The sequence below is a fragment of the Pyrus communis genome, chromosome 12 (assembly GCF_041283825.1).
Source record: "Pyrus communis isolate YQ-2024b chromosome 12, ASM4128382v1, whole genome shotgun sequence".
In the NCBI taxonomy this organism is placed as follows: domain Eukaryota; kingdom Viridiplantae; phylum Streptophyta; class Magnoliopsida; order Rosales; family Rosaceae; genus Pyrus; species Pyrus communis.
Genome location: NC_142576.1, coordinates 3,857,501 through 3,967,172, shown reverse-complemented (window position 1 = coordinate 3,967,172; position 109,672 = coordinate 3,857,501). Strand labels below are relative to the sequence as shown.

General features: G+C 37.2%; 18 protein-coding genes, 1 long non-coding RNA gene and 1 pseudogene across 30 annotated transcripts in view; 11 read left to right on the top strand and 9 right to left on the bottom strand.

Moving 5' to 3' along the window:
* Positions 1 to 878: 878 nt before the first annotated feature.
* LOC137745517 (FBD-associated F-box protein At5g22730-like) lies at positions 879 to 1,848 on the top strand (annotated as a pseudogene).
* Positions 1,849 to 5,789: 3,941 nt separating this feature from the next.
* On the top strand, positions 5,790 to 8,336 carry LOC137745538 (F-box/LRR-repeat protein At3g26922-like). Of its 3 annotated transcripts, none has more exons than XM_088681224.1 (4): positions 5,833 to 6,103; positions 6,411 to 7,423; positions 7,559 to 7,744; positions 7,841 to 8,336. In XM_088681224.1, exons 2-4 carry the CDS (start codon positions 6,419 to 6,421, stop codon positions 8,102 to 8,104), a joined length of 1,455 nt encoding a protein of 484 aa, XP_088537350.1. In that variant the 5' UTR covers positions 5,833 to 6,103; positions 6,411 to 6,418; the 3' UTR covers positions 8,105 to 8,336. The 3 variants fall into 3 exon arrangements, with proteins under 3 accessions (XP_088537349.1, XP_088537350.1, XP_088537351.1); XM_088681225.1 differs by having other exon boundaries at positions 5,883 to 6,103; positions 6,418 to 7,423; XM_088681223.1 differs by having other exon boundaries at positions 5,790 to 7,423.
* A 1,004-nt stretch (positions 8,337 to 9,340) lies between these two features.
* Positions 9,341 to 13,328, top strand: LOC137745068 (RNA polymerase II subunit B1 CTD phosphatase RPAP2-like protein). The gene is made up of 6 exons (XM_068484941.2): positions 9,341 to 10,186; positions 10,362 to 11,096; positions 11,211 to 11,401; positions 11,482 to 11,745; positions 12,541 to 12,699; positions 12,950 to 13,328. The coding sequence occupies exons 1-6, from the start codon at positions 9,523 to 9,525 to the stop codon at positions 13,052 to 13,054; spliced, it is 2,118 nt and encodes a 705-aa protein (XP_068341042.2). The 5' UTR covers positions 9,341 to 9,522; the 3' UTR covers positions 13,055 to 13,328.
* Positions 13,329 to 18,038: 4,710 nt separating this feature from the next.
* LOC137746157 (shaggy-related kinase 11) lies at positions 18,039 to 22,215 on the top strand. Of its 4 annotated transcripts, XM_088681357.1 has the most exons (14): positions 18,039 to 18,243; positions 18,905 to 19,066; positions 19,191 to 19,289; positions 19,410 to 19,469; positions 19,573 to 19,845; positions 20,149 to 20,223; positions 20,350 to 20,406; positions 20,512 to 20,652; positions 20,732 to 20,782; positions 20,986 to 21,081; positions 21,160 to 21,243; positions 21,438 to 21,540; positions 21,649 to 21,744; positions 21,863 to 22,215. In XM_088681357.1, the coding sequence occupies exons 2-13, from the start codon at positions 18,953 to 18,955 to the stop codon at positions 21,732 to 21,734; spliced, it is 1,239 nt and encodes a 412-aa protein (XP_088537483.1). In that variant the 5' UTR covers positions 18,039 to 18,243; positions 18,905 to 18,952; the 3' UTR covers positions 21,735 to 21,744; positions 21,863 to 22,215. The 4 variants fall into 4 exon arrangements, with proteins under 4 accessions (XP_088537483.1, XP_068342340.1, XP_068342341.1 ...); XM_068486239.2 differs by having other exon boundaries at positions 18,908 to 19,066; positions 21,649 to 22,215; XM_068486240.2 differs by having other exon boundaries at positions 18,234 to 18,470; positions 21,649 to 22,215.
* Positions 22,216 to 23,129: 914 nt separating this feature from the next.
* On the top strand, positions 23,130 to 24,546 carry LOC137746089 (C2H2 and C2HC zinc fingers superfamily protein). Its single transcript, XM_068486152.2, has 4 exons — positions 23,130 to 23,394; positions 23,527 to 23,579; positions 23,919 to 24,051; positions 24,197 to 24,546. Exons 1-4 carry the CDS (start codon positions 23,265 to 23,267, stop codon positions 24,304 to 24,306), a joined length of 426 nt encoding a protein of 141 aa, XP_068342253.2. The 5' UTR covers positions 23,130 to 23,264; the 3' UTR covers positions 24,307 to 24,546.
* A 1,371-nt stretch (positions 24,547 to 25,917) lies between these two features.
* On the bottom strand, positions 25,918 to 28,668 carry LOC137746159 (uncharacterized). Of its 2 annotated transcripts, none has more exons than XM_068486242.2 (5): positions 28,515 to 28,668; positions 27,432 to 27,758; positions 27,108 to 27,212; positions 26,958 to 27,005; positions 25,918 to 26,397 (listed from the first exon to the last, which is right to left on the bottom strand). In XM_068486242.2, exons 2-5 carry the CDS (start codon positions 27,690 to 27,692, stop codon positions 26,158 to 26,160), a joined length of 654 nt encoding a protein of 217 aa, XP_068342343.2. In that variant the 5' UTR covers positions 27,693 to 27,758; positions 28,515 to 28,668; the 3' UTR covers positions 25,918 to 26,157. The 2 variants fall into 2 exon arrangements, with proteins under 2 accessions (XP_068342343.2, XP_068342342.2); XM_068486241.2 differs by having other exon boundaries at positions 28,544 to 28,668.
* Positions 28,669 to 32,741: 4,073 nt separating this feature from the next.
* Positions 32,742 to 37,170, bottom strand: LOC137745795 (GDSL esterase/lipase At1g09390). The gene is made up of 5 exons (XM_068485807.2): positions 36,801 to 37,170; positions 34,000 to 34,170; positions 33,677 to 33,837; positions 33,267 to 33,531; positions 32,742 to 33,167 (listed from the first exon to the last, which is right to left on the bottom strand). The coding sequence occupies exons 1-5, from the start codon at positions 37,048 to 37,050 to the stop codon at positions 32,935 to 32,937; spliced, it is 1,080 nt and encodes a 359-aa protein (XP_068341908.2). The 5' UTR covers positions 37,051 to 37,170; the 3' UTR covers positions 32,742 to 32,934.
* Positions 37,171 to 40,727: 3,557 nt separating this feature from the next.
* Positions 40,728 to 44,853, top strand: LOC137744680 (WAT1-related protein At1g09380-like). Its single transcript, XM_068484450.2, has 7 exons — positions 40,728 to 41,097; positions 42,976 to 43,038; positions 43,146 to 43,262; positions 43,366 to 43,615; positions 43,890 to 44,048; positions 44,149 to 44,300; positions 44,435 to 44,853. The coding sequence occupies exons 1-7, from the start codon at positions 40,916 to 40,918 to the stop codon at positions 44,625 to 44,627; spliced, it is 1,116 nt and encodes a 371-aa protein (XP_068340551.1). The 5' UTR covers positions 40,728 to 40,915; the 3' UTR covers positions 44,628 to 44,853.
* Positions 44,854 to 46,008: 1,155 nt separating this feature from the next.
* Positions 46,009 to 47,720, top strand: LOC137744732 (uncharacterized). The gene is made up of 2 exons (XR_015953895.1): positions 46,009 to 46,101; positions 47,385 to 47,720. It is a non-coding gene; the product is annotated as an uncharacterized LOC137744732 (long non-coding RNA).
* A 7,746-nt stretch (positions 47,721 to 55,466) lies between these two features.
* LOC137745515 (senescence-specific cysteine protease SAG39-like) lies at positions 55,467 to 57,004 on the top strand. Its single transcript, XM_068485478.2, has 2 exons — positions 55,467 to 56,020; positions 56,274 to 57,004. Exons 1-2 carry the CDS (start codon positions 55,546 to 55,548, stop codon positions 56,876 to 56,878), a joined length of 1,080 nt encoding a protein of 359 aa, XP_068341579.2. The 5' UTR covers positions 55,467 to 55,545; the 3' UTR covers positions 56,879 to 57,004.
* A 188-nt stretch (positions 57,005 to 57,192) lies between these two features.
* On the bottom strand, positions 57,193 to 58,778 carry ABCI20 (non-intrinsic ABC protein 9). Its single transcript, XM_068485022.2, has 3 exons — positions 58,132 to 58,778; positions 57,812 to 58,042; positions 57,193 to 57,736 (listed from the first exon to the last, which is right to left on the bottom strand). Exons 1-3 carry the CDS (start codon positions 58,648 to 58,650, stop codon positions 57,521 to 57,523), a joined length of 966 nt encoding a protein of 321 aa, XP_068341123.2. The 5' UTR covers positions 58,651 to 58,778; the 3' UTR covers positions 57,193 to 57,520.
* A 3,339-nt stretch (positions 58,779 to 62,117) lies between these two features.
* Positions 62,118 to 65,450, top strand: LOC137745282 (uncharacterized). 2 transcript variants are annotated; one of them, XM_088681963.1, is made up of 3 exons: positions 62,118 to 62,290; positions 62,399 to 62,567; positions 64,884 to 65,450. In XM_088681963.1, the coding sequence occupies exons 1-3, from the start codon at positions 62,231 to 62,233 to the stop codon at positions 65,078 to 65,080; spliced, it is 426 nt and encodes a 141-aa protein (XP_088538089.1). In that variant the 5' UTR covers positions 62,118 to 62,230; the 3' UTR covers positions 65,081 to 65,450. The 2 variants fall into 2 exon arrangements, with proteins under 2 accessions (XP_088538089.1, XP_068341313.2); XM_068485212.2 differs by lacking the exon at positions 64,884 to 65,450 and adding an exon at positions 63,868 to 64,229 and having other exon boundaries at positions 62,131 to 62,290.
* An 836-nt stretch (positions 65,451 to 66,286) lies between these two features.
* LOC137745511 (uncharacterized) lies at positions 66,287 to 69,704 on the bottom strand. The gene is made up of 3 exons (XM_068485475.2): positions 69,177 to 69,704; positions 67,470 to 67,684; positions 66,287 to 66,716 (listed from the first exon to the last, which is right to left on the bottom strand). The coding sequence occupies exons 1-3, from the start codon at positions 69,702 to 69,704 to the stop codon at positions 66,287 to 66,289; spliced, it is 1,173 nt and encodes a 390-aa protein (XP_068341576.2).
* A 3,643-nt stretch (positions 69,705 to 73,347) lies between these two features.
* LOC148692197 (uncharacterized) lies at positions 73,348 to 74,400 on the bottom strand. Its single transcript, XM_088681640.1, has 2 exons — positions 73,992 to 74,400; positions 73,348 to 73,706 (listed from the first exon to the last, which is right to left on the bottom strand). The coding sequence occupies exons 1-2, from the start codon at positions 74,398 to 74,400 to the stop codon at positions 73,348 to 73,350; spliced, it is 768 nt and encodes a 255-aa protein (XP_088537766.1).
* A 10,902-nt stretch (positions 74,401 to 85,302) lies between these two features.
* LOC137745507 (cell wall / vacuolar inhibitor of fructosidase 2-like) lies at positions 85,303 to 85,863 on the bottom strand. Its single transcript, XM_068485470.2, has one exon. It carries the CDS (start codon positions 85,861 to 85,863, stop codon positions 85,303 to 85,305), a length of 561 nt encoding a protein of 186 aa, XP_068341571.2.
* A 9,135-nt stretch (positions 85,864 to 94,998) lies between these two features.
* Positions 94,999 to 98,275, bottom strand: LOC137745190 (chloroplast stem-loop binding protein of 41 kDa b, chloroplastic). The gene is made up of 10 exons (XM_068485097.2): positions 97,883 to 98,275; positions 97,575 to 97,712; positions 97,252 to 97,338; positions 97,069 to 97,159; positions 96,911 to 96,965; positions 96,259 to 96,319; positions 95,842 to 96,063; positions 95,637 to 95,753; positions 95,460 to 95,549; positions 94,999 to 95,336 (listed from the first exon to the last, which is right to left on the bottom strand). Exons 1-10 carry the CDS (start codon positions 97,994 to 97,996, stop codon positions 95,160 to 95,162), a joined length of 1,152 nt encoding a protein of 383 aa, XP_068341198.2. The 5' UTR covers positions 97,997 to 98,275; the 3' UTR covers positions 94,999 to 95,159.
* A 121-nt stretch (positions 98,276 to 98,396) lies between these two features.
* On the top strand, positions 98,397 to 101,445 carry LOC137745189 (AP-3 complex subunit mu-like). Of its 2 annotated transcripts, none has more exons than XM_068485096.2 (8): positions 98,397 to 98,545; positions 98,662 to 98,761; positions 99,145 to 99,255; positions 99,344 to 99,433; positions 99,750 to 99,997; positions 100,235 to 100,444; positions 100,571 to 100,778; positions 101,010 to 101,445. In XM_068485096.2, the coding sequence occupies exons 1-8, from the start codon at positions 98,406 to 98,408 to the stop codon at positions 101,253 to 101,255; spliced, it is 1,353 nt and encodes a 450-aa protein (XP_068341197.2). In that variant the 5' UTR covers positions 98,397 to 98,405; the 3' UTR covers positions 101,256 to 101,445. The 2 variants fall into 2 exon arrangements, with proteins under 2 accessions (XP_068341197.2, XP_088537369.1); XM_088681243.1 differs by having other exon boundaries at positions 98,413 to 98,545; positions 98,662 to 98,747.
* LOC137745191 (psbP domain-containing protein 1, chloroplastic) lies at positions 101,388 to 103,322 on the bottom strand. Of its 2 annotated transcripts, none has more exons than XM_068485098.2 (4): positions 103,128 to 103,322; positions 102,344 to 102,496; positions 101,810 to 102,247; positions 101,388 to 101,741 (listed from the first exon to the last, which is right to left on the bottom strand). In XM_068485098.2, the coding sequence occupies exons 1-4, from the start codon at positions 103,233 to 103,235 to the stop codon at positions 101,520 to 101,522; spliced, it is 921 nt and encodes a 306-aa protein (XP_068341199.2). In that variant the 5' UTR covers positions 103,236 to 103,322; the 3' UTR covers positions 101,388 to 101,519. The 2 variants fall into 2 exon arrangements, with proteins under 2 accessions (XP_068341199.2, XP_088537370.1); XM_088681244.1 differs by having other exon boundaries at positions 102,344 to 102,517; positions 103,128 to 103,307.
* A 1,151-nt stretch (positions 103,323 to 104,473) lies between these two features.
* Positions 104,474 to 108,308, top strand: LOC137745443 (alkaline/neutral invertase A, mitochondrial-like). Of its 3 annotated transcripts, none has more exons than XM_088681242.1 (7): positions 104,474 to 104,656; positions 104,852 to 105,618; positions 105,969 to 106,128; positions 106,301 to 106,512; positions 106,843 to 107,336; positions 107,439 to 107,487; positions 107,595 to 107,734. In XM_088681242.1, exons 1-7 carry the CDS (start codon positions 104,536 to 104,538, stop codon positions 107,619 to 107,621), a joined length of 1,830 nt encoding a protein of 609 aa, XP_088537368.1. In that variant the 5' UTR covers positions 104,474 to 104,535; the 3' UTR covers positions 107,622 to 107,734. The 3 variants fall into 3 exon arrangements, with proteins under 3 accessions (XP_088537368.1, XP_088537366.1, XP_068341508.2); XM_088681240.1 differs by having other exon boundaries at positions 104,476 to 104,656; positions 107,673 to 108,308; XM_068485407.2 differs by lacking the exon at positions 104,474 to 104,656 and having other exon boundaries at positions 104,682 to 105,618; positions 107,673 to 108,308.
* A 361-nt stretch (positions 108,309 to 108,669) lies between these two features.
* The window catches only part of LOC137744129 (protein RTF1 homolog), a 7,563-nt gene continuing 6,560 nt past the window's right edge, over positions 108,670 to 109,672 (bottom strand). Inside the window, exon 3 of the mRNA XM_088680872.1 lies at positions 108,670 to 109,672. This exon is cut by the window's right edge and continues 425 nt beyond it. Within this exon, the coding sequence (XP_088536998.1) occupies positions 108,791 to 109,672 (882 nt within the window). The 3' untranslated portion in view covers positions 108,670 to 108,790.

Sequence of the window (109,672 nt, the reverse complement as noted above, 5' to 3'; positions counted from 1 at the left end):
AGGTCTGGTCCAGGTGAGATACTGTAAGCCACCCACGATAGACCTATATGCTGTGGGATTAGAGAGTAAAGGACCACTGTGATCAAGCTTTGAAGTACCAAGAGGGGTAACACAAGGTTTGGCACCTGCTATATTAGTCTTGTGAAGAAGATCAAGGAGATATTTACCCTGATGCATGAAAAGACCTTCAGAGGTGCGATGAACCTCTAAACCCAAGAAATAATGAAGGGGGCCAAGATCTTTAACAGGATATACTTGACTGAGCTTGTGAATAAATTGCTGACAAAGATTGGTATTGGGACCAGTCACAAGAATGTCATCTACATAGACCAACACAAAAACTGGAACTGATGATTGCAGAACAAACAGAGAAGCATCAGAAGAGGATTGTGTAAAACCAAATGTGTGCAGGGCTTGGAACAGTTTCTCAAACCAAGCTCGAGGAGCTTGTTTTAATCCGTACAGAGATTTGTGTAGTTGACACACATGATTAGGAAGATGAGAATCAATAAAACCAGGTGGTTGACTCATAAAGACATCTTCCTTGAGTTCCCCATGTAAAAATGCATTGCTAATGTCCAATTGATTTAAAAACCAGTCAAATTGAACAACCACAGTTAATAAAATCCGAATGGTAACCGGCTTGGCCACTGGATACCATGTAGAAGCTTAGCTTGTAAGGAACTCAGAGAAGTAGAAAAATATCTTCTTATTTCATTGTGTACTAATAATACATTTACAACAATATATATATAGACACCAATACAAGAGTAAAAATAACCCTAACATTTACAACTAATTACACACTGCCCTTGTCTAACTAACTCCAGCTATACAGCTACTACTATTAGACTCTTTAAGGAAGTGGGATAGCTTAATGGCCACTGCAAGTCGTGAAGAAGTTCAAGGAGTTAGTCCAGAGTGTAGGGTTTCCAGAAGGAATTGCTCATAACATCCTTTCGTTGCTCACATTTAGAGACCTCGCTCGCTTTGGGAGCTTATCCAAACACTGCACGGAACTCTATTTGTCAACTCCGAAATTGAAGTTAGAAAGGATTAAAGTTGATGTATCTACGTGCGATAAGTGGTCAAGTTTTTCAGATTCTGTGGATAGATTCATGAACCTTCGTGGGGATAAAAACATGCATCAATTACGTATTAGATCGCAGGTTCCTGATCACCGTTCTGAACCCCTACGCATTTGTGATGGCAAGGAATTTCGATTCATCCCGTGGATTGAAAATGCTGTAAGGTGCAATGTTGAACTACTTGATCTTAATATCACTCGAGCTAATCGGAACACTCCATTGGAATGTCCATCTTGCATCCTTTCTTGTGATTCTTTGAGGACTTTGTCGGTGCGCATGATTAATGCAACTATCAAAACACCCTCCTTAGCTTGTTTGTCTAATCTAGAATTCGTGAAACCGGAACATGTAGCCATAGACGATGGGTTCTTAAAGTGGATCTCATCGTCCTGCAAGTGCATCAAAGAATTGAAACTTTATCATGTTTGTGGGGTAGGCGATATCACCATTGAAAGCACATCTTTGAGATCTTTTAGTTTTTTTACTTCTGGTAATAGACTTCGTCAACTCAAAATCTGTGGTAGGAAACTTGAAGATATCTTCATAGGCTGGGCTGTTAGTTCAAAGTTCAAACTATTGCAGGTCATTAAATATATTTGCTCCAAATCTTAAACAGTTTTCCTGGAGTGGGGAAACAATCAACAACCAGCTGGGGAGTTTATCGCATTTAGAAATGGCTGAGATTATTCTGAGACCTGCAACATATGGATTTGCTTATTCTGGCAAGATATCGCGCATACTTCACAGTATACAGTGTTAAGGCTCTTACTCTTGCCGAGCATACAATAATGGTAAAGTGACTACTCATCTTGTAATTGTTCTTATCTTTCCATTTTTTTGCATAGAAACAAAACCTAGATAGTTTGCAGTTTTATATATATTCATATGATCGTTCCTGGCATTTTATGTATGTTTTCCTTGTAAACCGCAGGCTTTGTCGAGGAACTTCCACGTCAATACCAACGTTAGATGGTGTTTTCTATTTGGTTATCAAAATTGGAAGCCTTTCTGATAAATTAGTGTTGGCTTTGGTCTCTCTTCTTAGGGGAATGCCTAATTTGAGTACTTTGCACATGAGTTATGTGATTGGTACATGGAGCCTTCTGAAGCAGACTGAGTGATCCACAATCAAGATCTTTGCGGCATATAAACGTAAAACATGTATTCAAAAGTTCGGGACACTCCAAAAAGCTATTGTTTCTTTGTTTCTTCTAGACCATCCAATAGTATGAATATATTTCCAAACTTTATGATGAACAAACCGAACTAAAATATAGCAATAAATTGACTAATCCAAATGAAAGAAAAACTCGATAAATCAAAGTATAACAACCCAAAATAATTAAGAGTCATACCTGATTAGTTGCATTGCACCAACAACAGCAAAGGTCGATATTTCTCTTAAATTGAAAACTCAAATCTGCTTAAAATAAAACAAAATGACATCACAGGCCATAAGAAGATTGAAGCCAATTCAGGGCTTGTTGATAATTCTCTTATAAGTGTGTGCTTGAACTTTGCTGTTGATAATTCTCTTAGGTGGAGTGGTATAACTTGTCAGGATGACTGTTTCGACAAAGCTCCACGGAGTGGAAGACAGAGCAAACCTACATCTGACACGCCCCGATCTCGATGTCCGAAGGACAATGGGATGGCCACATGCTGACTAACACCCGAGGGTGACGCAAACCATTTAATGAATGCATATGCCGAGAACATGAGAAAACATGCATATAAATTTCGCTCGAACTACATAATATAATAGTATTCAGCCGTCAATAAAATGATAGTGATAATGCATGACATGTTCAGAGCATATATCTAATTCAGAATACAAGCGGAAGGTGCTATTACAAGTTGAGTCAAAGTAGAGAGGATGACGCGGTATCATTGGTAAGGGAATGCCTCGGAGCTCGGATCGTATGCCTCGTTCCTATGTCTTGAGGGGGCGCAAAACAAACATGAGTGGACCAAGTTGATATATATAATACTAAAACAGTTGTTCATCAACATACTAACCCCCAAAGTTTTATGAAAACTCAATAATATAATATGTAATAGGCTTTCCGAAAACCCTAGCATGCCATCAAACCTTTCATAAAACATATATCATATAGTGTGCTAAATAGTGGTGTCATATGTAAATATCTTCCAGCAGAACCCATCTACCAATGCCTAGCCGAAGCCAATATAAATATCTTCCGGTTGTAGCCATCTACCAACGCCCCTTCGTAACTATATATAAGTATCTCCCAGCCGAAGCCATCTACCAACACCCAGCCGAAGCCAATATAAGTATCATCACCTGTAGGCAGAACAGTAACCAATAGATAAGCACAAAAATCATTGAACATAATATTTCCAACATAATATATATATATATATATATATCTCATCGAAGTTCAGTAGCTTAAACATCATATGTCAAAACATCTTCATAGTATATAGTCATCCATCATATATACTACAAAGAACATGAAAATCGATAAAGTATGGTATTCCAAAATATTCTCAGTAAAGCATGATAATCATAAAGCGTAAATCCAATTTACTCATAAACGTTTCATAAAACGTAACCATTAAATCATGTTTTTCATGTATGCATTTCTAATAATAAAATATGCATTTTAGAAGGTGTCCACTCATAGATACTCCGTTGTTGTAGAGCTGTGCGAAATAGGAATGACGAAATCGCCACTAATAATCGCACATAAGCACATAAAGAGTCCAATTAATAAAACTCTACTAATATGATTGAATTTACGAAAACGGACATCAAAAACGGATTCAGGCTGTCGAATTACGCTAATTCAGAGAATATTCAGGCCGTAGAATATTTCAGAGAATATTACGCTAATTCAGGCCGTAGAATATTTCAGAGAATATTCCAACCTGGTCGGGTCAAACGAATCTCAGTTGGGCACCTGGTTAACAAGCTTGGGGTTTGGGTCAGACTGGTTCAATAGGTTGGGCCAGGGCTTAAAGAGTTTTGGGCTTAAGGCTACTAGGCAGGAGGCCTAAGTTTGTACGGCCCAAGGGCCTGGGTCCAAAAGGTTTATTGGGTGGATGGGTTTGAAAACTGGTCTGGGCCTAAGGCCTGGGTTCGGGCCTAAAAGCTTGGCCTAAAGATTTGGGTTGGGCTACAAGGTTTTGGGTTGGGTTCAAAGGATCTGGGTTAGGTTGACTCGTTTTCAGGCCAATGAATTGGCCAGTTTCTGGGCACCACTTCAAACACCCATTACTTCTCCATGACTCCGAGCTATTTTCTGCGATTCACACATAAACACAACTTAAAACAAGCTTTGATCTAACCCTAAAACATATCCCAAGAGTTTCTATAAGCTTACCAATGTCAGAAATTACAAAAAACGTCAAGGATGAACAGTGACACCATCACTATGGGGTTCCACGGCATGGGGTGTGGTGTTCTTGAGACCTCTACGTCCAGTGATGAGGTGTGGGGTTGTTGTTGTTGCTTGTGTGAGTAAAACTCAGACGATAAAGGGAGGGTTGACAGAAAGAGTGCACGGGGAGGGTGGAGGAAAAGAGAGGAAGTGAGAAGTGACGGAGAGAAATAAGGTTACAAAATAATAAAGAGGGATAAGAAAATCCCAAGAAGGGAAAGGGGGATCTGAGTAAGGTGGGGGATAAAGGGACAAAAATCCCATGTGGGTCCCACGGTTCGTAAATTAATAATGTAAAGGACGAAACACAAAAATATCTGACAAAAAGTACAGTAATTTGGGACGGGATTTCACAACATCTAATTAGACAAATAATACAATAAAAAATTAGTTCAAGCACACACTCTTATAAATAAAGTAGCAAAAGCAATAGTGAAAAGAAGGCAAGGATAGGGAAAAGGAGACCTAGAGACTACCGTAGTATTAAATTGGCCACGCTACCCTTCGCAAAGGATTAGGATTCTTTCTCTTCCTTTTTTCATCCCCTTCCATCCCCTTCTTTCTCACATTCTCATTTTTGTTTTTCCTCTTTCTATAAAAAATTAATATAAGATGTTAACGTAATTTAATCGTGACCGTTCAAATATGAGGGGAGGGAAGGGGAGGGAAAAAAAGAGGGGAGATAATCCAATTCCCTTTGCAGAGGTCTCCTCAGAATCCATTAAGCTTGGTATATAGCATAAATTAAAGAGAATTCATGGGTTTTTTCTGCAAAAGGTCCGGCCACCGGAACCATTTATTTGGTGATCGGAATACCCCAATCCCCAAGAGCACTGAATAGAAGGAAGAAGAGGAAAAGGAAAAAGAAACTGAAGTAAGTGGAGCGGTTGTATTAAGGAAAACGTGAGAGCGGTTATGTGTGTAAACTGTAGAGAGACAAAGAGGGAGAAGAAGGGGTCCTGGGTTTTTATCTTAAGAAAAGTATCCCTGCTATTTTGTTTCCATTATTTTCTTTTTAATTCTCTTTTTGTTTAACATATTTTTCTTTTTTATTTTTGACAAAAGTATCCCTGCTATTTTGTTTCCATTATTTTCAGCTAGTTGTGGATTTTTTTGTTTAAGGGGCCTTATAGTCCAATTATTTTTGGTGAAGTTTTGAGACATCAAACTCTCATTCTGGCTTTCTAATATTAAATATTAAAGATTAATTTGTTTATATACGGCTGTTTTAATGAAATTGTCCTTGATTAAAAAAACTTTTTTTTGAAGTAAGTGGAGCGATTGTGTTAAGGAAAACGTGGGAGTGGTTATGTGTGTGTAGAAAGATAGAGGGAGAAGAAAGGTAACATGGGTTTTTATCTTCTCTTTCATTTTTCTTTTGTGAAGTTTTGAGATACCAAACACTCCTTCTAGTTTCTAATATCAAAAGATTAAAGATTAGTATTCATTTCGTAAATTAAAGATTCTAATTTAATTATAAAATTAGGAGCCCCAAAAGATAGAAGAGGAAAAGGGCGCGAGGGAGTCTAGGGATTTGACAATTTCCATTGGAGATGCTCTGAAGTAAGCTTTGCATTCGCCCGATTCTACCAGTTTTTCCAGCTTCCAGAGGTAAGTAAATCTCTCTCAAGAGTTTATTCACAGACCTTGAAATCTGACACGACATTCCCAAACTTGCAAAATTAGGGTTCCTCCCTTCTCTCGTTTCTGTATATATATGTGTATAGATATATGTGAAAACATATGATTCTCCGAGTAAGACTCGTGGTTATTATAGCTAATGAAAACATATGATGATTGGTTATGACTTGAGCGATTTCCGATTGGAGCTGAGCTTGCCGTGACAGGTTTTGAGTTGCAGTTTCAATTCTGTCTCGTAACTCTTCAATTATGTTTTGATGGCTTATCTTGCAACTAGGGCGCAGAATGAGTAAGCGGGTGGCTGCTGCAGGTTGTGAGGGTCTCGGAGTTTATACGGAGTGTACGGCTGACAGGCTTAGTAATCTTCCAGAAGGAGTTGCTCACAACATCCTTTCCTTAGTCACATTTAGAGACCTCACTCGCTTTGGCAGTTTATCGAAACGCTGCAGGGAGCTCTATCTGTCAACCCCGGGATTGAATTTTAGCTTGTGGCAATTTGATGTATCCACGTGTGATGAGTGGTCAAGGTTTTCAGATTCTGTTGATAGGTTTTTCGCCCTACGTGGGAATAGCAACATACATCACTTACGTATTGGTATGCGGGTTCGTGATCACCGTTGTGAAACCCCTTGCGTTTGTGCTGCCAAGGAATGTCGAATCATCCCATGGATCAAGACTGTTGTAAGGTGCAAGGTGGAACTGCTTGATCTTCATATGATTCTCCCTGACGTGAAGACGCCATTTGAATTTCCATCTTGCATCTTTCTTTGTGGATCTTTGAGGACTTTGTTGGTGCGCATACTTCATGGAACTATCAAGGCACCCTCCTTAGCTTGTTTGTCTAATCTCAAATGCTTGAATTTGAAATATGTAACTTTAGGTCAGGATTTCTTCAATTGGATCTCATCATCCTGCAAGTGCATTAAAGAATTAAATCTCGATCATGTTTGTGGGGAAAGAGATATCACCATTGAAAGCACATCCTTGAAATCTTTTAGTATTGTGACTAGTGAGGATAGACTTCATCAACTCAAAATCAGTGGTGAGAAACTTGAAGATATACACATAGAGTGGAGTTCAAAGTGGTGCTGGTCATTAAGTATCTTTGCTTCAAATCTTAAGTATTTGGAATGGCCTGGGAACATGGTCGTCAACGACCAGCTGGGGATATTAGAAAAGGCTGAGGTTTCTTTTGCCCCTCAAGCATATGAAGCGGAGGGGAAGGCATTTGACTTACTTTGCAGCATACAACGGGTTAAAGCTCTAACGCTAGATCAAAATACCATCATGGTAAAATAATTACGCTTCAGGCTAATTGTTATCTGAAACAGAATTGAGAGTGATGGTTTTTTACTTGATTTTGGTAATAATACAACATTTTATTTCTTTTTGTTGTTTAATTTTTATTTTTGCAATTAACCGCAGGCTTTGTTCAAGGAAGGTCATGTGTCAGTACCACCATTAGATGATGTTTCTGATTTCCGTATCAACATTGGGAGCTTTAGTGATAAACTAGTGTTGCCATTGGTTTCTCTTCTTAGGGTAATGCCTAATTTGAGTATTTTGTACCTGGCGTCTTCTCCGTCATGCTTTTCATACCGTAAAAATGATGTAAGTAATAGATTCTGTTTGACAATTATTATGAATTTCTTGGTATGTTTTAGGAACCTTGCAATTGATCTACTTGCTGCCTTGTCTCCTTTTCAGTGTTCAGGTTTTAATACGAAGTACTGGAAGTCACAAAACCTTCCTTTTGTTTCTCAGCTTAAAGAGGTAACTGTAGAGCTTTCCCAATTTTCCTATGGTTCTAACCCAGTTGAGTTTACAAGGTTTATCCTTGAGCATGCTCGCAACTTGAAGAAAATGGTCATAGTTCATCCACCCCGCTTTGCGAAGGCGTCTCTCAACAAGTTGAGAAAAAGCGAGAAGACTTCCAATGCTCACGTTGTCTTCTGCAGAAACAAGTACTAAGAAGAAAGTAGACGGGAAAAAGAAGGGAAATTGTTATGTTTTGCATAAGAATCTGTTTATATCAAACACTTTAAATCCAAGCGTGCGTTATGTCACATTTCGGGTATTAGTATATTTTCATTCTTCAATTGAGAGCCAAATAAATGTTTTCCATTGAATTTACTGTATAAGAAAATTGAAGGACGAAGGAAATAAAACCAGCCCAGATTGTATCTGGATTCTCTGTTTCCTATTTCCTACGCTAGCTAGAAGATTAGGGTTTCATTACTTGCCTTTTTGGGCTTTGCATCCTTGTGCGTCAAGGAATCCTAAACTTCAACTTATACTCAAATTCACTCTCTAAATATGTGTATGAGATCAATCGATCTTCTTGGCCTTATTGTGCTACTTTTGGTGTTTTGGTCGTCCTCCGAATCATCTCTCGGTGAGCGGAGAAGCACGTCGGAGATCTTCGAGGAGTGGACGACAAACCAGGGACGAGTTTACAAGGATGCACAAGAGAAGGAGATGCACTTCAAGATTTTCAAGGCTAAAGGGAGAAGAATTTATACTACCTAGGCCTCAATGGCCTTTTGGATTTAACTGATGGAGAATTTAATCCCCAACCCGTGGTTGTTTTCGGAAGCCATGGACCAATGGAACCGTGTATAATTATTCTATTAGGATGTGATTACCTCCTTGATTGCTTGTAACTAGGCTATATTTGATTAGTGTCACATGAAATCCCCTTGATTAGTGTCACTATATTTGATTAGTGTCACATAATATAGTACTCATATCTCTTTGCTTTTTTTTTTTTTTGTTAATTTTTACTCCATCTTAAAAATTATGTATTGGCATTATGGTCTAGTTGTTATAGCGAAGAAATCCATATCAGATTTCTTTGCTTATGGAGAGCCCGTTCAAATGCGTACATACAAGGGTAATTATGTGTGTGCGGCTTAGCCAAACAATCAATTTTAAAAAATACGCGTCAAGTTGGAGAATAACTTGTATAATAAGTTACACCAAGTTGGAAAATGACTTGTATAACACAATTACACGAACTAGACTTGACTGCTGATTCTTTCAACAGTCAAGTTATATTCCAATTACACTGTCATATTGACATTATATACCAATAATACAAAAACATGTATTAGTTCCTCTTTGTATATTTTTGAATTATTGATCCGAGATGTCAATGTGACCTTATATCCACGTCGTACAAATTGCTCTGGTCAAATGAACTGGACCATATTTGTCTCTGGATTTGACCCACAATAAGTGCTCGGGTTGCCTCTTTGGATTTGACCCACAATATACTCGCGGACTTAACAGAACCAACCGATCAACCGAACAAGACAGAGTCGGTGTTAGAGAGCTTCAAATTCCAAATTCCTAATTGCGATCGGAAAACCCCTTTTCTCAGCAAAAAGATGGAGAAGAGCCAACCGCCGCCGCAGCAGCAGCAGCCCATGTCAGTGAAAGAAACAGTGTACAAGCTCCAACTCGCTCTCCTCGACGGCGTCAAAACCCTTGACCAACTCTACTTGGCCGGCTCAATAATCTCCCGCTCCGATTACAGCGACGTCGTCACGGAGCGCACCATAGCCGACCACTGCGGCTACCCTCTATGCCCCCATGCCTTGCCTCCGGAATCCTCCCGCCCCCGCAAGGGCCACTATCGCATTTCACTCAAGGAGCACAAGGTCTACGACCTTCATGAGACCTACATGTACTGCTCCTCGAGCTGTCTTATCGAAAGCAAGGCTTTTGCTCAGAGTTTGAGCGAGGAGAGGTGCGATGTCTTGGATTATGGCAAGGTTGAGAAGGTCTTGAGGGCTTTTGGGGATGTGGGTTTGGACAAAGGGGAAGTGGGATTGGGGGAGACTGGGGATTTGGGAATTTCGAAGTTGAAGATCGAAGAAAAGAGTGAAGCGGAGATTGTGGATTTGGGGATTTCTAAGTTGAAGATTGAAGAAAAGATTGAAGTGCAGTTAGGGGATGTGGGCGTGGTTGGTCCCTCTAATGCTATTGAGGGCTATGTTCCACACAATCAGCGGATATCCAAGCCATTGGGTTCGAAAAAGAACAAAAAAGGTATCTGCTTTTTTGTTTTTTGTTTATGAATCTGTTATTGCTGCAACTGTATTATATTTAAGTCGAGGAGTCTATCTGATGCCTGCTCAGGTTTCTAGGATTGTTTTGTTTTGTTTTTTGTTGGTTGTTACTGTGTTGTGTTAGTGTTCTCTTAAGTGAGGATTGTATATTGTAGGGTCCAAGGGTAAAGAAGCGAAAACGAGTGGCGGGAAGGATATGATCTTTAATGAGATGGATTTCATGAGTTGTATAATCGCTAGTGATGAATACAGTGTGTCCAAAATTCCACCAAGTTCTGGGGAGAATGGTTGTGAAACTAAGTTTAAGGAATCAGAAGAAAAATTTGCTCATATTAAGAATGATTCTGAAAAGAAATCCAAACAATCAAGAGGGGGAAAAAGTAAGATTTCCAAGGAAGATGATGTTGGCATTCAAGAGGCGCCTTCAACTTCAGAGACTTCTCAAACTATTTTGATTAGAAGTACTAAAGAAGCAAGAGAGGAATTCCCTGGTGATAAGGAGAAATCAAATGTGCCAAAGCTAAGATCCTCTCTTAAACCTTCAGGGGCAAAAAAACTTAATCGCTCTGTTACTTGGGCTGACGAGAAGGTGGAACATAGAATGAATGGTTATGATACATTGGGTAGTATCCACAAACCTTTGCTTAAACCTTCAGCGGAAAATGAAGTCGGTTGCTCTGTTACCTGGTCTGATGAGAAGATTGATAGCACTAAGAGTAAAAATGTTTGCGAGGTTAGAGAAGTGCAAGGTGCAAAAGAGGGTTCTGGTGTATTAGGGAATTTGGAATTGCTAGATAATGAACGTTTGGAATCCGCAGAATTTTGTGCCATGGCATTGAGGCAGGTAGCAGAAGCTGTTGCATCTGGAGAATCTGATGTCAATGATGCTGGTATGTCATTGTTTGGTTTAAATGTATATAGTAGGTAGCATATTACATGTTGGTGGAACTTGGTTGTTTGATATTTGATGGCGTTTCTTTCCATGTGTCCTTTTCAAATATCAGTTTCGAGTGCTGGAATTATTTTATTGCCACGTCCAGATGGTGCGGATGAAGAAGAGCCTACTGAGGATGTTGACATGCTTGAACCAGAACAAGCTCCTCTGCAGCAAAGAAATCCTGGAATTCCAAATTTTGATTTGTTTGACTCTGAGGATACTTGGTTTGATGATCCACCGGAGGGTTTCAACTTAACTGTAAGATTGTAAATTTAAGGTCATTGCATATTATTTCTCTTTGGAAGTTTTGTGCTAATGATACCTTTCATGTGTTTCAGTTATCACCTTTTTTAACAATGTGGAATTCACTCTTTACATGGATAACATCATCTACACTAGCATATATATATGGGAGGGATGAAAGCTTTCATGAAGAATTTCTCTCTATTAATGGGAAAGAGTATTCCCGTAAGATTGTCTTGGCTGGTGGCCACTCTTCTGAAATCAAGAAAACTCTGGCTGAATCTCTTGCTCGGACTCTACCAGGAGTTGTTTCCCAACTTAGGCTTGCAACACCAATATCTAGTTTGGAGCAAGAAATGGTATTGATTTTGAATCTTTTGTGTGTTTTGTTTGAATTCTGATGAAAATCTGTTGAATGAACCTGCATTAGTGTACCCTATAGTCAAATAATTTGTCATGCTTAAATGTTTGTTTATAATTCTAGTTACATCCTCATAACCAGATTTGAAAACTTTGTATGTGATGGTTAAGTATATGTTAAAGCCTATAACAAAAACAAGACTTCAAGCCTTTTGGCTGCTTAGGACTTTGCAGTTTCCGTATGGTGCCATTGTCAGACATTTAAACTTAAGTTTACTGCTTTATAGACATTTCACATTGAACACAAGTTTTTTGGGAATACATGCAACTCTGCTCGCTGTTCTACTTTTAGTTGAAGCACTTGCTTTTGTGTTTATGTATCATTAACCACGTAAAGGATTCATTTTTTGAGGATACGTAACTCCATTACATCCATGGGTTTTGGTCTTCCAGCAGGCATTTCCATTATCCAAGTGATTTCAGTGGAGTTTACAACTCAACCATGATATGTGATAAACCAGGACTAGGAAAAGATATCTTCACCTTTGTAGTTCATAGAAGCTACTTTCCATGTGTCGATTTTACATTTATCTTTATTTACTTGTAGTAGGTTTCGAATTCCTATGCTACTTGAGTACTGTGAGCCGTGACTCTTTGTATGTGTTTTGTTATGTTTGGCATGATCTTTATCTGCGCGCTTTAATCAGTATAAGAAACCCTGCAGTGCAGCTAAATATTACTTTAACATTGTTAAGTTTGTGAATGTGACATGTCACTGAGGTGTTTCTGTACAGAGCTGCATGTTGGAGACGATGACTTTTGTTGACGCGCTACCAGCTTTCAGAATGAAACAATGGAAAGTGGTTGTTCTTCTTCTCCTTGAAGGTCTCTCTGTTTGCAGGATTCCTGCACTCGGTCCTCACATGCGAGATAGAAGAACACTGTTTGACAAGGCAAGGCCCAATATGTGTATCTTTATAGCTTATTAACTTATTTATTTTACATACATGAGAACAAAAATGGAAGTAAAGAAAAAGATTTAGACAGAGATGTGTTTCACTTTTCTTATCAACTAAATCTAGGTATGCTTAGACTGTGTAGTAATTAACATATTAATATTGGTTCTCGAGCTGTATATACTGTATGAGCTTTTTAAAACGAAAACGTTAATCTGTACATGTGGTTTTGGTTTTGGCCAAATAGGTGCTGGATGGTTCTCAGATAACTGCAGAACACTACGAGCTTATGAAGGATCATATGTTACCCCTAGGCCGAGCACCCGAATTCTCAGCTCAGAGTGGTGCTTAATGGAAATGAAGGTTTGACTTCAAATTCTCCACTCGTAGTTGTATTGATTGTAGACTTGAAAGCTGTTGCCTGCAAAAGTAGCAGTTGGGAGAACCCTGTTTTCGAAACTGATTGGAGAAAAACCATCCACCGCCGACTCTTTCAGCGCTGGAAGAACGATGTTGAAAGTCCGAAGCTTCATTGTACATGTTTTCGGAACATTTATCGGACTGAAAATGTTAAGACTTGCTATTTTTCACTCCCTTTGGTAATCTATACAAATGCTTCCTGCAAAGCTACGTACCAGGATAGGATGGAGAGATGGTCTCCAGAGTGTTCGGTTTTCCTTGGTTTCGAGTCGTATTCTAATCTTATCAAAATTACGTAGATGGAGATTTGAACTCGATGGGACGAGCACATTGTTCTAGTCAAGTATTCAAATCTTATGCACTTATTTTGTGTGTGGTCTCTATCATTGGTAGACACGTGTTAATTTTGTGTTTTTTTTCGTAAATTTAACTTATATCAATCAATGATAGATGTTAGGCTACATACAAAATGGGTGCAGAAGATTTGAAATCGGAAATTTGAATATTGATTTAGTTAACTTGACTTTGTCCACGTCAGCTCTCTAGAAAGTCTTGTTGAAGTGTACTATTGAAGGGGTTAGGAAAAGGAGTTGATATTATCGTAATTAAATTTGACTAAGAGGCATCAAAGTGTGTTTTTGTTTTGGACACGTGGCTGGTCTGAAGGTGGTAAAGTAAGAAGTTGTTAAGAGTCAATTCACAGGAGGTTGATGGGCTTTGATCGGCCTTCTCTTTTACCGGCAAAGTATATTCGCATGTTGGACTATTAGTCTGGGCGCCCACCTCAAAAAGACAGAAATACCCTCCTAAACATTTATTTTATCAAACGTTTTAATCTAATCATCTGATTAAGCAATTGGAATATTATATGGGGAAAGGGATCCTCTACAGATCCCTTCTTCCTAATCCTAAAAATTTATCAATCCGGATCATTAAAATTTGATCCAACGATTAAAATTATTATAACTTTTATAGTAAGCTTCTGTTTGTAGAGATCAAAATTTAAGGGTCTAGATTGGTGGATCCTTATGATCAAAAGGAAGGAATCCGGAGATGATCATTTTCCATTATCCGGGACTTGGACCTATTATGTTGTACTTCAGCCAAGGTCCACAATAAAGATACAAAGGGCTAAATTCCAATTAACCCTTGACATTTTTTTTTGGAATTGTTATTAGCACTGCAAAATGATTTTGCACTCTAAACTTTCGATATTTAAAAAGAAAAATATACATGTGAGAAGTGCAAAATGAGATTTTTAGAGTGTCACTAACAGTTTTTTTTTTTTTTTTTTTTTTTTAACAAAAGAAAGTTTACATATAACAACATAGGCGGATCTTTAGACAATTCATATCACACTTTAACTTAGGTTGTATTGTGGAGCATTATTAAACCAAATGATTATAACGTTGTTCTAAAATAGCAAACCCATATATTGTCGTGTTTGTTTCTCTATAAGTAATTTAGAAAATGAGAGTATGAGTGACTGTCAAAAAAGTTCAAATTGCACGTTTGAGACCAATGTGAGCATCACTTAAGGGTAAAATGTTCGAGCGTAATTTTATGACTCAACATGCTTCAATGTGAGATATCATATTCAACTTACTTACATGACTATTATGATAATTATTATAGCAAACTATGGTGTGATCAGGACCAAATTTTCCATTGTCAATGTAGATAAAAAGAGGCGGTGCTACTTACATAAGGTTGGGCAAAATACTCATGGGTTTGGATAACCGCGGTTACTCGCCTATTTAAAGTTCACGGTTACGGTTATGGGTAACCATTTAGACGAACAAACGGTTATGGGTATAACCGTTTATCCGTGAAATTTAAATGGGCGTTTATGGGTATTACCCACAGTTATAATGTGTCACATCCCGGCCCGGGGCGAACCACTTTCCGGGCCCTCTCCACCACCGTAGCACGATATTGTCCGCTTTGGGCTTACCATTCCCTCACGGTTTTGCTTTTTGGGAACTCACGAGCAAATTCACAATGGGTCACCCATCATGGGATTGCTCTAACCCCCTTCTCGCTTAACTTTGGAGTTCCCATGGAACTCGAAGCCAGTGAGCTTCCAAAAGGCCTCGTGCGGCCCGGGGAGAACTACTTCCCGGGCCCGCTCCACCACCGTAGCACGATATTGTCCGCTTTGGGCTTACCATTCCCTCACGGTTTTGCTTTTTGGGAACTCACGAGCAACTTCTCAATGGGTCACCCATCATGGTATTGCTCTAGCCCCCTTCTCGCTTAACTTCAGAGTTCCCATGGAACTCGAAGCCAGTGAACTCCCAAAATGCCTCGTGCTAGGTAGGGATGAGAATATACATTTAAGGATCACTCCTCTGAGCGATGTGGGATGTTACAATCCACCCCCCTTAGGGGCCCAACGTCCTTGTCGGCACACACCCGCCCAGAGTTAGGCTCTGATACCAATTGTCACATCCCAGCCCGGGACGGATCACTTCCCGGGCCCGACTCCACCATAGCACAATATTGTCCGCTTTGGGCTTACCATTCCCTCACGATTTTGTCTTTGGGAACTCACGAGCAACTTCCTGGTGGGTCACCCATCATGGAATTGCTCTAGCCTCATTTTCGCTTAACTTCAGAGTTCCAACAAAACCCGAAGCCAGTGAGCTCCCAAAAGGCTTCATGCTAGGTAGGGATGAGAATATACATTTAAGGATCACTCCCCTGGGCGATGTGAGATGTTACATAATGGGTATCCATTGATTATGGGTATTATCCGCGATTATAACGAATATCCATTTACCCATTTAATATAATATACGTAAAACTTAAAAAAAAAAATTAAAAACCTTAAATTTTCAATCTCTCCGCCAGAGACTGAAATGCCCTGTCCTGCTCATCTCTCCCTCCTCGCTGCCCTTTCTCTCATATACCCCGCTCATCTCTCTCTCTCTCTCTCTCTCTCTCTCAAGATTCTTACCACGAAAAGTGTCTCTGTATGTCACCCTTCTCTATCTCTCTCTCGATTTCTCTTTGGTTTCAGTTTCCATATTTTCTTGCATTTTCTCATAAACCAAACAGGGCATCAAATTTAATTTTTCTTTTTAACTCTTATTTGGTGCTGGGTTTTAATTGCTCATTATTTCAAGTTTCATGAATTGGGTTTCTCCAAGAATTGCGATATTTTTATGAATTTTTGTGCTTTAGCAATTGATGAAGCTTGAATTTCTATATAATTGATTACGTGTCAAAGAACAATCATACTCTTTTTTTTTTTTTTTGTCAATGGAGAAAAAAGGGTACGATTTGTAGATGTTTAATTTATGCTGGGCAGCCTTCTAACTTTGTATTTTATAGGATTTAGTATTATGTTTTCTATGGTTGATAAGCTATATTGTCGAAAAAATGGGTCTTTGTTAATGTTGTATATGTTGTGAAACAAAATGCAGTGTGACTGTGATGTTTAGTCGTTTATTGAGCCTTCGAAATCTCCGAATTTTATAATTTTCAAGTTGTTAAAAAAAAACATGTAGATGGATGAAAAAAGGGTAAATGAGTAAAAAAATGATAAACGGGTTCAAAAACGGATAAACGGGTAAATGGTTATGGTTAAATGGGTAAACAGTTATGGTTAAATGGGTACACGGTTATGGATATGGTTAACCATTTATAAACGGTTATGGGTATGTGTATAACTGTTTATGCAATTACCTAATGGTTATACAAGTATGAACATAAACGGTTATGGGTAAATAACTGCAGTTACCCGACCGTCATAACCATTGTCCATCTCTATACTTATACATTACTTTTTATTATTCACACATTCTCTCAATTTTTAACGATCATATCGAATGAATTGACGTATGTTAAATCACAAAAATTAACAAAAAAATATGTGAGAATAAAAATAACGAGTGGAAATCACTATTCTAACATTATTTTTGGGGAAAGTAACATGTGAAAGTGTGGGTGTACTTATGGAAAAAGTTGCCAAATATCAATATCTTTCACAATTTGGTGGTTCCCTTCCCTTCCTTTCTGAAACTCCACATATAGAGGTTAAATAAGAAAAAAAAAAAAAAAACACAATTTAAAAGCAAGTTTGAATGGTCAAAAGAAAAGGCCACCGGCTTCTCATTTGTCATGAGAGTTTTCCTTAGGGGTGTGCTATCCATACACTTTATTTTACTTCTCACACATCTCTTGATAATTTATGTCTATTGATCTTCTTCAATTCATTCGATCTGACTGTCGAAAATTCAAAAAATATGTGGGAAGTAAAATGGGATGTGTGAATATCACATCCCTTTTCATTATTTATTTATTTTTTTAAAATAAACTTGTTTTTCGTTTGGAATTTTAGATTATCCACAAAAGATATGTCAAATTTTAAATATAAAATTTAAATTTTGACAGTTTATGTGGTATTTTGATATATTTTAAAATTTTGTTCTTCAATCAATATGTTAAATTAAATTATTATTTTATAAGATAAATTATTAAACTAATTAAAATTTAATAAAAGACATTTAAAGTTTAATCAGTAATCCGTTCACCTTTCTTAATTGAAAAGAAGAAAAGAGTAGAATAGTTGTATCAACTCAACATTAATTATAATAAAAGATTAAACTAATTAAAAATTAATAAAATACATTTAATAATTAATTAAAAAAAACATTTGAAGCTGCTGTCAAATTTGACCGTAACGTCTTTTGCTGTCAATTCATATCATAGGCACATAGGATTTGGCATTTCGGTTGGAAAATATTAATGTAATTTTTTTTTATTGTTATAACTGATGTGTACATTTTAGCATCTCTTTTAGAAATGTTCTTAAAATAAACTTTTTATAAATTTAAAGAATTATTAAAAAATAAAAAGAAGAAGAAGTAGGAGCCAATAATATAAAAGGGTTCTACTACTTTGACTGTCCTGTGTTCCCAGCGCATCACAGCCACCACCACCACCACACAAAAAAAGAGCAAAAATAAACAAAACAAACAAGCACTCAAATCCAAAAGAAGAAACAAACCTAGATCCTCTCTCTCTCTCATCATGGATCTACGCCTCTGATTCAACCTCACGCCCTCCGTTTTCCAGATGATCCTCCCTTGATCTTCGCCAATTTCTGCTTCGTCGGTACAATTTTCTTCCTCTGACTCTTCTCATTTTTTTTTTCTGAATTTTTTTTTCTTTTCTGTGATATATTTGGTGGGTTTTGTTTTTGTCGTTTTGGATGTTTAGATCGGCTAGTTTTGGCATCTGGGATTGGCCCATTTTAACAAAAAAAATTCAAATTTTTTGGTGTTTTCGGTGATGATGGAGGGTTGGTCGGTGAGGAATAATTGTTATGATTGAATATTCAGGTAGTTGTTTGATTTTTCTTGTGTGAATTTTGGGTTTTAATTGTTGGATCTCTGTGTAAATGTTGATTTGGTTGTGGGTATATATAGAAGGTCAAATAGGTGCCTTTACTTGCTTCATCTAATTTGTGGGGTTCATTTATTGTTCTTTATTGTTGTGTAATTCATAAAATTTCTGGGCTTTGGTTTACAAGTTGTTAATTTTTTTCTCATATGTATGTATGTATGTATGTATATGCTGGTAAGTATTGAGTTTGATTGTCAGTTTAAGCTCGGTTGATTGGCTACAAATTCCCTGTGCTTTATGAATCATAAAACTTTAAATAGATCTTAGCGTGGATTGTGGATGATGGGTGAAGAAAATGCTATTCAGATTGTCCATGTTGCATTTTCGTAGTCGAAAGTTTAATTATCGTTGCTTGATTGATTGATTGCAGTAGGTTGATGGTTGGTTTTATCAAGGCCAAACAATAAGAGAATAGGGAATGGCTTCAGTAGGTGTGGCGCCTACGTCAAGTGTGAGAGAACCCAGTGGTCATGCGGTTAGTGTGGATAAGTTACCGGAGGAGATGAATGACATGAAAATTCGGGATGACAAAGTACGTAAGCCTTTGGTTTAAGTGTTTTCTTATAGAGTATTTTCTCCTCGCACTTTTTTGTTTTTATTTTTAGGATTATTGTACGGTTGCTATTGAATACTCATGGTCTGCTTCACTGGTGTAGGAAATGGAATCCACAGTCACAGTCGTTGATGGTAACGGAACAGAGACAGGTCATATAATTGTGACAACTATTGGTGGTAGAAATGGCCAGCCAAAGCAGGTATAATATTCCTCATTTGCACATTAGTCTCCAGTTGATGTGGATGACTGATATTTTGTTTCGTTTATTATTTCAGTGCAAATTTCCTCTAACTGAGTGTTGTATATTTTGTCATAATAGACAATTAGTTACATGGCTGAGCGTGTTGTTGGGCATGGATCATTTGGAGTGGTGTTCCAAGTAAGACTTGTCTTTTGCTTTACAATTCACTATTGAAAATTTATGGCCTTTCAAATCGGTAGCAAGTTTCAAGTTCTTGAATTCTGAGTTCTTATTTGTGCAGGCAAAGTGCTTAGAGACTGGTGAAACTGTGGCTATAAAGAAGGTTCTGCAAGACAAGAGGTACAAGAATCGTGAGCTACAGACCATGCGTCTTCTTGACCACCCAAATGTTGTTTCTTTGAAGCATTGCTTCTTTTCAACGACTGAAAAGGATGAACTTTATCTTAACTTGGTGCTTGAGTATGTCCCTGAAACGGTTCATCGTGTGATTAAACACTACAACAAGTTGAACCAACGGATGCCTCTGATATATGTTAAACTCTACACATACCAGGTATGATGTCAATGAATCTGTGCCTGTTATACTTTTCTGTAAGTTGCATTTGCACAGGTTTAATATTGGAAAGGGAACATTTTTTCTTTCTTTCTTAGAAAGTAGATTATTTTACGTAAATTGAGTAGTATGTTATGCCATATTAAAGAATTGAGCTGTTAGACTAAGATCTTACTCCATGAGCCCAAGGCTTAGGCTAATTGAATCTCAGAGTTGCACATTAAGGTATTTTGTTTGTTCCCTACCCTGGAGGGTTTATTTGTATTTTGCTGAGATTTGCCTCATTTCATCCATATTTGGCAGATCTTTAGGGCGCTATCCTACATTCACCGCTGCATTGGAGTGTGTCATCGGGACATCAAGCCTCAAAATCTTCTGGTATGTACTTTGATTCTCGTATACCTATATGCCTATTAATATCTGGTTAACCCTATTGTTATGGGTGGCGGTGTTTATGGAGTAAATAAACAGAAAGGGTTTAAACTTTGGTTCTTATTTGTGCAGGTGAACCCACATACCCACCAAGTAAAGTTGTGCGACTTTGGAAGTGCTAAAGTATTGGTATGTTTTTTAGTTTTGCCGTCCTTTCTCTTCCATTTATACTCATCGTAGCATTTGCTTCTGTTGGATTGAAATATATCCTTATGCTGTGTTATCGTCGAGCAGGTAAAAGGAGAGCCAAATATATCTTATATCTGCTCTAGATATTATAGAGCACCGGAACTCATATTTGGAGCAACTGAGTATACTTCGGCCATTGATGTTTGGTCTGTTGGGTGTGTTCTTGCTGAGCTATTGCTCGGACAGGTACATACTTTTACTATTGTATTTTATGAAATATATGTTTAGTGCAATTCTAATGCAACGGAGTTTTCTATTGCATCAGCCTCTCTTTCCTGGTGAAAGTGGAGTTGACCAGCTTGTGGAGATTATCAAGGTAATTCATCCTTATTATCGCTTCGGCAGTAGTTAAATCTTATTTAATCTAATAATCATAGATTTCAATGAATGGGTATAAAATGATTGCTTATATTAGAGCATTGGACATGCATTACTGTTTTTACTTGGTGCTTGCATAGAATCTTGAACTTAACTCTTTTATTGTGGTAGTGATTTATTTCTTGCTTTTTCTTTTGTTAGGTTTTGGGCACTCCAACAAGGGAGGAAATCAAATGCATGAATCCTAACTATACAGAGTTCAAATTCCCGCAAATTAAAGCTCACCCGTGGCACAAGGTATTATGATGGAAGATATTATGTATGTTTCTGTATTTCATTCACCAGATAGCATATTTATATCTGTTATTTCCTTAGATATTCCACAAGCGTATGCCTCCAGAAGCTGTTGATCTGGTTTCAAGACTGCTGCAATACTCTCCTAACTTGCGGTGCACAGCTGTGAGTACCAAGTATTTAATTTTATTTTCATGTCCAAATAGTTAAACTTTTTCCAAAATAACTCGATAAATATACGTGCTACTAAAGAAAATTCGGTCAAATTCCCTTTTAAAATCCCATCAATCTTTATTCTTGTTAATTTTTCAATCGTGGTTTTGGCATAAAAAAAATTTCAATCGTGTTTCCATATACAGCTGGATGCCTTGGTCCACTCCTTCTTTGATGATCTTCGTGACCCGAACACCCGCCTGCCGAATGGACGTTTCCTTCCGCCTTTATTCAACTTTAAATCACATGGTATGATATTGTTCTCAGACAATTTGTTTTCTTCTTCCAAATTTTTTTCGTTCTCCAAGCCTTTTATCAAACTTCTTACTCTTTGATGTTGCTTGTATCATCAATTAGAATTAAAGGGGGTGCCTGCGGAAACTTTGATGAAATTGGTTCCAGAGCACGCGAGAAAGCAAGTCCCGTTCTTGGCATCCGATTAGTTTGTGAAATGTGAGTAACCGCAAGCGCGGTCCCATATTAAGCTATGTCTTCTCTTCTACCTGGGCTGCTATTGGTGTCCCTTTTGATTTAATGTACCTCATTGTATGACCATATTTTGTAAAATTAGATGTGTTCTATCGAATCTTGACGTGTCCGAACCTCAAAGGGTATTTACGAGTACCACTTCCCTGTAACCCCCGAAGATTGTAGCATCGCATAGAAGACGAGCGCCAGCTTTTATCTAAATGTTTATCTGTATCTGTATTTGTAGTAGACAGACCAATGTCCCGATGTTCTGTGAGTTCGTATTTCCGATGTAATGGAGGGCTGTTTGTGAGATGAGTTGATTGAAGGGCGAAGTTCCCTGTCAATGGAGTAGGAAGTAGCAAATTTGCCGTAGATTAGAAGCGGAAATGTTTGATTTCGAATTGTCTTGTATTTTCATGTGTGATGAATCTGTCTTGTTCTAAAGTTGCATCAGATCGGATTCCGAAAGCATTTTCCATTCGCATGTCTCGAAACTAAACCTTCCCAGTTGTACTGGTGAGTGGTGATCCTGATTTCATCAAACTGATGGATGTGTTGGCAAGTGAATTTTGCAAACACTTTCTATGTCCGGCCGCTGGTGATTGTTTTGGGTTTTTGCGGACTGAATAAATCAAATGAGAATCAAAGAATATGAATGAGAGGTTATGCTTAAACAAGACAAGGTTATGTGGAAATCATTTTTCATAGGTGGTACGTTAAGATGGCGTACTTGAACTGCCAATATTACCTTTGAAATAAAAGACAAAATTATCTCATTTACAACACGGTGCGTGCAATTCACTACAGAGTTTTCTTTTTGACAATTCGATAATTTAGTTTAAACCAAATATAATAAACTTTGGCGCAAGAGGGTGGGTACAACGAACGTCGGCATAAGAGGACAAACAAATTGCTCTGAATCTCTGATCTATTGACCTAAATCACAACCGCGTACAATCACAAAGTTCACTGAATTCTTCCTTTTTTTTTACCCTTTTTTTTTTTTTTTTTTTTTGGGTCCCAGCTTTTCTGTCATTCCAGTTTCCATATACTCTCATCTTCTTCTATTTTGTGTGGTCACGGTTAAGCCACGTTAACATTTTATATTGATTTTTTTATAGAAATAATAAGAGAAAAAACAATAATTGCTTAATTGTGACCATACAAATAGAAGGGGCGGTCACGGTTAAACTACGTTAATATTTTATATTGATTTTTTTATAGAAATAATAAAAGAAAAAGTAATAATTGCTTAACTGTAACCATACAAATAGAAGGGGATGAAAATGTATGGAATCTGGGAGGGTAGAGAAGTCAGGTCCTTAATTTTGCATATTGTTTCAGTGTCTTATTTTCTATTTGTGGGGTAAAACAAGCCGGAGGAACTTCAACTTTTATTTATCTGCCACCAAAAGTCCCACAAACCTATAAATACTTGGAATTTGGAAACCTCGAATTGGATAGGAAAAAATACAGGGAGAGTTAGAAACTTCAAGCTTGGAATGCCGATGGGGAAGTATTTTTGCGATTACTGCGAGAAGGAATTCCAGGACACCCCACCTTCGAGAAGACGCCATCTTCAAAGCGGCCAACACCTTCGAGCCAGAGCTCAATGGTACGCCTCCTTCAAAGGTACATAAAAATTCAACCATTCTCTTTTGATTTTTCAGATTTTCTTTCATTTTCCCTTGTTTTCTCAGCTACCAAACGCCCCCACTATCCATTACTGTGTGTAATCACGACTCTGGTTTCCATTGGTTGCAGATCCCAACCATGCTTACCCGACAAAAGGGGTCTGCAACCGCTTTGTCAATACGGTAGTTGATTTCTCCTTGTCAATTTAATCGCGTTTTCATTGATTACCCAATTGATTTCATTGCTTATTGAATAATGGGTCGGAGGCAAATTTTTACTTTTCCTTGATTAGCTCAAGTAATTTTGCTTGGTATGGAGTTATGGATTGGAGGCGGAGTTTGTGTTTTTATTTGTTTAGAACAACATGTGTTGGTTAGGCCAGTTGACAAGGACAGTGTGCTCGCCCCGTTGAACTTAAGTTCAAATCACTCTCCCGCAGATTAGACTAGTTTAGAATATCGCGTTGTCAGAAAAATTATTCGGTTCGTGGATTTATATGTTTTCCTTGGTATGGATTTTAGGGATCTTGCCCATATGGTGATTCTTGTAAATACCTTCATCCCAAGAACAATCAGCAGGATACAGTTTTGATTGATAATAATCAGTCTTCGAGTTTTCAAGAGAATCAGTCAGTTGGAGGCAGCTCTTTGCCAGGTAACTTCAAATTGTATGTTGCTAGTTGACCGTTGGCGTCTTCGTTTTTGTTTTTCATAAACTCGATTTCAGATGCGATTTAGTTCCTGCTCCCAAAGTTAATGCTTTAGTCCTAGTGCTTACTTTTCCTCATTCTGCTTCACAGATGTGGTTGTCAGAGATCATACGGGAACGTCATGGAGCAATCTACCTCCATCCCTAATGCCTCCTCCAGAGGGTGGACATCCGCGGCTTCCTTTCGTAGACTGGGGATAAGTTTATCTTTTTAGGTAGGGATAACTTCCTAGTTCCTAATAAACTTCGTTTGAACCATTTAACATACTAGTAGTTAAGTTTCATGATGAGATATCGATTGTCATCAAGGCTTGTAGGCTTGTACCTTGTGTTTTATAGTACTGACTGAAAAATGTTGCTCATATCATTACTAAAGCGAATGTGTTCCATCCTCTACTGTACTATAAAGTTCATTTTTCAAGAAATGCTTGTTTCGTTTGATTCGGGTCTGTTTATGCTAGGACGGACATGCACTTTTCCTCAACTTCTGTATCGTGTCTGACCTGTTAAAATGCATGATTGTTTAATAAGATTATAGCGTAGAGAAGTCGGGATGGTGGTTATTCATATTACAGTAATCGTGCATCCCAAAATAACGAAATTTAGACGGGGTCAATCATTTGAGACTTTGAGTTCGTGTGTACTTTCTGCTCCTTTGCCTGTTTTGCTTCTCCATTTTACACTCCATCAATATCTTCTCTCTGATGCTGCTTGCGAGAACCATCAGTGCGTATTGTAAGAGCATTCACATGGACACCGTTCGAAACCGGGTTTTGTTAGATGAGTACTATTGTCTCACCAAGAACTGCCCTAACCAAACCTCCGCAGTTCAGATATAAGATATCCTGCCCAAGGAGTATTCGTGTCGAACCTGATTTGCTGGAGTGCTTATCGAACAGTGCAGAACCTTATAGTTCCACCAGTCTTCTGCTTTGGTTTAAATTAAAAGAAAACTAACAAAAAGTCCATTGTTTAGCCCAATTCCAAGAGCATCTCCAAGATGTTGCCTACAAATTTCCTTTTGAAGCAGTAAGTCACGATAAAACATCATTGAACATAAGACCTCGAACACAAGGGTAATGTTTTTGACTAGCTGAGCTCCAAACTTCTTTGGGAGGGATGCTGAAATTTTTGTATCCTAAATGCATAAAGTAATTAGAAATGACTAAAAGAAAGTGATTTGCACACACCACTTTTTTCCATCTGCACACCGCTTTTCTCCCATTTGCTAAAATCATTTCCCACCTTTATATTGAGAGGTAGATTGGGATGATGCGATAAACCCAGTATAAAATAAGTGACAGCTACATCTGTTTGACTAGTTGTATTTGGCACATGACCATCATACGATCTTTGGCCTGAAGACACTCAGTCTCTACTTTCTATATAAGATCCTGATTCAAATCTCATAAATGATGATTGTCCTAGGGGTGTGCTGACATTTTTTACTTCTCACACACCCCTTATTAATTTCTGTCATTTGATCTTCTTTAATTCAGTCGATCCAACGATCCCAAATTAAGAGGGTGTGTATGAAGTAAAAAAATGTGTGTGGATAGCACGCCCCTTGTTCTAAAAAATTAGCTTCCAATGAGGGTGTTAAATTATTGCTACATGGAAAAGTCTTTGCCTTGGTGCTTCAATTTGTTTCCATTCCCGTCAATAATTTAGAGCCGTGTGATAACCATTACGTTTCAGTAAAAAGAAAACTGGAAACTGAAATGATTATTAAACCGGCCCTTCATCATTTGATTTCGGTTCCTTCACTTATTTTAACTTTCATCAATTATATCACGCTGTAAGAGATGGGAGTTCATAAAAGTAGTAGTAAGCTCTATGAGCAGACTGGGATGTCATTCACAAACTGGATTCGAAAATTTCCGGCAAGTTACCGGAAACTTTCTGGAAAAGACTTATGAAAATACATCATAATTAAGAGTGTTCTTTCAATACAGTTTCCCTCTGATTACACTTTCTGATTATTCGATCATTCCATTTAGCTCGCTTACAGCTCTTCGGCATTCAGGTGTGGTTGGAGGATTATAGAGTGTACTAGTATGATGAAGCAAGTACCTCTAGCAAGGAAGCAGCAAACTTCATTTGGGTCTCCTCGTCTATGGTCGAGAAGCGAGGCACATGAACAAAAAGTGATTTGGTCCCGTTTTGCTCTGCAAACCGAAGGGAATGGTAGTAGACGTAATTGCACACAAACCGGCCTGCATCATCTGAGATCACCACCTCATAACCCTTCTTTGCCAAGGCCTTTGTTACGTCCTCGAGGGGAAGAGAAGTCTGCACAGAATAAGAACAGAAATACCTTCAGGACTGATGAAAATAATGAGTCATTCAAGTCATGCGTTTATCAGCCATACACGAATACCAAATAAGACCTGCAAATTAACCATTGCATCAACCGATCATTATACTATAACACTATTGAAGTTGTACTACCATTCAGGTAGTCATCACTTCGCGGTTTCCTTTATTCACCATGCACAGGAATCCATCTATTCCGAAAGGGTGGCTCCATGCTTTCACACTAATCCGGAAAAAGAAAAGAGACAAACATACATTCTATGATTTCCTTTGCATAAAACAAGTTTTATATGGAACAAGAATCCCGGCACGAAAAGATTGCTCATGATTGTATATACTGCAATCTATGGGCTTCCAACGAGGAAGAAAATGCTTTAAGGTATAAATTCGACCTATTTTTAAAGACAACTTCAGTTCTCCAAGCAGGTATTCTTGAAGTAATCATCGTAAACTAAAATGATATATGAAAGTCCAGGAGAAATTACTAGAAATTTTAAAGAAACATCTAATCAAAGAGTCATGGCCACTCATTCTACCTCTCGCACATGTTCAACTCCACCATCTGAAGGAATAATCGGAACTTTCTGCAAAACAGATGATTAAAGTTTAAAAATCTGAACAATGTAGAAGACCTCTAAAATAAAATCCCAATTAACTAGAGAACAAACATTTGAAGTCTATCTAACCTGAGGCTTCCATCCCATTTCATCAGGGTAACGGAAAGTAGCTTCATTGAAGGCTTGTCGCTCGAGAACAAACTTTGTTGCACCACTATTAACACCAAAGTGTATCTACACCAAAATAGTTCAAGTTAAGAAAGGGTATAGGGCCAGATGAATGCATATATGCAAGTACTAAAATCAAACCGATGAAATTCTTTCGGACTGATGTTATGGGAAACTTTGTTAATTATATGTTATAGTTCTAGAAAAATCATTAATATATTGCACACATGCATTTTCTCTTGAACACAAAATTAAGAAACGATGGACCAGATGAGAGTAACTGACCCAAATAGTTCTGCTGGAATTTGAAGTATCCTGCTCACCAGTAGCAGATCGCAACGTCTGGCACAGGTCAGCAAGTGCTCCTTGTCCTGCAGTCTCAAGAATGCTGCAACTTCCAAGAACCAGACCTTTTGGTGAACCCTTCTTCTTCACATACTCTGTGAGATTACTGACAATTGTCTCAGTCGGATTCTCCGAAACTCCGTGGAATTTCTTAAAACCGGTCACATGAATAGTTACTGGCGAAGGCCCTTCAGACCCCATTTTGTCAGTTTTAATATGCAATCGTTGTATGTGTTATAGCATCAAATCAGAAGCATATCTAAGTATCTGCATCGAAAAACCGAAAATGAGCAAACAAAGTGCAGGGGTGTAAACACAAGCACATTTAAAAAGTATAGGTCTGCAATCAACATGCTTTCCTAAACAAACACATGGATTTCATGTTGCATCATTGAAACAATTCACACCCCGTAACGGTTTTATCTATAAAACGCATTGGTCACTCTAAAATCTGAAAGCTGATTGTTAACAGATGCATTATATCAACCCTCTTCCTCGAAATTTTGCTTCGTATCATACTATTTAACAACATCATGTAATAATTAAACAATTATACGGCTGGATACTGCAAAAGCAGTTAAATTTCAATCAATGATCAATAGTCTATCAGTTACAGCAGCAATAGTTGATGAGATTGCATCCAAAATTTTAAAAACAAAACAAGTTTCGATTCGAAAAAGTGCAGGAAATGCAAAATTGGGAAATCAACATGGCCAGAAACTAAACCAGCTGACAAGCAATAAAATTTTTGAATCCAAGAAAAACAAGAGAACCCGGTATCTAAACAGCAGATGAAGATCAAATACCAAGGGCAATCAACAAACTTAAAAAACAAGATAATGTGAAATTATGAAAGCAATCAGAACCCAAAACTGTACACGGAAAACCCAATTGGAATCAAACGGATGATGATGTGTATCGAAGAACCCATAAATCTACCTTGAAATAAAAAGCATGCAGGATTATATATTCTGAAAATTATACAACATAAATAAATAAAACTTGAGATCTTTTTTTTCTTGCCTTGTAATCTTCACAAGCCTCTCACCCACCTGTCTTATCTCCTCACAGATGATTTATTTCCAACCCCTCTAAGATTCAAAATAGATTGATTAAAGGAGAGAGGGGGGAGGAGAGACAGAGACAGAGAGGGTGGAGAGATTATGTGAGGAGGATCATTTATATAAAAACAAGAAACAGGGTTTAAATATGTGAACGGTGATGCTATCTAGACACTCATTTTTAATGCTACGTAAATTTTTGTTAATTTTTATTCTTTAATTTTCTTCATTTTATTAGATTCAACAGTTAAAAATTAAAAAAAATGTGTGAGAAATAAAAAATAAAAAAATGTGTGAATAACATCACTCTACATGAACTATAGATAAATTAATATGGTTAACCGAGATTAAAATATTTGGTAGTGAAGGACATTGGGGTTATGATTATTTGCATAAATTCTTGATTGGTTTTGGCAACTGTTACATTTAGGTAAGACACTTTCTTTTTCTTTTCATTTTTTTTTTGTTCTACTTCTCTTTCTTTGTCCAAAGATTTGTCGTTTATTGTTGCGATGGTGATGATTTTCATAGAAAAATTAGTTGCTAAACTCAAAGATTTCTTCTTTCCTAACACCAATTAGTATCACAATTATTGCATTATGAACTTTTGTTTTGGGGAAAATGCATCTCATGATTCTCATCCATTATGTACTATATTTCTTTGTAGCTCATGAAAATAATTGAAACTCATTATGCATCTAATTGATAATAACGGATCACATCAATTTTAGGTACAAAAATATTAACTTGTCATGTCATCAATACATAAAAATATGGTTGTAAGAGTGCATTCTATGAGCTTGTTTCATGCGATAATTTGTATACTAAAATAAATGTATGACGTGTTTGTCCAATGTTTTACTATTGAGCAATCAAGATGAATAATTAGTGGTAATTTGATTATCAATTTCTTACTTATATTTTACTTCATGCGAGATTATAGAATATTTGGTGGTAAAGGCCATTGGGGTTATGATTATTTGGATAAATTCTAGATTGGTTTTGGCAACTGTTACATTTAGGTAAGAAACTTTCTTTTTCTTTTCTTTTTTTGTTCTACTTCTCTTTCTTTATCCAAAGATTTATCGTTTATTGTTGCAATGGTGATCATTTTCATAGAAAAATTAATTGCTAAACTCAAAGATGTCTTCTTTCCTAACACCAATTAGTATCACAATTATTGCATTATGAACTTTTGTTTTGGGGAAAATGTATCTCATGATTCTCAACCATTATGTATTATGTTTCTTTGTAGCTCATGAAAATAATTGAAACTCATTATGCATCTAATTCACAATAAAGGATCACACCAGTTTCAGGTAAAAAAAATACTAACTCGTCATGTCATCAATATATGAAAATATGGTTGTGAGAGTGCATTCTATGAGCTTGTTTCATGTGATAATTTGTATACTAAAATAAATGTATGACGTATTTGTCCAATGTTTTACTATTGAGCAATCAAGATGAATAATTGGTGGTAATTCGATTTTCAATTTCTTACTTATCTCTTGTTTCATGCGAGAATCACCTATTTTGGAAATTTTTTTGATATCGGTATTTCAAGTTAATTATGCACTATCATACATTTACCATTTTCACATGAAAATGCATAATTAACTTAAAATACCACCAAATAAGTTATCCTCCTTAGCCAGCAACAATTTAGAAAGTAAAAGAAATGTTTTCCACAAATTTTTTTCTATCTTTCTACACATTTTTATTTACTTTTATTCATAATTCTTTTTTTTAGTCTTCCTTTTAATTTCAATCCTAAATAAAGTAAATAGATAAAAAAAATACACGAAGAAGAGAAGAGTGCGAAAATTATTTTTGAAAATAAGAAGTATCCAAGAGAAAATTGGGTGCTAATGGGCCATGGGAATTATTGAAGGGACCTACAAACAACAGGACAGAATTTCATACCCCATTTTCCTTCCATTTTTTTGGATAAGGACAAACCGACAAAGCCCCTGGTTTTAACTAGACGACAAATCAGAAGTACGCGAACATGACGTACCGGAGACAAGTAGACAACAATGTAGTACAGACCAAATCTAACAGTCTCCCTCCCATCACACTCCTCCATTTTCTCACCCGGGCCAATCATTTCCGGGTTCAGCCCGTCAAAAAATATCAAACGTTCGACAGAGTCAGTGAGGCTCTAGGCTCTACTGATTATTTCAGTCGAATAATATAAATAATTATCATATGATATTGACTAAATTAGTTAGATGTTTGGTGTAATATTGGATTCTGGATCCAAAAAATAATATTATGAAGGTTAGTAAGAATAACGCGCGCAGAGCACAAAATTTTTTTTACCATATTGTCATTTCATCGAGTCTTGGTAGACCTAAAGTCATTTGGAAAGGCATACTGCATACCTCTTAATGCCTCATTTGCGAAGGTAACTAACATGTTTCAAAACTGCTCCCATAGGAATGCTTAACAAATAAACACATTTATCTTGAACACACTAACAATGTTTGATATCATTACATCTCATTAATATGATGTTTTGTTATTGACTGAGATCACCATTTCATTTACTCTTCTTTCAGACATTTTATCAAACAGTTGGAAGACATGTATGAAGTCAACTCTAATCTTCAAAAGTGCAACACCCAAAGTATCCATGAATATTCACCAAACTTCAGAAGGTCAGCACCCAAGGTATTCATGGACGTTCATCGATGTTCGAAGGGTCAGCTGACTCCCCCTGCCCCTCAATGCATTCGCCACTGATTAGACTAATGACCATATAATTTATACTGTGTTTGGTTTAACAATGATCTATCAGGTAAAACAATTGATGATTAAAGAAAAAAAGAAAAAAATACAAATTTTTTACGAGTACTTGTTTGTCTGTTGACTGTTTCCCATATTTATACCAAACAAATGTCTAATAATAGAAAAAATTAGTAAACATCATACAACAAATTATATGTGCCTATAGTGAATTTCTACATACATTCATATTTGTGAATTTTGAGGAAGATAGAGTGAAGTCAAGATGGTTTGAACCTTGGTTTGACAAGGCGATATTGTAAACTACTCCATTCTACTCTAATCATGCTTTACTACAATTATAGTTGGTAACTTGGTATCATTTAAATTCATGTGCTTATTGTTGGTCATGGCAGGTATAATGTCGAAGTGCCTGATTCATATGAGCATCTCCTTCTTGATGTCATTGATGGAGAGAACCACCTCTTTCTGAGAAGCAACGAGCTTGCCGCTGCGTGGAACGTTCTAACTCCAGTTTTGAATGAGATAGACAAGAAAAATATAGCACCGGAGCTGTACGAGTTGGGGGGTCGAGGTCCGGTTGGAGCTTACTATCTCCGGGCAAAACATGGGATTCCCTGGGCAGAGGACTATAGCAACTTAGAACTTCTGTTAATCTTTTTCTCTTGAACAAAAGCAACATTGGAATTTTTTTCGGATTTTTTCTTCACCTTGCGTTACTTGCCTTCATATGTGATTCTTGTCTACGCCAAGAAAATTAAGAATTGTTAGTATTTTTACCAGGGGTGGGATGGTCAGATTAGACTTCAACCCATTGGCCAACCGATCACAAGTTCTAGTTGACATTGTTTAAGCCCATTGTCGCTCAAGGAAATGGGCAGATCGACCAACTCAAATCATTCTTAGGCGGATTGGGTTGGGTGAATTCAACATGTTGGGATTAATTGCTTTCCTTCTTATTCCTAACGTGTAGGAGTGAAAAATAATTCAAAATCCATGTCATATTATATTTAAATCATGTGAACGAAGTAAACTCCCTTGAATATCTTGAAGCGCGTCTCGTTCTCTTGTGCATGTTTTGCCATCCACTCCTCAAACCTCTCCAACATGCTTTTGCTCTTCTCACCACCGTCACTTGAGAGTGGGCGACTGTATGATGCTAGGGAGACGAGTGGAAAAGGCAGAATTTTAAGAGAATGACGTGTATATGCTGTTGATATACTCGAAGCATAGATGAAGGCAAGCTTTGAAATTCACATGGGAAGTTTCAGTCTTATTCATCAAATTTTGATGGAGAATACTTGGTACCAAGCATATGATTGAGGGGGAGCATTAAGTGACGAGTCACTTATGTGATGTGTTTGATTCAGTGACCTGTGGCATCATCTGGTCTATTTGTTTGTTAGTATAGCTAGAAATCATTAAGTAGTCTGTAATCTTGGGTCAATTTGGCAACTTCGTATTGGTCATCTTTGAAGCCGTTGTAGCTTCAGCCCGGCACGCTTGCATCAACACTCTTTTCACTCCTTTGAGTCTTGGAAAATAAAGTACAAAGAGAAGTGGAAACAAACCCACTAATAAGATCAAGACTTGCGCAGGCAATTACACTACTACTAGTTTTCTACACCTGACTAACCGCGACAAAAGAAATCAAATGGAATGCTTGGCGTGGAATATTTTGTGGAAAGGATTTTCGAAGCTACTATTGTGTTTGCAGCTTCGGTGAAATGAATCCCATCCCAGCTCACATATCGGGATCCTTCATCGCAGACATTAGAACCAGGATGACCACATGTCAAACCGATGTTGTAATTGTACGGAGGGCCTCCATTGCCGCAGCATGCCATTAGCGGGCTAGAGAAACCTACATGGTAAAATATGTCTCAAGCTAAATTGTACTGTACTTAAACTAGATTAAACAAACTCGCTATCTACTTGCATTAGCATATATAAGTAGGCTCACCGTATTTCGCGGAGTTGGCAATGAGATCATACTTGATGGCGTATACATCTACATAAACTATAGTAGCATCCTTTAATTGAGGTCTCATCGCATTGCATAGATGGCGCAATCCTTCGTTGAACAACCTCGCAGCCGCGTTGTAACTTGAAAGACATCCATATAGATCCAAATCCTTCTTCTGGACTAGCGAAAGCTTTTGAGGGAGACAACCCAATGGCCCGGTATTGTGTATCCAAAAGTTCCTCCCACCGTGATCATATAAAGCCTACAATTCATGTGATAAATATTTCAGTCTCCATATGATCCCTGAAATGACACAAACTGCTAACAAAGTATTTTGATGACGATTTCTGTAATTCTCTTAACAGCCTGCCTTTGTATGATCGTTGTATATACGGCACCAGACTCACCTGAACGGCGCTCTTGATTGCTGCAATAACTGATGGGATTCTCTTCGTCACTTCAGCGTACGAAAGGTTTTTACCAAACGAATCAGCAAGATCATTTTGTCCAATATCGATCATGTAAAGTGCTTTCCGGAAACCTTCATCGCTTATCAAATGTTTTGAACCTAAAAACAAATTAAGCAGCACAATCAGCTAACTGGTTTATACATTTAGTGCTTGGAAGAAAAACAACGTAGACTTGTACACTTCCGCAAGCTCAATATCCAATCAAGGCATCAACGGAAATTGAAATTCCAAATACTGATGGTTACATTATACATGCATACCTGCAGTAGCCTTGAAATGGATGAACTGCATGACCTGAATATTCAACGAAAACGGGACACGTTTCGGAAGGGTAGAGGACCCGACAACTGCAAAGTTGGCTCCATTTGTGAACCTTGACCCTGCAAGAGAGTCTAGGTATGGACTCAACAGACTTCCATTCAAACTTTGGCCTGCACAAGAACATCATCTTAATATCCATAGCAATTTTATAATTCAAGTCACTGACACTTTGTCATAACCACAAGCAAGACGATCGATAAATATAGAGTTGTGTTATTCACACACCTATTTTTATTTCTCACACAACTCTTTCAAATTTTGACCGTTGTATCGAATGAATTGAAGAATATCAATGGTCGAAAATTAACAAAGATGTGTGAAAAAAAGATGTGTGAACAGTACTATCCTAAATATATAAACTCCATAGGACTTGGTTAATTAAACTGCATATCAACATGTCACATATTTGTGATAAAAATTAAAGATAAAAGAATATATGAACCCATACCCTAGGATATGGGAGATCACATTGACCATGTTAGGTTAATAAAAAGTTAAAAACTATAAAACAAACTCACAACCACAATCTAACTTTAGCCTGTCAAAGCTAAAAGCCGCGGGGCCGCGGCAACGACCACAGGGATGAAAAGCAACAAAGTTTGTCACATATAGTATTGATCCGAATGTTGGATTCATTTCGGTTTAGTATTTACTAATCTAAATTACATATTACTGAAACTCTTTCTATCAACCAAAATTACTGAAATTATAAGTATAATCTTTAATACATAACTGTAAAAAAATATTAGAAAAAAATATGGGCATTAAAGTAATTTTACACAAACAAGCTTTTGCCTTTTTTTTTTTTTTTTTTTTTTTTGATTGAATCTCACAACTATGTCATCTTATCACTACTCTATACACTCATTCTCTCTCCCTCTTTCTTTCTCCTTAACTGCCAAATCCCTTTTATTTTTTTTGGAATTTTAACAAAATACTTCCGGTACTGTTCATTTTTAACGAAAATGATATTTTTACTCTAATAAATCGCTCTTGGTACTATTCACTTACAACACATTTTTCTTATTTTGATTAAAACTCAAAAATTTCAAGTTATTTTCATTAATTTTTTTTTTCATATGCTTGACAATCCCGTTAAAAACAAATAACTCCTCCCATCAAAAAATTAGAAAACAATATTTGAAAAAAATAAAAATTAAATTTCTCACTTATAAGTGTGGGCCTTTGCTAGTACTAATTAATAGCTCAAACAGCTAAAATCATAATGTTTGTGCGTGATTTGCTAAGCCTAATTGACGACATACATTATGAATTATTGTATTAATAATTTGCACGTGCATGTGCAGAAGGGACTTGGATTGTTTGCCCTCCTTATCCCATACCCTTCCCATCTCCTTCTATTTTCTGTGGTCATGGTTAAGCCACGTCAACATTTTATATTGATTATTTTTTTTTATAGAAATAATAAGACAAAAAGCAATAAAAATATAGAATATTAACATGGTTTAACCGTGATCACATAAATAAAAAGGGATGAGAAAGGTATGGGATGGGGAGGGCAGACAATCCAGATCCATGCAGAAGAACCAACACTAGTCTAGAAGTAAAGGGCAAGTCTCAAGTTCAACGCACGTGAACAAATAAGGTGATCCCACCTCATCATTTTGTTTAGGGACTTGAAATTACAATCAAGTCCCTGTTCGGAAATTGAGGGATGGAGCCCCACCAGCTAACGTTGTTTACCTTGGGAGTGAAACTTGGGTGGGTTGGATGGATTAGAATATCAACCCAATCCTAATTCAATTTTTACAATTCGAGCTTGGATTTTGGTTGGATTGCATTCAAGTTCATTTGGGATCGGGTTTAATTGGGTTGTGTTCGGATTCCCTAACTTTTTCAAGTTTAATCTTGTAACAACTTAGTTTCTAAGAATTCTTAAAAAAATTAAGCCAAATAGCATTAAAGCTAGCTAACTTTAATTTCATATATCAATCTACTATAAAGTTTTAGAATTTAGAGATTAGGAATATAGGATGATTAATCAAATCCTCTTATTTCCTAAAAGCTTAAGTAATTATAAAGGGTAATTTATTAATTTTTTTTAAAAGGGGCGTTGGTTTTTTGGACTTGGCTCACTTGGGTGTAATATGAGTATTAATTGATATGGGCTACAATTTGGTTAGATTAGGTTTGGTTAGTCGGGTTGGGTTGGGTTGGGTTGAAGATGGACGGACAAATGATCAACCTAACTAAATCCAATCAATGAACGAGTTAAAATTGGGTTGAGTTCGGACGGATTATAACTATAAACAAACTCACATGTTCAGGTTTAAAATCGAGTTGGATATAGACGGGTTCAAATTGGTTGAACCCAAATTCCACCCTAGTTTACCTTACGTAACTCACGACGTGGTTTAGTCGCTTAACGGTAACATCGAAAATATACCCTCGAAACCGCCGACACAGATTTGACAGCATACACAAAACGGTCCATTGTCACAGTGGCGCACAGCGCACCACGTCACTCTTTTACACATGACCGTGTATTAATAGCATGATGTCTCAGTCGATTACTAGATCGAGACGTCACAACCACAATGGATCCGAAGTGAAATTCGGATCAATCAAATCCGGTGATTGGGACGGAGACTCACAACAGGATCAGATGAAGTTATCGAGACTCATTCCTACTCTTATCATCCTAATGAACTATGTTTATGTCGCTAAAACGCTACTTAAAATGTATGAATTTGGAAGTTGGGGGTGGGGGTATACTTACAGAGGAGGTCGAGGACGAGGCGGCCGTCGGTGAGGCGGCCGGTTGATCTGCGGAAGAAAGTACGGCCGTAGGGGGGGTTGATGGAGAAGCCAAGTCCAGCGACAAGTCCACCGGTGTCCGAGTTGGAGTCCCCAAAGTTGAAGATGATGGGCCTCGGATTGCGCTGGCCATCGACGGAGGCTGAGAGAATAATCAGAAGGACGGTGCCGAAGAACGTGAGAGTGAGACCCAGTGACTGAGTGCAAGACATACCTTCCTCCTGTACAAAATGCACAAATCTAAATTTTTTAATCACTTCACACTTCACACTTCACACTTCACTACTGAAGAGTCTGCGTCTTTCTCTCTCTATGTATCTCACTCAATCTGTGTTTCGGTGTGTTTGTCTGTGTGAGTACTTATATAATTACCGAAGCTAGCTACTTTTTCTTTGCTTTTAAATGCTTACTTTACTTTATTTTTTAAATATGAAAGATTGTCACGAAATTTGTAACTCTGTTGATTAAGATATTATCGTGCACTTGAAATTCATAGTTCGAGTCTTCCCTTCCCATTCTTACTTGTAAAGAAAAAAATTAGGCAATTGTTATTGACATTTAAAAAAATCTTATTTTTCACATCAAATTTTATATAATTAAAAAGAAAAATACACTAGTAAGAAGTGTAGAATGAGATTTTTAGAGTGTTAATAATAGTTCACAAAAATTATAAGAAAGGTCACAGTTGGTATTTGGCAAACAAAATATATTTTCACAAAGGAAAGTGATTTCACAATTTCTTTTTCTCTTTCAGTACATTTTTACTTATTTATGTCTCTTGATTCTTCTTTTATTTATTCAGTTATGTATAAAAAGAAATTAGTGTGTAAAAATTAATTTGATGTCATACATTTTCATAAACTTGTCTTTGTTGCGGTTCCAAATGTATGGGTGTGCAAGACTAATTTCAGGTAAGTAGGCTTTATATAGGAAGATTCAAACAATGCACCGACACCTTTGCTCTCTGGCCTACATAAATATAATACTCATTGTTCAAACTCCCTCTCCTAAACAAAATTGTAATTTTTCACCATGAAAAAAACAACGCAGAAAAAAATGTGCTTATTTGAGGCTGTACATAAAAGATTTGGTGCTAGCCATATGTTGAAATTGTCGAATTTAATTTTTCTAGTCTTAGTATTTATAAGTTTATAAAACATCAGTCGGATCAATCTAATTGACATAGCCAAGCGTAAGGCAAACCACATCAATTCACCAAAGAAGTTTTTTTGGAAACAAAAACTATCGTGATTTATTGATAATTAAGAAGTACGATCTTCAAATAAAACATCACAGATATGATTTGAGATTTCTTCAAACCAAAAGAAAAAAATGCTCGGAGTACAAAACCAACTTGGTTAACCTATGTGCCGACAGTAGCCAAATGAGCTCTTCGAATGCTATATAATTTGTTCCAATCCTTTGTTCATGTTTCCTCGAATGCTATATAATTTGTTCCAATCCTTTGTCCATAGAATTTTTTATAAGTATAATACGATCCAACAAAAAAGATTTTTAGTGAGGAATTATTTTCGAGAGAATAAAGAAAGATGCAAGAATTTGCAATTGGTAAATTGAATAAATACTAAATTACATGAATTTAGACCATTCAAATACTGATTTCTGTGTAATGATCCAGCCTAACAAATTCTTCTGTTTAAATTGATTGTACATTGAGATTGCCGAATATTAAATGAGATTCAATGTTGAAGGTCAATGGCAACACCAAAAAAATCATACATTTTAAACAAAATAAAAGAAAATTTTCCAAAGTGAAAAGGAATACCTTCTTTTCAGGTGTAAAGATTCCATGGTTTGCAGCTGCATTTCTCTCTGGGATTTGTTGATGGAAAGCTAGGTTAAAAGCTGTAGGAGGAGGACGACCAAAAGCACCCTCCCCAATAACTCCTTTATCTTTCCTTTGGTTAATTCTTCCACTCTCTAGCAAAGATTGAGAGTCATCGTCTTCCTTTATTCCGTCTTTCATTTCTTCATATAACTATTATTCAACCGTGTTCGGTCTCAAACGAGTCACTGACTCACACACATAGAATCCATTTCAAATCTAAGACGCTAAAACAACACAATGTTATATAAAGACGTCCGCAATTTAAGCATGGCGTACGAGATTTCATGCGGATTACGGTCAACGTTCATTTGGTAACATGTTGTTTGCGGTCGTTGATCCCTTTGTGTTTAAGGTCATGCTTATCTTATGGCCTATTTGAGTTTTGTGGCCTACTTATATTTGAGCCCAACATATGTGTTATGAGGCCGAGGTCCAAATTTGGATGACGGTCCGACGGAACCATATAACGTTATTCACACTACAATTTATAGGTGTTTTCTTTTTATTTTTAAGTGGGAGATTTTATGTTTGATTTACGTGAATGATAAGTTCGATACTTAATTATGACTAGTTTATCATGGAACTTGGTCTAATCCTCACCTCCAACATCAGGCATGACCCTAATGGTTATGTACTTCTTTGTAACGAGTTACTAAGCGATCTTAAGTTTGAATCTCCACCGCCATTTAGTATATCTTATACAGTTTAATGAATTCTTCTTCATTTGTAAATAAAAAGTTTTAGGCGTTCTACTCTTGTGGATAAGAGTTTGATACGTACCAAATAAACATGACTAACTCATTGTGTGAGTTAGTTCAAATCCATTCTCTCTTAGTGTAAATGTGTCATGTACTAATTCAAACAAAACACTACTAAAAACAGTGTCCATTCAAACGTTATGTAGGTTGATGCTCTTCTTGTTGGTGAATCTCCGTCCAAACAGTGTCCATTAAAATGTTGGAGATTGATGTTAAATTGACAAGGACTCTTATATAATGAGTGATAAGGCCCTATGCATTGTAGGAAAGTAATGTGCTATTTGCAGTTATAGCAAACACATGTTCAAGTTTGGTAGATACGTGTATTAATACCGGTTATGCCTTTTGAAGTAAAGTTAATACATGCATTCTTTGTGGTTGATGTCAGAATGTGAATGTGATCTTCGTGGTTGGTGACAGAGGTACTAAACCGCAAGCATTGGCTAGATGGCCGAATAAGAAGATACTTCGTAGTTCTTCGATATTTATAAATTACCTAACATTTTAATACATATACATCCGACACGGGAGGAGAGAACTGAATACAAGAACTAGAGCAAATGCGTTAATGAAATTGTTGAGAATCAATCTTACATCGGATAAATGAGTAATTATGCATGTGCTTATAAGCAGTTGGATAATCTCCATAATGTCAGTTGGTTTTACGGTAGATCCTCAACTTTCTTCATGGAATCATAATTAAGTTTTCCCATTTGTGAAGCCCAACAGCCACATGTGATCCACGTCACCCGATTTGTGTTGTCCATATACTAGACTTGAAAATTCTCCACACATGAAGATGTGTGTTGAGAATATCAATCCCACGTCAAAGAAAAAAGAAAATTTCATTAAGTGTTTGCAGGAGAACAACTTCTTTCATCAGAAATCGCGACATTGGAAAGTTACAACAGGTACTTTCACATAACATTTGAACAAATTCAGCAGTATTGGAAAGAGGAAAACTGATATAGGAATTCGAATGGCAAGGCTAAGGAAATCGTGACATAGGAACTTCCAATGGGTACTTTGAAATCGCTACGCCTATACCAACCTCAATTTTGGTGACGTTTACCGAATAATTGCTCAAAAGACAAAACTGAAAGCGTCTTTATGTGGTAGTGGCAGTCGCATTTAGATATGTAGCCATGCACAAGGCCAAGTGTTACAAGAAATCAATCTTTAACGGTTTCTTTCTCTTATTTCCACGCAAAACTCTCTTCTACTTTCTGTTTAGCTTCTTTAACCTAACTCTATATATTGCCCTCCACATTTCTCATTCTCCGCGCTCTCTCATTACGCTCTTCAATACTTTGGCCTCCCTCTCTCTCTCTCTCTCTCTCTCTCTCTCTCTCTCTCTCTTATTTTCTTCGGAAAACCCTCGACGGTACGAGGGAAAGTTCTCTCTCTCCCTCTCTCGGTTTCTCCTTCTCTCTGTAGTACAAGTTACAAAGTAGCTAGGGTTCTGCAGAAATGGCTGGCTATAGCGAATACATGCCATTCATGGCCATGGTTTTGGTCCAAGCGAGCTATGCAGGAATGAACATTATTTCAAAACTTGCTATTGAATCTGACATGGACCCTCTTGTTCTTGTTGCTTATCGTCAAGTTTTCGCCACCGCTGTCATTGCTCCCTTTGCTTATTTGATGGAATGGTAAAGTGCTCATCTGTTAGTCTTGTTGCATGTCACTAAATTCTCTTAGGGTTTGAGTCTGATTTCATGCACCAATTTCAAAAAAAAAAATTTCTCTCTGTTTTTTGTGGTCGAATGTTTTCATTCCGTTGAACGCAAGTTTTAATCGAATTTTTGTCTCCCTGCATGTAAAGTTACTTAGTTTAATTTGAGTCAAATGGTCTCAATTTTTCAGTATATATAATAAGTCTTGGCCTGGATTTTAAACATCATAAATTATATATATAAAGACTGCATGTTTGTTTTGTTCTTCATTTCAATCAGATTTTTATCTTCTTTTACTTTTTGCCATTAACAAATAGAAATTTAGTTTTTTGAATGATCATAGAGAATTTGTTTTTTCCGTTCCAGTAGTGATTTTTGCACTCATTGTTTAATTGTCATTTGTACTTTAAACTAAAATATTTTGATAATTATTTAAGGATTTTAGCTTAATTAGGCTAAAAAAAAAATGTTAAAAGTGACTAAGAGCATCTATACCGATGCTTCAAATTGGCAAGTGGAAATGTAACGGTAAAAAATAGCATCTCATTTCATCCCAACCAATCAACCAAAAGCTGATGTGGATTGAAGGCTTGGTGGTTGACGTAAAAAATGCCGCCTCAAAATTCATATTCCAAATAACTATTTCAGTTTTTTTTTTTTTTTTTTTTTTGTCCACTTTTGGACTGGCCTTGCATTAAATTTGGTATTTTTTTTCCCACTTTTGGATGGCCTTGCATTAAATTTGATATAAGTGAAGCTTTGTCGTCTATAAATTTAGTCTCCCTAATAGTACACTACAAAATAATATATTAGATACATCAGTTGAAGATGTAATTTTAACATAATGTCAAATTGCCATGTGAATCATCAAATCATAATTTGGTGTTCAATATTTGACGTCGAGATGCTTTAACTCTCGCTTTGATTTCTTTAGTTGAAGCACTTAACTTTTTAATTAAAAATGGTTCTTGGAAAATCCGAAAATTGAAAAACTCTGGTGAACGAATTCAATTAGCTAGATCTGGTATTGGAGTTGATCTAGGCACGCAATAAACACAAAAAGCCAGCCAAAGCCATGCATGGAAAGTGTGTCAACTTTATTTTCCAGTCTGTCTCTTTTGGCCCTTTGGGGGCTTAATTTAACGTGCCACTCGTAACTGGCTCAAGGTGGCAGCACCCTTGCATGCATGGTCGCCATGTCATGCTTAACCATTTGTCCTTTCCTTCTTCTCTGCTTAGCTCAAGGCCATTGCTACGTATTAGCTTGGTCCCGACCTCTCATGGCTGCATGCAATTTTATTAATAATCTTATTTCATATATACAGCTGGTAAATCAGTAGGATTAAGGCTTAATTAAGCATCCACCTATGGGATGCATTAATGCAACACATATCCACCAATAGAGCTTAATGTATTTTTACTATGCAAATTTTATTATTTTATAATGAGACTCGTTTATGTTCTTAATCATCATTTAAGTTCATCTTTACATCATAAAAAATATATCAAATAAGTGAATGTTACTTGATACCAACAATGTTTATTTGCTCTGCATATAAATCATTAAATAATTTTCAATTTGATTGGTACTTTATATATATATAGAGAATCTATAGATTAATATTGAAAAAATAAATGATCCCGATTATGAAATTTTAACTGGTAAATACGTTGGTCGCAAAAGAGTGAACAAGGTGGCGTGCAAGTATTTTCCTAACAATAATATAAAAAGAGAAAAAGAAGGATATGATGATTATTAATCAATACCAGTTTCTTTAATTTTCGCATTACAATTTAGAGAAAGTTCCTTTACACGTCATGTTTTTTTTTATGTTCGTTCTCTCTTTCTAATAGGAAAACAAGACCGAAGATCACGTTGCCTATTCTCTTCCAGACGTTTCTGTGCTCATTAACTGGGTAAGTGTGTTAATTTGTTCTTAATTTAATATCAAATTTATCATGTGCATCATTGGAAATCAATTAATTCACTTAATTAATTATAATAACGTGAATTTAAAATGCAGGGCCACTGCAAATCAGGTTTTTTATTTTCTCGGTTTAAAGACTTCGACCGCAACGATTGCATGCGCATTGCAAAACACACTTCCGGCCATGACATTTATCCTTGCAGTCATTTTCAGGTACTATATATCGTATTACATCGTACTAATTAATATGTTATTTTTGCACTAATTAGTTAATTATATGTTTAACACTAATGGAATGTTTAATTTAATTTTGCAGACAAGAATCTGCAAAGCTCAAGAGCAAAGCAGGGCTATCTAAGGCGATGGGAACAATTGTGTGTGTATCTGGAGCTATGTTACTTTCATTTTACCATGGACACATCATTGGTCTAGGTGACTCCAAAATTCACTGGACTTATGCTCAGAGAATGGGAGAAGCAAGTTCCAGCACCAAATCAAGCTCCTTTATTGGCCCCCTTTTTGTCATCTTAAGCACCTTAGGTTGGGCATTCTGGTTCATAATCCAAGTAAGTAACCGATCATCATCACCCTTTCATTTTTCGTGTTTTTATTAGGTTCAGCGTGTACGGAAATAGAATTGATATGTATTCGTCTGATGACAATCAATGCTGTGATAAGCATCGCCGCCATTACGGATGACGAGCAAAAATGAACTCTAAAATTAGTGCTACAGTTTTTCATTGGCTAAATTAGAGCTACAGACGCTAATATCTATTGGGAGTTGTTTTATCGTTGTTGAACTCGAATAATAGTTGCTCCCGTCCTCCGATATAATTTCAGGCTAGAGTAGGGGAAAGCTTTCCAGCTCCTTACACAAGCACCACACTGATGTGTTTGATGGCCAGCTTTGAGTGTGGGATCATTGCTGTAATTGCTGATCACAAAGCGGCTTCATGGTCTCTAAAAGATCCCATTAGGCTTGTTGCATCCCTCTTTGCTGTATGCACTAGCTCTCACTCTTGCTTAAACTTATTCTTCAATTATTAATCATTAGATTTGCTAATTTATACTAACTCATGAGCATAATAACTAATTACAGGGAATTATGGGTTCTGCACTAGCATTCTTCCTCTCTTCATGGAGTATTCAGCTAAAAGGCCCTCTTTACGTGTCCGTGTTTAGTCCCTTGCTCCTCATCATTGTTGCCATTGCAAGCTGGGCTTTGCTCGATGAGAAATTATACGTTGGAACGTACGTATACATACAGTTTCGGTTTCATTTTTTCGCAATGACCTAAACCAAAATTCCTATCAATTAATTCACTTGGATAATCTCATATGAAAATTATATACTAATTAGCTTGGTACATATTGTACTTCATTCAGTGCTGTAGGGTCAGTTTTGATTGTTGCCGGGCTCTATCTTGTTCTTTGGGGGAAGAATAAGGAGACGAAGGATGAGAAGCCAACAAAAGCAACAGGCATGACAAAGACGACAGATGAGGCCAAGGCGTATGAGAAAAGCGACTTGGAGCTGCAGCAAGTGCATCCGAAAAGCATCCGTGACGTTATGGGATAGAGAGGAGATCGATCGATCAAGACAAACAGATCACAACAGCAGATCCCAAAGTTCACAATCTGTTACATTGAATATCTATGCTACCATTTCATTTCCATCTAGAAGTCCGTCCATGATGAGTCCTCTCAGCATAATATATATAAAACGTTGATCATCAATCCATGCATGCATTTGGAAGTTTCTGTAATCAACATTAATAAACCCTAATTTCATGTCATGTCAATCATAATTTATGTTTTGATTGAACTATATATTAAGCAGTAGTTCTATATTTCTAATATAAACCAGCCATGGCCATGTTCTTCAATTTCACCAATATTAGGAGAGTAAAATATCTTGGACTTTTCAAAACAAATTTGTTGCAGTTACGTCAGCTCAAAAAGAATAAGTTGCGTTGGAATTGAGAAAGTTCCGTAGAGTTCATAATTGTATAAAAGGAGTTTATCATTCGAAAGGAAGTAGACTACTCAAGAATTTCACGTTTTATTTATTTTACATCAAAATTGAATAAAGAATTCAAAAAATCTAATAAAACGAAAGCCCAGATTCCAAATGAATGAAAACGTATGGGGACACTACTGCCTTAACTCTCTCTACAGCCTAATTATTAATGCATGGAATATCAGAATACGAGAAACAAATATCACAATTATATTGAGATTTAAAAAGAAAAAAAATCATCGTTCTTAGAGTCGGTGTTCTTGAAGATAGTCCGCTTGAAAAGGATGGTGCCGTTGTTGTTGTGCATGGAAATCGAAAGGTGGCACATTATACATGCACACACACATCAACAAGTTTCATTTTTCATACGTCTGACTTTCGAGAATAGTTGCTGGCTCTGCTACTAATTACAAATAACACGAAAGAAGTACAATTCTTAACTCTCTTGGTTAGCTAATTAATGAGAAACAATATCGTTTTGTGCTCCCTTTTTTCCGTACAAATCTTGTGAAACTTATTTTGAGAAGTAAGGTCTGAAAGTATTTATTTTCTTATTGGCGAAGAATTGACGAAGGTAAAAATAAATGTCATAAAAAAAAACAAGGGAACTACTTTCATCATTCCAAAAATCTCATTTTACACTCCTCACAAATGTATTTATCTTTCTAATTATAGAAAATTTTGATTGCCAAATGAGATTTTTAGTGTAGTAATAACAATCCTAAAAATAATTAGGAAATTGACTGTTTTGGATGAACTTATAATATATGCTCAGTTAAAAATATAAGAATGGGCTTCTGATTACGGGCCCAGTTGTAGTCAACAGCCCAAATCAAATTTGTAATTCAACCAATCTCTAGGGTCACAATCGGAAATTAGAAAAACCATGACTTTCTTCTTCTATATAAAGGCTGAAACCCTACTCTCTTCTTTCCAGTTCGTCGCCGTCGCATTACTCTCCTTCTCCTCTTCCATGAAAACGCACCGCGTTTTTCTTTCAACCATTTCTTCACCGATTTCCATTTGTTTTCTGGTATGGGTTTTTCTTTGTTTCTATTTATTTATTTATTTATTATTTTCATTATATTTCTGCGTCGATGATGTATGATAATCCCGGCCTTATGATAATCTGGAACTGGTTTTGATTTGGATATGCGTCTGATTTTGTTTCGATTTTAAATTTTAGGTCAGGATGATTTTTAATGTTAATTTGATTAGTAGCTTTCAGATTTATTATTGCTGTGCTTGTTTGGATTTTGATGAAATTTCAGATTTTTAGGAGAGTTTAGGTCAGGCAAAGGATTTGTGTTTGTTTTTTGGTACATTTGGATTTTGATGAAGCTTCAGATCTTTAGGAAAAATCTTGTAATTCGATTTCAAATCCAAGTTCAAAGTTTGTGGCTTAATGTTAGATGATCTGATATCATGATCTAAAATCTTAGACGCATTTGGTGTGTTGTGGTATTGAAATCCAATCGTATGTCAAACATGTCTCTAGGTGATCTTTTTGTCAATGGATTTTAATACGAATGCAATATGTATTTGCTAACTGGTAATTATCGCAGATACACTTATTGTTTCCTTAATTTTATTTTAGTTTTTAAAGTGCTTATGGACGGTCTTGTGCTGATTAGATTTTCCTCCGTTAGCACACAACAAATTCATAAGCTACAGTTATTGTTGCCACCTTTTGTCTTTCAAGTTTTTTCCTTATTACTTCAAGGAAAAGCTATGCGCTCGGTGGCAAACATTTCACATTACTCAAGTACTGTCTTTTGATGATTAACTGTTTCATTACTAGGTTGGTAGTTTGAGCTACTTATACTGGCATTATCCACGGGTTCCCCTTTGACTATACATGAGAATATCCATGCTGCGGTGAACATACTTTTTTATTTTAGATTTGTGTGCTTATTGACGGTCTTGTGCTGATTATTTCTCCATCTGCACTTCATATAATCATAAGCTGCATTTGCCTGCGCCAACTTGTCCTTTTGGTTTTTCATAATAATATATAGAGAAGCTCTAACTTTCCTGTGGCGGACATCTACTATATACTTAAATCATGTGTTTTATTGATTCAATACATTAAGGATATATCAGATCTTCTTGCATGTGCTTATTGTCGGTCTTGTGCTGATTAGCTGTTTCCCATCAGCACATAATGTTATCATAAGCTACATTCACTTGTGTCAACTGTTTTAGTTTTTTCCTTATGGTATATGCCAACTGCTTTCCTTGCTTTGTCAGACGTTTTCATAACTTTAAACACATGTTATGGCCTCTCACATGTGCATTATGTTTTTATTGGGACAGATTCGACCTTTATGGAGACGCTGTTTCCAAAATACCCTAGGGTTAATTGTCGTGGTTGACAGCAATGATTGGGACCGTGTTGTTGAGGCGGGGAATGAGATGCACAGGATGTTGATGGAGACCCATGTATTGCTAATTATTGGTAGATTAAAAAATCAATCAAGGAAAAAAAAACCACAACACTTTCCAAAGACCGGACCAGTTCGGATCGACCGAACTGGGTGAAAGAGGCCAAATTGGGTCGGACAGGAATGTGCATTTCAAAAGTACACATATATTAAAACTTAACACAAAATCACTGTTCATTAACAGTGAACGGACTAAAGTGCCTTCTAATTCTTTTGTTATTGGCAATTTTTTCCAATCACACAGCAAAAAGATTGTTTTGACCTTGTAGCCTACGAGTCATCATCGCTTCACCTTCTCTTTCCACAAAACACTCTTTATATGTATTTTGGATCTGTATTAAGACCTGGTTTGGTACTGAGGTGATTCTGAAAAAAGCTGGTATCAAAAAAAACTGGAAGCTGTTTTTGTGTTTGGTAAACATTCAGCTTCAACTTTTTTTCACAGTTTTGGGTGAAAAAAAGTCAAAAACAAGAAGCTGCAAAATCCAGCTTTGAAAAATCAGCTTTTTTTCACATATGTTTTACATAAAAGTTTACCAAACACTATACTACTGTTTTTTTTTTTCAAAAGCACTTTTACAAAAAAGTTTATCAAACACTCTGCTGCTTTATTTCACAACCGCTTATTCTCACAGCACAGCAGAATCAGTTTTTTTTCAAAGCACAGCAATACCAAACCAGCCCTAACATGTATGTTTTTATGAGGGAATATTATTTTTCTTGATGAAGAGTATGATAGAATGCCATTGATTCGTAACATGACTTTTCAAGATGCGGATCATTCATACAAGGAATGTCGAAATGGTTTAAAAGCGAAGTATTATTGTAGTTTAATTTATATTATAATATTTATGAAGCGATGATGACTCGTAGGCTAGGAGGTCAAAACGGTCTTTTTGTTGTGTGAATGGAAAAAATAGTCGATAACAAAAGAATTAGAGGGCATTTCATTTCGTTAACTGTTAATGAATAGTGACTTGTGTTAAGTTTTAGTATATGTATACTTTTGGAATGCACATTCCTGTCTGACCCAGTTCGGTTGATCTGACCTGGTTCGGTCTCACCCAGTTTGGCCTGTCTGGTTCGACTTGCTTTGTTCGGTCTAACCTACTTTGTGCGGCCTGACCCGGTTTGGTTTGCTTTGTCTCGATTTGATTGGTTTGGCCAGCTTGACCCTATTGGGTTCGAGACTCGATCCAGTTCATTCGTCTAATTAGATTTGGTTAGGCCCGACCTAATTTAACTGTTGATCTGGATCGGCCCGACCCGTTCCAAGAGTCCAACCAATTCTGGCCAGACCCAACTTGGTTTAGGTGGCCTACCATTCTTGTCCGACCTGACCTGATCCAGTTATGGTCTGACTTGACCCGATCCAGTTATTGTCCAACCCGACCCAATCCAGTTGGCCTACCAGTTCCGGTCTGATCTGACCCGTTTCAGTTGGCTTACTAGTTTTGGTTCCAGTTGGCTTACCAGGTTTGGTCTAGTTTAACCCGATCCGGTTGGCTAATTAGTCCTGGTCCAATCCAGATCCCCTTCCTGTTCGACCTGACCCTGTCTCTTTAGTTGGGTTCGATCGGTTCGGTCTTTTTAGTTGAATAGCATGGAGCTAACTAACTTATCAACTTCATGAAATTGGGTTGAAAAGTTTGACCGCCCGATTAGATTTCATTTTGTAACCTCTCTCGTACATATTTCATATTGTTTGTGGTGTCAACCAAAATGACTGAACCATTAACCTTGTACTTATAGATGGATCAAATTCGTACAATACTTTTCACTGCATGGATGGATAGAGAAATAATGAATAGCTATTTAATGTTGTGGTCGATTCACATGAATTAACCAAAAATACAGATAACGTTCAGATATCTTATGGTAAAATAATGAATCAAATTCATACGGTACATTTCATTGCATGGATGCATAGAGGAATACAAAGAATAACATTGTAAATAAGAAATTGAAAGATTTCGTTGTAATTGTTTGTTTTGAAATTTCTCAGCAAGGTTGTTCTCTCCATTGGAAAAGTAGGGCCATTGTACTCATTAAGATATTGAATCGACCATCAACCTTTGATCTCTGTATGCTTACTGTAATAATATATATCCAAAACTGAAGATGTTGTCCAACTTTTATGTCTATCTTTTTGTGACTGTCTAGGGCTTCAAACAAATAATGAAACAAAAAGGGAGATCATTTTCAAGCACCGTTGATTCTCTTTGTTTCACTTAACTCAATTGCCATAAATAATTAGGGGCGTGTTAGAGAAAAAGGACAAGGATCTGCCTTTCCACTTCCGGTGCCCTCCTGTTTTGTGTGGTCATGGTTAAGCCACATCAACATTTTATATTGATTTTTTATAAAGATAATAAGACAAACAATATATCTAATTCAATGATATTTTACAAGGAGTTGTTGGGCATTCGCATCAGTGGCAACCGTAGAAGGGCTTAACAAACTCAAAACTAGAAACTTAATTTCACTATCAGAACAAGAGCTAGTTGATTGTGACAAGAGTAGTTATGATCACGATTGCAATGGCGGTAATTCAGATGTTGCGCGCACTACTACAAAAGAGGCTATCACTGGCGAAGCAAAAACCGACAAGAACTCCAATTTATGTCGAAAATTTGGTAAAAATCCGACATAAAACCATGTAATGTCGGATTGGAATAGCGACACCATTGCTAGCATCACGAAAGGGCTTCGATGTCGGTTTGTCCGCTTAATCCACCATGAAGTAGCGTCTGTTAAAAGTGAAACTGAACTTTACGTCGGTTAAAAACGATGTGCTTTTCTGACATGATGGCGGTCATAGCCGACATCAAGTAGCAATTAAACTATAAAATATCCAACCCACTGTTGGTTTTAACGGACATTAACTAACAATTAAATAAATAAAATATGCAAACTTCTTTGCTTTCGTTTTTAATTAATAAATATATAAAAAGATCTGTCATTGCTTTCGTTTTCAATTAATAGTAATTAAAAAAATTATATAAAAATAATAATAAATTTCATGTATAGACCAAAACAATTCTTGCCTCTTCCGTTTTCAATGAACCATACTAACGGTCTTAACATGGTTCTTCCGTTTTATTTACATGTCAACGAAAAAACAAACAATTTTAAGCAAACTTCATATTAAAAATAAAATTTCCAAGAACTATATATTAAATTCAAAATTAATAACATTTCTTAAAAATGTACAACCCATACAAATTCTTGCCCAGTCTATTCCAGTATGCCACCAACTCAACCCACTGTGCAACATTCACATCAGGAGGAGGGTCGCTACGCAGCTCGGCTGATCTCTTAGTATAATAAGTTTTTTAAACTTATTTCTGTACTCTTTGTGCGCATGCTCCGCAACCTGAAGCATCATGTGGCGAATCATAGGCATTTTTGCTATATCTTCATCTTCAAAAAAAAAATATTTCCCTACATCCATAAAAAAAAATCAAGCTAATTAATTATTATTATAATCATTGACTTATTCTTCTATTTTCAAGTGTGTGTGTGTGTGTGTATATATATATATATATGTATATGTATATATATATATGTATATATATATCTATATCTATATCTATATCTATATCTATACCTTTATTCTATTCCTGAAAACTTCCTTATATTCTTCCTTAATCTTACGCCAATCACTCGTCAATGGAAGATTTCTACAATCTCCAACCTCCTACTACATATTTTGAAAAAGCACTAGAATTATCACTAATGCATTTTCCAGACAAATCAAACGAACAAAGCTGTTTTATCCATTTGGGAATTGAGGGTCCGCGCCTATGTTGAGATGTCCCTTATTAATACAAAAAAAAAAAAAAAACAATTAAAAACCAAGAAACAAAATTAAATTTTTAGTTTAAGCATAATACTAGTTTAAACACAAAACAAAAACTAAAATTAATAATAATTCAAAAATGAACTAGCTTCAAACTCTTCCTCTTCAAAATGGAGTTCCTCAAAACGTTGATCTTCACTTTGTTGATCCATAGCAAAAGTTAGTGGAAGAAGGAGTAAGGCCGAAATGGGGAAAGGAGAGGGAGTAAGGGCGCAGGGGCAAAACCGAAGAAGTAAACGAGAGAGAGGGAAATGAAAGCACGAAAGTAATGGGGGAAGAAAGGGATTTAAATATGGATAATAAGTTGGCGTCGGTTAAGACCGATAACGGTTGTAAGTGGCGTCGAAATATGTACACTTTGCGTCGGTAAAAACCGACACCTGCTCTGACACACTGACTTAAACGTACGTGGTGTCGAAATATTTGGACTTCGCGTCGGTTAAAACTGACACTAAGTCTAACACGACTTAAATGCACGTAGTCTAACACACTTGATTGAAAGGCAAGTGGTGTCGAAATAGGAAAAAATTGCGTCGGTTAAAACCGATGTGAGCCTGACAGACTTGACAGTGATTGGAAGTGGCGTCAAAATAAGAAAATTTTGCGTCAGTTCAAATTGACGTGAGCCTAATAGACAAGACAGTGATTGCAAGTTGTGTGGAAATAAGAAAAAGTTGCGTCGGTTAAAACCAACATGAGCTTGACAAACTTGACTGTGGGCGTTGAAACAAGCGGGAAAATTCCCGCCCAAAATATTTCAATTTAACACGGGGGAGAGGACATAAAGGCCATCAATCTGTTGCTTACAATCGACACCGGGTTTCTGTCGATCAAAACCGACGTAGGCTTTAAAATATTTAAAAACAATCACTAGTATCGGCTAGAAGCGACACCTATTCCGACACCAACTTTATGTCGCTTAAAAGCGACACGATTTTTTTTAATGCGACACTAGTATTTAAAAATTATTAAAATCTATATCGGTTATAAGCAACATTAATTGTTTACGTCAGTTAAAAGCGACATAGACTGTTTATGACGCTTACAACCGACAGTAAATCCGACTTCAAGTTTAGTAGGTGTCGCAAATGTCTTATCTACCACTATATTATATTAAATCGACATCACCCACTGACACAATAAAGCCCTTTTGTAGTATATTATTTTTAGGCAATTTGCCAAAAGAGTGATTCAACCTCCGAAATTCTTACCATCCAAGGTATTCTAACCTCAGCATTTTATTAATTAAAAAAAAATTAGAGATCATACTCTAGTTAAATTCAAGCAATTAAAGATTTTTAACACAACTGTAGAGCACTAGCAGCATATATATTAGAAACGGAATGAGAAATGCTAAATTATTTTTTGATGACTAAAATAAATTACAAAATAGATCCCTTTTGTAATTTTACGAGCTAATTTTATTCACTATTGTGTGAAAAAAAAAAAAAAAAAAAAAAAAAAGCCTATTGCCCTTTGGAAGTAAACTGTAAACCCGACATGTCAAACGCTAACAGTTACATGCACTTCACATCACTCAACAACAGACCTTGCGATGTTGTCCACGTAATGATGTGTGTTGAAAATAAATCTCATATCGAAAATTAGGAGGCCTTGCGATAAACTTATAATTAAAGAGTTGAAAGTACTCTCCGCCATGCTTTTATTATTCTCATCCTCCTCGATGTGAGAATCTTAGAGCCACCACAATTTATGCCCTTGGTTTGTGATGAGCAGAGCTATGATGGTAAATAGTACATACGATGGAATTTACTTTTTTTTTTTTTTTTTTTTTTTAACAAACGATATGATCTACACTAAATAGGAGGGGGATGAGAACCTCACAATGGGCTAGCAATAATGTAGTTTAAATTCTCCTTTGGCAAAAATCGAACCTAAGACCTCTTCACTTACAAACGAAGAGGAATACTACTAAACCGTAGTACTAAGTGGCACAACACATTTGTTATAGAATATGAAAATCCAATCATGACCCTTTATTTCCTCTTACGGCTAGGATTGTGTTTAAAAGAAGATCAATATTCTGGTCTTTGTTTTCTTGTATGTTGAGTAATCCTACTTGTACAAGTATTAATGCAATTACCAAATGGAGTAGGATTCTTTCCTCTTCAAATTCACTTGGTTCATCGAGATCTAATTCCCTACCTCAATTGGAATTTCCGTCACTCTTTTGGATTATGAATTCCAAATAAGAAAGGGAATTGTACAAGTAATTTGTGTATATTTATCACATAACGTCCTAAATTAATTTTATAGGACAATTTCTTCCTGAGAAGATGGCTGTGTTCGTAACAATGTCAAACCACCGCCGGTCGATCTGCTTGGCCTTATTGCTTGTGCTAATTTTGGCCTTCCGGTCCGCCCAAGCATCCACCAGTAGTGTGGCTTCCGTCGAGGGTGAGAATAGCAAAAGCATGTCGGAGAGGTTCGAAGGGTGGATGGCGGAATATGGACGAGTTTATAAGGATGAACAAGAGAAGGAGATGCGCTTCAAGATATTCAAGTCCACTGTGGAGAATGCAGAAGCTTCAAACAAAATCGAAGGCCATACATTCACAGCCGGCCTCAATGACTTTTCGGATTTAACACATGAGGAATTTATGTCGAGAACTTGTGGCCGGTGCCCAACCATGTGACTCCATAAACAACAGAAGCACTCTGATGATCTGATGATCTACGAATACCATTTTCTGGCTGATTAGCTTGACTACTTGTAATAAGACTGTTTTGATTTGATTCGGCCGTGTACTTGGCTACAATTTGATTATTTTTTGTTAAAGCTAAAATTTTATTTACTAATGGTTGTGACTAGTTTTTCATATTACTCTTGTCCGTATATTTATTTATTATTAACGGAAAGAGAAGTTTTGAACATGAGATGCATGAATAAAAATTTGACATCTTATTCACTAAGACATGTTACACAATAATACTCGGCCGAATATATGATTATATGTAAAATTTTTCTATTTAAACACCACCTTTCATCTAAGTCGCACCAATTCCTATCCACACACCATTAAGAATTCTATATAAACTCGGCCAAATGTATGTTTTGTTTCCTTCTAGTTCATCAATTGAAATCATAAATTTTTCCAGCCAAATATATAATTTGTTTCTTTTTATATATTCAATCCCAAAGATAATGCATGGAGCCGCACATAACTAAATATTAATCAAAACACGCTTTGTATAAAGCTAAATGGGTGATGCCAGAGAGACCACATTTTATAAATCAAACCAAACAAGTCGGTCTCACGGCTATGAGAGAGATGATTCATATGTGGTTTGCAAAATGTGATATTCCTAGCAAAAATACGTGAAAAAAAAATGCTTAAAAAGGTGTTTGCAGTTCATGTCTCATTACAATACAGCTCATATACCCACTGGTTTCCCCATTAATACAAGGAAAACGAGTGAGTTTAAGACAATCCGCATCAGCACTAATTCACCACTTAATTATTTTTTACAGTTCTACTTACCAATCAATACCATATAGAGCAATCTTTACCCATCATGATAAATCAAAACCTACCGCTTTGACCCTCAGCTAATGCCCTTCCCAATCCATCATCATCATCATTAAAAATGTTAATTAAGTCATCATTAGAGAAGAAAAAAGAAGCATGAAAAAATTGGTGTTGAAAACTTTCTTCAAAAGTGTCTTATATTTTACTACCTACTGCCTAGTCCAAAGACAATTACTTAGATTAATAATCTTGTCTTTACCCCATTCTAATATTATAGCAAGGTCCTATAAAGCTAGCTTTACAAACTTGGTAATTAGATCTCCTCTACTAGTATAAAATCTAAAAATTAAAAAATACAATCCAATCTGACAATTGAGATGATAATTGTATTAAATACATGCACATATTCTGGCCAAATTTTTTAGTTTGAGCAATTTTTTGGTATAATAGGTAAGTCCAAATGACACGAAAAAGGATAATCTTGTGACGAACAAGTTTTTATTTTTATTTTTTAAAGTAAACCCATTTTACGTGCTAAAATAAAAGTTTAGTTGGGTATATAAAAGTCTTGGTCATTTTCTTTTGCATGTAAAATTTTGTGTATAAACCCACGCCATGCTGAATGTGTTGTGTACCAAGATTTAACTTATCTAAACTCCAAGTAAGTGCTTACCAATACCATGGCTCTACTCATCACAAACCAAGGCCAATCCCTCGCCTTTTTTCTGGTTCTCGTTTTGGCCATCTGCTCCCCTCAAGCTTTTTGTAGTCGCCAACTTTCTGGGGACGACAAAATCATGTTGGAGAGGCACGAGGGGTGGATGGCTCGACATGGACGTGTTTACAAGGATTCACAAGAGAAGGAGAGGCGTTACAACACATTCAAGTCTAATGTGGAGTTTATAAAAGGTTTTAACAAGAAGGGCGAAAACCAGTACACACTCGGCATCAATAAATTTGCAGACCTAACTAATGAGGAGTATCAGGCGATGCGTAAAGGCTACAAGAGGAGACACCTCCCGGAGATCATGTCCAACTCTGTGAAAGCAGCTCCAAATAACAATTTTCGATATGAAAATGTCACCGATGTGCCAAAATCTAAGGATTATTTTTCACTTGGCGCTGTGACCACTGTCAAAGACCAAAGACAATGTGGTAAGCATGCAAGATTAATCTATCTCTATGAGGTTTTACTTTCATATATCACGTAACATGTTTTCTTGTTTGATTGTCCGAAAACATACGATGCTTATATTCCCAAAATCTGAATCTGGATAGCGAATTCAACCAATAATCAATCTAAGTTCAAAGTCCGATAATGTAAAGAATTTTCGTTACTAGACTATCATCTACATTTTTGTTTACATGTTCATCAGTTCTTTCTCTGATTCAATGATGTTACTTGTAGGGTGTGGCTGGGCATTCTCAGCGGTGGCAGCCGTAGAAGGGCTTAACTTTCTCAAAACAGGAAACATAGTTTCGCTATCAGAGCAAGAGCTTGTTGACTGCGATGTTGGTCTTGTGAACGATGGTTGCCATTATGGCGAAGTGGGTTATGCCTTCGAATACATGATTGAGCGAAACAGGAGCCTGGCAACATATGCTGATTACGGTTACAAGGGTACAGATGGAGGAAGTTGCAAGGCTGATGATTATAACAACAATGATGCTGCCATAACTGTAAAAGGATTCGAGCTTGTGCCTGAAAACAATGAGACGGCTCTGCTACAGGCTGTTGCAAACCAGCCAGTTTCTGTTGCCATTGATGATAATGGAGAATTTTTCCAGAATTATGCGGATGGTGTGTTCAGTGGGCCATGCGGCACAAACTTAACCCATGCTGTGATTGTCATTGGATATGGCGAAGAAGATGGGAAAAAGTATTGGCTGATCAAGAATTCTTGGGGAGAAGATTGGGGGCATAACGGGTACATGAAGTTGCAGAGAGACGTGCCTGCCAAGGAAGGACTCTGTGGCATAGCTGTGGCAGCTTGTTATCCAACATCAGAATAAAGAAGCACCTGCATTATATTCTATATGTTTTGTGTTACTTACTAGTAAAATGCTATCGCTTTATCAATGCAGAACTATTGTTCGATTCCATGTCGATAATACTACTGGTAGCTTTGCTTTCCACTTTCCAGGGCTCATGCTCTTTGTCATAAACCTCCAAACAACAGATCTAAAACCAAAATTGTCGAAACCCCAAAACCAAATGCCAATTTGCGAAATGTCCAAACACCAAACGTCGAATTTGAAGGGGTTTAGGGTAATTGGATCCTAAATTGTTAATGCATCTCTAATATACAGAAAAAATAAGCAGTTAGTGAGGAGGGTAAAGTGATAAATTTTATTAATTTTTCTTTCAGATATATGATTGTATACATATGCTAGAATTGAATACAAACTACAAACAAATTGAAAGATGGAGGATTCAAGTCCCAGAGCTCTGTAAAGTGATCTCCATTGCAAGCAAATAATCCAATTATATATATATATATATATATATGGAGGAGAAGCCAAACTCATGGCATTTCCTCACGATCTAATGGATGCATCTTCTAATTCTGTTGTCATCCGTGCCCAGAAGAACGAAGAACACCGAGACTCAGAGTGAGAATACCATCACTATGGTTTTGAGTCACAAAGTATCTATTATTGCCTGAGAACTCTGTTTGAGCTGAAGACAAAGTTCTCTTCTCCGGCAATGGTGGAATTCAGGCGTCCAGCTGCCCAACCATTGTTCACTGAACGAACATCACCGCTTCCCTCATTTGGTTGCTCAAACTCCGGAAGACCCTTCGCCTTTCTCTCCTTCCTTCTCTTCCTCTCCTCCTCGCGCTCCTTCCTCAGCCAACTCTCGACTGTCCTCTGCAAACCAAACCAAATCCAATCTCAGTATATCGAATCATACAATTACAAATAAAATTTAAACCTTTGACTCACCATTAGTGACAACTTGGAGATCTCCCTAACTTTCTCCATTGGCATTGCTAGCTGCAACTTCCCATTCGCAACATAAGCGATATGCGAAGGCCAATTTTCCAACCCGTCAAATATATGCGTAGCATAAATGATCGTGGCGCCTCTCTCTTCGCATTCCTTCCTCAAGAACTTGAGAAGGTCAGCTCTTGCTAGCACATCGAGGTCCACCGTTATCTCGTCTAGCAGAAGAACCTATTTGGATTCAGAAACAAATCATCAAACACTTGGCGTGCATAAAAAATAATACATCATCAAAACTGTGAAACACGGAGATTGAGTACCTTGTATGGCTTAAGCAGACCCATACAGATTTGCACTCGTCTTCGCTGACCATCGGACACCTTGTGCAACCGCCATGAAAGATCAATATCCAAAACCTTTATCAGCTCTGCTCTCCTTTGTGGGTCGATCCCCGCAACCCCAGTAATCAACTTATCGGCCGAAACGTCCATTTGAATCGGGACATCAAACCCGGCGAATGCGACATCTCGCCGCCACTCTCCGCCGAGATACGAAAGGTCGCCGGAGCCGGTCAAGGCGGTGTCGTGAAACGCCGACCTTCCGAGCACGCGAACCATGTGGGGCTCGACCATGTGCTTGCCGCCCAGGATCTTCAAGATCGTGGTTTTCCCCGCGCCGTTGGATCCGACGAGGAGGCATCGGTCGCCGGCGTTGAGGGTGAGATTGAAGTCCTCGATCAGCGGCTTGGAGCCCGGCGGCGGGTGGCCGTTGATTCCTGGGTAGGTGAATTTTAGGCCGTTGATCTCGATCGACGGCTCGGAGTTTGGATTCACACCCATTGTCGATGATTTTTAGAGAGAGAGAGATGAGATTAAGAGAGAGAGAGAGAGAGAGAGAGAGAGAGTGTGTGGTGACATGAACGTGACGGAGTCTTTAAAGCTTTCGGCGATGGACGAGTTTGGAAGTCGACTCAGTGGAGGAGGCGTGGACAGTTCCCAGTCACAAACTCGGAACTTGGTAGTTGGTAGTTTGCCATGTCCTCCAACGAAAAGTAGACACGTTGCGGCTACTCACACAACCAAATAAAGGTTGAATAAATTTAGCTATAGCCCCTTAACTTTAACTTAATTGAAGCAATTGTCCCTCAACTGAAAATTCATTACCATTGGTCCCTCAACTCATCAAAACGTGTAGCTATGGTCTCTCAATTAAAAATCCATTACCATTGGTCCCTCAACTTTAATTCAACTAGAGAAATTGTCCCTTAACTTTAACCCAATTGTAGCAATGGTCCTTCCAACATAACTCGTTTTGACAAATTTTTTGGCGTAGTTGACAAAAAAGACCATAATTACAAGCTTTGATGAGTTGAGGGACCTTAATTATATAAATGGTTATTCCAACATAACTTATTTTGACAAAATTTTGACGAAATTGATGAAAATGATTATAGCTACACATTTTGATCAGTTGATGGACCAATGGTAATGAATTTTTAGTTGAGGGACCATTGCTCCAATTTGATTAAAGTTGAGGGACCATTACTACAATTTACTCATAAAAGTTCGGCATCAACTAACTTGGAGGCTCCGAATCCAGACATTGATTCGGGTTGGACCCATTTTTTGGGTTGTGTAACTGGATCACAATAATTGTGGCATTAGTGTCACATCCCGGTCCGAGGCGGATCACTTCCCGGCCCCGCTCCACTACCATAGCACGATATTATCTTCTTTGGGCTTACCATTCCTTCACGGTTTTGTTTTTTTGGAACTCACAAGTAACTTCCCAGTGGGTCATCCATCTTGGGAATGCTCTCCTGTGCTACTCGCTTAACTTCAGAGTTCCCAAGGAACCCGAAACCAGTAAGCTCCCAAAAAGCCTCGTGCTAGGTAGGGATGAGAATATACATATAAGGATCACTCCCCTGGACGACGTGGGATCTTATAATCCACCCCCTTAGGGGTCTGACGTCCAAATCCTTCCAACGGACCACCCCAAGCTTCCTAAGGACCTTACTAAGCTTCCTACAAGCTTCAAATTCCCTGAAAAACAACATTTCACGTGTGCATAAACAGTGACCAAAATCGAGGTTCCATGGTTCTCGCCCGCTCCACTACCATAGCATGATATTGTCCGCTTTGGGCTTACCATTCCCTCACGGTTTTGTTTTTAGGAATTCACGAGTAACTTCCCAGTGGGTCACCCATCCTGGGAGTGCTCTCGCGCGCTACTCGTTTAACTTCGGAGTTCCCATGGAACCCGAAGTCAGTGAGCTCTCAAAAGGTCTCGTGCTAGGTAGCGATGGAAATATACATATAAGAATCACTCCCCTGGGCGATGTGGAATCTTACAATCATAAAAAAAAATTGTCACATCCCTGCCTGGGCGGGACCACTAACCGGGCCCGACTCCACCGTAGCACGATATTGTCCGCTTTGGGCCCTAAGCACACCCTCACAGTTTTGTTTCTGGGAACTCACACGAGAACTTCCCAGTGGGTCACCCATCATGAGAGTGCTCTCGCGCACTACTCGCTTAACTTCGGAATTCCAACGGAACCCGAAGCCAGTGAGTTCCCAAAAGGCCTCGTGCTAGGTAGAGATGAGAATATGCATATAAGGATCACACCCATGGGTGATGTGGGATGTCACAATCCACCCTCCTTAGGTGCTCGACGTCATTGTCGGCACATCACGCCCAGGGTTAGACTCTGATACCAAATTGTCACATCCCGGCCCAAGCGGAACCATTTCCCAGGCCCAACTCCATCATAGCACGATATTATCCGTTTTGGGCCCCCAACACACCAATTGTCACATCTCGGCCCGGGACCGACTCCACCATAGCACGACATTGTCCGTTTTGGGCCCCCAAGCACACCCTCACGGTTTTGTTTTTGGGAACTCACACGAGAACTTCCCAGTGGGTTACCCATCCTGGGAGTACTCTCGAACGCTACTTGCTTAACTTTGGAGTTCCCATGGAACCCGAAGCCAGTGAGCTCCCAAAAGGCCTCGTGCTAGGTAGGGATGAGAATATACATATGAGGATCACTCCCCTAGACGATGTGGGATCTTACAATCCACTCCTCTTAGGGGTCCGACGTCCTTATCGGCACACCACGACCAGGGTTAGGCTCTGATACCAATTTGTCACATCCTCGCCCGGGCGGGACCACTTCCCGGGCCCGACTCTACCGTAGTAGTGAGCTCCCAAAAGGCCTCGTGCTAGGTAGGGATAGGAATATACATATAAGGATCACTCCCCTAGACGATGTGGGATCTTACAATCCACCCCTCTTAGGAGTCCGACGTCCTCGTCGGCACACCATGGCCAAGGTTAGGCTCTGATACCAATTTGTCACATCCCGGTCCGGGCGGGACCACTTCTTAGGCCTGACTCTACCGTAGCATGATATTGTCCGCTTTGGGCCCTCAACACATCCTCACGGTTTTGTTTTTGAGAACTCACATGAGAACTTCACAGTAGGTCACCTATCCTGGGAGTGCTCTCGCGCGCTACTCGCTTAACTTTGGAGTTCCCATGAAACCCGAAGCCAGTGAGCTCCTAAAGACCTCGTGTTAGGTAGGGATACAAATATAAATATAAGGATCACTCCCCTGGACGATGTGGGATCTTACAATTAGACTATGACATGCTATAAGTTTTAATTTTTCATGGAACGTTGTGTAACATACTGCGATCTTTTGGTCACAAGCACTTGAAATCTTGGGATGCAGGAGTAGAGCAATAATTAGTTAGTAATTTAATAAGACGCTAACCATTTAACTAAATGCAGCCCGTAATATTATTTATAATCGAATCATAGACTATCTTTATAAAAATTGAGATTCATCGAAACCCTTTTAATAATTTAACCAATAATGAAAACATTTAAGGCAATGACTCTCGCACACATATTTTAACTTCACACATTTTTTTATTTCTTGTATATGAAGTTTTTTAATACAAATTTCTTGTTATTAAATTGAATAAATCAAACTGAAACAAACAAAATTAAATACGATGTATAAAACTATATAACATATTTAAGTTTATTTTCTCTTTGTGAGGATATTAGAGATCTTTTAATCACATTCGTTCATCGTACATCATGTGATAAAAAATTATTATAAATTTTTTTTATTTAAAATTGAATACGAACAATAGCAAACAAAAAACTGGCTGTACGATGTACAACGAATGAATGTGAGTGGACAACCTCAGAAATCCTCTTAGTTTTAACTCCTACACATGGCATCACGGTATTGGTTGGTGATGCCACGCGCACAAGTCTCTCTCCTGTACTCCTGAATCTGGACTGAAGGTGTTTTTCTCCCCCTTGTAATCAGTTTGCCTCTTCTTCGTCTTCTTCTTTCTGTATGCTTGTTTTGGATTCCGAAATAGCCCTTGGAAATGGCAGCAATTTACAGTCTCTACATCATCAACAAATCAGGCGGCTTGATCTATTACAAGGTAACAAAACCCTAGAGATTTCAATTTTCTCATTTATTTTCCTCTGTTTTCTCAGCAACCAAACATAAAGTAAACGAATTTTGATTGTTTTTTTTGGAACAAATTTAGGATTACGGGTCGGCGGGAAGGATGGACACTAACGATACCTTGAGGGTTGCGAGCTTGTGGCACTCGATGCACGCCATTTCTCAGCAGCTGTCGCCGGTATCGGGCTGTTTCGGAATCGAACTCCTCCAAGCTGACACCTTCGATCTTAATTGCTTCCAATCACTCACTGGTACGTTTCAAATTTTTTACCTTTTTCGCTGTTTTTAGAATTTTTAGTGTAATTTAATGGGTTTCGGTCACATTGGCAAAATTTGGTGAATTTTGTGGTCAGCGAGCTAGAAAGATTTGTCTTTACAACCAATTTTCAATTGAAGTCTCACTTAAATTTAATTGATTTCGAATTTGCAGATTGTAAGTTTTGTGTAGAATGTAGATGGTAAAGTTAGTAAGGCTTTGAATTGGGTGAGCTTAAGTTGTGTTCGAAGGATAAACAAGTTGTATTGCGAATAAATTGGCTATCTATCTATTGCTAGTCCTACTTGTGAGTTATGTTGTGCATTGCAGTAGTTTAGGACCACTTTATGTTGTAATCTAGCGGATGATAGTTATTACGGGGGGTGGGGGGATAAATTCATAACTGAGGTGAACGCTAAATATTGTCATCAAGCAAGTTGAATGGCAGTGTTCTTATAATCCATTTAGTGTAACATTTAGGCAACTTATATCTTGTGGTTCTGTAATTGGGAAGATGGGTACACAACGAGAGTTTCGCAAGTGAGGCAACTGCTAAATATTGGGATTGAGTGAGTTGATCTGTTAACTGACACAACTAATGGTGGTGCTTTCTTGTAAGCCATTTGGTGTCAACGGCAACATCTATCTTGTGGTTCTGTATTTTGAAGATGGGCTATGGACAAGAGTTTTCCTCTACATGATCTTGTGTGATGTTATCAATTTCCACATAATTAGGATCTTCTTTGTTCTGGTTATGGAAAGGGTGAAACCTTTTGTTTTGCTCCTTCTAGTTTCTATATCCAGCAATCCGCTATGACTTGCGTCATATTATTGTAGCGAATATTGGATTTTCTGAGTTCTGTACTTTCTGCTAGGATACCATTTTACTCGTTTGTTTTTCTTCTTAAGCAAATAGTGTCTCTAATGATACAAGCTTACTGTACATATTACACGTCTTGACAACTGCTATACTTGAATTTTGCAACGCGAATGAGTTGGTTTAGTATCTAGGATTCAACTCAGGTCCATCTGCCTTTTAGAAATTGTTCAGCACGAAGTTACTGTTTGTTTCAGTGTTGACAAGTTTTATTGTTTCTGTTTTTAGAGTAATTGAGTCTGTTATTTTAGTCTTGGCGTTTTTTCCTTTTGAATTGGGACTTTCTTATCGAACAGGATGTTTGTCTCAATTTTTTTTTTCCTGTGGCTGTTCAATTTATCCTGGGAAAAAAATTTTAGCGGAAATTTTTACGATGTCTTGGATTGTGAAAGTGATGATATAATTTCACTATTTGCAGGGACAAAATTCTTTGTTGTCTCTGAGCCTGGGACACAGCACATGGAAGGTCTCTTGAAACATATCTATGAGCTGTACACGGATTACGTCTTGAAGAATCCCTTCTACGAGATGGAGATGCCTATACGATGCGAGCTCTTTGATATCAACTTAACACAGGCAGTACAGAAGGATCGTGTTGCATTGTGGGCCCGATAATTTGCCTTTGAATTTGTTCTTGCGTGGCTGTTGGCCGGATGATCTGCATAAGAACTTGTATGGTATCTGTAGTTTACAATCAATGTGTTTTGTACGGTTTGAGCTCACCTCGACTTTGGTGTGCGTAATCAATCAGATATAAGCATCGACTAACTCAACTTTCAATCCCAAATGTCTACGTATTCATTTCCAGTCAAGAATACAACGGCAGTTATGTGTTTCTGCGTTCTGGTTAAATTGGGATTTTGATGATGCATTCAGGTGGGCTGTACAAGAAAAATAATGTATAAATGCTGCATTTGTTAGAGAGGATTAGCTTGGATAAGATATTTGCCATAAAAGGCGGACGGATTTAAAAAGTTAATCAAGTTTATACTACTTAAGAGATGACATTCTACAGAAAATTCTTAGCTAGCTTAGCGTGAAATCTAAAATCCTCTCTTTGAGGCGAAAGTTTGAACATGAAGTAATGCTTGCAGCATACAAGCTCTTCCATCTCCGCCTTAGTAGGCCCTTCCTCGAAAACTCCATTGCCGAGTTCCTCCAGTTTCTTGCTGGACACTTAAAAGTCGACAGAAGCGTTCTCCTTTTCCTTGAGTTCCTCCAGTAAGTAACTACGATAAAAAAAATTGTACACTGCTTTCTTGAGTTTTTCACTTTTTGATTTTCAGTTTCCAATTTTTTTTTAAATGAAAACCAATCACTTTGCTTAATTTCTTGAGAAAATCATTTTATCATATCATTTGACTCATTGAGCGTAAAGGAAGGGGATAAAATTCTTTGATTGTGAAAGTGATGATATAATTTCACTACTTGCAGGGACAAAATTCTTTGTTGTCTCTGAGCCTGGGACACAGCACATGGAAGGTCTCTTGAAACATATCTATGAGCTGTACACGGATTACGTCTTGAAGAATCCCTTCTACGAGATGGAGATGCCTATACGATGCGAGCTCTTTGATATCAACTTAACACAGGCAGTACAGAAGGATCGTGTTGCATTGTTGGCCCGATAATTTGCCTTTGAATTTGTTCTTGTGTGGCTGTTGGCCCGATGATGTGCCTGAGAACTTGTATGGTATCTGTAGTTTGCAATCAATGTCTTTTGTAAGGTTTGAGCTCACCTCAACTTTGGTGTGCGTAATCAATCAGATATAAGCATCAACTAACTCAACATTCAGGTGGGCTGTACAAGAAAAATAATGTATAAATGCTGCATTTGTTAGAGAGGATTAGCTTGGATAAGATATTCACCATAAAAGGCGGACGGATTTAAAAAGTTAACCAAGTTTATACTACTTAAGAGATGACATTCCAGAGAAAATTCTTAGCTAGCTCAGCGTGAAATCTAAAATCTTCTCTTTGAGACGAAAGTTTGAACTCGAAGTAATGCTTGCAGCATACAAGCTCTTCCATCTCCGCCTTAGTAGGCCCTTCCCCGAAAACTCCATTGCCGAGTTCCTCCAGTTTCTTGCTGGACACTTAAAAGTCGACAGAAGCGTTCTCCTTTTCCTTGAGTTCCTCCAGTAAGTAACTACGATAAAAAAAATTGAAAACTGCTTTCTTGAGTTTTTCACTTTTTGATTTTCATTTTTCAATTTTTTTTAAATGAAAACCAAACACTTTGCTTAATTTCTTGAGAATATCATTTTATCATATCATTTGACTCATTGAGGGTAAAAGAAATGGAGAAATCTTGTAAGGACTTAGAAGATGATGGGCCACTCTTCATATTATAATTGGTTTATGGTGGAACATCAACGTTTTTCATAGTATTAGAGCTGGTTGGTCTTGTGAAACCCAACAACTACATGTGCTCCAAGTCGTCCAATTCGTGTTGTTCACGTGTTTGGCTTGAAAATTTACCGCACAGAGTAAAGCGTGTGAGGATGTGAAGCTAAATCTTGCAAGAGCTTAAAAAAGGTTTAATTACTCTTCGTATTACCAATTGTTTTTATAATGAAACTCAACTTTCATCATATTTAACATCATTCAATCATATCATAGGTGAGAATAATACAAGTCTCATATCCCTTTATTATAATCTATTTTCTTGCTATCTTTGCGTCAATCACATGCATAACTACGGCCAAACAATTTAAATAAGCAAAAAAAAAACGAAATAAGAAAAAACAAGAAACCAAAATTACTATATTTTTCTTTCTATAACCAAGCGTTAGCTAGGGCTTCGTGTTTAGAAGCATTATCATAGAGGGCTCTAGTTATGCTTGAATTAGTTCATGCACAGAAACCAAAGCCATAGCAATCAAAATCCTCATCTGCCTATTTCTATCATTCAACGGATTCTGAGTATTAGGCGGTGCGCTAAGCGAATCTTCGCAGCTGGCTTCTGCTCTCGGCGTCACCCTCTCAGCCTTCTCCACACTGTCGTAATCCTTCTGGAAAAACGACACTGCAGCCGAATCGAACGATTCCATCACTACAAGGTAACCATGCTCACATGCAGTGAGGGCGTTTTTGAAACCTATGTCGGTTGTGTTGTCAAGCAGTTGCCTGATAAAGTCGTGCGTTTTGGTGGCATTGTCTGTGGCACGCTCTATGGTTATTTGGGTGAGGGCGACGATATCGGAGTTTGGAGATTTCAAGTTCTCCTTGAAGGTTTGGCTGCAAAATCCGTACTCCTCCATCTGCCTGCAAATATGTTCGATCAGTTGCTGGGTGTCTTGGCTCGAGGATGGAGTGATATTGATCACGAGGAAGAAGAGAACCAGTAGCATCGGAACACGTGGGCATGAGTGAAACTTGTTAGCAGAAGCCATTTTTTTTTCTTGGTTCAAGACTTAAACAAGGTTGAATATTGAAGTGAGATTAGAATCGAAGGAGAGGAGTGGGTATTTATAGGACAGGTGTTTTATTCAATATCATTCATTTATAGTAGTATATCATACCTAAATCCGATTGGATTGGATTCTCAATTTCTCAGTAAAATATATTGCCTATTTTGCATATATGAATTAAGAACTTGCTATATATATACCAGATTTTTCTCGACACTGATTATAATATGCTTGTTTGTGCCTTATGTGCCGTTTGGTATTTTTTTTTTTTAATACTAAAAACCGCTTTACCTTATTTTAAGTAGTAAAAAGTGTTTGATAAAATAAAATATCATGACTATTTTTTTGAGATCAAGTACGATATTCATTTCATAAAGAGAACAACGTACAAACAATGGGAAATGGTGCAAACAATGGGAAAGGGTGCTAACAACGGGCCTCAATAAAAACCTTCCTAGGTGAAACCCCGAATGAAGAGAAAAAGAGTGTGCCGCACCAACTAAAACAAGAATTAAAATTATCCTCCAAAATAAGATCCGAAATATTATCGGGAGGTTCCTCAAACCAAGAAACTGGCTGTGGCAAGGAGAGACCTCGTCGAGCTAACCTGTGAGCCACTGCATTGGCTTCACGTCGCACAAAGTTGGTCTTCCACTGCTGAATAGATTGTAACAGTCTTCGTATATCAGTTAATATATGATCAAGAAGTCCATAATTTACCTCCAAGTTATTCTGAACAGCTGCTATCACCAGCAAAGCGTCTCCCTCCAACATCACATTCTGATCAGTCCATGTTTGAAGAAACAGAGCAGCCTCACGAGCCTGGGACAGAGCACATGGAAGGTCTCTTGAAAATTATCTATGAGCTGTACATGGATTACGTCTTGAAGAATCCCTTCTACTACGATGGAGATGCCTATACGATGCGAACTCTTTGATTTCAACTTAACACAGGCAGTACAGAAGGATCGTGTTGCATTGTTGGCCCGATAATTTGCCTTTGAATTTGTTCTTGTGTGGCTGGTGGCCCGATGATCTGCCTGAGAACGTGTATGGTATCTGTAGTTTGCAATCAATGTGTTTTGTACGGTTTGAGCTCACCTCGACTTTAGTGTGCGTAATCAATCAGATATAAGCATCGACTAACTCAACCTTCATTCCCAAATGTCCACGTATTCATTTCCAGTTAAGAATACAACGGCAGTTATGTGTTTCTGCGTTCTGGTTACATTGGGATTTTGATGATGCATTCAGGTGGGCTGTACAAGAAAAATAATGTATAAATGCTGCATTTGTTACAGAGGAATAGGTTGGATAAGATACTCGCCATAACAGGCGGACGGATTTAAAAAGTTAACCAAGTTTATAATACTTATGAGATGACATTCTAGAGAAAATTCTTAGCTAGGTCAGAGAGAAATCTAAAATCTTCTCTTTGAGACGAAAGTTTGAACTCGAAGTAATGCTTGCAGCATACAAGCTCTTCCATCTCCGCCTCAGTAGGACCTTCCCCGAAAACTCCATTGCCGAGTTCCTCCAGTTTCTTGCTGGACGCTTAAAAGTCGACAGAAGCGTTCTCCTTTTCCTTGAGTTCCTCCAGTAAGTAACTACGATAAAAAAAAATTGTAAACTGCTTTCTTGAGTTTTTCACTTTTTGATTTTCAGTTTTCAAATTTTTTAAATGAAAACCAAACACTTTGCTTAATTTCTTGAGAAAATCATTTTATCATATCATTTGACTCATTAAGGGTAAAGGAAAGGGAGAAATCTTGTAAGGACTTGGAAGATAATGGGCCACTCTTCACATTGCAATTGGTTTATGGTGGAACACTAACGTTTTTCATGGTATCAGAGTTGGTTGGTCTTGTGAAACCCAACAACCACACCTGCTCCAAGTTCCTCAATTTGTGTTGTTCACGTGTTTAGCTTGGACATTTACCGCGTGTGAGGATGTGAAGGTAAATCTTACAAGAGCTTAAAAAAAGTTTAATTACTTCTCATATTGATAATTATTTTTATAATGAAACTCAACTTTCATCATATTTAATATCATTCAATCATATCATAGGTGAGAATAATTCAAGTCTCATATCCCTTTATTATAATCTATTTTCTTGCTATCTTTGCGTCAATCACATACATAACCACGGCCAAACAATTTAAATAAGAAAAAAAAAAACCGAAATAAGAAAAAACAAGAAACCAAAATCACTATATTCTTCTTTCTATAACCAAGCGCTAGCTAGGGTTTCGGGTTTAGAAGCATTGTCATAGAGGCCTCTAGCTATGCTTGAATTAGTTCATGCACAGAAACCAAAGCCATAGCAATCAAAATCCTCATCTGCCTATTTCTATCATTCAACGGATTCTGAGTATTAGGCGGTGTGCTAAGCGAATCTTCGCAGCTGGCTTCTGCTCTCGGCGTCACCCTCTCAGCCTTCTCCACACTGTCGTAATCCTTCTGGAAAAACGCCACTGCAGCCGAATCGAACGATTCCATCACTACAAGGTAACCATGCTCACATGCAGTGAGGGCGTTTTTGAATGCTATGTCGGTTGTGTTGTCAAGCAGTTGCCTGATAAAGTCGTGCGTTTTGGTGGCATTGTCTGTGGCACGCTCTATGGTTATTTGGGTGAGGGCGACGATATCGGAGTTTGGAGATTTCAAGTTCTCCTTGAAGGTTTGGCTGCAAAATCCGTACTCCTCCATCTGCCTGCAAATATGATCGATCAGTTGCTGGGTGTCTTGGCTCGAGGATGGAGTGATATTGATCACGAGGAAGAAGAGAACCAGTAGCATCGGAACACGTGGGCATGAGTGAAACTTATTAGCAGAAGCCATTTTTTTTTCTTGGTTTAAGACTTCAACAAGGTTGAATATTGAAGTGAGATTAGAATCGAAGGAGAGGAGTGTATTTATAGGACTGGTGTTTTAGGGTTTAGGTATATCAATCAATTGAGTCAAAACCCTAATTTTCCTTTTTCAGCTTATTTATTGTTTTATTCAATATCATTCATTTATAGTAGTATATCATACCTAAATCCGATTGGATTGGATTCTCAATTTCTCAGTAAAATATATTGCCTATTTTGCATATATGAAATAAGGAATTGCTATGTATAGACCCGATTTTTCTCGATACTGATTATAAAATGCTTGTTTGTGCCTCATGCCCCGTTTGGTTTTTTTTTATTTTTTATTTTATTTTTTTTTAATACTAAAAACCGCTTTACCTTAAAATTAAGTAGTAAAAAAGTGTTTAGTAAAAGTAAAATATCATGCTTACTTTAAAAGCAATAGCCTCCGGATAAGCTGCTTTTCAAAGCTACTTTAATAAAAAGCTAAGTTGAGTATTTAATAAATATTTTCAATTGTTGTATTCCCTTCATTAAGTTTTTGAAACTGACATATCTATGTTAGTGTTTGTGTGGCTTTGATATGTATTTCAATGGAGGATCTGTGCAAAGAATCAGAAAATGGTCGAGAGGAAGATGAAGGAAAAATGCTTCACTACTATTTCACTCTAAAGTACGCATACATTTGTTACCGTTGTATGTGGAAGGAAGGGAGATCCTTCACACTCCAACACACAATACAATCTCAACCATTCATTGGTATCATCCTATGAGATGATGCCACATGTCTTATTCTATTACTTAAAACTAGATACATCATTGAGTAACCATGTGGACTATGATCAAATGGCTGACATTCAAACTGAAATGGAAAACATTTGTGAGATGATCTCTGCTGTCAATCTTCAGCTGAAGGGTTACATTCCAACACTCCGTTCTAACCCTTTAGCTGATTTAACTCCAAGTAGCTCCCTTAGATACACAAATCAGTCTTTAGGCAAGGCCTTAGTAAGAATATCTGCAATCTGCTCCTCTGTCCTGCAGTACACCAACTCAATTTCTCTGGCTTGAATTGCTTCTCGGATGAAGTGAAACTTCCTGTTGATGTGTCTTGTCTTTTGATGAAAGACTGGATTCTTTGCCATAGCAATGGTTGATGTGTTATCACACATGATCTGAGTTCCCTCCACTTGTTCTTCTCCAAAGTCTTATAGGACAAATCTCAGCCAATTTGCTTGTGATGTAGCTTCTGCAGCACTAACATATTCTGCTTCTGCAGTAGACAATGCCACAGTGTTTTGTTTGATTGAAGCCCATGAGAACATACCAGACCCTAGTGTAAATGCATACCCTGAAGTGCTTCTCATATTATCCTCACTTCCAGCCCAATCACTGTCACAGTAACCAATTAGAGTAGTTGCTTTGCCTCTGTCGAAAATAATTCCAAAGTCAACTGTTCCTTGGATGTACCTCAATACCCTTTTGGCTGTTCCCATATGTTTCTTGGTGGGATTGTGCATGAATCGTGACAATAGACTTGCTGCAAACATCACATCAGGTCTAGTTGCAGTCAAATATAACAAACTTCCAACAAGCTACCTATATTCTCCTTCATCTGCAGCTTCACTCCCATTGATTTTGTTCAATTTCTCATTCATGGCAAGTGGAGTAGCAACAGGTTTACAGTCTTTCAAGCCAAACTTCTCAATTAGCTTCTGTGCATATTTCTTTTGGTGTATAAAAATACTATTCTCAGTTTGGAGCACACCCATTCCAAGGAAATGATGTAATAAACCCAAATCAGTCATCTCATAGTGTTTCATCGTGTCATTTCTAAACTCTTCAAGCATTTGTGAACTGCTACCAGTATAAACAATGTCATCTACATATAAGGAGACAATAATGATACTAGAGTCCTTCCTTGTCTTAACATACAAGGTTGCTTCACTTGAACTTTTCTCAAATCTTGCACTATTAAAATATGCATTAATGTCATCATACCAGGCCTTTGGTGCTTGTTTCAAACCATAGAGAGCCTTGTTCAGCTTGTACACCTTTGTTTCTTCACTTTCCTTCACAAAACCTTGAGGTTGCTCGACATACACTTCTTCCTTTAATACTCCATTGAGGAATGCAGACTTCACATCTAATTGATAAAAGTTCCATTTCTTCTGTGCAGCAAGGGCAATCAAGGTTCTAATCGTGTCCAACCTTGCCACAGGGGCAAAGGTTTCATTATAGTCAATTCCAGGCTTTTGAGAATAACCTTTAGCCACCAGTCGAGCTTTGTTCTTCTGCACAGTACCATCCAGGTTAAGTTTGGTCTTATAGACCCACTTAACACCAATAACAGGCTTGTCATATGGTCTCTCAACAAGCTGTCATGTGTTGTTCTTCTCTATCATATCCAATTCAGCTCTCATTGCACTCCTCCATGACTCATCCTTAGCTGCATCATCATAATTTTCAGGTTCAATAACTCACATGTTGCGTTGAGCCATGATCTCATTTATACTTCTCCATTTCTTAGGTGTATCATCATATGCTTGAGATATATGAGACACGTTCTCACTTTGAGAAACAGTATATTCCCCAAAGTGAGAATTTTCACCAATCTTACAGTTTTCATTAGCATTCTTATGTTCATTACTGACTGGAAATGTCATTCCAGCATCTGCATTGCAGTTCCAATCCCAAGAAACACTTTCATCAAATATGACATCTCTTGAGAGAACAATCTTTCTTGAAATTGGATCAAACACTCTGTAACCTTTCTCACTTGCACCATAACCAACAAAGATACATTTGTGACTGTTCTCTTCTAACTTGTGTCTAAGATTAGAAGGTATGTGAACATAGCAAAGTGATCCAAATATCTTCAAATGAGCTATTCCAGGTTTTCTTCCACTATATGCCTCAAATGGTGTTGTCTTTCTCAAAGATTTGGATGGACATCTGTTAAGCAAATAAACTGCAGTATTGATTGCTTCTGCCCAGAACATGTATGGAAGGCCCTTCTCATGTAGCATTGACTTTGCCATTTCCACCACAGTCCTATTATTCCTCTCTGATACTCCATTTTGTTGAGGAGTGTAAGCCATAGTTAATTGTCTTTGGATTCCAAAATCATTGCAATATCCAATAAATTCTGCAGAAAGGAATTCTCCTCCTCTATCACTTATGAGGCATTTCACCTTATATCCACATTGTAGCTCAGTCATTGCCTTAAATTTCTTAAAACATCCAAATGCATCAAACTTATTTCTTAGAAAATACACCTATGACATCCTTGTGTAGTCATATGTGAACAACAAGAAGTACTTGTTTCCAGAATGAGATTCAACTTGCATTGGACCACAAATATCTATGTGAACCACCTCCAGTGGATCCTTAGCTCTCCAGGCCGATTTAGAAGGAAATGAGTCTCTGTGCTGTTTGCCTAGCATACACCCTTCACACACATTTGTGGACATCTCTAACTTAGGCAGTCCATACACCAACTTCTGTTCTTCAAGTAATTTCAGACCTCCTTCATGCAAATGACCCAATCTTTTATGCCATATCTGAGAGCAGTGTGTGACACTTGCTTTTAGAGCACACTAAGTTACAGGCATCATTGTCAAAGGAAATCATCTATTTGCAGTCATATGTACTCTTACTACCAAGTTGTCAAGTGACCAACCATCAAAGACATTCACTACATCACCTCCAAACAGCAGATAATAGCCATGTTCCATCATCTGTCCTACATTGAGAAGATTTTCCTCAAGTCCAAGAACAAGCATCACTTCTTGTATATGTTTTCTTCCCAGTTTAGTCTTAATCACCAAAGTTCCCTTTCCTGCCACCTGCACAATTTCTCCGGTGCCCATCTTTACTTTAGAGGTCAAATTTCTCTGAACATTAACCAACAATCTCTCATCACCTGTCATGTGATTGCTACAGCCACTGTCTATATACCATGAATTATTTACCTTCACATCTGTCACTGCATTACAAGCATAAAATAATGATCCTATTTCTCCCATCTGCCTTGCATAATTAACCTTCTACATTCCCTTGTTCTCATGACAATCCTTTACAGAATGACCCGGTTTCCCACAGCCTGTGCATTTTGGTTTACCTTCATACCAACACTTCCCATAATGTAACATGTCACACCATTTGCAATCACCTTGAGAATTGTTTTGTTTCTGAGTATAATTAGGCCTATGATCCTAATTTCTTTGAGTGTTGTTTTGTCTCTGAGCATAATTGGGTTTGTGATCCCAACCTCTTTGAATGTTATTCTGCCTCTGGACAAAGTTTGACTTATGATCCCAACTTTTTCCTCTAGATTTCCAATTCTCTTGAGACCTCTGATTCCTAGAAAATCCACCAGTTCTAGCACCCTTAGTTGCAATAGTTAAACTTGCAAATGCTTTCTTAGTGGAAGACTCAGCATGTAAATCAAGTCTCTGCTTAAATCCTTTTAGAGAAGCCACAACCTCTTGAACCTCAATAGTCTCAAGATCTCTAGAGTGCTCAATTACAGAACAGATTGCATCATATGTTTTAGGAAGACTAATCAGTAATTTCTGCACTATTCTCTCCCTAGATAATTCTTCTCCATAGCTTTTCAGTTGATTAATGATATCAAACAATCGAGAGAGATATACAGATAATGTTTCACTATCCTTCATACGAGTATATTCAAAATCTCTATGTAACCCTTGTAATTTTACATTTCTTACTTGTTTATCACCTTGAAATTAACCCGTTAGAACATCCCAAGCTTCTTTGGATGTCTCTTCATTCACGATTTTGGGAAATATCTGGTCCGAGACTGCGCTTTGAATCATTCCAAGCGCATGAGCATCCTTCATCAGAATCTCACTTAACGACGTTTCACCTGACGTCTCCTTCTTCGTCTCGTCAACCGTAGCTTCTTTAGACTTCGGATCTGAAGATTCAAACCCATTTTCAACCAACTCCCATAAACCATGAGATTTCAGAATGGTTTTCATTCGAATACTCCAAAATTCATAATTCTCTCCATTGAAAATTGGAGCTCTAAGCTCGACATTGCCGAATCCAGCCATATTAGACTTGGATTCGAGAAATCGTAAATTTCCAGATTCGATTTGAACTCAAGGATGTAACTCAATCGAACTCACGAACTCACAGATTTCACGCCCAGATTAGACGATGAAACCTGGCTCTGAGGCCATGTTAGTGTTTGTGTGGTTTTGATATGTATTTCAATAGAGGATCTGTGCAAAGAATCAGAAAATGGTCGAGAGGAAGATGAAGGAAAAATTCTTCACTACTATTTCACTCTAAAGCACGCATACATTTGTTACCGTTGTATGTGGAAGGAAGGGAGATCCTTCACACTCCAACACACAATACAATTTCAACCATTCATTGGTATCATCCTATGAGATGATGCCACATGTCTTATTCTATTACTTAAAACTAGATACATCATTGAGTAACCATGTGGACTATGATCCAATGGCTGACATTCAAACTGAAATGGAAAACATTTGTGAGATGATCTCTGCCGTCAATCTTCAGCTGAAGGGTTACATTCCAACAATCTACCCTTCCACTCGCATTTTATCTCTTAGAGAATAAACTAATCACAACACTTTTCAAAAAACACTTAACCAAAAGTTCATCTGCTTTACTTTACAACTAATTATTCTTAAAGGACATTAGAACCAATTTTTTTTTAGAAAAACACAGCAATCCTGAACTGGCCCTTAGTCTGAGTGTGTGTTTGAATGTTCTTTCAGTATGATTGATTTTTTTTTTTTTTTTTATGATAGTACTTTTGGAACCAATCCTTAGTAAAAATACAAAAAAATTCTTAAAAAGCACTTAAAGTACTTACTGCAAGAAGCACATAACTAGTGAAGGAAGTTAACTTTAAATGATTTTGAAACCCAAAAACAATTTTTTTTTTGTTTATCTGCCCTCGGGTATCCCCTTCTTAGGGGACGAACCGAAAAACACTTTCACCAAAAATGCTTTTGATGATTTTAAAAGCGATTTAAGACGATTCCTAAGTCTCCCATCCCTTAATGTTGACCCAACCTTATAACCCAAGGTCATCTCTCATTTGAGTATTAGATGTGACTAATTTGAATATATAAAATAAAACTTCGTAAAACATGATGTAGTGGCCACTCAAAGGAAATGAATGAGAATACGAAGAAGTCCGAAAATCATATTAAAATTCAAGAATCAGATATGACTAATTTGAATAAATAGAACAAAATTACAACGCAATGCTTGAATCTATAAACAATTATACAACAGAAACTGTAACGCAATATCTAAATCAATTTTAGAACAAAAACTGCAACTCAATGAAATATCCCCAAAACACTTTTTCTTTTTGTTGATTTGGCCTCGGGTGTCCCCTTTCTTATGGGATGAATCCAAAAATACTTTCATCAAAAGTGATTCAGTTATTTTAAAAGCACTTGAAACAACCCTTAAGTCTCCCACCCTTTAGTGTTGACCTAACCTTGTATTGACTTGAGTCTTAAATTGCAAATATTTTAGGAGTCTTATTTTAGGTAGGAGTAGGATTTGTATTTAATTGTAACTTTTTGTAATTAATTTCCTTATGAAATAAGGCATGTGTGTCTATACATTGTAAACTCTCGTTTAACAAAATATTATGTATTCAGCCATATGTATTTCTTTTCCTTACAATTCAATTGTCATCTCTCATTGAAGTATTAGATGTGACTAAGTTGAATATTGTATATAATAAAACCTCGTAGAACATGAAGCCCACTCAAAGGAAATGAATAAGAATATAGTACAAAGAAGTCTGAAAATCATACCAAATTCTAGTACTAGATATGACTAATTTGAATACAGTAAAATAAAACTGGAATGTAATGTCTGAATCTACACAATTGTAGAACAAAAACTGTAACTCAATGTTTAAATCTACAAAAGTTTAGAATGTAAATTGCAATGCAGTGAAATATCTGGACTGACCTATTGCGAAATATAAAAATTTGTAAGTGGCTGGCAACTAAAAATGGTATTACTGATCAGTACGTCAGCTTTGTCTGATTTGGGTACATTACTGTACAAACGAGAATACTCTTGTAGTTAGAATTATAGATATGTGTGATTGTGTAAATTTTAGTAGATTGTATAGGATTTATATGTGACTATGAAATCTTTGACTTTTTTCTTACTTACAGCGCAAGTAAGCCCGTTATTTTTACTATAAAATAAGGAAAGTGTTATTGACACTCTAAAAATCTCATTCTATACTCCTCACAAGTATATTTTTCTTTCTAAATATAAAAAGTTTCAAGTGTAGAATAAGAATTTTGAAGTGCCAATAACAATTCCCTAAAATAAAGACATAAGATTAGTGGAATAGACACAAATTTCCCACACCTCTTGTCTGTCTATCTGCCGCCGCACCGTCTCTCCTCAAGTTAAATTTAGGCCTACAACAAAAATAAGCACTTTTCGTAAGTAGTTATTTATGTAGTTTTTCTGTTGAAGCAAGTAAAAAAGTTACACTTGCTTTTATCCAAACTACGACTAAAAAGTCTAGGCATTTGTGCGAGCAATATATCGGTTTACACTAATGGAAGTATACAACCTTAAAACCATAGAAGATCCAAGTTCGTTAACAAGTAGTGAGTTGATATCCCTTCCACAGCTAAATGCTAATTCCTTTGCTTGAGACAAATCTGAAACATTTCTGTATTGTCCTTTCTTTGACAACAAATATGCTGCTTTAATTTTGAGCTTTATGTACTTGTAAACTCTAACACATGCATCAAAGTCATTTTTCAATTTAGGTTCATGAGTGGCATTTTTGCTAAGCTTTCTGAAAGTCTTCAGGTTGTGGTTAGCTTGCCTCCCTGTTAGGTCTAAAGAAATCAGTGAGAGTTCGGGGAGGTTGGCCGACGCGGTCCGCAAATCAGATTGTAAAATTGTAACGCATTGATCTGGATCTGGGGTAAGTCTTCAACAAATTTTGGTCAAGATCTTATTGGAGACTCCATTAGAGGTGTGGATGAGAAGAGAAGCAACAACTACAAGTGGAGCAGATATTGCAGACCTATATGAAACCATTTTTTTGTGGCCCTTCAATGGGAATTTGTTTTGGGGTTGGTAACTTAAATATGGTCACATATGTATACGTTACCTTTGCTTAGTAAATGGGAAAGGTTAATGAATCAAGAATTTGCAGCTGTTTCACAGTTTCACCGGTTCAACTGAATCCAAAGTTCATTAATAATATATGTGTAACATCCTACACCCACATTTTTTGGGTCAAATCCTAAACCGACTTGTATACAAGCAGTTTTCAGTTTTCACATAGAACGTTCTCGGTTTGATTTATGGCTTTACTAAATCACCAGATGGTGACCAGAGGGAGGCTGAAATGTCTTTGTGAGTTTTGCAGCAGCAAAGCCACCTGTTGTTTTTTTTTTTTTTTTCCCCTTTAAAAAAAAAATGAAAAATGAAAAAAATGAATAAGGTTCTAAGAGGGTGGACTGTAGGGGCCTCACGGACTTGTCCCAACAGTTGACACTTGATCAGATGTGTCTCTACTAAGGTTCTAGAAGGCGCTAGTCGGGTGGGAGACAGAGGCCTAGCGCCTAGGGGGCCTAGACGTTTTTCTTTAATTTTAATTAAATTTGTTATATAACATATAAACAAATATCTACTCATACTTAAAAAACTACCAAATTGTATTGGGATACATAAATTGCAAAATAGAATGACATATAAATTATAAAGTATTAGAACATATTGAAAATACATGGAACAAGCATACAATAAGTTGTCATCCAAGTATCCAACAAGTCTATTACAATTTATTGAAAACATAAAATGCAAATTGAAAGTTATCTATTTTATGTCTAAGTGAAAATCGCGACCTAAGAGGATCTAGGCGGGCACCTAGGCAAGTCTAGGCGTCATTTCTTAATTTTCAAACCCCCTAGGGATTAATCGTGGTGGTGGCCAGCCACCTAGCGCTTGGAGATTTTTAGAACAATTGTCTCTACAATTACTGATGGATGAGGTTAGGCGACAGAAAGGTCGAGAGATCTACGATTTTGGAGAGTGTTGGGTTCAGGACTTAGGGGATATTCTTCATATAGCTCTCAGCCTGCAAGCAGGGCAAGCCATGTCTTCCATACTACAATAACTGGAGATAGAGTTAGAGGCCATGCTTCAGCTAGAAGAAGTTGTGCGACAACAAGAAGAAGCTGCGCACCATTAGGATGATAACTTTCGATTGTACATGTGATAAATGGTGCAAATAATGATAGCCTCTGGCATTCGCCTCCACAATCCTCCGAAGGACCTTCTATCGCCATCCCACCAGCCACCTAAGGAGTAGTTAGTTAGTTTAGAATATTTCACATACATGTGTGCGACTATTTTAGTTTTAGGTTAGTTAAATAGTTTTTTTTTTATTTTTTTTATATTGTTATTTCTTTTGAAATTAATATAATCTAAATTAATTAATTAATTTAAATTACAAATTTTAAAAATTAAAAAGTTTGCCCGACAGGTACTTTCGTCGCGTAAAAAACTATGTTTGGTAATGAAATGCTATCGTTGGCCAAGTTAAGTTTGTCGGGTCAAGTTGGTCAATGCACTTGGCTCGACAAAATAGTCATTGGTAATTTTGTCCGGCATTTGACAAAAGAATTTTAATATTCATCGGGCAAATGTTTGTGCGACGACCTTTGCCTTATTATATTGCCCGACGAATTTCCTTTGGACAAAACATTAAGCGACAAAACCTTATTTTGTTCAATAAAATCCTTTCGTATAGGAAAGATTTTTATTTTTTATTTTTTATTTTTATGTAGTGTAACTCATTTGCCATATACGATAGTATCATAGTGATTACTTTTAAAACTTATTCTAATAGATCCAAAATATGTATAGCTCGTAATTATGTGCTTACCTATTATTTTGAAAAAAAAATGTACATATTATTCAATTAATATAACTAAAATAATCCAATAATTAACAGAGGACAATGTTCAGTGTCTTCCAATCATTCAGTAGAGGAGCTCGATGAAAACATTGTAATTTTATTTATCCATCATCGATCAAAGGTGAATAGACAACAGCACTTAATAAAAGCAATAACAAAAATAAAATCAGGAAACCCAATAAATGATTGCTTCTAGAAAACCTTAGTTGTTCTGAAGAGATTTTTCAATGTGACCAGCATACGAAGTGGTACATCACGTGTCATTATACAAATTGTAGGATTTGTGTGTTAAAAAGTTATAACTTAAAAAATAAAATTTATCACCATTTACATAAAAACACGTGATGTACCATTTGTGTTTCCGTCATAATAAAAAATTTCTCGTTGTTCTGGGTAGACTTTAGTTCATGCACTGAAACCAAAGCCATGGCAAGTAGAATCCTCATCTGATTATTTCTCTCAGTCAGTGGGTTCGCAGTATTTGGCGGCATCTTGCTCAGTGAGTCTACACAGCTAGCTTCTGCTCTCGGCGTCCCACTCTCAGACTTCTCTACGCTGTCGTAATCCTTCTGGAAAAACGCCACCGCAGCTGATTGAAACGCCTCCATCACCAAACGGTAACTATACTCGCATGTTTCCAGAGCGCTTTTGAGTGCTGGGTCGGTTGTGCTTTCAAGCAGTTGCCTAATAAAGTCGTGTGTTTGGGTGGCATTGTCTAAAGCACGCTCTACGGTAATCTGGGTGAGGCCCACGATATCAGCATTAGGAGACTTCAGGTTTTCTTTAAAGGTTTGGCTGCAAAATCCATACTGCTCCATTTGCCTGCAGATACGCTCGATCAGTTGTTCGGTGTCTTGAGTCAACGATGGAGTGATATTGATCTCGAGGAAGAAGAGAACGAGTAATACTGGAACACCTGGGAATGAAGCAGAAGCCATTTTCATGTCTTTGATCAAAGGCTTCAAGTGTGCTGGTTATTGGAAGTGAGAATAATCTGAATAGAATTGAAGTAGAGGTTTGTATTTATAGGATCAAGACCCTAGTTTCCATTTTTTCAGTATCAACATTGTTCATATGTATCTCATGCAGTTATAGTAATAATACTATATCATACCTAAACCCGATTTGTTGGGTTTTGAGGAAAATATATGCCTACATACATTACTATGATCAATCCGATGCCTGTATATATATCTATACACACAAGGTAAACACTTGCTCTAAACACCAGATTTTATTCTGTACCGGGTGCAATATATATATACTTGTCTTGGTTTTACTTATAACTTTTATTCTGAATATTTTATTATTAATCCAATGATGATCCCCTCTATATTTGAGTTTTATTACTAAATTTTACATTATAATCCGTTGTATGCATGCGTGTAATGCGTTGTATGAACTTGTTTGTGCATATGAAGAAATTAGAAACAATTATAAAATAAAAATATGCTATTCTTATCAGATAGATTTTGTATATAAAATTCTACCATATATATTTTTAGGGTTAATCTCAGTTTACTATCCTGAAGTTTATTGATTTTCAACATTTCATATATTAAGTTTTTTTCATCCCAGTTTAGTACCTAAAGTCAAATCTTTGGGACACTTTCATACATTTGTTAAGTATTTCGTATAAACATCTGTTAACTGATGATATGATGCCTATGTAGACGATGATTAGATTTTCACGTGAGACCCACGTGAATATTAAAAATAAAAAATAAACAAAAAATTAAAAAATCTAGCTCTCCTAGATCAACCCCCACCCAATCCTCCATCCCTTCCCCAAAATCGCAGCCACCAGTCCTCTTTTCTGTCGACCGACTACCATTGTCACCATGCTTCCCCAAAATACCACCGAATTTCTCCTCTATGATTTAAATATCATCTATTTTTTCTTTCCAATTGTTTGTCCAAGATTCGACGGCCTTTCCAATTGTTCGTCTAAGATTCGACGGCGACCGTATGAGGACCTTGAGGTTGGGTAAATGGGTCAGACTTGACGGAATCGAGATCCAATCGACTCACCTGCAATGCACAATCAACCCGGATCTGTTGAATCTATAACCCGTCCCTTTTATTGTACTGCAGCTCCATGTGGCTTGCTGCACGTGAAGTCCTTGCGTTCGTCGGCCGCCGTGAAGCCCTTACCATTGTTGTATATCGCCCTCGCCAAGAGATTTTGGGTGAGAGCTGCAAGAGCCCGATCTGGTGTTGGAGAGAAGTGAGAGTGTGGTTTTTTGGTAGGGGCAGAAGAGGGAGAGTTTTAGGACGAAGGAGGAGGGGAGGAGCGAGAGAGAGAGGTGGCGAGGGATCTGCAAAACATTGATAGGGAGAGAGAGTAGGGAGGAATTGAAAGCAAATCATGGAATCTGGGAAACATTTTTAGGGTTTTAGTTTTCTTATTTTTTAATTTTTAAAATTTTAACTGTTGGGTTTTTTTAATTTTAAATTTCAATTTTTTTTAATATTTTAATATTTTAATATTTATGTGGGTTCATATTGATATGTGGTGCCCAATCATTGTTCATATAGGCGCCACGTCTTAACTTAACGGCAACCTTAACGGATGTACGAAACTGTCATAAAATTTTTAACTTTAGGTATCACTCTGAGATGAAAAAAAACTTGATGTACTAAATGCTGAAAATCGAGAAACTTAAGAGTTGTAAAATAAGATTAACCCATATTTTAAAAGGAAAAATAATAAAAAGGGGGGTAAATATCAGTTTATTACCCTCAAGTTTCGTGGTTTTCAACATTTCGTAAATGAAGTTTTTTTTTGTCCCAGAGTCATACCTAAAGTGTTAATTTTGAGACAATTTCATACATCTGTTAGTCTGGCTATTAAGTCTCCCGTTAACTAATGACGTGGCGCTCACATGGACAATGATTGTGCGCCACGTGTCAATAAGGGTCCCACATGGATATTAAAATTTTGAAATTAAAAAAATTACAAAAAAAAAAAAAAAAAAAAAAAAAAGAAAAGTTGTCTTCTTCCTCAAACCCCCGACCCTCCCTCCCTTATCCGTCCCTTCTCTCCGAGAGCACCTACCCAACCTCTGCATTTTAACGACTCTCCTTCTTCGCTTCTTCCCCTCCCTTTGACTCGGCCATCGATTCCCTCTACTCGCCCGAGTTCCCTTTCTCCGACTCTTCTTTGTCCTTTCTTCCCCTCTCTTGGTAAAGGCACACAACATCAAACCCTAATCAGTTCGAGAGCTATTACCTGAGCTATTTTGGCAAGCTTCAAAGAAACAAATTGACTATAGCCTCCTCATTTGGGCTTCCAACGACCGCTCAGAATAGCGAGAAACAGGCAGGAGAGAACTAAGGAGAGAGACAAGATGGAAACAGAAAGAGGAACATATCCCTAATGAAATTCAACTAGCCAAATGGAGTTTCTGAATTCAGATAAACAAACAGAAAGTGAAATTCAAATAACAAATCAAAGCTCTGATCACAAAACTCAGTAACCAAATTAAAACACACAAAGAAACTTCACCAAAATTTAGCAATTGAATTAGGGATTTCCACTTAGATTTGGTAACAATGTGAAGAACCATATGAAAATATAGAGATTTAATAATTTAAAAGCAAAATTCAAATTCGAAACAGTGAATTACTCACCTGAGAGTCGGGAAAATGGCTAACGGAGAGAGAGCCCGAAACGAAAACCCTAACCTTATAAAATTAAGAATTGGAAAGAGACTTGTTGGAAGAATCAGAGTAAAAAATTGAAAACCCTAACCCTTAGCACGATTGTTATTGTGGGCGACGCTATAAGCACTTGGAAGAAGAGAATGAGAAGGGGAACTTGGGCGAGTTGAGGGGATCAATGGCCAAGTCAAAGGGAGGGGAAGAAGGGACGAAGGAGAGTCGTCAAAGGTGCAGAGGTTGGGTGGGTGCTCTCGGAGAGAAAGGAAGGAGAAGGGAGGGAGGGTCGGGGGTTTGAGCAAGAAGACAGCTTTTTTTTTTCCTATAATTTTTTAATTTTTTTTAATATCCACGTGGGACCTTAATGACACATGGTGCCTAATCATTGTCCATGTGAGTGTCATGTCATCAGTTAACGGGAGACTTAATAGTCATACTAATGGATGTATGAGACTGTCCCAAAATTAACACTTTAGGTATGACTCTGGGAAGAAAAAAAACTTCATGTACCAAATATTGAAAACCACGAAACTTGGGATAGTAAATTGAGATTTACCCTAAAAAGGGTTTGAAAACTTTGAGTTTTAAAGATAAGGACAAAATAAAAGGTAAAATGAATAGTATCATGATTGACTTTTTAGAGTAAAAATGTGGTTTTTCATTAAAGTGAACAGTACCAGAAGTTTTTCGTTAAAATTCCCTATTTTTAATAATGGTGAAATCAATTTGTATTGGTGGGTGCTCCGATTCTAGGTATACAAAATATGATAAGTTTTAGCATTACTCATTCTAAAACATTTCAACAAGAAAAAGGATAATATTTGTATTCCTTTCATAGGGGAATGTATTTGTCCCTCCACTTCTGATTAACACAACTTAACCGTACAAACATCATAATTTTAATGGTTCATTCTATTTATCATTATCTATTAAAGATTATCTTTGTGAAAAATCATTCGATTTGAAGATCGTTTAACCATTCATATGCATCAAACAAATTAATAGATGGTGCATCATGAGGATACTTGCTATTTATTATATACCAAACTGGTTCATTAACACATTTGTTGACAGACTAGAGATGAATCCTACTATTGTTTGTGAACCTTGTAATGTATCAAGTGTGTTAGTGTATGTTGTGTCTAAATAGCATAATCGTCTTTATTATAGCATAAAGTAACTTCTATAACTTATATATATGTTTTTTTTTTTTTTTTGAAAAATCGATATTATCTATATTAAGGGGAATGAGGTGGGTTTAGCCTCACAATAGGCTAGCAATAATATAGTTCAAATTCGCATTTGGTGATAATCAAACCTAAGACCTCTCACTTACAAATGAAGATGAATATCATTAGACCGTAGTAATTAGTGCACTTCTATAACTTTTATAATAATAATAATAATTAGTGAATCCAGTGTTTCTATATATTCCAATTGAGTACCAAATTTGTTTTTCCAATATATAAAGAAAACTGGGGAAAAATTATTGTGATCGAACAGAATAATGTTTGGTAGACTAATTTTTTTAAGACCAAATTTAAAGATCATGTGATGTGTTACCAATAAAGTATAAGCACGTTAATCAACACGTAAGTAATTGTCTAATTATCAACAATCACGTCATATGCATGATTTTTAAAATATAGTTTAAATAAATGATCTCTTTATTAACTAGCATTACCCGATCGAATAATACAAAAAAGAATATGTGTGTTCTGTTAGCATGCAGCTAGCTAGCTCTGCTTACACATGCACATGCTTAATTAGATATATACATATAGTTTAATTTCTTTAACAATCATTGAGAGTAGCTTAAGGAAAAACATTGTAAAGGCTCTTCATTTATTGACCATGAAATAAAGCCCAAATAGACAACAACTGTCAGTCTGTGGCCAAACATTTTATAAATTAAAACAACTAGAAAACCCTAGTTGTGCTGGGTAGACTTTAGTTCATGCACAGCATTCAAAGACATGGCAATCAGAATCCTCATCTGATTATTTCTGTCGGTCAGTGGGTTCACAGTATTTGGCGGCGTCTTGCTCAGTGAGTCTTCACAGCTGGCTTCTGCTTTCGGCGTCCCGCTCTCAGACTTCTCTACGGTGTCGTAATCCTTCTGGAAAAACGCCACGGCAGCCGAGTCAAATGCCTCCATCACTAAACCGTAACTATACTCGCATGTTTCCAGAGCGCTTTTGAGTGCTGGGTCTTTTGTGCTATCAATCGTTTGCCTGATGAAGTTGTGTGTTTGAGTAGCATTGTCTACGGACCGCTCTATGGTTATTTGGGTGAGGGCGACGATATCAGCATCTGGGGATTTCAGGTTTTCTTTGAAGGTTTGGGTGCAAAATCCGTACTGCTCCGTTGACCTGCAGATACGCTCGATCAACTGCTGGGTGTCTTGAGTAAAAGATGGAGTGATATTGATCATGAGGAAGAAGAGAATAACCAGCAATATTGGAACACGTGGGCATGATGCAGATGCCATTTTCTTGTATGTGATGAAAGGCTCAGGTGGGTTGGTTATCGGAAGTGAGAATAGTCTGAATAGAATTGGAGTAGAGCTAGGTTTATATTTATAGGACCAAAACTCTAGTTTCCATTTTTTAGCATCGACATTGTTCAAATGTATCTCATGCAGTTACAGTAATAATACTATATCATAAACTAAATCCGATTTATTGGATTTTGAGGAAAATATATATTGCTATGATCAATTCGATCGCTTGTATACATACGAGGTAATTAAGACTTGCTATGAACACCAGATTTTATTCTAGACCGGGTGCAATCTACTTATCTTGGTTTTACTTTTAATCTAAATATTTTATTATGAATCCAGTGATAATCTCCTCAATATTTGAGTTTATTACTAAGTTTTACATTATAACCGTTGTATGCATGCATGTAATGCATTGTATGAACTTGTTTGTGCATATGAAGGAATTAGAAACAATTATAAAACAAAAATGCTACTCTTATCCGATTTTGTATATAATATTTGTACCACATTTTTAATAAAGGCGGCACTTATTTGTGTTGACGGGTGGTACCTAAAGATTGTGCAAATGAACCTAGTATACAAAATATGGTAAGTTTTGGCATTAGCAATTCTAAAATATCTCAAAAGGAAAAGGATAATAGTAATTTGTGGCCCTATTTACCTAGTATACAAAATATGGTAAGTTTTGGCATTAGTCATTCTAAAATATTTCAAAAACGAAAGGGATAATAGTAATTTGTGGCCCCCTAATAGGAAATGTACTTGTTCCCCTACTTATGATTTAACACATCTTCCCACTATACAAGCATTATAATTGGAAGCGCTCATTCTCTTTGTCACTATCTATTAAAGATCATCTTTGCAAAAAATCATTTAATCTAGAGATAGTTTAACCATTCATAAATATCAAACAAATGAGAGGTCTAGTGGTATTCCCCTTCACTTGTAAGTGAGATATCTTAGTTTCGATTCTCGCCAAAGACGAATTTGAACCACATTATTGCTAGCCCATTAATTGTGAGGCTAAGTTCACTCCTCCCCCTTAGTGTAAATAATGTCGTTTGTTAAAAAATAAAATGGACGGTGCATAAGATTCATTTTCAACACGCCCCCTCACGTGGGACAAATTTTAAATCAAACACGTGAACAACACAAATGGGGTGATGTGGACGCGTGTGGCCATTAGGGTTCACAAGCGGACAACCTGCTCTTATACCATAAAGAAAGTTGAAGTTTCACCATAAAACCAGTTAACAATATAAAAAAATAGTCAACTTACTTATAAAGCACATACATGGTTCTTACTCTCATCAATATGAAATTTATTCTCAGTATATACATAACTATTAAATTCGATCGCTGTGTGTGCGTGCGCGCGTGTGTGTGTGTGTGTGTGTGTGTGAAGACTTGCTATAAACACCATATTTTACTCTATACAGGGTGTAATCTCTCTTTCAAGTTTTGCTATAAACACCATCTTCTATATTTGAGTTTTATTACTAAATGTCACAATATAAGAGCATTTTCAAAAAATTCATACATAGTTGATAGGCCAGACTGTTCTGGCTACTTCAAGGTCCGTTTGTATGTAAAATGTTTGTGTGAAATGAAAAATGGTAAGGCTGCTTTCAAATTCTTTATAATATTGTCACGCTCCAATCCCGTAGGAAAGGTCGAGTATATATGCTATCGTAAACTATGTATCCATTAGCGACTATCACCAAAGTATCAAGGTATGGTGAATCAAATGGCTAGACTTAAAATTCGACAAAAGTGGAAGAAGTACTGATGGATTCAAAGTGGATAGGCGCAATGGAGGTGGAGATGGAGGTACTCCGAAAGAATGGTACATGAGAATAGTTTCACTGCAACCTATAGGAAGAAGTCGGTTGGGTGCAATTGGGTGTATATTGTAAAGCACAAAGCCGAAAGAACCAGTGATCGGTAAAAAGCTCGACTGATTGCAAACGTGTATACTTAGACCTTTGGAGTTGGCTATGATCAGACATTTGTTCCAGTTACTAAATCTAGTACCTTAATTTTAGAAATTTCATTCTTATTGATGCAATGCGACAAAGAAAATTAATCAGCATTGATTTTAAAGAACAATTTTTTTTTTTTTTTTTAAATGAGAAAACTTCAAAATTTATCGATTGTTTTATTTATTTTTTGAACAAACAATATTATATACACTATGGAGTGAGAGAGTGGGCTGAGCCTCACAATAAATTAGCAATAATGTGGTTCAACTTAGCTTTTGGAGAGAATCGAATCTAAGACCTTTGACTTATAAATGAAGATGAATACTAATAGACCGTAGTAGTATATATGCCGAGTCTGAGGTGTGTCCACATGGTTAACATGCCAGGTCTTTTTAGTGAAAACGTTTAAGTCGTGATCTAGAAATACCTAATATTCATTAAGTTGTGACAGTAACCCTAAAAAGGCTAGAAAAAAAGCCCTACAAAAAACTCCGACACAGTTATATACATGCGTAAATGATCATTTTTATGAAATTAAGTACTATGGTCTAGTAGTATTCTTTTTCACTTATGAGTGAGAGGTCTTAGGTTCAATTATCGCCAAAGACAAATTTGAACCACATTATTGATAGCTCATTGTGAGGCTAAGCCTATACCCCTCTCCTTGTGTATATAATATTGTTTGTTTAAAATATTAAGGGTATTACACTTAAATATTCCTCATACGGACTTAAAACTACTACAATAAATTTTTTTGCGGTATGAAATCTTTACAATTTTGAATCTAATTTACTCAATCCTTTGATCGATCACATATGGTTGTAAACTACCAGACTGTAGCGAGTATTTCAAAATGAGTAATGTCAAGGATACAACATTTATCTGTACGACATTGTACCATCTTTTCTAATAGATGTATAACCTACCAATATAAGTAGATCTCATCTTTGTTAAAGAGGTGGTACAGTATGTAAATGTTTTTTTCCTAACATTTTTTAGTGCAAAAGCGAAGATCATAATAGAGATTCGCACTATGCGACGGTAGCTAGTATATGTTTTTAATCTCTCCCAATTGATCTGGAAACAGTACAATTTTTGGAACCTCTCAGATAATATGATAGTAATAACTACTTTGTATACTACACATCTTCACTCTCTAATTTGATAACTCTGACAACTATCGTGCATTGAATTAAAACTCTAAATTAAAGTCTCCTGGCCATGATAACATTTTATTTTTCACATCAAATTACACAAGATACGCAACACGCATAAAAACATCAGGCCATACCCTACAGCCGCGTACAGCCTCATTCAGTTCACTCTTCGTCGTCACTGGAAGACTTGGAGTCGGTTTCCCCACAAGACTTGTCTCGTTTCTCCGTCTTCGGACCTTTGCAGACGTACTTAGTGTTGCCAAATCCAAAGATACCTACCTTGTCGGATTTGTTACCCGTAATAGTATTCCCAACAATCCTGAAGGCGTTGCAGCTTTTGCCTTTCTTTGTCTTGCTACCACTCTGCTTTTTAGTACTCTTGGGCAGCTCGGCAGTTCTGGTGCAACATTTGGCGCTCGTCGAGGAGGACGTCGGGCTTTTGCTGTAATGGTGGTTGATGCGCAATTTAGCATCCTCAGAAGGTTGCTTGTGAGGATGATGATGACTACTTGTTGGCTTCAGAATTAGGCAGCCGGCACCAGTGGCCATATTTTTACCTTGGTTCATCGTCTTGGGTAACTTCATAGTCGTTTATATTATGTAGGAAAAAGCAATCCAAATTGTGAATTGGAAAAAAGCAATCCAAAGTGCCAATTGGAAAAAGCATTCCAAAGTGCAAATTGGAAAAAGCAATACAAAGTGAGAATTTCGGAATTTTTCTTTCTGTTTTTCTTGTTTGTGGTTCCTGGAAGGCTTCCAAGTCTAGGTCTTTCAGAGGCTTCTAAGTCTAGGTCTTTCAGTAATATATCCTCTGGGTCTAGGCTAATCAGTTTTCAATACAGAGACTAGCCCAACTCATTTATTAGTTCATGCAAAGTTTCATCTCTCATCACTTGATCCATTCTCAACACTCTCTCTAAAAGAAGTCAAGTGCACGGGACCAGATGCACATGGGCAGGGAGGAGGGAAGTTTCGAATCATCCACGGAAGAAGTTAAAACTAGGGTTTGGCACAGTGCTTTGAGGCCCTTGTCACACATGCAACTAATGAATTTGTGGGAAAATTTGCTCTGAAGTTATGAAATAGTTGAGGTTTTACTATTCTTTTAGCATTTTAGTTTAAAAATGTCATTGGTAATTTAGAGCGTCCAGATCTAGATACTAAAACGACAAAGCAAAATGTGTGATTAAAAAACACAGAAGAAATGAAAAATATAAAGAAATTAAGTTGGAGAGTACGTAGAAAAAGAGTACCTTCGAGCCAGGTATCCATTGTTGGTACACAACAGTATATCATGGTACGTAAATCCTTTATATATTATTACGTAATTGTAGTGTGAAAGCGTTCGAAGATTACAGAAGACAGAAAATTCAAGCTATCACAAATAATAGATGCAATGATTTACCATATAATGGTTTAGGGTTTGCACATGTCTAATTTGGAGACTATGAAGAAATTCTAATAACAAATACAAAAAGAGTGTTAAGTTCTCATAAATTCAAATCTAACATTCAGATGAGTCAAAAACAATATTCAAATTCTTCCTCACAAACAAATACAAAAAAGGCGGTTTTAGCATTTTTTTTTTTTTTTACTTCTCACAACCCATCTAGATTTATGACTATTAGATAGACAAATTCAATTCAAATCGAAAACAGTATATATGATTAGAAAGAATTGTCTTGAGAGACTAAAAAAGGTGCGTGATTACTATTTCTCGTACAAAAACAAAATCAAAAGATAGCTTGCGAGGAGGTTAATACTAACAAACAAAATGGACCACAGAGGAACCAAACCAAAAGTGCAGCTTATATGCAATAAACCAAAGATGACAAACAAAAGTGCAGCTTCTATATACCATAATTTCAGTTGGAGGCTTCCAAAAGTATAGCTGGTTGGGTTGCAAATTTAATTTGCCTTTACTTAAACATCATAATTACATAATTAACTTGTTACTCCTCTTATAAACAAGCCGAAAGTGGTGGATAATAATAAAACACATGATTAACTTGGCCCCTTAAAGATAGCTAGCCAGCTAGCTCAGTCATGTATACATCCCTGTCCAACAATTTGAGTTGAAGTTTCACCTTACAATTAATTGGTAAGGTCCAATAATTTCTTATTTTGAGATTTGTACTTTCAACACAACTTTCTCATGAGCCGTCTCAATACAAATTGAGACCTAAGGCCTAAAATGCATGAAGTCTTCTTAATTTAATAGATTAACAATTTTTTTTCTTTTATTATTTTTTAAACTATGAAAAGGAAGGCAATTCAATTTAAGGCAACTGCATGTTTTAGGTTGTCACTGACAATAAGAATAAGGTTTTGGATTTTTAGAATGGTCTGTAGTTACTATGCTAGTTCGCTTAAAAAAGAGTCAAAATGATTAACGGTATATTAATTATTGTCCTAATCATAGTACGATCGAGATTGTTCCACCGAAGTGTGAATTGGAAAAGCAATCCAAAGTGTTAATTTTCGAACTTTTTATTTCTGTTTTTCTTGTGTGTGGTTCCTGGAAGGAGTTTAGGTCGTTCGGTAAATATAACATGTAAGTCTACGCTATTTATCATAAAATTAATTGGTAAAATGCAAATACAAAGAAATTTTTTTTTTAAAGACCAAAAGCACAATGAAAGGCTTTTTAATTAAGGCTAGAGCGTGAAAAAGGAGATAAGAGTGTTAACAACATGTAAACAAAGCTAAGAAAGTATACCGAAAGGGAGATTCACTTTCTTCTTCCTGTCCTTCCTCTGGTTCTTAAAAGATTAAATGATAACAATTTTATTTTATTTTTTTGCTTTTAATTTTTACTTTTTATGCTTGAAATATTAGGAAGTATATGAAGAAATTGATAGATGATGCATGACCGGAGAGAGGGAAAGAATTAAGGAACAAATGAAAAATCTTATAAATGTAAAACTAACTTCAAATATACGAGCCGTTTGCGCCCGGGACAAGAGTTGGGAATGGCCTGCGCGCAGACAACAGTAGTACCGACTCTAGGAAGTTTGAATCGAATCTTCATGTTAGCTTTCCCAATTTATTCGAAGCGCTCGCTTCTAGGATTGATCTCCCCATTCGACCTGAGACGAAAAAGAAGTCATACAGTTATACAGAGAAAGGTTATTTCATGGAATGTATAACGGGCGGGGCACCCTATGAACGGGGAAGGCCGGCTTTCTAATAACCATTATCTTTTGCCTTTTTGAGTGCTTTAATACCAAGTTGAAAATCATAGTGCGTACAACATATGAACAAATGTACTAACCAAATTTCGAATGCTCCTTTATTAACTAAAGACAAGGAAACACACCAAAATTGCCAAAAAAACTAAATAACATGAGGAGATTACGTCTCGTTAAACTTACATGATGTGTTACAAAACATCTAATTTATAGGAGAACTAACATTAATTCTATTAGGTAAGAATCCAAATCGTTATCCTACAAGAAAACCCTAAAACACAATTACTAAAAGCCACTTACCAAATAATAAACCAAAAACTAACTTTTCCAACAGTTTTCGTCTTCATTCATTCTTCTTTATTTCTTCCATTCTCTTACATCACACTTCTTCACCCATTATTTAATACTTTACTCATATATGAAGCACCAAAAGTAAAAAGTAAAAATGAAAAAATGATTATCAAACGACACCATAATTTTTTATTTTTTATATTTAACTTGCATTTTTTTTGTGATTTTTCTTGTAAATACATTTCTTCTCTATATCTCTTGTCATCCTTCATTTGCTCTTCTTCATCCTCCATTCCCCTATGTATTGCCCCTCTATCATTACCACAAAAGGTTAAGAAAAGCAAAAACGAAATGATCCAAAAAGGATATTGACATTGACTTTAGTTTTTTAAAAAGAGAGATATCCATGTTATATTCCTCAATGACATTGACTAGGAACTTTTATTGAGTTAAGCATTGTTCCTTTTAAGGTAACCAATCAATGAAACTCAGGCTTCTGAATTGGTTTTGTTCCAGTTTGTAAGGATACAGCATTTTTGCTATGCAGGAGTTTGACCAGATTCCTTGTAGGAATTGTTTTGCAATGGTGTTTAAAGACTAAACGTTTCTTCGTTAGGATAGGATGGAATTTATGATTTTTTTTTCTTCTAACACACATTTGCTTTGGCCACTCAGTACTACGGTCCAAGGGTATTCTTCTATACTTGTAAATGAAATGCCATAGGTTTGAATCTCGTGGATGACGAATTTGATACCAAATTAGGTTGCCCATTGTGTGGCTTAGCCGAACTCCCCCTTCCCTTTAATGTAAAATATATTGTTGTACTAAAAAAACCACACATCTGCTTTGTGTAGAGTCCTGCTCTTTTAAAGTCTTCATTTATGTTATGTTATCAGATTTTTTCATTTTATTATAAAAGATTACAAATACACCTATAATTACGGATATAAATAGGATCTTGTTGTGACATAAATCCTAGCACATGTGTGATATTGTGTACATCATTAATAGATTGTATTTAGGATACTTGAAGATCTTGTTCCTTTATAATTGTATCACTTGCAAGGCAAATTATCCTATCATGTTTACTATCAATAAATGCACAAAACATCAAGAATAAGACATTTAATTCCTCAAGCCTTCTCCATCTCTCTCTGCCGCATCCTCTCTCTCCATTTGGTAAAAGGCCTCCTATATATGTAGACATCATTCCCGAGGTGATACTCAACTCCGATGACCCAGAGTGAGTTTCCATTCGAATCTATAAACGTTTCATGAGATTCTGGTTGAATCTCATTGGAATTTTGAACCCCTGTCTCAAAATCCGGCCTAGATAATCGTTGCTGACACCTCTGTGCATCCATGACACTACAAACCGCTGCCTAAAGTACTATCATATCTAAGTTCAACTTTGAGCTTTGTTTTACTGTACTGATTGCATTAGACAGGACATTTCCTTCATTGTTGATCGTTTGGCAAGATACAACACTACGCCTACATGCAGCCACTGAATTGGCATTAACAACATATTTTTATTACCCTAAAGGTTCTACGGATTTGAGCTTATTAATACATATCACGAGCGGATCCAAGTATCTAACCCTCTATTTTCTGAATGAGGCATGTCTTGTTTGTTATGCTCACAAAGGTTACTTATCAAACCCACACAAGGCACGTTTCCAAATGGTTATGTCTTTACCATTAGGGATACTGCAATCCATGAAATAGACCTTAGTTGTGAAATCTTCGAATTGTTCCATAGCTCACCACACCTCACTACGCCACACATAGGAAATATGGTTCAGAACTCTTCTTGAGCATATTTGAAGTACATGCAGTTTCTCATCCATCATTGTGTTTCACTAAAGATCTATGTCGCATGTATTGACTAGACCAAGACATGATACATCAAAAAAATCAACATCAAGCTTATTGCACTCTTTTCACATCAGCAAAGCATCAAAAGATTGAAGTCCAGAGCATGATAGGTTCAAGATTCCATTCTTTTGTGACTAACCAAAACTCTAAAATACAAGAGGAAAAAAAAAAAAAAAAAAAAAAGGCTTTGGCAATCAAGTCGTTGGACTGTGGTTTAGGTAGGCTCAAAATTGAAAATACTTTCACACCAAAAATAGCCCAAAATATTTCTACAAGACTGCCCATATTTGCATGTGTCACAGAAAGAATATGCGGGCTGAGTGTGGAAGAATCTTGGCATTTTTTTTGTTCTAGTGAAGAAAGAGATTGAGGATTCGAGATTAGAGAGAGGTAACATATAGCCGTGACATGTTAGTTTCTCTCTTCTTGCGGCCTTTACTTTGCTTCAGTATCGTTGTTGAATCTGACTGTTTGATTTGCTTGAACTTGTTCATCTTTGATTGTTGAATTTCTTTTGTACAGAGAAATATATTGATGTCCTTTACCACAATTGGAGCAGATTAAACGTGAGATTAGTCCCAGAGTTTAATTTTCAAATAACATGTTTTTGGACATTGGACTAAAATACTAACGAAATATATTTACTTGTCTTCTAATTAAATACATTTGAAAATGCAACAGCAACATCAGAGAAAAAAATTAACTTGATTTCCTCTTGATCCTGAAATTATTGATAAAAATGGAGGATACAAATCAAAGGGAGCGACCAGAGTTTGGAGATTTAGCTGAGGACAAGACTTTTGCCAAGAATGATGTCATCTGTTGAGAAATCAGCTGCTTTCCTGAATGTTCCTCTCCCAAAGTCTAGGTTGTACGAGTCCGCAAGACCTTCCACCAGGTCATATTCGGGTTTCCATCCGAGTACACTCTTTGCTTTGTCGATCGATGCAAAGAAATGCTGCATCAAATGAAAAAACACAATCGAAGTTGGTTAATCAGGTTCCGGCTTCATGAAAGTAAAAGCATAAGTTTTCTTTAGCTTCTCGTTGAATTCTTAAAACGTCTCTAAGACCATATTTACCTGGTCACGGAATGGAAAGGCCTTCTTCTTGCCAAAATCGAACTCTTTAGGGTTGTAATGAATGATCTCAGGCTCAGGAAAACCAGCAGCCTTACAAAAGTGAAAACATATGATAAACTCTAGTTTGAGAAGATTATGAATATTTGTCTATCTAGGAACTTCTCAGCAAGCAATTACCTTTGCGCATGCTTTTGCTAGTCCATCAAAGGTGACATATTTGTCTCCCGAGATGTTGAATACTTGTTTGCTGGCCTTCTCGTTACCAAGAACCTTAATGAAGGCTGTCGCTAAGTCCTGCAAAACGAATTCACATAGAAAATTGCCCTTATATACTGCAATATAGAAATCTAAAGAAGTACATTATGACTGACACTTCACTAACCTTGACATGACCAAGCTGTGTAATTTGTATCCCTGAGTTCGGAACTGGGATTGGGCGGCCAGCTTTCAACCGGTGGAAGAACCACTCTTCAACAGGGTTATAGTTCAATGGTCCATAGATGTAGACTGGCCTTATTGAAGTCCAGTTAACACCCTTTGATTTGAGCAAGCTCTCTGTCTCGAGCTTTCCCTTGTGCCTGCTCTTTGGATCAACTGCATCGATCTACCACCAGGATTCATCAAGTTTAGAATTATTGAAAGACAAGTAGAATGAAATAGAAATGATAAAAAAGGTAATATAGAGGAAAAACAAGTTAAGCTCGAATTTCCACAATGCCATGACAAGAGTGATTTGAATCACAGTACAAGAGTAGGACCAAAAGAATGAAAAGTAAGCCATTTGTAACATCAAACATACCTCAAAGTGAGGTAGCTGATCAGATTTGAGATAGACACCGGCTGAAGAGCAGTATATGTACCTGAGAATTCAGCGGAATTCTTAGACCTTCCAAAAATTTCCACTATATAATGTGGAAAATTGGAAATAAGTGCAATTTTAAATAATTTTTGCATAAAACATTAGGTCTACCATGTTAGTGTTCGATTAAGTCTTAGAATGTTTTCAAACGAACTATAAGCATTGGCTTGCACCATACAAGTTGATCATTCCAGGTCATGATTGATTCTTTGCTTCCATTTTTACTCACAATCACATCTCTACTACGGTATTCCCATTGGTCTTTTGTACACCTGAATAACGTCAGCTGCTTTTCCTCATTTACAACATATTTAACAAAAACCAGGTTTATTATAGCCTGGGATAATAAAATGGCAAGCTGCAGTCAACGGTACTTGATTTTATGACATAAAGACGAATTTTAAAATCTGCCATATTCTAAAGTATTTAGATCAGATATCTTATGATAGTATTGTTTTGTTTACTTCTACTTCGAAGACTCCTAATCTCAAACCATATCCAGGAGAAAATGACCTGATAGGCTGATAAAGGTGAAATAATGTCAGCTGCTTTACTAAGAAGATAAGCAAATTCATCAGTAGGCTGTTCTTACTGTTCTAACTTCGGTAGTCCCTCAATTATCGGCACAACTTCTTCTGCCTCTCGTCCTGAAAATTTCCAAGTACGGATTATGAAGCAGAACTGTAAGCTAACTTTATTCTAGTGCGGCAAATTCAAATTGCATAGGCTAAATGTGAAGACTATGCGCACCATTTATATCGTAAACAACATCATAGCCTTCAGCTGAAAGACTGGATTTCACAAAGTCATAGTCCTTTCTGTCCCCTTTCAAGTGCAAAATCTAGCAAAACACGATCACTAGAAAATGAAAATCTGAGAAAGCATTAGAAGTAAATAATGGACCTTCAAAGCCTTAGCAACACTATTATATACCTTTGAAGCGAAATCTGTGTAATCCGCATCAGATTCTCCTGGCAACTGCTGAGTAATGGGTGCTTTTCCTCTGGTAAACAGAGTCACCTGCCAAAGTAAACTCAATGTCATAACTTATCAATGTATCAAAAGAAAAAGTGTGACTGTTACATTGCAACGTAACATTACTAATTCACACGTTCTTACTAATTCCATGATGAGACTCCTAATTCCACGTGGTGGTGTGACAGTTACACTAAACTCATAATGATCAAAGCAAAATCATAGTATGAAAATGATGAGAAAATCGAGATTTTCGAAATTTAGAAAGAGAAAAAGGATACCTGATGACCGTTTTTAACAAGGAGTCTTGACAAGAAGACGCCGATGAATCGGGTTCCTCCCATTATAAGAATCTTCTTTGCACTCGATGCTGAAACTTGCAATGCCCCTCCTCTTGGCTGCGATGCCCTTCTTTTACACTGCAACAATTAACACATGGGGTTCTAACTTCTAAGTTGAAAACAACGAAATGCAAGTAAAAACATAAACTTTCCGGCAAATGGGTCGAAATGATTCAACAAAAAGGAAACTTAGATTCTACCCATCAAAGAAAAGCATCATAAGAATGCATATTTGAGAGAGAGAGGACCTGGAGTTGGAAGTGGAGGAGTTTGGTGCCATTGAAGTCAGAGAGAGAGGAAGGAGGGAGGAGAGAGAAAGATGGGTTTCTCTGCTGCGGTTGCACAGCCACCAACCTCGCCATTTCTCTTTTATATTCTACAAGTCTGTATCCAATCTTCTTCTTCTTCTTCTTCCTCTCTCTCTCTCTCTCTCTCTCTCTCTCTCTCTCTGAGTGTTGGGTTTTCTGAAATTCTTGAAGTATTTCATGCCGCCGTCGTCTTCTTCCACTTTCTCTTGGCGTTCTCTCAGTCACAGGATAAGAGGGTATGACCCACCACCCCTCCTTTTCGGTTTGCCTATATCCATACTCCAGTCACTCCTCGGCCTCTCATTCCACCACTCTCAACCTCCCCAACACGACGCCGTAAAGGTCAAAACTTTCGCGCCTTAAGGCGCCAAATGCCCATTTCTGAGTTGGGTTTGGGCTTTTGAGTTGGGTCAGGTTTTGGGTTTTGGGCTTTTTTGTGCTCTGCAAAAACTCCAAAATCCGAATGCTTAGAAGACGAAGGATTCGAAGAAGAAAAGCTTCTAAATTTCGATTTTGCTTTCGTGGATTTGGAATTTTTTCTAAGTATTTTTTTTTTTTGCACAAAGAGATGTTGCAGTGCATATTTCTGCTATCGGATTCTGGGTAAGTCACCAAATCATTGAAATTTTTTTCCCATTTGATCTGAATATTTAATTGACGAATTTTAGTAGGTAAGAGCAAATTTCAATTTTTTGTTGCTAAATTATGGGATTTTTCAGTGAGGTAATGCTGGAGAAACAGCTTACTGGGCAGCGTGTGGACCGTTCGATATGCACATGGTTCTGGGAGCATACAATTTCTCAAGGTGATTCTCCCAAGGTAGCTAATGAATTTTTTTATTTTTTTGCCAAATTGTAAATTTTTAGGCATGGGCGTAGTCACGTTGGCTAGAAAGGACCGGATATACTCTCTATGCACCCCGAATTTGAATCTCCCTACCGTAGGTTAGATAAGTTTAAAGTAGGATATCGTCCGAATAAAAAGAATTTGTATCCGTTACCTTTATCTGATTTTCATGAATCTTTCAAATTGGGTTTATTATCTTGTATGTTGTTGTTCCTTTTCAGTTTTTAGTTGTGTATGTATATAACTTATGGTTCCCTCCCTTTTCACTTTATTTATGCATACAGTCAAGTTGATATGTAGTTGGTTGTGTGCTTGCCATTCCATTTCTTACACCCTATGTGTGATTTTGTTATTAGCTGCAACCGGTAATTGCTTCGCCAACGCACTATCTTTTCCAAATTCTTCGCAAGGGGATAACGTTTTTAGCTTGTACCCAAGTTGAAATGCCGCCTTTGATGGGCATCGAGGTGAATATCATAGCTGAATGTGTGTTAGATTTTATGATTTGATTGTGTATGCGTTGAACAAGGTTGAACTTTAACGTTTGACTTGTAGTTTCTGTGCAGGGTAGCTGATGTCCTGACAGATTATCTTGGCAGCTTGAATGAAGACTTGATTAAAGATAACTTTGTCATTGTATATGAGGTAATTGTCTTGGTTATACTTTTGCTGCTTATTGTGATTTGATAAGCGAATGTTTTGCTATCATCTAGTGTCTTAATTATCGTTTCTTCTAGAATGCGTGTCTGTTGTGAGGACTATCGTTTGCCTTCGTATCTGTGATTGTTTTGTAAACCACTTGTAACGTAGAACTAAAATCTCAAGAACAACATGGACAAGTTCAAATTTTACCTTCGTGACTGTAATCGATTAGTGACTTGGACCTGGCTGCTAATTAGTCATCATCTAGTGTTTTCTTTGCTTCGATTGAACTTTATAAAATCTTTACTGCTGTTTGCAGCTTCTGGATGAGATGATTGACAATGGCTTCCCTCTCACTGCAGAGCCGAATATTCTGAGAGAGATGATTGCTCCACCAAATATGGTAGACAAGGTGTTGAGTGTAGTCACTGGCAACAGTTCCAATATGATCGACACACTTCCGGGTTCAACGTCATCTTGCATTCCATGGAGAACAACAGACCCAAAATATGCAAACAATGAAGTTTATGTTGATCTTGTTGAAGAAATGGATGCAATTATAAACAGGTCTATCTTTTATTCTTTTCTTCAAGATTAAAAGTTCTGATTCGTAGAATTTGATTCAAATCTCACTTAACGTTATACAAGTCAATTGGTGTTTACCTTTAACCGCTCTAAAATTTATAAGACGTTATCAGTTATGGATGGTGATGATTACTCTACAAAATTTGCAGATTTTGTAGTTATAATTGGATGAGTTATATCTCAATGTTTTGTACTTAAAAATTTCTGGTTGCTGCTCAGGGATGGGGTCCTGGTGAAATGTGAGATATATGGTGAAGTTCAAGTAAACTCCCATCTCTCTGGTGTCCCTGATTTGACTATTTCATTTGCAAACCCTGCTATTCTTGATGATGTAAGATTTCATCCATGTGTTCGATTTCGCTCATGGGAAGCCCATCAAGTTCTGTCGTTCGTGCCCCCTGACGGACAGTTTAAGTTGATGAGTTACAGGTCAGTGGTGTAAATGGGACACTAAGTTCTTAAATTGGGGGAAATTCAAAGCTTACTTATGTGCAGTATTTTGGTATCTCCGTCCTTGTTTTATTTTCTAAATAATTGTATGCTTCTTTTATGCAGGGTTAGAAAGTTGAAGAGCTCTCCAATCTATGTAAAGCCCCAGCTAACCTCAGATGCCGGGACATGTCGTGTTAGTGTGTTGGTTGGAATACGAAATGATCCTGGAAAGACAATTGATTCAATAACTGTACAATTTCAACTTCCTCCCTGCATTTTATCAGCTCATCTGAATTCGAATTATGGAACCGTGAACATTCTTGCTAACAAGGTACGAACATAGGATTTCCATATCACTCGTACCCTTGGCATGATGACTAGCTTTGAATTTCCATTATCAATTGTGATACGTACTTAGATGAAATGGTAGTTCAGGTATTTTTTTCCCAATTATTCTTCACTGTTCTGGTTGTAATTTCTGCAGTTTTTAAAGGATGAGAATGCGTAGTTCTCCTGGTCGGATTTTGGGTTTAATATAACTAACTCTTCTTGTTTTTGTTAGACATGTTCATGGACGATAGGGAAGATTCCTAATGACAGAGCCCCTGCAATGTCTGGGACATTAGTGCTTGAAACAGGATTAGAGCACCTTCACGTTTTTCCGACATTTCAAGTGGGTTTTAGGATCATGGGTGTTGCTCTCTCTGGCTTGCAAATAGATAAACTGGATTTGAAGAATCTACCAAAACCACCTTATAAGGGTTTTCGAGCTCTCACTCGAGCAGGGGAATTTGAAGTCAGGTCATAATGCACCGATATGAATCCCTATTTGTGAAAATTACTCAGAATGTGATTAGTTATGTGCTGCAGTTTGTAATTTGTAAATTTGTTTTTGTAACATAGCATCTCGGTCCTGAGAGTGCCTTCGATTTAGCTGAAATGGATTTGTAACGGTTTTTCTGTTACTGAAGAAATGAAAATTACAGTGTTTTACAGAACTAGACTGCAATTGGCATTTGAAGCAAAGAAATAGGAACCTTGGATGACAAAATTTTGTACAATCTTACGGTACCTAAACAGCAAGCTTGTTCACTCTGAAGGACTCCATAACCCGGCGAAGATCACTCTCTTCTTCCACAAACACATTTTCCGGTGTCTGTAATCTCAACTCGTATAACTGGTTGTTTTCGACTCCTAGAACCGAAAGGTACCGCCTGTCCCATTCCAAACGAACTAATCGATCCTTCGGCATAACAGCCAGCTCGTTGTTGTTTGCATATGATTTTATGTTCACCTAGAAAACTCATGTCAAAACACACTTTCTTAATGGTAATAAGGCTTCTAAAAATGCATGGAACTGACCTCAATTTGATAATAAAGCTTCCCATCATCAGCAACTCTTGAAGAAGTGGAAAGGATTTTCGATTCACGCCTCACGCCAAGTCTGGTAGACATGAACTCCGTCAGGTACTGCTTAAGCACTTTCTTTCCGGCTAGTTGAGGCGGGCCAAGATCTCTGATGCTCTTGTAGTTGGAAGATGATGGAGATGAAAACTCGACGGAGATATTTTCATCGAGAATGTAAGGGTCTCTGAAGAATATGTCTGCTCCGGCACCTTTCACTTGGATCCAGTTCTTAGGGTACTTGAACGAATATCCATCAAAAGTATCTATGTATTCTCTTAACCCTACAAGAGACTGCTGAGCAAATGCAGCACTCCGGAAACTGTCTCCGGCGAAGATGTAAGCTGACAAGATTAAGGCCATTGCATTCCTCCTAGGAACTGCAAAATCTTTAGTCTGATTATATATTAAAATATGTAGTAAGAACACAACCAATGTGGAAGTTTTTGCAAATTTCATGTCAAATTTACAAATGTGTGATTCCTAGCATACCTTTGAAGAAATCTCAACAGAACCCCTGTCTGATTCGCCTCGAAAGTGCTCGGAAATCGGTGTCTTCAGTCTGCCATCCATTTTACAAATTTCCTTAGCATTTGATGCTGCAACATGTAATGTTCCCTTTGGCTGTGAAACCTTTCTCCTGTACTGTAATTGATTAATGATGTACTGATGTTAAAAACAAAGGCACATCACTTAGTATCCAAGCTCAGAGAAGGAAACTATCAAAGCTAGTAGACTGTTTTACGAGACGATATTCTAAACTTCTTTAATTTACGGAAATAGGGACTCCAGTTTGGGTGCAAGGAGGAAGGCAAGGTATTCTAGCCAACTGGCCTAACTCACGACTGCAAGTGTTGGAGTTCCATTAAATTCACCTTCTACATATGGTATATCATCATGAATCTTAACGTTATGGAAATGACATATTAGTTCTACTTTGATGTTTTTTCGACAAGTGTTGAGTTCCATTAAATTCACCTTCTACATATGGTATATCATCATGAATCTTAACGTTATGGAAATGACATATTAGTTCTACTTTGATGTTTTTTCGACAAAGCGATATTCTAAACTACTCTAATTTAGAGGGAGGAGAACTTTAACTCGGGTGCAACGAGGCGGCACGCTCCTCTGGCCAACTGGCCTTATCTACATCTGCAATTCTACTCTATGTTCTAGGAAAATCAACAGAAGCTAGTAGAGGTATAATGAAAGTCAGTTCCATTGAGGTTCCCAACATTGTGAAACTTGGAACAAAAATTGCAGAAAGCAGAACCTGGAGTTGAGGAGTGTGAAGTCTGGTGCCATTGAAGTGAGAGAGAGAAGAGGGGAGAGGAGAGAGAGAAGGGTGTCTCTGCTGCAGCACCACCACCAACCTTGCCATGTTTCCGTATCCCCTATCCAGTATCTACTATCTTCCTCCTGCTTTCTTTTTCTTGGTTTTTGTTGGTTGTATCCACAGCCTATCTATCAATCAAGGGGAACACATGAATTTGAGGCCCTATAACCAAGACGGGCCAACAAAGGATGGACCATATCTCCAAGTCCATTTGACCCATAATCATGTTTTGGTAAGGAATATTATACCTCTATTTTTTTGGTCTATCGATTCTCTTTTACTTTATTCAATTTTAAGGCTAAAAGTATACATGAGTGTGAATATCATTTCTGTTTGGTAATCCTTCATCGAAATACGCCATTAGGGTTTTCCTTTCTTTGGTCGATTTTCACCTATTTGAAACTCGAGTTTAAAAAAACTTATGCATACCGGGTTTGAAATGTCAATAATTTTGAATAAAACTAGGCATGATATTATTGGTGTATAAGATTTGGGGTTGGCCAAAAGAAAATTTGCATATGAAAACATTGAAAATTAGTGGATAACAATCATTGGACACATCACAACTACCACAGGTTAGTCTAATAGTTGGGGACGAATTCCAAACCCGTATCCTACACGACATATCTTGGGTTCATTTCATTGATGCTAATGAATCACACAATGATAGTTAGGGGAATGCTGAAATGCCTTAGCGAGTCTTCCTAGTTCAAAAAAAAAGGACAACCGTAGTGAAACCAACTAACTAATTCTTTTTTTAAAAGACAAAAAGCAAAAAAATTATTGGACACATCACTAGCACTTATCCCTTCTTTATGTCCAAAGTCTCTGTACACTTGCAAAAATGTTATGACTTGAGAGCAGTACATCCACAAATCAAATCTTAAAATAAGAGTAGGATAAATTAGAACAAAAATCTTAACTAAGACATCCTCCAAATCTATATAATCCATTCAAATTAGCCACCTACACCACCAACTTAATTAAAGTTGCCGTGTAAGATGGAGAAGCCCGCGATTCTTTGACACTGTTGCAGAAAGTATCAACATCCACAATTTCTTCGTATTCTATTTTTATGAACTTATTTAAAATTATTTTGAAATAATTAAAAGTATTTTTTGATAGCTAAAAACATTTATGATTTTGACTTTTTGAAAAACGGGTTTAAATGCCTCTTATGAAAACAATCTCAAACAAGCCATAAATAAATAGTTTATTATTTTGCACTTAATTATGAAAATATCTTAGGCAGCTTAAGTAATTAAAGACCCGTTTAAGAATAAATCTCCCAAATTTCTTTGCCGGGCGAGCCCTTTTTTCCGTAGTCTCCAAGGCGCCACCGTTCATGCATGAAAAGCTATCTTCCCTGTTTACTTTCCTGAACCAACCTGCAATCCAGAAACACCATTTTCTTCTGCTCCAACCTCTCTCTCTCTCTCCTCCGCCGATGAACGTCTTCTCTCTCTGTAAGTTCGAAGAAAATCCCAACTCCGTAATCTGCATCTCAATCTTCAAAGGATCAGGATAGCTGTATATCTGTATGTGCATATAGATATAGCTCCAATGTTATGTTTTGTATCGTTTGAAGATTTGATTTTGCTGAGCATTCATCTGGCTTAAAATCTTTGATATGAATTCCCTGAGTCTTCTTTGTCACGCAGCAATGAAACCCACCTGTAGAATCCTCAATAGACGTCGAAACTCGGCGTTTTTTGGGTTTCCACGGCCTGCAAAATGGCTCCATGGTTTGACAAAGACTGGAAATTCGTCCAGTTTTTGTGTCAATTTTGAGCAAAACAGCCAATATCACGCCAACCCTTTTCGTATTTCGGGCTCTGGAGGCGTTTTCGATGATGCCCGGAAAGCCTCTAAGGTTCCCAGTTGGAGTTTTGGCCAATCTGGGGTTATATCTAGGTCTTCTAGGTCTTATAGTGCTGGCATTGGCACAACTAGTAGAGGTATTTCTGTTATTGCTAGTTTGGCATCCAGGTTTCGGAACCTTTCAACATCGATTGAGACCAGTGTGAATGACAACAACTTCGAGAGGATATATGTTCAGGGTGGTATAAATGTGAAGCCTTTGGTGGAGAGGATTGATAAGGATGAGAACATTGTGGGAGAGGAAGAATCGAGAATAGAAGTTGGTGATGAAAAGAAATCGGAAAGTTTGAATGAAGCTACGGTTGTGAGTCCAGAGAGAGAGTATTCGGATATTGAGAAGGAGGCGTGGAGGCTATTGAGGGATTCAATTGTGATGTATTGTGGGAATCCCGTGGGGACTGTGGCTGCAAATGAACCTGGTGACAAGCAACTGCTAAATTATGATCAGGTCTTTATCCGTGATTTTGTTCCTTCGGCGCTTGCTTTCTTGCTTAAGGGAGAAGGGGAGATTGTGAGGAACTTCCTTCTTCATACATTGCAATTGCAGGTAATGGTGTGCACTTATCTTGGTTCCTTTCTTTTCGAGCATTAATTGTTCCGCCTTTTCGTTTTTGAATACATGATATCAGGAATGGAAAGTTTGAAACCTCACTTTTTCTACAGTTTATCAATAAACAAGTTTTCAAATAATCAGAATTCCCTTTCTACGTCATTTAAACATTGCTGATTTTGGAGTTCCAGAATTGGCACGATTCCTTTTTCTTTCTTCCAAAGCAAAAATTCCATTGGTTTTGGCAAAGCTTGACTAAATTTTCATGTTGACCGCGTTTTTGTGTAATGTAGCTTGAACTGATGTAGGCTTCTGGAACTCCTGATCATATGTTTCTTCTGTTGTAGAGTTGGGAGAAAACTGTTGATTGCTACAGCCCAGGACAGGGATTGATGCCTGCAAGTTTTAAAGTTAGAACTGTACCTCTTGATGGAAATAAGATTGAAGAAGTCTTAGATCCAGATTTTGGTGAATCAGCTATTGGACGTGTTGCACCCGTAGATTCTGGTAAGTAGATTATAACACAGTCGGCTGTTGTTGTCATCCAGGTGTTATTGGAGGTTGATAGGCATTTAGTAACTTTTCTTAAAAGCAATTTTTTTTTTTTTTTTAAAATGATCTTCCTAAGTTATGGCATCTAATGGATAATGGTTTGTTGGTTGTGTAACTTCTCTGTCAGGATTATGGTGGATTATTCTGTTGAGGGCTTACGGAAAGATAACTGGTGACTATGGATTACAGGAGAGGGTGGATGTTCAAACAGGCTTGAAAATGATTCTGAACTTGTGCTTAACTGATGGTTTTGATATGTTTCCATCCCTTTTAGTCACCGATGGCTCCTGCATGATAGACCGCCGGATGGGTATCCATGGCCATCCCCTTGAGATCCAAGTGAGTTACGAGGCTACTTTGAATATTTCTTAAGGTTTTATTCATCACTTTATATCCTTTCTGTATTCTACAAAGAGGCTACTTTGTTTGTTTTATTACTGTAAGTGTAACCTTCTTGAACATGAATTTTGAAAACTGTTGAAACTAGACTTTTTAAGAATATTCGGCTGTGTCCTGATCGTGCCCTTTTGTATGATACACACCAGTTTTTATATGGTCGTTTTTATTCTTATTGTACCCTTGTGTTATGAATTTTAACGCTTCATTTCAAAGTTTGTTTATGTTACCTCATGTTTAGCTAATATCATTATGCTGAATATGATTTTTCAGGCCTTATTTTACTCAGCTCTTCGATGCTCGCGTGAGATGCTTGGTGTAAATGATGGATCCAAGAATTTGGTAAGGGCCATCAACAACAGACTCAGCGCTTTGTCATTCCACATCAGAGAATATTACTGGGTGGATATGAAAAAGATCAATGAGATATATCGGTATAAGACAGAAGAGTACTCTACGGAGGCCACCAACAAGTTCAATATCTACCCTGACCAAATTCCTCTATGGTTAATGGACTGGATTCCCGAAGAAGGCGGGTATTTTATTGGCAATCTACAACCAGCCCACATGGACTTCAGGTTTTTCACTCTTGGAAATCTTTGGTCCATTGTTTCTTCATTGGGTACTCCGAAGCAAAATGATGCTGTATTGAATTTGATTGAAGCCAAATGGGATGATCTTGTGGGGCATATGCCACTTAAGATATCCTACCCTGCCTTGGAGTTTGAAGAATGGCGTATAATCACTGGCAGCGACCCAAAGAATACGTGAGCTAGCCGCTCGTTTATATTTGCTGGTTGTCTTGTTCTAGCATCTAACTTGTTCATGATCAGTTGCTCACTGAAGTATGTTTGTCTTGACTCCTACAGCCCTTGGTCATATCATAATGGTGGATCCTGGCCGACGCTTCTGTGGCAGGTGAGCGTTGCTTCAGTAACACTAAATATTTTGTGTATGCTCAAGAAATTATGACATTTTATGGAATTATTTGTCATGATACTACCATCGGCCTCCTCTGTTATTAGGTCGGAAGCTGTTGCAGTTTATGTTGAGTGTTTTGATCTTGGTTTTCCGTCGAAAATGTTTTTTCTATCCTATTTCAGTTCACATTGGCATGCATCAAGATGGGCAGAATCGAACTAGCTCAGAAAGCAGCTGCATTGGCTGAGAAGAGGCTTCGATCTGACCGCTGGCCCGAGTACTATGATACAAGAACAGGGAAGTTTATTGGAAAGCAATCGCGGCTTCACCAAACATGGACCATTGCCGGGTTCCTTACAACTAAAATGCTGTTGGAGAATCCAGAGAAGGCAGCCTTGCTATTCTGGGACGAGGATTACGAGCTTCTTGAGATCTGTGTTTGCGTACTTAGCAAGAGTGGCCGGAAAAAATGCTCCAGAGGTGCCGCTAAGTCTCAGATTCTTGTATAACGAGTCCCATTCTTTCAAGGGCAACAAGTTTGGCCTTTGTACTGTACAGTAACACATTTAGGATAGGGTAAGGAAAAGTTGGATAGCGAAGAGTACTTCGATTCAACATGTATCATGAAGGGTTTTTGTTTTTTTTTTTTCTTTTTTTTTCCACATTATTTGTTTCGTCAACCGATTAATCGGTTAAGATGATCGGAACACATTTACAGTGAGAAATATGTACTTAATAACAATTACCACAGGTGTACTTGTATAACAGTTACACGACCGTGCATCTTAAGAACACCTTTTGGTTGCTTATTGTTGATATTTCTACCTGTATTTCTTTTCCATTTTAAGATGAATCCGTGCTTCACTTTTTTTTACACATTGTTTACGAAGTTCATTTCATAATGTATTTTAATAGTATGAACATCTATCTTTTAGGTTTTCTCTTAAAAATTTACGTCTATTAAAATCTCCAAATCTGAAACTGTATTCGTCAATTTTCTTCACTACAAATAATTATCTTAATGGTTTTGAATTTGTCTAATTTTTTATAAGAATGATCTATGAATGATGCTCTAAACGATAAACGTCTGAATCGTTAAAATACATTCGGATCTATAAATGGTTTTCTTTGATAATCTAATTATCATTCTTTCATAGGACTATACAATCTAATTAGGGATGAAGAGTGAACTAATTAAGATTACCACCAGCCCTAAAATGATATGTACAACAATTTTGTCCAGAACAATAACAAGTCCAACCCCACAGACGCTACCTCCCCCAGTCTAGACAAGCAGAACTTACGAATCACGGTCAGGGTGAGCGTGGTGCATCTCCTGTCGTCTCATATAGTCCTTAATAGTCAAGGCCGAGGCATGCCTCCTCCCGTCATCCAGCACTCGACGCCCGACTGTTGCTTCGATCCTTTGTCTTCTCTCCATATACGCGATCCCAGCACCCTGAGGTCCACCGTACTTCTGAAGTGGAGCCAACGAGATTGGCAGCTCGAAGTTGTGCAGCATATATGATTCTGTCCCTTTGTCCACAGGAGCACTTGTATCAACCAACTTCCCTGCACCGGCTGCTGCTTCCAATGCTGCCTCTGTTGCTTGCATACCAAGCTCTCCTGTTACATTTGCCTTTTCCCCGTTGCTGCCTGTACCGGTAATTCCATCTGTTGCCTCAGCAGCTTCATCGCCTCCTCCAGGCCTTGCATCATAGTAATTTCTCGAGCGAGTCCATCTTCTCGAGAATGGATCATAACCAGCCTCCCCCGCTTTCAGATTCATATTTCTTGGTTTCAACCCCGAAGCATTTATAAAATTCTCGAACCTGTTCTTCCTGTTCATTTCAGCTAATCTAAAAGCCTTGCTATCTGTCCCCTGAGTTTGCCTGGATGCTTCTAATTCCTGGAGCCTTGTCTTGATCCTCTCAACTTCCTCATCGTTGCCTTTACTCTCTGCAGCATCCAACTGCCTCCTCAACCGTTCCTTCTCAACTGCAACGTTAACTGGCCTTGCTGACGCTTTTTTGTCCTGCAACATTTGCTTCACAGTGGCTGCTGAGTAAACAAATGTATTCGATTTCAGAAGGGTATCCTTCTTTTCTACCACCTCCTGTTTGCTTGGCATTTGGCCAGCACGCTTGACTTCCTTATGCCACTGTTCAAACTCCTTCTCTTG

What these genes read in the sequence shown, in the direction of transcription:
- LOC137745515 (XM_068485478.2), top strand. Translation starts at nt 55,546, where the DNA reads ATGGCTCTACTCATCACAAACCAAGGCCAATCCCTCGCCTTTTTTCTG. An exon ending in CAAAGACCAAAGACAATGTG is followed by an intron (nt 56,021 to 56,273) that starts GTAAGCATGCAA and finishes TGTTACTTGTAG; the next exon opens with GGTGTGGCTGGGCATTCTCA.
- LOC148692197 (XM_088681640.1), bottom strand. Translation starts at nt 74,400, where the DNA reads ATGAAGGATAGTGAAACATTATCTGTATATCTCTCTCGATTGTTTGAT. An exon ending in GCAGAATAACATTCAAAGAG is followed by an intron (nt 73,707 to 73,991) that starts GTTGGGATCACA and finishes CTTGTAATGCAG; the next exon opens with TGACAGATGTGAAGGTAAAT.
- LOC137745282 (XM_088681963.1), top strand. Translation starts at nt 62,231, where the DNA reads ATGGCAGCAATTTACAGTCTCTACATCATCAACAAATCAGGCGGCTTG. An exon ending in GCGGCTTGATCTATTACAAG is followed by an intron (nt 62,291 to 62,398) that starts GTAACAAAACCC and finishes GAACAAATTTAG; the next exon opens with GATTACGGGTCGGCGGGAAG. An exon ending in TTGCTTCCAATCACTCACTG is followed by an intron (nt 62,568 to 64,883) that starts GTACGTTTCAAA and finishes CACTACTTGCAG; the next exon opens with GGACAAAATTCTTTGTTGTC.
- LOC137745189 (XM_068485096.2), top strand. Translation starts at nt 98,406, where the DNA reads ATGCTTAGAAGACGAAGGATTCGAAGAAGAAAAGCTTCTAAATTTCGA. An exon ending in CTCAAGGTGATTCTCCCAAG is followed by an intron (nt 98,762 to 99,144) that starts GTAGCTAATGAA and finishes TTTTGTTATTAG; the next exon opens with CTGCAACCGGTAATTGCTTC. An exon ending in TGAACATTCTTGCTAACAAG is followed by an intron (nt 100,779 to 101,009) that starts GTACGAACATAG and finishes TGTTTTTGTTAG; the next exon opens with ACATGTTCATGGACGATAGG.
- LOC137745191 (XM_088681244.1), bottom strand. Translation starts at nt 103,235, where the DNA reads ATGGCAAGGTTGGTGGTGGTGCTGCAGCAGAGACACCCTTCTCTCTCT. An exon ending in TTCACACTCCTCAACTCCAG is followed by an intron (nt 102,518 to 103,127) that starts GTTCTGCTTTCT and finishes TTTTAACATCAG; the next exon opens with TACATCATTAATCAATTACA. An exon ending in CTGTTGAGATTTCTTCAAAG is followed by an intron (nt 102,248 to 102,343) that starts GTATGCTAGGAA and finishes ATATATAATCAG; the next exon opens with ACTAAAGATTTTGCAGTTCC.
- ABCI20 (XM_068485022.2), bottom strand. Translation starts at nt 58,650, where the DNA reads ATGGGTGTGAATCCAAACTCCGAGCCGTCGATCGAGATCAACGGCCTA. An exon ending in GTCTGCTTAAGCCATACAAG is followed by an intron (nt 58,043 to 58,131) that starts GTACTCAATCTC and finishes GAATCCAAATAG; the next exon opens with GTTCTTCTGCTAGACGAGAT. An exon ending in TCTCCAAGTTGTCACTAATG is followed by an intron (nt 57,737 to 57,811) that starts GTGAGTCAAAGG and finishes TTTGGTTTGCAG; the next exon opens with AGGACAGTCGAGAGTTGGCT.
- LOC137744680 (XM_068484450.2), top strand. Translation starts at nt 40,916, where the DNA reads ATGGCTGGCTATAGCGAATACATGCCATTCATGGCCATGGTTTTGGTC. An exon ending in ATCCTTGCAGTCATTTTCAG is followed by an intron (nt 43,263 to 43,365) that starts GTACTATATATC and finishes TTAATTTTGCAG; the next exon opens with ACAAGAATCTGCAAAGCTCA. An exon ending in TTGTTGCATCCCTCTTTGCT is followed by an intron (nt 44,049 to 44,148) that starts GTATGCACTAGC and finishes AACTAATTACAG; the next exon opens with GGAATTATGGGTTCTGCACT.
- LOC137745443 (XM_088681240.1), top strand. Translation starts at nt 104,536, where the DNA reads ATGCATGAAAAGCTATCTTCCCTGTTTACTTTCCTGAACCAACCTGCA. An exon ending in TGTTGCACCCGTAGATTCTG is followed by an intron (nt 106,129 to 106,300) that starts GTAAGTAGATTA and finishes CTTCTCTGTCAG; the next exon opens with GATTATGGTGGATTATTCTG. An exon ending in GGCCGACGCTTCTGTGGCAG is followed by an intron (nt 107,488 to 107,672) that starts GTGAGCGTTGCT and finishes ATCCTATTTCAG; the next exon opens with TTCACATTGGCATGCATCAA.
- LOC137745795 (XM_068485807.2), bottom strand. Translation starts at nt 37,050, where the DNA reads ATGTCTTGCACTCAGTCACTGGGTCTCACTCTCACGTTCTTCGGCACC. An exon ending in CCTCGTCCTCGACCTCCTCT is followed by an intron (nt 34,171 to 36,800) that starts GTAAGTATACCC and finishes GTTCTTGTGCAG; the next exon opens with GCCAAAGTTTGAATGGAAGT. An exon ending in TGCCAACTCCGCGAAATACG is followed by an intron (nt 33,168 to 33,266) that starts GTGAGCCTACTT and finishes TTTACCATGTAG; the next exon opens with GTTTCTCTAGCCCGCTAATG.
- LOC137745538 (XM_088681223.1), top strand. Translation starts at nt 6,419, where the DNA reads ATGAGTAAGCGGGTGGCTGCTGCAGGTTGTGAGGGTCTCGGAGTTTAT. An exon ending in TAGATCAAAATACCATCATG is followed by an intron (nt 7,424 to 7,558) that starts GTAAAATAATTA and finishes AATTAACCGCAG; the next exon opens with GCTTTGTTCAAGGAAGGTCA. An exon ending in TTTCATACCGTAAAAATGAT is followed by an intron (nt 7,745 to 7,840) that starts GTAAGTAATAGA and finishes TCTCCTTTTCAG; the next exon opens with TGTTCAGGTTTTAATACGAA.
- LOC137746157 (XM_068486239.2), top strand. Translation starts at nt 18,953, where the DNA reads ATGGCTTCAGTAGGTGTGGCGCCTACGTCAAGTGTGAGAGAACCCAGT. An exon ending in TTGGAAGTGCTAAAGTATTG is followed by an intron (nt 20,407 to 20,511) that starts GTATGTTTTTTA and finishes ATCGTCGAGCAG; the next exon opens with GTAAAAGGAGAGCCAAATAT. An exon ending in AAGCTCACCCGTGGCACAAG is followed by an intron (nt 21,082 to 21,159) that starts GTATTATGATGG and finishes TTATTTCCTTAG; the next exon opens with ATATTCCACAAGCGTATGCC.
- LOC137746159 (XM_068486242.2), bottom strand. Translation starts at nt 27,692, where the DNA reads ATGGGGTCTGAAGGGCCTTCGCCAGTAACTATTCATGTGACCGGTTTT. An exon ending in ATTCCAGCAGAACTATTTGG is followed by an intron (nt 27,213 to 27,431) that starts GTCAGTTACTCT and finishes ATTTTGGTGTAG; the next exon opens with ATACACTTTGGTGTTAATAG. An exon ending in GAGTTGAACATGTGCGAGAG is followed by an intron (nt 26,398 to 26,957) that starts GTAGAATGAGTG and finishes TATTCTGTGCAG; the next exon opens with ACTTCTCTTCCCCTCGAGGA.
- LOC137745511 (XM_068485475.2), bottom strand. Translation starts at nt 69,704, where the DNA reads ATGGCTTCTGCTAATAAGTTTCACTCATGCCCACGTGTTCCGATGCTA. An exon ending in TTTTGATTGCTATGGCTTTG is followed by an intron (nt 67,685 to 69,176) that starts GTTTCTGTGCAT and finishes GCTCTGTCCCAG; the next exon opens with GCTCGTGAGGCTGCTCTGTT. An exon ending in GCCAATGCAGTGGCTCACAG is followed by an intron (nt 66,717 to 67,469) that starts GTTAGCTCGACG and finishes ACATATTTGCAG; the next exon opens with GCAGATGGAGGAGTACGGAT.
- LOC137745190 (XM_068485097.2), bottom strand. Translation starts at nt 97,996, where the DNA reads ATGGCGAGGTTGGTGGCTGTGCAACCGCAGCAGAGAAACCCATCTTTC. An exon ending in GGACTACCGAAGTTAGAACA is followed by an intron (nt 96,320 to 96,910) that starts GTAAGAACAGCC and finishes CTGAATTCTCAG; the next exon opens with GTACATATACTGCTCTTCAG. An exon ending in ATCAGCTACCTCACTTTGAG is followed by an intron (nt 96,064 to 96,258) that starts GTATGTTTGATG and finishes TCCTGGTGGTAG; the next exon opens with ATCGATGCAGTTGATCCAAA.
- LOC137745068 (XM_068484941.2), top strand. Translation starts at nt 9,523, where the DNA reads ATGGAGAAGAGCCAACCGCCGCCGCAGCAGCAGCAGCCCATGTCAGTG. An exon ending in CTAGTTTGGAGCAAGAAATG is followed by an intron (nt 11,746 to 12,540) that starts GTATTGATTTTG and finishes GTTTCTGTACAG; the next exon opens with AGCTGCATGTTGGAGACGAT. An exon ending in GAAGAACACTGTTTGACAAG is followed by an intron (nt 12,700 to 12,949) that starts GCAAGGCCCAAT and finishes TTGGCCAAATAG; the next exon opens with GTGCTGGATGGTTCTCAGAT.
- LOC137746089 (XM_068486152.2), top strand. Translation starts at nt 23,265, where the DNA reads ATGCCGATGGGGAAGTATTTTTGCGATTACTGCGAGAAGGAATTCCAG. An exon ending in ATGGTACGCCTCCTTCAAAG is followed by an intron (nt 23,395 to 23,526) that starts GTACATAAAAAT and finishes CATTGGTTGCAG; the next exon opens with ATCCCAACCATGCTTACCCG. An exon ending in TGGAGGCAGCTCTTTGCCAG is followed by an intron (nt 24,052 to 24,196) that starts GTAACTTCAAAT and finishes TCTGCTTCACAG; the next exon opens with ATGTGGTTGTCAGAGATCAT.
- LOC137745507 (XM_068485470.2), bottom strand. Translation starts at nt 85,863, where the DNA reads ATGGCATCTGCATCATGCCCACGTGTTCCAATATTGCTGGTTATTCTC.